General features: G+C 34.5%; 1 pseudogene; it reads right to left on the minus strand.

Annotated features, from left to right (window-relative positions):
- Positions 1 to 1,693: 1,693 nt before the first annotated feature.
- On the minus strand, positions 1,694 to 112,363 carry LOC149559690 (PI-PLC X domain-containing protein At5g67130-like; annotated as a pseudogene).
- Between the last annotated feature and the right edge of the window lie 31,816 nt (positions 112,364 to 144,179).

Consider the following 144,179-nt stretch of genomic DNA (forward strand, 5'->3'; position numbering starts at 1 on the left):
ACTCATCATCCTTACCATCCAACTAATTCACAAAATTCAATAAAACAAACTTGTTGTCATTGAGCTGGCAAATCTTTTGACTTTTCAATAATGCAACAACTTGACATTATTGGTTTACTAATGCTCGACACTGACTTGGTTGCTCGACATCTATTGCTATTTTACTGGTGCTTGTGACCTATAGTATTTCTACTTTGCTTAGCACTTGAAGAGTTTCTCGACATCCACTATCTTTATCTAATGCTCGGCTTCCAAAGGATTTCCTGAGTTACTCAGCACGAGTAATCCTATCTCACTCAACATCTAGAGATTTTACTTGACACCTAAAGGATTGCTTGGAACACACTGAAATTGAACTTGCTAGGCTTTAACTGAGAATTTTATTAGCTCTAACTAGCCCGCTCAGCACTCACATATGTTCTTAGTTAGGCTTTGCAAATGACTTAGTTAAACCTTGCATCTTGAGTGTAACTAAGTGTGTTCATCCTCTATGCCTTAGAGTCTTCTATCAATACATTACTTCATCAATGTCTTAGTTGATCCTTATACTTCATTACAGCATCATAACTTCAACCTTTCTCTAGGTGCTCTAGTTACATCTTTTTGATTAACTCCTCCTTGCTGATCAACAAATTGATAGTATTTGGATCACTTAAGAAATTTTCATTCTTGCAAGTAGCAAGTTTAACATCAATGACAAAATAATGATTTAAAGCATTCTTTTACTAGTTCAATTAGTCTTCATTCAATGATCTTTTCAATCATTTCTAATAGGGATCACTTCAAAAGATGGAAAATTATTATAACTAGTTGCATGGTGGTTTTACCAAATTTGGTTTCCACATTAAATTTTATTGTCATATGTGTTCATGTTATTTGTTTTATGGTTCAAATTTTTGCAACTAAGTTACTAAAGGTTATAACAAATTAATAATCATAAGATTGCTTTGTTAACCAAGTGATAGTAATATCTTAGTGTTAATTGAGTTGACAATATTGAATGATTAGTGGAAAGTTTAAATTGACATCTAGGGACATGGAATGGTATTTTTTCTAATTGATTTTCCCCTCCCCTCTCACTTACACTCTTATATTACCAACAAAGTTATCATGAAATTTGTGGGTTCATGATTAGATTGATCCCTTCTCTCATTGAATGATGTGATATTTTAATCTCACGCATTATATTTTTCAAAAATTAAAATGATTATTAAAGTAATAGGATATTAGTATCTCAAGTATAATATTTATTTTACCTCAATTTTCAATAATTCCCAAATTCATGGTTAGATATTTTTCACAAAAAATTGTAATACCCATGCTTATGCACCCATAATTTTCCTTTGTATTTAGAGACACAAAATAAGATATTCATTTTATGTTTTAAACTAAAAATTATCTATTATTCTTTAAAATATGGCTACAATAAAAGAAACATACCAATCATGTGATCACCAAAGATAACTTGGTGTTAGATTTCTAAAGTAGCTAGGGTTGGCATTATCTATAGGATAATTTCAATTGTAGCCAAGGTTAAATGATGTATGCCATAGTGTGTAGATGGAACTGAAAATTAGGAATTTTCCTATATAGAATGCTTAGTTAAAAAATTGGAGCTTAAGGTCTAAAAATTCATTGTGTGTGATCATTTGATTGACATATAACTCACAAAAAATTCCTACCTTGTTTATGCCTAGAGAGCATATGCAAGATGCGTCAAGTGTACCAAGAAGAATAACATAGTAAGCATAATGAAGTATTCAATGTAAGGAGCCATAGAAACATCAGCTCAAGATTTACTAGAGGCATCAATCCCATATGTTTTTGATTTTTTATTACTTGATGTCTTTCATACTCCAATAATTCCATTTGTCTAGCATTCTATAACATCACTTCAACCACAAGACAATTTTTCAATCAACTTATCCACACCTTGAAATGCACCTCCCCCATAGATTTTCTTTGAAAACTCTACTACTATGAAGTTAGCACGTGTTTTTCTTGCATTCATAGTTTTTATAGCTTTTATTTGACAAACTAGCATTACCATATTGATTCTCAAGTATAGATCTCCAAAGGTAAGAAATTTTTTCATAGGCCTCTTTATATGATTGAGAAGTGAAAATGATTAGGCACTAAATTTTGGTAGTTAAGTCATTCATGGTAGGCCAGTATCCACCATTTTGTAGCATGCTTGAGATTGTAAACCAATATTTCATGAGTCCACTTCTAGTGAAGATTTTTTTATCCCTTTAGGTAATGTGACATAGTCTTCAATAAATATTGTAATGATTTAAGATGGATTAACTTCAAGCAATGATGCAATTTCTTTCAATGTATTAAAAGTAGTGGGCATAAAAGTTGTGATGTTGATGTAGGTACCTCAAGAGGAATTGTAAAAGCCAAATGTTATTCTTGAAATTGTGCATGTCCAACACAAACCCCCTCAAATAATTATTTAGTTGAATAATCACACTATCCTCTTGGTTGGATAATTTTATATGAAGGGTATATATGTAGGCATTCTCTCAAATAATTACAATAGAATTATAGGTTGTGATCCATGAATATATTTCAAAAGGAAGGATTAACACCTTAGATATAGGGTGGTGCTAAGTGTAGTGCATATATTATTCATATACCCATATAACTACAAGATACACATTTACTATCTTTGGCATAGATATCATGAACTAGGGAACTACCCTAGGAACACGCCCCCCTAAAGCCTAATACAAAAAAACCAAGTTATTGTATTTTCTCCAAAAACCATCATAGTTTAGTTTGATTCTATACAAAGTCTGGTCCTTGTCAAATTATCTCCAAATTCACCTATAGAGCTATGAATTTTCTAAAAACACTATCAAAGGAAGCCACACAGAATTTTTGGTGAATTTTAAAGATTTTTCTACCTAGTAGCCAAACCTAGGCTAAATTTGGTCTCAAAATTTTTTCAAGATCTTTTCAAAGTGTTTTCTTATAGAAGAAATCAAAATTGTTAATCTTAAATTGGTTTTGACATATGAGTGACAATATAATTAAGTTATTTACTTAGTTCATGCCAACCAAGTAATGCATGCCATGCATAATTTGTCAGATAGTATATTCTAAGTGAAAAATACTTAGTGTGATTCAAGTAACTAGTAAATTCCAAGTCACTCAAGTGTCAAGTAGATGGTATGTGCTGAAATATTTAGATGTCGAGTGATCAATGGATGTTGAGTCATTCAAAGGCTATGTTACAACATTGAATTTGTAGTTCATGTTGAGGATTAGGGACTTCAAGTGTCAAGTTACATAGTTTTGACATAGATGTTTGTAATGCAACAAACTTGTAGGTAAACTATTTTTGGGCTGACTTAAGGATTTTTTAACTATCTTGCTTGATAAGGAATAATCTTGAATGTGAATTCCTATGTATTAAATGTATCTTATTAGGAAAGGGGAAGGTTTAAGTGGCAATATGGGTGAATCACTAGTGTTGATTCATATTGAACCCTAAGTCACCTAGTTCTTTCTATGGAAGACAAAACCTAAAATTTCAAAGAATGAAAAAAGGGGAAATGAAGAGAGTTTACATACACAAAAAATAAATTGAGTTACATTGTAGAATGAGTTAAAGTGGAATAGAGGAAAGGAATTAGGGGACAATAGAGATACATTTGATTAGATAGGATCAAGTATAAATCAGGTTAGAGGTTATCTAACCTCAAGCAATAGAGTGTATGTTGAAGGATCATTGCAAAGACATTCGAATAGGTGAATCAATTAAATATCTTAACACAGTAGTCTAGATAGTCCATTGTAAATTCTTTAACAAGGTGCCAAATTTATTGTAGGTTAAAGTCCTTTTACTAGACATACTTTTAGAAAGGTGTTTAAATCCTTTAACAAGGTAAGATCTAACAATCTTGTAAGCATTTAACATTGCAGCCATTTCATAGGGTAGAGCATGTTTCATGATCAAACATTGTAACCTTCATTGGATACATTTTATTAAAACAATCGTGAAGATTTATGGGTGTCATCCCTACCCCATTTTTGCCTTTTTCTTGGATGTTTTTTGGGTAACCAAATATCTTGTGTTAAACATGTGTCAAATATTTTACTTTCATGCTATGGATGGATATGCTTAATTTTGAATTTTAGTTAATATGCATAGATTGTGAGATGGATGTGTGGTGAATAGTTTAAGAGGTTGAAATTTTTAAGTTCTGATGCAAGCCTGCCCCAAAATCACTCCCACCCTCTCAAAGATTACTTCCCTATTGTATTTCCAACAATTGGTATCAGAGCTGAGTTCTCTCAAAAGTAGAGCTTTGCAGCTTTGAGGACAAATTTGGGAGATGGAAGTCTACAGATTTGAAAATAATATAGAAAACTAGAAGATTGATATACAACTTTCCTTACATCAAGTTAATGAAGCAAGAAATCATTTGAAGATAGCATTGAAGAGAAGGACGGAAATTTCTATTGAAAGAAAGATGCACAATACCAATAGATTGACACTACTAAATTTTTTGTTGATGGAAACATAAACAAATTTAATGTAACAGTTGTAGATATGATGGAATAGAATGGAACCCTAACTAAAGAGGTCAAAAATCTCAAAAGAGAATAAGAAGTCCAATCAATATTAGTGCGTGAGGTGATCGATTAGAAAAAGAAAGCTAAAGAGGACAAAATCATGGTTGAACATGAAAAAATGATTCTGACTAATAGAGTGGAATACAAAACATCAGAGGTAACTAGGATTTCTAACATGCAATTGGAAACTTTGGGTCAAATAATTATTGCAAATCATGAACTGAATGCAAAGGATATTTAGATTCCAACATTGAAGTTGCAGAATGAATAACTAAAATATTGTCTAAAAAGGGAAAAGTAGTTTTTTGATAGTTTCAACTAACCTAGTAAAGCCATGAAATGCTTTAAACAATTGATGAGATCCCCTAGATCCAATAGTGACACTTTTTGATTGGGTTACGCTACTTCTAAAGAAGGAGAATCATCCAAAAATGGTGAAGAAAGAAGTAGCAAAGGCAAAAAAATCCAAACCTACTTGTCATAACTATGTTAAGATAGGTCATAATGTTAATATTTGCAGGATCAAGATTGCAAATTAGAATCCTAAGTAGAGGTTCATGGGTCATTGGAAAAAATGCAATAAACAAGGACATTAAGCCCATGAATGCGGAACCAAGACCACAAGCACACAGAGATTTGAAAGATACTACTATAGCTATAAAAAGTATAAACATAGAGCATATGAGTGTATATCCAAGTCTAAATGGTCATAAAACAAGGAGACAAAGGAAAAACACAATGGTCACTCTTATAATTGGGATTATAATACAAGGTATAGTCGTAACTATTGTCAAGATTATGGACATGTTGCTAATAATTGTGTAAGAATACCTTTCTAAAGTGACTACAATAGATGGTTGAGCCAAACCTCATGTTTTAGCTTTTTGAAGACTAGTTACAGTAGCATGAATTATCTAAGAATGTCAAAGGGATCGAGCAGTGAGTTCAACAAAGGAAAAGAAAAGGAAGATGTTGAGAATGTAAGAGATGAAATTAACAAGAGATTGAAGAGAAATGATGATTGTAGAACATCAAGTGTAGATGGGATCACTTCACCCAATGGGGTAGGTGATCACATCTCCTTAAATGGAGAAATTAAGAGGTATGTGGGAATGATAGGATTTATTTCTGAAAAGGTTACATATGCATGAATAAAGATGCAAAGTGTTGCTAAGAGTCAAGAATAAATCTTTAAGTTTTGTTAGTGTTCATGTTACTACCAAGGATGAAAAGTTTCACTATGGTTGTTGAGTGAAATGATATTTGATGCCAAGTTATCAAAGTTGTTAGTGTTGATCAAGATCATAGTGGTTGTTGAGTGGAAAGGAATCTTCATGGAAACCAAGTGAGTTGAAATCTTTATTGAAGCCAAGCTTACATTTGTGTAAGCACTAAGCATTAATTGTGAGGTTTTGAGGTCTATATGATCAATTTCTACTCATTTTACATCATTTTAATTTGAAGGAGAGGATGGAGAATGAAAGTAAAATTGAAAGAGATCATACCAAAATTTGAAATCTAAATTCAATAGTCACTCAATACCATCACAATAGATTCACAATGGTATTTTTCATGTGTCAAGCTACACTGTTTGAATATTTGCAAAACACAGTTTACATTATGGCATCTAGTTCTTCAACTACTAAAGTTAAAGAGGGTAAAGAATTTTTCAATGTGCAATTGATACATAATCTTATTAGACAAGAAAAATTTCGAGATATATCTGATATTGCTTACAAGCAAGATCCACTTGGTGTGTCGTCGATGATATCACCTCAAGTTTTGATGATTCAAGATGTAAGATATTATTACACATGCAAGGTGGGTAGAATAGGAGACATGGAGATTAGGGAAACCTATGGAAAATTATGTATGAACAAAGAATTGAAGGATGAATTCAAAATTTTAGAGAGGAAAGGGTTTATCTGTGCCCTAGATTTTCCAAATGTTTTCAAGATTAAATGGATTAAGATAGTTTTGAGTAGGATTTATGATAATTCTATATGTTTTGATAATAGACCTGTGAAGATCACCAACAAAATTGTAAATAGAGTAACAAGGTATCCAACACTTGACTGACCTAAAACAATGATAAGTAAATCTAAAGAGGTCATTAAGAAGAATACAAGAGTAGTATGGAAACAAATGAGGGATAATAATTGATACTATCTTAGATCCTATAATTTCATTTGCAATGAGGATAATATAATAAAAATTCTATCAATCTATCAGGCTCAATAGTGTACCATGTATTGTTGTTGACATGGTCTATAAGATAGTCAAGGAGCATCATACCTATGACCTTGCCAAGTTTTAGATGCAAAAATTGTCAAAAAATTTAGGATCTATAAGGAAGATCAAAAGTGCACAATGTAAATTAGCCTCATTTCCCATAAGTGTGTTATTTTATGTATAGAATACATTCCCCACATTTAGCAAAGTGTCCTGGAAAACAAAAAAATATATTTTAGTGCAGATAGGAGAGTTTATTGAGCATCTTGGGAAAAATTTTGAGTCAGTTATGACTATCTATTTTGAGGACTTGAAATAATCAATGAAGAAGAGACTGATGGTACTAGTTTCAATAGTTCAAAAAAAATTTAATGATGTTTTATGTCTAGTTAAAAATGATTATACTTATGGTCAAGCTATTATTTTAAGGGTAAGGTAACTAAAGCCATTAGGCTATGAAATCAATGTCGATGAAGCCTCTACAACAATAACAATAGTTCTTGTAGAAGATCTAGATACTAAGGCTAATTCCTTTGGAAACTAAGACATGGAAAAATCAAAGATAACTATTAATTTGAAGACTACCCCAATCATTAGGAAGAAGACCAAAATTATTAAGAAGCTAAAGCATAAATTTTGTGGAGAAGAATAAGAAGAAGAAGAAGAAGAAGAAGAATAAGAAGAAAGAGTAGTAGTTATACTTTCTCAAGCACCACTGGCCTTGAGTCAAGGTCAAGGATAAGACCATGCAAAAGAAGTGAGAATTGAAGAAGATGCTTAGGGAGAAGAAGCCAATGAATCACCCAAGGAAAAGAAGAGGAAACTAAGACACCAGCTACTAGAAAACCAAGGAAGGTTGCAAAATCTATGCCTATAATTGCCTCTATAAGAGCGAGTACAAGGGCTACTACAAAGAAGGTTGAAGAAGAAGACAAGCCAAAAGTGAAGAATGCTATACTATCTAACAATGAAGAGAAGATTGAGAAGATGTCAAGGAGAAAATACATAGCTATAGATGAATCTAATGAAGAGAAGATTGCATCTAATTACAATAGAAAATTTTAAGTGGTAAGTCACCATTATTCTTTAGAATTAGAAAATATATGTGAGAATATAAGGAAAAATGTCAATTTATGTAGTCTCTCACATATTAAATTTGATACACTCAGGAAAGTTGAAGTGAACCAAGTAGAGGGGTCAATTTATGTCATGATGGCAACATTTAAGAAAACTCCAGTTGAGATTTCCAACTCTCTACCAAAGGAATTATCTAATAGAGTTGAGAAAAAGTGGCAATATAGTCTAAACATAGAAAGAAAAACTACAGAGACTATACTTGCTAGAGTGATTCCTAAATTGGATAGAGAAAAAATAGCCAAGGAATTGAAAAAGAATCTTGTAAAGTTTTCACCACAATACACAACATACATATTACATAACAAGGTTGAGGATGTTGTATAAAATACCACTCTAATTTGGAAATCACTATATAATTTGACAACACCGATGGTAATAATGTAAGCACCTATTGTGGTAGGTGACGAAAAAGAAGAAAAATAATAGGTAACTAAGGTAATGATAGTTGAGACTAAGATAGTTACATGTAAAGAAACATAGGAACCAACTGAGGATGAGCAATAGACATAACATAGTGTACAAGAAACACTTGTGCCAAGTGCTAGTCCTTAACATGAGGAGAATATAGAATGTGGTAATGTAAAGATTAAGGATTTTTCTAATACTATGAATTAGAACATCAATCCCCTCATATAGGATGACTTGAAGAAGATATTGGTTGAATCCACTACCAAGGAAAAACTTTGTGAGAATCTTGTACTAGTAAGTGTTGATGAAATTGAGAAGGCAAAAAAAGTATCTATAGGGGAGGAAGTATAGAAACAAATTACACCTATAGCCCCTCCTCAATTTTCAATGATACAACGTACATTACCCCTTGTGATATATTAAAGGATGAAGCTAGCTACTTCTACCATTAGTAAATTGGAGCAAAGTGCCCCTGTCTCAATTACTATAATGAAAATTCAACATGACAAGGGTGACATAGTTGGAGAGAAGAAAGATGAAATAGAAAATACTGAAGGATTACAACTTAAAATAGGTTAGGTAGATACTCTTGCACCTAAAACATAAGATAAAGGTGCATCTATGAATGTAGAGAAGGAAAAGGATAAAAATGAATAGATAAGTATGACTACCAAACATGAGGAGCAATTAGCAATACAAACATTGGTAACTTTGTCATAAATTGACACTCCTCCTAGTCAAGCTCTTATAGGTTGAGTATAGAAGCTATACCCCTATAATCATCAAGGCCTGGTCCAAGCACATCTAAAGTAGATGAAGTCACATCATTTGTTAATGTGAACATGGATGAAGTGATTGAGTTTCCCAAATTCTATTTTGCAACTATCACTATAGAAAAAATGAGTATACTCCAGGAATCTCTTTTAAAGAAGAAGAATGAAGAACTATTTAGATAGGAGCATAGAGAAAAGAAAGCCTTGATAGATATCAAAGATATTTTTCTTGATGCATTGAGCTTGCCAGCACTAGAAGAAAAAAAGTTCATAATAGAATAGTTAACTAGATTAGTGAAGAAGCTAAATGATATAGACCTAGATTCAAATGTAAAATTACTTGAATGGTTTGAGAGAAAGTTCCAATGTAAGGTCGATGAAAAGATATAAAGTGTTATTGCACTATCATAGGTTGAGTTAGCAACCAAAATTGATAGTGTGAAGAAGGTACTAGAGAATGTTTTTTTCTTTTTACACCAAATTGTGTAATACACACTCTTGAAATAAGAAATGAGGAGACACACACTGAGTTTGGAGAGTCATATATAGTCATTTAGTATTACTTTGCCAAATTCTCCAGCTCAGAGTGAGAAACATTTTAGGAATCTCCTCAACTCCCAAAGTTAGTTATCAAAGTTCCACATAGATGTAGAAAACATCAAGGCTAAATTGATAAGCATCTAGTCTATTAAAACTCCACATATGGAGATATTGCAAAAGGAACTAGTCTTTTGTAAAACACTCATGAAGAAAGATCTGCATCTTTCTAGTCATGAAGGTTTATTTCTCCTTTCTATCTAGCTATCCATCTAAATAAAATCATTGGAGGTAGCTTGTGATAATTGAGATACAACACTGAAAATCATGATTGAGGTCCACAAATCACTTTTGGACAAACACAATCTAAGTGTATAGCTATTGTTATCCCAAAACACATGCCCTATTTCTTACTAGGAATGGGAGCACCCCACTTTTTGTGAGTCTCCAAATTGAACGGGAAAATTTTTAAAGAGTCAAAAAACTAAAAAGACCAAAAAGAAAAAAAAAAAAAAAAAAAAAAAACACCCACACACCACTTGCAACCCATTGGTGGCTAGGGTTATATAAACCCTGACCCCCCATTATACATCATTTCATAATTTTTTGATTTCAAGTGACGCACCCTCTAACTTCTCCCTCTCTCTTTGTGTACTTTTGCACTTGTGTAGGTGTGCCAAAAAATTACTCCCATGGCTCCACACTACAAATATCCTAAATTTGGCACCGCATTGCACCACATGCCTACATGTGCACCCACTCCAACGTGCATGTGTGTGCACCATGTTGGGACCATGGCACTTGCCACATGCACTTCATGCATGTGCACCCACTTCATGTGCATAGACACTTCTGCCTCGTAAGACCCCATAAACTTAAAAATTAAAAAAAATGAGTGCACTTCTTTTGTATTTATTTTTGTATTAAAATAAAGGAGAATTTAAATATATTTTTTGATGTTTTAAATTTTTTTATTTTGAACTAATAATTTTTTATTTTGAATCATGCAAGTTAAATGACATCCACATCTAGAGAGAAAATGGCACCAAAGCCCGTTGTGTTCAAATTTCAAAGCATGTTGTCAAAGTCTAGGTTTCAAGACGATCATATAGAAATCAATGACACTAAATTTGGACACATAGATTTGGTGGAATTCCTTAGAATCTATAACAAACCCATGGAAAGATCTACCCTAGTAACCTCATTGATCCATTCTGGGTTGGTAAGTGTAGCTTCGCATCCAGTATTAGTGAAATTAGCAAAATTGATTATGACACTGGCACAACATTTTGTTCCTAAAGAGAGAGTGGTTAAAAGAATAACTAGAGAAGTTGTACTAGACCTATGACCTGAAAACATTGAAAGGGTCTTCCATCTCCCAAAGGCAGATCAGTTTATAAGACACTCCTATGAAGCATCAGAGAAGTGGTATAGGGAACACTACAAGGAGGCAACATAAATTATCTAATCATCTTAAATCATTGAGAAGCCTCCTTAGGGTAGGATAACAGGAAAGGCAAAAATGACTCAGGGATACATGAAGGAGGATATTGGATATTCGAACAATCTTTTGAGTAGAGTCATGGGTCTACCTGTAGTTGGCGACCTTAGTGCTTTCATCGTCAACATTATTGAGACAATCAGGACATTGAGGATGCCAATAGACTAAGCCGCCACACTAAGTGAAAACTTTCATGAGCAATTGAGGATAGTCAAAGATAAGAAGAAGTTATATATGACTTCTTGCATGAAATATTTACTTGCAACAAGGGTTAAAAACTACCCTAGTTTGTAGAAGAGAGCCAATATACATGATCCTAATGCCTAGCCATACATTGTCTACCCTCAACTAGCGCGGAAGAAACTCTCAGCACAGAGCAAGGAGTACAAAATCATGAATGATGCATTCATTTTTGTTGTCATCTGATTCATACATGGAGATTATGCAAAGAGGTTATTTGATGAGGCAAAAGCATAGATAAGAGCTCTTAGGGCATAATTCATCCAATTTAAGAAATTCACATATCTATGGGTGGTTGGTGCATCTGTCAACCCTAATAACCTCCCCAAATATCCTAGTGACAATCTAATGTTATTGGAGATTTCTAGGCAGATTGAATTTGCATATGAGAGGGTGAAGAGACAATGGAGACCTTGCTAGGCATGGCCCTCGGTCATAGGACCATATCAAGTGAAACATAAACAAGATATTTTTTCCTTTGAATGGGAATGGGAGAATTATCCCCTCAAAGAATACAATTCCCCTAGTCCCTACTTTGATAATAATAAGAGAGTGGAGATTTTGGCTGGCAAGGAATTCCATCATGAAGATGCCATCAAAGACTATTGGATGAACATGACAAATGACTATGATGTTCGCATAAGAGACTATTGTAGGATGATGTTGTACTTAGTAGAAATGGCTCTCAAATTGAACTTTCCAAAGGAGATAAGGCAATGAGATTCGAAGGTGGTATTGGACCCCCTATTCAACTTGGACAAAATAGGAGAAAGACCCATCATGAATGTTGAGGTTGAGAGGGAGGAGGGTGATGATATTAATCATCGCGAAAGGCACATAGTCAGAATGATGAAGGATTGGATCAAGAAACCTTTTCAACTAGATCCAATACTAGACACCTTGATCTTTCGTGCATATGCCTACCCAGAAAAAGATAGAGGGAATAAAGTAGCAATTCCTACCTTTGTGGCCTAGGCTTCTATTAGGAAAGAGACAGTATAGAAACTTGATTGCTCAATTGGATACTACCACCCTCCAGAGAGGAAAGAAAAGAATAAAATTAAAAGGAGCTATCTTCAAATAGTCAAGACAGGACAAGCTATAGCATAGGTTCCTCCCTAGAAATGGAAAGAGAATGTAGAAGGGTCTGAGGATACTCAAGCTGCTCATGTCTAGGATGACCCTCAATTGCCTCCCTTTGTGCCCAGCCAATCAGAAGAAGGAGAGAGTCTATAGGTTTCCATTCCTCCTTCACAAGAAGAACCAACATACCCTTCTACCTCTAAGAAACAAAAGAGGATTAAGACTTGAATGAAAAAGAGGCAAAGGATCACTAAAAGAATGGTGCCTTTGCCATTTTTCCCTAAAATCATTCAAAAGGGAGATGAGGAGGAAGAAGAAGAAGAGGAGGAAGAGAAAATGGTGCCTTTGCAGAGAAGAACTAGGCTAGCTAGAGCCATAGAGAAAGAAAGGAGAAAGAGTGTCATGGGTACCTTGCCATCCACCCAAATAGAACCCTTAGAAGTCTCTTCTTCAGAAGATGAAGTACAAGAGTGGGTGGATTAGCAGAGTGAAGATGGCAATGATATTTTCAAAATTTTAGATTTTGATTTTATGCCCATGGGAATAGAGCTAGTTGGGGACAAGATCATGGGTACCCCTATAGGTGAACAGATGCCACTAGATTCATAGGGTCTTGATCTTACTCCCTCATCTCCATCACAAGTCATGGTGGTAGATAATGGCTATAGTACTCCTTTGCCTCAAAGTTTAGAAGAAGAATAGGTTTAGAAGGAACCATCACAAGGAGAGGAACTAGAAAAAATGGTGACTGATGAAGTGTCAAAGGAGGGAAAAATGGTGGAATATTCTCAATCACCTTCCTCAGACACTAAGGTGCAAGCTGCAAGGTCCACTGAGACTGAGATGATAGAAGGAGAGCCCTCACAATAGGAATAGATTTGAGGAGGATTGATAAGCAGAAGGAGTTAGTAGAATACACCCCTTCATCTTTAAGAGGTAGGTCTTTAGCTAAGCACAACCCAAGATGGCTTTGAAAAGAAATAATGAGGAGTACCAAATCTTAATTACATGCTTTAGAGGAAGGCATTTTTGATATTGTAGACATTTTGAATAAACCTAGGTCCCCATCACATGAGGCATGACCATTGGTGTTTCTCACCAATACATGGGACTAGGAATTGTTTGCACAAGTGGCTATCCCTCCCAAAGATGTAGATGTGGAAAGTAGTCCCCATGATTATCAATTGAATGAGGTTATGTTGGGAAGACTCACATGGGATACAACTTGATAAATGGTGACCATGGGAATCAAAGAAGTCTTCAAGAGCATGGAGAAGGAAGAGGTCAAAATCCAAACACTTTGAAGGAAAATCATGATCCTAAATGGATATTTAGCCAAATTAGTTGCTCCTCTAGATCTTGAGTACCTGGAGGAGAGTTTGAATACTATACTCAAAGAAGTGGGAAGTGTATAGCTAGACCCATTTTTTAAATCCTGTCAGTAGTGGCGGGAAAGTTTTGAGGAGAAAAGTATTTTGATTATATAGGGAAATTTGAAGTTACTGCACACTACATAGGAGAATGTGAATAAAATGGTAGTGATTTTGAAGTAGGACTTCAACATTATAGATGAAGTAAGGGCCTAGAGTAAGGAATTTCAAATTTTACAAGCCATAAAGGGGCAAAGGTACCAAATTTTGATTGATGTATATATAGGAGAAGAGTTAGATATGATTGATGATTAGATAAAGAAAATAGTAGATATCAATAATTTAATAGAAACATTACATGTGAAGATTCATCAGCTCAAGGACCAAGCCCAAGAGCAAATTTTGGAAGAAAAGAGACACTATAGTGATCCATGCTTGGATATTTTTGAAGATGAGGAACAAGAAATTTTTTTACCTTTTGAGGTAGTAGTGGAAAATTTTAAGAATATTTTTGAGGAAGCTTCTGATGATGAGGATATTTATCAAGCGTTCAAAATAGAAGAAGCCTTGTTAGAATTGGATACCAAACTTGGGGATTTTCCTAACATCCAAATTAAGGTAGACAATTATAGATAGAAGGTCAAGGAAAAATATCAGGCTTTAAATTTATTATATGTAGCTAAAATTACTGATATTATAGAGAAATTCAAGGGAAAACATCCAAACATAGCTTTGGGATGAAGGGGAACAAAACCCAGAAGCCAGAATTTCAATTTTGACACTAAGTAAAATTTTGAGATTTTGGACCCTATCAAGGTGCATAGGTGCATATATCCGTAGGTATGGAGGCATACAGGTTTGCATCTCCATTTCTCTAGAGGTGCACCAATAGTTAACTGTCAGTTCAAAAAATAGAACTTTTCATGCATCAGAAACACATTCTGATGATAGTTTAACTCTGACAAAAGCCCAATAAAGGAATAGCTTCCAATTTTGGCACTTTTAGACACTTCTACTTCGACTGAAGGCTTTACTATTCTTTGTTCCCTCATAATTTATTTATTTTTTACATGTAAAGGTTTATGCATCCAATTAATGAATAAAATATGGATGGAGTCCTACTAAGCACCAATTTCATTGTTAGTTTGTATATAATTAATTTATTTACTTGATTAAAAGCATTTTATTGTATGAAGAATATCTCTCAATCTCAATACAAATTGAGGAGATGATTTCTTATAAATACCCCATTGTAATATGTTAGATTGGATTCATTTAAAAATGGAAAAATACAAAACTATAGTTCTTTTTTGTGTTATTTTGAAGTAGTGTACAGATTCTTCATTTCATCTGAGATCAAAATGAACTAGCAAAGGCGTCCTCATGAACAATTAAATTTATCCTCAATTGAATGGATTTTATTATGTCACAAGACAACTATAGAACCATGGAGCTAACTCAAAAGATTATCTTTTCAAGGGAGGAATTCCTCAAGAATTCTATCGTTTAGCATCCTACATAATGACAACTCAATAGAAGAGGCACTAGAAGAAGGGCCACACTTTTGGTTCCTAGAAAAGAAGAAATTTGCCAAAATTTCAAAATGTCTACATTTTTTAGAAGTTCAAAAAAATTCTAAGTTTTGAAAAATTTAGGTACATAGGTGTGCAGATCCATAGGTCCATGTTAGAGTAAATAATTAATTTACTAGTTATTTATTCTATTTACTTAAGCTTACTTAGGTAAATGCATTTTTATTTATTAGTTGTAGTCTAGGAGTTTGTCATAAGTTGTTGACAATATGGGAGTTTGTTCTCTCCTAAGTAATACTTATCCTTTCACATTGTTCAAGGAGTTTTCACCTCATGTGGACATATGCTTAGTTGTCACACTTATCTCCTAGAATCTTCTAGTTCCTTCTAGGATATTCCTTGAGCTCTTTATATTCGAGCTCTCCCATTGTAAATCACATTGTATCACATTCTTGCATATTGTAAATACATATTTTCTTGTGTTTGCATATTTGTGGTCTCTCATCTCTGTTTAAGGGTTTTCCCCTAGCTCCTTGCTCTCCCCTTCTCAGATTCCCTTTGATAGGTATTTTGCATGTAGGTGATCCTAGGTGTCTTTGGTGTTTTCTTTCTTCAACTCCAACATGGTATCAGAGCCCTCCTATTGCAGCTTCGTTGCAAGAATTTGCAACTATGATTTGAAGTCACAAACCCTAGTTTGTTTGTGCAATTTTTCTTCAATTCAGGGGTTCTAAAAAATTTTAGAGCACATTGAGCCCCAACAGACACCACCATTGGATTCAGAAGGCCATTTAAAGCTAGGATTCTTATAAAATTTTCCAATTTTGGCTATAGGGCTCCAAGAAGCAAAAATTTTTAGGGCTAGGGCATCCATACGGATCGTATGGATGATTTTTGGAGGAAAAAAAATTAATAAAAAATTTAAAGTTCACCATCACTGCGCCATCATGGGGCCACTACCATGCCACGGGCGCTCAGCCCATCGGCCACCAAAGCCAGCTGCATAGTTGAAGCACCGTCGCAGCTTGGTGCCACAGCCCCCCACTTCCTCCACTCTGACTATGCCCTCCACTAGTGAACTTCTTAGCTTCCACCACTACCACACCTTCTGTAGCCTACACACCACTCCTAGCTAGTCACAGTCCTCTGCCACATGGACAATAGTCAATGTAGTTATAGAATGACATGTGGTAGGGCTACCATGCAGCACTTTACCATGTGGCCACTACCACGTCAGCCATCTGCCACGTGGACTCCACATGGCTATCTTTTTTGCATCGATGATCATTTGGCCATCAATTTTGAGCTAGGAAAATGATGATGCTAGCATGACATCAGCACTACATCATCCTTCCTCTTGCACTCTCCAGGGGTCATTTTGGACCTAATTATGGTTTTTTGGCCATAACTTTTGCATAGGAGGTATTTTTCCAATTCAAAAGAAGTGCTAGAAAGCTGGTTCTGAGATGGAGACATTGTTGTAGGTATTTTTAGGTTTTGATGTAGTTTTACACTTTTTTTTTGCAATCAAAGTCCAAAGTCTCTTTTTGACTCTGGCAAGCTTTTCTTTTGCGTCCCTTTGCCATTTTTTGAAAACCTTATATTTTTAAAAAGGCAGTTTTGTCTAATTTTTAGAAATGCTTTTATTTCCTTCAGATTCTACCCGATATTCTTTCTATCATGTTTTTAACATTTTTTCTTCTTGGTGAATATCTTGGGTGTTTCAGGTCTAAGGGTCATTTTCTTGCTATCGGATTCTTTGTTTTGGGCTATACTATGTTTTCGTTGCAACTCATTTTTTTCTTTTTCATCATTTTAGCTATCATTTTTGAAGCACTTTTATGTATCACACTGAGATAAAGTGCCACTCTTGCATTCTAGGGGTCATGAATGTTGTTTTGAGGTAGATGTACTTGCACTATTTTTCATAAAGCACCATGGGGGATAGGTTTTGCCATTTTTGTGCCCTTTCCTTTTTCAAGTGAGTGTCCCTTCCATGACATTAGCCCATGCAGTGTCAAATTGACCATATCTTTATGGGTGTTTTGTACCTCTTCATCTTTCTCCTCGTTCTTGGTTTGTCTGCAAGAGCTCTTTGCTCCACCTTTTCAGTTTCCTATCATCTCACCCCATCTTCATTAAGGGGGGTTCTTCTATTGTTCTAATGCTTCTGTGGTTCAATGGTTTGTTAGTATGAGTTATGTATTTAGTGGTTGATCCTATACACAAAGTGATTGTAGTGGCTGGCTACCTATGCTTTTCAGTGAGATGGATCATCTACCATATAGACGCACTCAGTTCATGCCATTTTATTCATTGGTGGTTCGTCAGATCAATAGCTCTCTTTCTAGTGACAGATTTTTGGCTTCTACATGCTTCAGTGATGATGCTCCTTCATGATCATTTTTCTTGTTCCTATTTGCAGGGACATTCTTCTCTAGTCGGAGGCTTCTTTAGTCCTTCACTAGATTTTCTATTATCTCTTTTTGGAGAGGGGTTTTTTCCCATTGGGTTTTCTCCTTTTCTATGCTTACAAAGATTGTATTGTACATGGGTACCTAACATGGCCTCGTTGTTAGGACCCATTCCATTCTACATTTCTTAGTTTTGTGAGCTTAAGGCATTTCCCTAAGTTGCACCTAAGAGGGGGTGTTAGAGTAAATAATTAATTTACTAATTATTTATTCTATTTACTTAAGCTTACTTAGGTAAATGCATTTTTATTTATTAGTTGTAGTCTAGGAGTTTTTCATAAGTTGTTGACAATACAGGAGTTTGTTCTCTCCTAAGTCATACTTGTCCTCTCACGTTGTTCAAGGACTTTCCACCTCATGTGGATGTATGCTTAGTTGTCACACTTATCTCCTAGAATCTTCTAGTTCCTTCTAAGAGTTTCCTTGAGCTCTTTATATTGAATCTCTCCCATTGTAAATGACATTGTATCACATTCTTGCATATTGTAAATACATATTTTCTTGTGTTTGCATATTTGTGGTCTCTCATGTCCATTTAAGGGTTTTTTCCTAGGTCCTTTCTCTCCCCTTCTCAGCTTCCCTTTGATAGGTCTTTTACATGCAGGTGATCCTAGGCATCTTCAGAGTTGGCTTTCTTCAACTCCAATAATCCATAACTATGTAGGTGCATAGGTATGCAAAACACTATGGCGCACCTAATTTATGATAAAGTGTGCTTCTACAGAGTTGTACTTTTTCTAGAATTGATGCAAATTGGAGGATTTTGATCCAAAATCCCCATTTCATTGAGCATTGAGATCGTCACCAAGTGCACACGAGTTTCTTAAGCTTAACCACTTTTGTAACCCACGCAGTGACAAAGGAATACCCCAAATCCAACCACTTTGATTCAACATGTCATCATCTTATTTTACTCCACCACCACTTCAACCACCAAGCAGAGCCTCACATATTCTAATAGTTCCACCACCATTCCAACCACTTTTAGGTCCACCAAATCCTCCAATGGACCTTTTTACAAACACTATGGACTCACCCATCAAATTGAGAGGTGCACTTCATGATCTCCCTAAGATTCCTAATTTTTTTTCCCAAGGTCCATTTATGGAGAAACATGAACTATCAAAAACCATGTCAAAGTATTCAAAGAAATTTACAACCAAAAGTAGATTTCCAATGAGGATGTGGTTCTTCATTTATTACCCTATTCTTAGGGGGAGATTTATTTTAATTGGTATTTCAATTTGCCATGATTGGGATACTTTTGAAAACTTGTTCTTAGAACAATTAGAAACTTTCATCAACCCAACTATGACACATCAACAATTTATATCAATTAAAAGGGATCTAGCTGAGATAGTTTCGTGCTTCAACCATCACTTTCACATGGGATACTGCAAGTGTGAGATGTCATATACTATACTAGTTGAAGATTCTATTTAGATTTATCTGAATGCTACGGATGATCTTACTGTGATCTTTCTAAGAAGACTTCCTCTTGGCAATATTGATACATTAGAAAAAGTCTTTACAAAAGCGATCACATTTACGAAACAAGCCAATCCTAATGAAGGAGGAATGATGCTTCTAGGGCAAGTTGTCACTACAATACCAACATATCTAATTGGAGCACCCATAGTGCCTAGCTGGTTCATACCTATGTATCCAATTCCATTATAGAAGACACCCGCTCCACAAAACCCCACGATAACATATCTAGGGTACAATCCTCATAAAATAGCTTTCTTTGAACATAAGGCAATAGTTCCCATGTAAAAAAGAAATAACTTTATTTCAAAATTTGGTCAAATAAAGAAGACTATGTCACAAATGAACAATGAGTTTGACATGTCTTAGATTGTCAGAAGGATAGAATAACAATTTCCAAAGAAACAACATTGGTCCCTACAACAACAATTTTGGCAAGAATTATAACAGGAACTTCAATGGGAAAATAATGACAACAATGTAGGAAACAATAACAAAGGGAATAACTTCAATCCTCCTAACTGTAATAATGACTTCCAAAGGAAAAATCAACCATGAAACTGTTGGAATATTCAAATAGGAACAATGCTTTTGAGAGGGGGAGGGGTGAATCAAAAGTACTGTACTTTGACCTTTAAAACTTTTTCTTAACTGAAAGTAGCATGCATATAAACATATCAAATAATTATGAGAAGCACATATGCATCGCCACATAACACTTCAGATTTGGTAACCAAGAAACCCTCGAAAAATAAGAAGGTAACACTGGGGTGGGGATGATACCCACAAAAAATTACTGCAGCAATAATATTTATCCACTTCTGATGGTTTGCCCTGTTAAAGGCTTTACACTATATCAATAGTGACTTTATTAAATGATTTCAAACACTTTACATGAAGTGTTACCTTGTTAAAGGATTTAATCACCTATTTAAAGGATCTACAAAATAGCTGTTAAGCTAACCTATCACCATAGGGTTTCCTTTCTAATACAATTGCTAGAGAGTATTAGGTATAATAAACCTGATAGATTACAATCCTTGATTGCTGAATACATGCACTTGATCTGCTTTCTCTAATCTTGATCCTCTGCAATCTGATACTCTTCACTCTGAAATAGTTTCCCCTTTTTTTTTTCACCCTTGTCCATTCACTTCTTCTATATATGTATATATTTTTGAGATTTTGTCTTCCTTATAAAGATAGTTGAAGACTTAGGGTTAGGTATGGATCTAGGATCCATATTGAATCTTTGTTTCCTGCTCATTCCTTATACTTTTCTCATTGGTTCCATGCCTTCTCCATTTTTCTTATTGGCTGCATGTAGATTGCATAGGAGATGCAAAAGATTCAATCTTATCATTTCATCCTTCAAGATTCATCAAATGTCGGCCATGAAAATGATTTACATCTAAATTTGTAAAGTTACAAACTCATATGTGCATTTTGTGTTGCTCGACACTTACTGATCTCTGATGCTCGGCACTTAGATAAAACTAGCTTACTTGACACTTGTTGCATTTTTGTATTGCTCAGCATTGTCTATGACTCGACACTTGTATCATGCTCGACACCTAAGGTCATTCAGCACTAGATCTTTACTCAGCACTTGAAGGCTGCTTGGCACCTGAAGGCTGCTCAACACTTGAAGATGACTCGAGACCTGTTGTGTTTCCTGACTCGGCATATGTAGTGTGCTCAGTGCCAATATAGAAAATGATTAAGTGTGTTGGCACTCAAGTGTCAAAAACCATTCTGATACTAACAATCTCCCCCTTTGACATGAGTGAAAAAAACATTTAACTGACCTTATGAGTACATTTACTAATTTGCTTGGTATATACAGAGGTTTTAAGGCCTTAATCAAAATTTGGGTAACTTACAATATATACCTCAAAATTATTGTAACTCCCCCTGAGTTGATTGTGCCAATGCTCTCCCTTTTATCTTGTCTCCTCCAAACAATCTCCCCATTTCTCTTATCTCTCCCATTCATCATATAATATCTCCCCCTTTTTGACACATATGTCAAAGGGCACTAAGGGTTAAAACCATATTTTGCCAAAAATGTGCTATTTACCTCCATGATCATCCTGAGAGCTGCATACCAATTGCTTAAAGAAATTTCCAATGATTTATGCTGGATAGCAGTCTTTGCTACAAAGTGAAGAAGTCCATCTGAAGTAGAAAGATTTGGATCTTTCTTGAGAATAGTTTTTGCATAGACTTGTTTTTTATGGAGTACTTCTAAATGAAGAGTTATGGAGGATTGGAGCTGTATCAGTTTTTCCTTGATGGTGGCCTCTTCTGCTATTAATACAACTATTTCTTTCTAAGTGTGGAGCATTTGAGAAAAATGCTTCTCACTTTGAGCTAGATCCTTAGGTAGCTGCATGCTAGAAATATTCAAATTTCTCTCCAAGCTCACTATCTTTTGGCTGGTTTCTTGTGTGATGTAAGAAAAGTCACACAACTTTTTATACAATGAGAATATATTCTCAAGTACTTTTTTCACTTTATCTATGACCTTTTCCAATTCAACTTGTGAAAGTGCAATTTCACTAGATATTTTCTCATTAACTTTTCCTAGAAATTTTCTTTCAGACCATTCCATAAGTTTTGCATTGGTTTCTTGGTCTGCATTTGTCACCTGGTCAACAATATCTATCAATTGTTCCATTATGTGCTTTGACTCATCTGGTGACTGAATACTGAAGGCATCCATAAAGATGTCTTTAATCTCATGCATTGTTTTCTTTTTTATATACTCCTTCCTGAGTATTTCTTGCCTCTTTCTTCTGTGGAAGGATTCCTATACCTGATTGATTTGATCAATGTTTATTGTTTTTAAGTCATAACTTGGTATGACTATCTCCTCATCCAATTTAGGGTCTCCATAGTGAAGTACCCTTGTAACTTTGGTAGAACTTGATCCCGGTGTAGATATTTGCAGTTGCTAATGTGAAGGAGTACCCGAGGTAGGCAAGTTTATCAATGTTTTGTATTGCCTCTTTCTCTTTTGGGGTTTCCTCTATTTTCTCCTCTTGATGTCTACCTTGATCAATTATTGTAATTTTAGGAAGTGCACCTTGTGTTTGAGCTGTACGATCAGATGTAATAGTTTGTCATGTTTGTCCTATTTCTTTTTCTCCTACTGCACTTGGCTTCTATACTGTCATGTCAACTATGCCTGTTGAAACAACTGTTGATATTTGAAGTTGACCACTAGTAGCTATAGAGATGTTGGAGGGTGGTTCTTGCAAATTCACCTTATCTCTAACTGTGTTTTCTACTAGTTTTTGCAATTCATCCATACTGGCCAATATTGGATCTATACATAATCTTTCTTGTTGTGTGGATTGGTCAAGGATTCTTTTGAGATCCTTTGAGTTAATGGATTGATGTTTTGAGTCAAAGTGTCAGGAACATCCTGTATAGTTATAGTTTCTGCAGGTGTGATGGGTACATGAGGAGGGCTAGGAGGTAGCAATTATGTGTCTTGCACACTCAGGTCTTGTTGTTGCTCTTTCTCAACTATTGCCGTTTCATCTTGCTTTTGTGTATCCTCCTCTATTTCTTTCTTTTCTTCTTCCTTCTTCTCTTCTTCTTGTTTCTTTTCTTCTTCCTTTTTTTCTTCTTCTTGTTTCTTATCTTCTCTAGCTTGCTCCACTTCTGTCTTTTCTTCTTTTCTTTTTCTCCTTTCTTCTGGTGGAGCAGTAGCTTCTTCCTTGTATTCTTTGTCAAGAAAATCTTCAATCTTTTTGTACAAGTTCTTCCATGATTTTTTTTGTTCTTTGTACTATTTCTTCCATTTTGTTTTGAAGAATGAAGAATACCTTATACTTAGGTGTAAACCTAGTACTATGTCTTTTAACTGCTTTCTCTATTTGTTCCTTAGTCAAATTAGGTAGTATGCTTGCTAGGATTGATTCTTGCATCTCCTTCTCCATTCTTAAACAAAAATGGCATCTGTCTTCTACAATTTTAGACAGTTCATCTGGAAATTGTCCACCTAGTTCAAGAGGAGTATACTTCAACTGTGCCATCATTCCATAAACTAATTCTTCTATTCTATTTTGTTCTTCTTTAGTGAACTTATTGAAATCAGCTTTATTTATATTGCTTAACTAACCATTTTCAATCTTTTTACATAATGCATCAACTAAAAAATGTCTTACCTTTTCAGATTGATCTTCTTCATTAGTATCAGGTTGAGCTACATATCTTCTTCTTTTCCTAGGCTCTTCCTATGTCTCCTTGATTAGTTTCTTCTTTGTTTCTTTCTCTTTAGCTTTTTGAGTGGAGGCCCTTGTTGTAGCTCTGGTTGTTAGCTTTTGGGGTGATGGCATGGTAGCTTTCTTTGGTTTGGGTTGAGCTGGACGTTCAGTTGCCTTTCTTTTCTTTGGCTTAGCTTGGGTTGGTGCTTCCTTGGCTTCTTCTTCCTCAACACCTTCCTTCTTATCTTCACCTAGGCCTTGAGTTAATTCCATTGGGCCTTGCTCTTGTTCATCCTCTTCATCATCATTGTCATCATAATCGTCTTCAACTTTAGCCTCTAACCCTTCACCAAATTGCTTCTTAATTTTCTTCATCAATTTATCTTTCTTTTTCAATGTGGAGGCAGTTTTTAATTCCATATTTATTTTTGATCTTATCATAAGTGCCAAAATGTGGTTCATTCTTGTCGGTCTCTTCTGCCAACAATGCAGTTATTGCTACATATGCTTCATCAACGTTAATTTCATATCCAAATGGCGTTATCCATCTCACCCTTGGAATTGTAGCTTGAATATAGGTGAAGTCAATATCAACTAAGAAGCATATATCACTAATATGTTTTTCCACCAAGGAAATTGGTATTCTCACCCTTTGCTTCATGGATTTCTTGAAATCCTCAAAATAGCTTGTCATCAGGGTATCAAAATTGTCTCCCATTTGTTCTATATACTCATTAATTTGGGAAATGATAGTTCTATCATTCCTCCATGTAACTTTTCCAAAAGAAGGAAATTCATTCCAAACATAAAAGAATATACAAACTAAAATTGCTCCAAATTTGCATTGGGCACCCTTTGACCTTCTTATAGTTGTTATGTTTTAATTTATCTATTGTAGTTGTAGTTCTGCAAGACCATAAGTATGATCCTTTTTCACCAATTTTTAACCTACATCTACTGCAATACATGGCACACTGTTGAGCCTACTGGATTGATAGAATTTTTGGGCAGTGACTCTAACAACAAACTCAACTAGAGGATCCTGAATGGTGTGAATCGTCATTCCTCTTTTGTTCCATTGAGCTCCTATGTTTTTTTCAATGACCTCCTTGGATTCACTTCTCAAGCTCTTGAACCGATCTAGGGTAGGATACCCAGTTACCCTATGAATTATTCTTTTTGTAATCTTGACAGGGACATCCTCTAACCATAGACTGCCATCACGAATTTTGCTCAATACAAGTCTAATCCACTCTGTCTTGAACATGGTGGGAAAACTCAAAAACTGTGTCAAACCCTTCCTTTCAAAAATTTTGTATTCATCTTTTAATACTCCATCAACACATAGCTTTTCAAAGGCTTCTCTAATTTCCATGTCTCCTAGGGCTCCTATCTTGCAATTGTAGCATCTTCTTACATCCTGGACCATAACCAACATTTGGGGGTATGCAAGAAAGGGCTCTGACTAGGTCGTTCTTGTATGAAACTTTAGGAATAGGGAAAAAATCAGGCTGCCTAACCTCATTAGACACTAGCTAGACTTCAAACGATTCTTTTTCTTGGGTTTTCTTGGAACTCAAAGCCATTTATGCAAACTAGGGTTTCTTTTACATAGAAATATGAAATTGCATAGCTCGACACAAATGAAAATACATCAAGATCGATGAAAACATGTTGTAGAAGGTTGCAATCTTCTTTGAATGTTGGATTCTCTGCTATGAAGTCACTCTGCACTCTTTATCTTCTTTGTTTCTTGATCATGATGAGAAAAAAAATGATTGAAATCACGCTAATATACCTATTTTCCATCGCATTAAATGGTCAACTACAAACTTGACTTCTAAAGGATTTTTAACCTTACTCGACTTGCATTACATTTCCACTTTACTCGGCTTCTATAGGAGTTACTCAACTCGGCATCAGTCATCAAATTGTTTGCTGTTAGGAACTTGGCATCCACTTTGAGTTTTACTCGGCATCCAAAGAAAACTCGACATTAGTATTTAAAATTTTGTCTTGGCATCTTGTTTCATGCAGATTTGTACTTTGCATTGCTTTTTCATGGTTTAGGGCTGATGTATGATACTTCCTTATATGTATCAACCCCATAGACTGATCTTGTGATTAATTGGATGAGAAATGATCACTTGACCTTGTGGGTGAAGTGACCCTTTCATTGGATGTACTTGATTCATTATTTTTTTCCCATGTCTTCTTCATGTTTTTTTTGATGTATTCCTCATCAATCTTTTCTTTGCCCTTGTTTGATTCAATTTTTGCTGCTTTTGACCTTGTAGGATAGTTTCTGCTGATGTGACCAACTTTTAGGCAACTGAAACATGTGGTTTGGCTTAGCCACCTACTATAATTTCCTTTGAATTTTTTTTTATGCAATTCTAGGGTATATGTCCATATTTGTGACAATAATGATAGCTTTATGTAGTGTTGTAATCCCAATGGTATCGACTTTCATCCCCTTTTGTTTTTGCTTGTTGATTTGATGTCCACACAGGGTTTGATCTGCATTCAAATGCTCTATGTCCAAACTTCTTACAATTATGACAATGTCCATCAAATCTTTGTGTCCTTGTAACTTTGGATCTACAATCTTGTGTCATATGTCCTTGCATGTTGCACTTGTGATAGTAACTTTTGTTTTTGGATGTGTTAGGTTGGTTGATTGTTCTGCTCCTGCAAACATTAGTTGTATGTCCCTTTTTATTATAGTATTGACAAGTAGGTTTAGTATCCTTAGGTCTTTGTCACTTCTTTGTTCAATTCTCTTTGATGATTCTCCAATTTCAGTGCTATTGTATCCAAGTCTTGATGTATCATGGGCTGATCTTAGAAATTTCATCAATTGTTCAAAGTATTTGATGGCTTCACTTGACTTGTTGAGATTCTCTACTATCTCTTTTTCTCTGCTCAGTTCATTTTGCAATTGTTCATTCTACATCCTCATAGTAGAGATCTCAATATCTTTTATATTGAGTTCATGATGAAGGTTCATCATTTGGGCAAGTGTATCCATCTACATGTTTGAGATCTTTGTCAATTCAGTACATTTGTCTTCCAATTTTTTTGCAAGATTCCTTTTGTCATCTTCTATCATGACTCTATCCTCAACTGCTCTCTTCTTTTGTTCAGTGATTTCACATAACATTATGGCCTGTGTTTCATGTTCCATCTTGAGAGATCTTATCTCTTCTATTTGAATTTTTTTTTTCTCCATTAGTTTTGTTATTTCTGCATCAAACTCTTTAGTTTCTCTATTGGTAAACACTTGTGTGGTATCAATCTCCTTGTTGTGAATATCATTTTCAGCTATAGCTATCTCCTTTCTTCTTTTCAAAGATTTTCTTAATTCTACTCTAGCTTCCTCTACCTTTTGTAGAGCGAGATGCACATCTATCACTTGGTTTTCAATGATCTTCCCAAGTTTGAAAACTTCCATCCTTTAGATCTTTTCCTCCAAATTGTTAGGCTCCTTCTTGAGAGAACTCAGCTCTGATAAAAATTGTTGGAATATTCAAATAGGAACAATGCTTCTAATGGGGGGGAGGGAGGGGTGAATCAGAAGTACTGTACTTTGACCTTTAAAACTTTTTCTTAACTTAAAGTAGCATGCATATAAACATATCAAAAAATTATGAGAAACACATATGCATCACCACATAACACTTGAGATTTGGTAACCCAGAAACCCTCCAAAAATAAGAAGGTAAAACTGGGGTGGGGATGATACCCACAAAAATTTGCTGCAGCATTAATATTTAACCACTTCTGATGGTCTACCCTATTAAAGGCTTTACACTATATCAATAGTGACCTAATTAAAGGATTTCAAGAACTTTACATGAAGTGTTACCTTGTTAAAGGATTTAATCACCTATTTAAAGGATCTACAAAATAGCTATTAAGCTAACCTATCACCATAGGGTTTCCTTTCTAATATAATTGCTAGAGAGTATTAGGTATAATAAACCTGATAGATTACAATCCTTGATTACTGAATACATGCACTTGATTTTCTTTCTCTGATCTTGATCCTCTGTGATCTGATACTCTTCACTCTGAAATAGTTTCCCCTTTTTTTTCACCCTTGTCCATTCACTTCTTCTATATATATTTTTTTTTTGAGATTTCATCTTCCTTATAAAGACAGTCAAAGACTTAGGGTTAGGTATGGATCTACGATCCATATTGAATCTTTGTTTCCCACTCTTTCCTTATAATTTTCTCATTAGTTGCATGCCTTCTCCATTTTTCTTATTGGCTGCATGTAGATTACATAGGAGATGCAAAAGATTCGATCTTATCATTTAATCCTTCGAGATTCATCAAATGTTGCCCATGAAAATCATTTACATCTGAATTTGTAAAGTTACAAACTCATATGTGCATTTTGTGTTGCTCGGCACTTACTGATCTCTGATGCTTGACACTTAGATAAAACTAGCTTCCTCGGCACTTGTTGCATTTTTATATTGCTCAACATTTTCTATGACTTGACACTTAATATTACTCGGCACTTGAATCATGCTCGACACCTAAAGTCATTTGGCACTAGATCTTTACTCAGCACCTAAAGGCTGCTCGACACCTAAAGCTTGCTTGAGATCTGAAGGCTACTCAGCACCTAAAGATTACTCGGCACTTGTTGTGTTTCCTAACTCGACATATGTAGTGTGTTAGTCTCTAATATAGAAAATGATTAAGTGTGTTGGCACTCAAGTGTCAAAAACCATTCTGATACTAATAGAAACACCTTTCTGAATAATTTAATAATTCTTGCTAACAACAACAACAACAACATTCAATATGTAGATATTGATCAATATGATGATAGTCAAAATGTGCCTAACAATGATTGTTTTTACTATACTAGCAATCAAGAGGTCAATCAAAGCTCACAGGTAAATGACAAAACTCCTCATGTACAATTTGATTCCATGTTATTTGAATCCTACGATTCTGCACAAAATGTATAAGTGGAACAACCAACAAGTGAGGAGTTTTCATTCCCATTTAGCCAAGAACCAGGCCTTCAACATGATGAGAGGTTTTACTTTCACAATGATAATCAGAATACATAAAATCTCAAAAGTAGAAAGGATCCCTTGATGGATGGAATCTTTGTAGCTTTACAACGAACTCCAACTAATCCAAGAGAAAGTAACAATTCAGCACCAATTAGGCTAGCATATGGAGGACAACAAAATTAGAATCAAGAGAATGTAGCAACAATACTAAAAATTCCTTACTTTTCTATTAAAAAGTACAATGCAACAAAGGAATTGAGAAGGACTAAGGCCAATATGTCCATTTCTAACATGTTCTAGAACTGTCCAAAACAACAAGAAGCTCTTATGAAACCACTAGATCATATAAAAATTTCCCATAATACAAATATTGTTCCTCAAAAGATAGTATCTCAACAAGTGAATGATGTAGAAGGAATGCTGACTATGGTCAAAGACAAAGTTAAGGTACCCCCATTTTTTCTTAGCATCAGGATATATGGGAAGAATCTTCACAATTGCCTTATTGATTCTGAAGCTTCATGTAATGTAATGCCATTATCAATAACCCAAAGGCTAGGAGTTAGTCCTCAACCCTCCAATTGAGTAGTGATATAATTGGATAAATTAGAGGTAAAAATCATTGATGTATTGAAAGATGGAAAATATAGTTAATAATTGACCCCTAGATTTAGGATGCTATTGATATACATGTGATTGATATTGTAGAAACATATAGGTTACTTATGAGCAGAGAATGGATGAAATTTCATAGGGGATGGTTTTCTATAGACTTCACTCAGTTGTGGTTGCCATGGAAAGTATTGAACAATCAAATCAAGATAGATGCTGAACCCAAACTAAAAAATAATGATCACCAAATACAATGCCCCAAATGAGACAACATTCTTACAACTAGATTTGGGTTCATATAGAGTAATGGTATTAGATACAATTCCAACACATATATCTCAACATCAAGATAAAGAACCTAAAATGTCATTCCCAAAAAGTCAAATTGTGACACAATTCATAGACAATATGGCGACTAATTTACAATGTTTAGGAGAGGAAGTTGATTCCAATATCTTCGTCCTCCTAGGATTTTATCAATTGCATAAAATTAGTCATTCTGAATTTTAATACTCATCATGTCAAGAAGCACTAGCAAAGGTATTGACCCACTTATTGGGAAACACATATAAAAATACCTTAAAACATGAACTCATAGAAAGCCAAAATATTGTAAACTCATTCAATTTTGTTGAAAATATTAAAGAGGAAAGCGAAGATCTAAATGTGTCATATAGTGACACCTCTTTAAATAGTTGAGGTTTTTCTTCTCCTCACCTGGGAATGATTAAAGTTCAAAAAAGAAGATGGTTTGTCAAAGGTCAAGGATGCACTTCAGTATTCATTCATCTTGAACCTAAGGTTGAGGAAATTAAAGAATTGTTAGGGAAAATTTAGGATAAACAATAAAAACACACACTTCCTTTATCTACAAGTTACAAAGAAGAATCATCAATTCCTACACAAGGAAAAATAAAAATAAAGTAAAAAAAACCCAAGGAAAATTCAATTTGGGCACTCCACATTGATGCCTCTAGGTGGAGATTAGGAGTTGGTGTAGGTATTGAATTTGTCAACCCAAAAGGTAAGTCATTCTATGCCACATACTGATTACAATTTGGATGTACTAAAAATGCTATAGAATATGAGGCATTAATCCAAGGACTTCTCTTTGCATTGGAAAAAGGAGTCATGGCTCTCATAATTGAAGCAGATTCTCAATTGGTCATATGGCAAGTAAAATTAGTATACTCTTGAAACAATAAAATTTTTCTAATAGAAAAAGGGTATGTGATATACTTGATGACTTTAAAGCTTTGAACATAAAATCCATTCCAAGAAGGAAAAACATGTTAGTAGATGCTCTCACCATTTCACCAAGTGCTTTACAACCAATTGAATGAACCAAGTTGAATTATTTTTAGTAGAATTGGTTGCCATTCTTTCCATTCTTGACAATATCAAAAAATTTCAGTTCTTTCAAGATTATTAACATACAATTGAATTTATTATGTGCACTCACCATTTTGGGGGACAAGATATTGATGATGCACCGGATGATAAACATGAAGATGATGAGCTTGAAGAAAAAGATGGGATTCTTAATATGAAAACTAATACTATTCCAAAAGGAATGGTTGAACTAGAATATATCTCTAATCATGACGAATCAAAACACAATAGGAGGGTGATTCAAGAAAAAGGAATCAAAGAATATGACTCGTATAATTTGGGTATTGATGAAGAACCAAAAAGGGTACAGATAGAAAAAGAAGGCAATCTATAGGAAAGATAAGGCATGCTTAAATTACTTGCTGAGTATAAGGATATTATTTCTTGGAGCTATGAAGAACTAAAAACATATGATCCTAATATTATCATGCATAACATCTTGTTGAAACTAGATGTCAAACAATTCTAGCAAAGACGAAGACCTATAAATCCTATCATTGAACCATTGTTCATGAAAGAAGTAAAGAAGTTACTGGATGCCAAGATCATATTTTCCATTTTCCATTCCACATGGGTGGAAAATTTCGTTCTTGTTTAGAAGAAGATTGGAGAGTTTTTCCTTTGCGTTGATTTCTATAACTTAAATTTAGCATCTCAAAAGGACAATTATACTATTCCCTCACTAGATCAGGTTTCTCAGATCATAAATGGTTCAAAAATGATGTCATTCTTGAATGGTTATTTTGGATACAATCAAGTGATGGTTGATGAAGCAGATTGACTAAAGACGACTTTCACAAAAAAGTGGGAACTTTTTCCTACAAAAGAATTCCTTTTGGACTTATTAATGCAAGAGCTATGTTTCAATGGGCATTTCAAAGGATTGATTAATAAATGTATAGTCATTCACATGGATGACTTGGCTATGTTTTTAAAAGATCAAAGTACCCACATTGCTGATCTAAGACAAGTATTCAATAGATGTCATAAATATGACATATCTCTCAATCCCAAGAAATGTTCATTTGGAGTTACAAAAGGAAACCTCTTGGGGCATGTTATTTTAGAAGCCAAAATCTCCATTGATCTTGATAGAGTTCTAGCTATTCTAAAATTACCACCTCCTCACAATCAGAAAGAACTAAAGTCTTTCTTTAGAAAGATAAATTTTGTGCTCGAATTCATAAGTGGATTTGTAGAGATAGTTTTCCCTCTTAATGATTTACTCAAAAAGGGGGCTAAGATGGAATGGGTTCTAGAGATAAAGAAATCATTTGAAGATATCAAGGTGGCCATTTCTACAACCTCGATTTTGGTAAGTCTTGATTATGAACTACCTTTTAAGATATATTCCTTTGCTTTAGAAAACACTTGTAGAGGGATCCTATCATAGAGGAAGGAAAATGATGATGAAAGACACATTGCTTTTATGAGTTTCCCTTTGAAGAATGTCAAGTTAAATTATTCAAACCTTGATAAAAAAATCCTTTGCATTATTTAAGGTGGTAAAGGAGTTCCATCATTACATACTAAGAAGTAAGGTGTATGCAATTTTACTTGATCCAGTAGTGAAGACACTTTTCATGTAGAATCAAATCAGTGAAAGACAATGAAAGCAGATGGCCATACTTCAAGAATTTGATCTAAAAATTCAATCTATGAGATTAGTCAAAGGTTAAGGGTTATCAAAGATGATAGCCCATAACTAGGATGGAAATGAAAAGGAATTCAAGTTTGACAATGAAGAAAAAGAAGATGATCAAAATAAAATGGTTGTATCTCAAGTTGATATTGGTCAAGGTGTGGTGACAGACCTTTCGTATCAAGACATTGTTTATTATCTTCTACAAGACCAATACCCCAATTGGATGAATAGTTCACAATGTAGAGGACTCAAAATGAAGTGTAAGATTTAAATACTACATAACAACAATTTATATAAAAGGAACTATGAAGGGACTTATATGTAATGCTTAGGACATGCAAAATAAAAGGAAGTCTTAGAAAATCTCCATGACAAGTATGGTATAGGAAATGGTTCAATAGAAGCAACAACTCACATAATTTTAAGATTGGGTTATTTTTGGCCCTTGATATTCAAAGATACTTTTGAAAATGTGCATTCTTGCCATATCTATAAAACTAGTACCAATAAAGGGAGGCACTAGGCAATGCCATTACAACTAGTGTATGAGTTATGCCCCTTTTCAAAGTGGGGGTTTGATTTTATTGGTCTAATAAATCCACCATTATCAATTGGACTCACATTTATTCTCACAACTACAAATTATTGTACACAATGGATAGAAGTAGAAATATTTAGAAACTACACTACTAAGGTGGTAATAGACATTTTGGAAGAATAGATTGTTACTAGATTTAGAATTCCATTCACCCTTGTATGCGATAAAGGGTCTAATTTTTCATCCGCATTCTTGACCCAATGGGCATTTGAAAATAAATTCATTATTAAGTTCTCTTCAAATTATTATGGAGTAGCAAAATTTACAAAAATGAACTTGATCACAATAATAAGATGATTGTTGAAGGAGAACCCTAGAGATTGGCATACACAACTCAAATAGTCCCTATGGGTAGATTGAGTAATAGTAAAAAATGCTTTGAGGACTTTTCTATATTTTCTTGTCTATGGAAAATAACTAGTGTTCCACTTAACCTTAGGATTCTAATTTTGAAATTCATGAGTGGATATGTCAAATATGTTGACAAAGTGAAAATTAGATTGATGAATCTTTAACAGATGGATGAGAAACAAATAGTTGCATTGGATTGCATGGCTAAACATCAAGCAGTTGTGAAAAGATGGTTTGACAAGAGAGCCATGATAAAATCATTCAATATTTCTGACCTTGTTCTACTATAAGATAAGGAAAAATAAAAGCCAAGAAGCCATACAAATTTCAACACTTTTGGATGGTCCCTTATTAGATTGTGGATATTCTCGAAGAAAAAACTTTTAGGCTCAGTTCCTTATACTTGGAATTTCTACCTTTTCCCATAAATGGGCAATTTTTGAAACATTACTTTGTAGCGTAAAAGAAACAACAAAAAATAAGAAGTTAGATTTTACTTTTTCATTTAGTTTAAATCTTTTATTTTGCAAGTGTGTTTTACCTTCACGTTATGCATTTTCTTTCAGTCGCATGTTTACCTTCCAAATTCATGTTAGTCCCAGGGGGTAAGGTGTACTTGAGATTTTATCTTGAGATATTTTAGTAACTTCTCCCTAGTTCTAGTTTCAGGAAGAGGTATTTCTATGTCAAAATATTAGGATGATTGTGTGTCTTATACCAATTGAGTAATGGACATTTCTTACAAAAATGAGGAGAATTTTAGTCTAAAAATTAGTATTCTAGATCAACAAGTTCTCAACATTTTGAAAATTTAAAAATTGATTGTTTTAGGTGTTATCAAATTAAGGTTAAAGATGACAAGAGATGATCCAAACTTCAATTGGTTCAAATAGGAGAGGTCTTCTTGAAAGGTTGTTAGGATCATTGTTTGGTGTAGGAGTTTCTAAAAAGTTCTAAAAAGATGAACGCAAGGAATCTTCATAAAATATCAAATCTAAGAAATGACACTGATGTCTTGACTATACAATCTAAGCATAGTTAGGATATAAAAGATAAAAAATAAAAATGAAATAAAAGTATGGTGTTAAGAGTAAAGGATTCTAAAGATTTGAAATGGACAAAGATATGTTTTCAAAACAAAATATCTTGTATCCAAAAAATTGCTTCATCTATGAGTAACATGGTGAACTACATGGAGAGATTATTCAAAATTTTCTACAAAGCTAAAAGAATGTGGGAGCCCATCAAGAGCCCTCAAACTAATTCTCTCATCTGGTTAAGCAAATGATTGACAAATAACCTTCATAAAGATTTTTAATGAATGATCCAGGACAAGTAAAAGATTTTATTCGAGTTGTGATAAAAGTTTGATAAACTACATATTAAGATGTTGAAGTGAATGAAAACACAAATCACACACTAAGCTTGAAGGTTTTGAATTCTGGAATTTTTATTGCAAAGTTATCCAAAATATGCTTGAAGTGTTTGAAGTTTAGTTGGTGTTTGACACATGTTGAAAGGGTGTTTGCTGATGAAGAAATGACTTGGCCATTTCTTCCTTTTGTTGGGCTATTTTTTGTCATCCCACAACACACACCCCATTCCTTACTATGAATGCCCCCCCCCCCCCCACTTTTTTTGAGTCCCCAAATTCACAATCTAGGATCTAGGAAAAGTTCAAAAGAGTCAAAAAACTTAATAGACAAAAAAAATTAAAAATTAAAAAAAAAGCACCCATGCATCACATGTGATGAGTGGGGTGCAAACCACCCATGGTGGTGGCTAGCACACACCTCTGTACTTGTGCAGGGCCACACCATACACCCCATGGGTGGGCGGGGTTATATAAACCCTAGCCCCCCTATTTCACATCACTTTGCACTTTTTTTATTTCAAGTGATGTACCCTCCAACTTCTCTCTCTCTCTCTCTCTACATGCTTCCACACTTAAATTGGTGCACAAAAACATTACTCACATGGCTCTGCACTTCAAACAACTCCACTTCAACACTATGTTGCATGCCCATGTGTGTGCCATGCTATGTGCCCACTTCATGGCCTACATGTGCACCATGGTGTGGCCCGTGTATGCATCTGTGCACCACGATGCTTGCCGTGTGTACTTTGTACTCATGCACCCACTTCATGTGCACACACTTCCACCTCCTAAAATTTGAAAAACTTAATTATTTTTTTAAAAAAGGAACACACTTTTTTTTAATTCATTTTTGCATTAAAATAAAGGAGGATTTAATTTTTTTGACGTTTTAAGATTTTATTAATTTTGAACTAATAAACATCTTTTTATGTACATCATGTAGGATAAATGGAACCGACATTTAGAGAGAAAATGGCACAAAAGCGCATTACATTCAAATTCCAAGGCATGTCATCAAAGTCCAAGTTTCAAGACAATCATGCAAAATCAAAGACACTGACTTGGGACACACAGATTTGGTGGAATTCCTTAGAATCTACATGAAACCCATGGAGAGATCTGCCCTAGCATCCTCATTCATCCATTCAGGTTGGTAAGTGTAGCATTACATCCAATATCAATACAATCAGTAGAATTGATTATGACATTGGCACAACATTTTTTATTCCTAAAGAGAGAGTGGTTGAAAGTGTAATTAGAGAAATTGTACTGGACCTATGTCCTAACAACATTGAAAGGTCTTCCATCTCTCAAGGGTCGATCAGTGTATTAGACTCTCCTATGAAGCAATAGAGAGGTGGTAAAGGGAACACTAGAAGGAAGCAACAAAAATTATTCAATCATCTTACCTCATTGAGAAGCCTTCTCAGGGTAGGATAATAGGAAAGGTGGACATGAATCGGGGTTACATGGAGGAGGATATTGGCTATTTCATCATTCTTTTGAGCAAAGTCATGGGTCTACTTGTAGCTAGCCACCTAAATATTTTCATGGTCAACTTTATTGAGACAATCAAGACAACAAGGATGCCACTAGAATAGGCCACTACACTAAGTGAAAGCTTGTGTGAGCAATTAGGGGCAATTGAGGAAAAGAAGAAATTCCATATGACTTCTTACATGGTATATCTACTTATAGAAAGGGTGAAAAACTACCCTAGTTTGTACAAGAGATGTAGTATGTAGGATCCTAATGCCTGGCACTACATTGTCTACCCTCAACTACTAAGGAAGAAGGTCTCAGCATAGAGAAAGGATTAAAGAATCATGAATGATGCATTCATTTTTGTGATCATTTGATTCATAGAGGGATATTATGCAAAGAGATTATCTGATGAGGCAAAAGCAGGGATAATAGCTCTTGAGGCCTATTTCATCCAATTTAAGACATTCACATATATGTGGGTAGTAGGTGCATCTGTCAACTGTAAGAAGCTCCCTAGATATCCTAGTGACAAATTAGTGTTATTAGAGAATAGGAATGGTAGAATTATCCCCTAAAGGAATAAAATCCCCCTAGGCCCTAGTTTGATAATATCAAGAGAGTGGAGAGTCTAGCTGGCAAGGAGTTCCATCATGAAGATGTCATTGAAGATCATTAGATGAATGTGACAAATGACTATGATGTTTGCATAAGAGACTATTGTAGGATGACTTTGTACTTAGTAGGAAAGTCTCTCAAATTGAACATTCTGAAGGAGATAAGGCAACAAGATTCAAAGGAGCTACTAGATCCCCCTATTCAACTTAGACAAAATAGGAGAAAGATCCATCATGAATACCAATGTTGAGAGGGAGGAGGGTGATGATAATAATCATTGAGCAAGGAAAATACTCAAAATGACCAAGGATTAGATCAAGAAACCATTTCAACTTGATCCAATACTAGACACTATCATCTTTCATGCACATGCCCACCTAGGAAAAGGTAGAGGGAGGAAAGTAAGAATTCCTACCTTTGTAGCCTAGTCTCCTATCAGGCCAAAGATAGTAAACCAACTTGATCACTTGGTTGGATACTATTGCCCTCTAGAGAGAAAAGAAATGAATAAAAGGAAAAGGAACTCTCCTCAAAGAGTCAAGATAGGACAAGTTGAAGCAAAAGAACCTCCCCAGCAATAGGAAGAGAATTTACAAGGGTCTGAGAATGACCCTAAATTGCATCCCTTTGCACCCAACCAATTAGAAGAAGGATAGAGTATGCAGGTTTCCATTCCTTCTTCACAAGAAGAGCCAACATCCCCTTCTACCTCTAAGAAACAAAAGAGGAAAAGGATCACTAAAAGAATGGTGCCTTTCCCATCTGTCCCTAAAACCATTCCAGAGGGAGATGAGGAGGAAGAAGAAGAAGAAGAGGAAGAGGAATAGGTGCCTCTATAGAAAATAACTCAGCTAGCTAGAGCCACATAGTAAGAAAGAAGAAAGAGTGCCATGGGTACCTCATCATGCACCCAAATAGAACCCTTAAAAGTGTTTTCTTTGGAACTTGAATTATAATAGTAGGTGGATGAGTAGAGTGAAGAGGGCAATGCCATTTTGAAAATGTTAGGTTTTTATTTTATGCCCAAAGGAATAGAGTTAGTTGGGGAAAAGATAAGGGATTACCCTATAGGTGAAACTCAACAAGAAGAATAGACATAGATGTTGCTAGATGCATAGGGTCTTGATCTTACTCTCCCATCTCCACCATAAGTCATAGTGGTAAATAAAGGCTTGGTTACTCCTCTACCTCTTAGTTTATAAGAAGAATAGGTTCAGAAGGAACCATTACAGGGGCAAGAATCAAAGCAAATGGAAACTAATGAAGTGCCAAAAGAGGGAAAAATGTTGAAATATTCTCAATCAACTTAGCAAGACACTAAGGTGCAAGCTGAAGGGTCCACTAAGACTGAGACCATAGAAGGAGAATCCTAACAATAGGAAACAACTTCATGGAGGAGCGATAAGGGGAAGGAGTTAGTAGAACACACCCCTTCATCCTCAAGAGGTAGGTCTTCAGCCAAGCACATCCCAAGATGACTTCAAAAAAAAATAATGAGGAGTACTAGACCTCAAGTTTGTGCTTTAGACGAAGACATTTTTGATATTACAAAGATTTTGAATAAATTAGAGTCCCAATCGCATAAGGCATGACTGTTGGTGTTTCTCACCAATACATGGGACCATGAATTTTTTGCACAAGTAGTTGTCCCTCTTGAAGACATAGATGTGGAAATCCTTGGTCCCCAAGATTATCAATTGAAAGAGGTTATGTTGGGAAGATCCACACAGGATATAGCTGGATTCATGGTGACTATGTGAATGAAAGAAGCCTTCAAGAGCATGGATTAGGAAGAGGTCAAACTCCAAACAGTTCAAAGGAAGATCAAGATTCTAAAGGGATATTTAGCCAAAGTAGTTGGTCCTCTAGAACCTGAGTGCCTAGAGGAGAGTTTGAATACTATACTCAAAACTAGATCCATTTTTGAAAGCTTGTTAGTAGTGGTAGGAAATTTTTGAGGAGAAAAGTATTTTGATCATATGGGAAAATTTTGAAGTTATTGCACACTATGTAGGAGAACATGAATAAAATGGTATTGATTTTAAAGTGGGACTTCAACATTATGGATGAAGTAAGTGCCTGGAGTAAGGACTGACAAACTCTATAAGCCATAAAGGGGTAAATGTACCAAATTTTGATTGATGTATATATAGGAGAAGACTTAGTTATGATTGATGATTTGATAGAGAAAATAGCAGATAGCAATAAAGTAATTGAAACATTACCTGCAGAGATTCATTGGCTCAAAGACCAACCCCAAGAGCAAATTTTGGAAGTAGAGAGACACTATAGTGATGCATGCTTGAATATTTTTGAAGATGAGGAATGAGAAAAGTTGATGCCTAGTGAGGAAGCAGTGGAAAATTTGAAGAATATTTTTGAGGAAGCTTCTAATGATGATGATATCCATCAAGCCTTTAGGATAGAAGAAGCCTTGTTAGAATTGGATACCAAACTTGGGGATTTTGCTAACACCTAAATTGAGGTAGAAAATTATGGACAGAAGGTCAAGGAAAAATATGAGGTTTTAAATTTACCAGATGCAGCTAAAATTACTAATATTATAGAGAAATTGAAAGGAAAACATCGAAACATAGCTTTAGGATGAAGGGGAACATAACCCAAAAGCCAAAATTCCAATTTTCACACTCTATAAAATTTTGAGATTTTGGACCTTGTTGAGGTGGACAGGTACACAAGTGTATAGGTTTGCAGGTGCATAGGTACATATGTCTACATCTCTTCTTTTCCAGAGGTGTGTCAATAGTTAACTACTAGTTCACAAAATAGAGCTTTCCATGCATTGAAAATGCATTTTGATGGCAGTTTAACCTTGACAAATACCTAGAAAAGGACCAACTTCCAATTTTGGCACTTTTAGACACTTCCACTTTGACTGAAGTCTTTTTTCTTCTTTTTTCTCTCATAATTTTTTTTCTTTTGACATGTAAAGGTGTATACATCCAATTAATGAATAAAATATGGATGGAGTCCTACTGCGCACCAATTTAATTGTTAGTTTGTATATAATTAGTTTGTTTTATTGATTAAAACATTTTATTGCATGAATAATATCTCTCACTCTCAACACAAATTGAGGATATGATTTCTTATAAATACCCCATTACAATATATAATGAGGGCCACTATTATTATGCAATTAAATTATGGTTTTAGTGCTCGCATTTGGAGTGTAGTGACTCTCGCCTAAATGTGTCATTATTTTTTGATTTATGTTCATGAGATTATGATTGAGACAAAGGTTTATTGCATTGTTTCTAGTTGTGTGATCTTTTAATTTTGGTGTTTGCTATAGTTTTATTAATTCCACTGACATATCTAGCTCGAGAAGAAATCATTGAATTGTGCATGCATAACTTTTCATCTTGCATGAGTGCTCTTTCTGTGGCCTTGAGATTTGATGAAAGATGAAATATCATACGATTTTTAAGTTTCTCACTGACGATTACATCAGTGGAATCTAGGAAGCTTTGCTCCTATTTTCATTGGTTACCTATTGATTTCTTTAAAATCTTAACTCACAATCATGTTGTTTTTTGTAGCTTATGGCTATTAGGATTTCAATTTTATGTTATTTTCTTTGCGAAACCCTTGTTAGAATAGGAATTCATATTAGTTGAATTGTTAGAATGAATTCATTTAAAAATAGAAAAATACAAAAACATAGTTCTTTTGTGTATTATTTTGAAGTAGTGTGTAGATTCTTCATTTCACCTTAGATCAAAATTAACCATCAAAAGCCTCCTCGTGAACAATCACATTTATCTTCAATTGAGTGGATTTTAGTATGTCAGAAGACAACTAAAAAACCTTGGAGTTGATTTAAAAGATTAGGTTTTCAAGAGAGAAACTCATAAGAATTCTTGCCATTTAGCATTGTGCATTACAACATCTCAACAATAACCCTTTGAAATTAGTGTCAAAATGTGGGAGAAATAATCTACAAGGGTAGCATAAAGTATGGGAGAAATAAGAGGTATGGGGGAGATAATATTTTGGAGGGAGATGACAGAAAAAAGTACACATAAATCTACTTAGTAGGAGGAATAATTTTGACTTAGATATAGAACTATAGAATAAACTCAAGGGAAGCCATTGAATTTCTAAGGTACGACTAATCATTCATAATCTTTTGCAAAAAAATTAAGTTTTGAAATTATGTATGTATATGGATGTTATCTGAGTGATGCTTGAAAGGCTAATGGTTATTTATACATGTGATCAAGTATTTTTCCACTCATGTCAAAGGGGGATATTGTTAATCTCAATTTAGTTTTGACATATGAGTGACAATATACTTAAGTCATTTACATAGTTCATGCCGGAAAAGTAATGCATGCTACACATAAGTTGTTAGATAGTATGTGTTAAGTGAGATATTTAGTGTGAGTTGAGTAATTAGTAAGTGCCAAGTCACTCAAGTGCTAGGAAGATGGTATGTGCTAAAATATTTAGATGTCGAGTGATCAATGGATGTTGAGTCATTCAAAGGTTGAGTTATAACATTGAAATTGTAGTTGATGCCAAGCATCAGGGACTTCAAATGTAAAGTTACAGATTTTTGACATAGATGTTTCTAATGCCTCAAACTTGCATGTAAACCATCTTTGGGCAAACTTAAGGATTTTTTATGATCCTTATTGATAAGGATGAATCTTAAATGTGAATCCCTATGTACTACATGCATCCAATTAATAGAAGGAAAGCCTTAAGTGGCAATACGGGTGAATCACTACCATTGATTCATACCTAACCCTAAGTTAACTAGGTGTTCTTAAGGAAGGAAAAACCTAAACTTTTGAAGAATTCAAAGAGGAGGATTGAAGAGAGATGGCATGCACAAAAAAAGAATTCATGGTGATTAAGGTATTATGAATTGACTTACATTGCAGAATTAGTTAAAGAAGAATAGAGGAAAGGAATAAAAGGAAAACAGAGATACATCTATTTAGAAAGGATAAGTATAAATTAGGATAGAGGTCATTTGACATCAAGCAAAAAAGTGCTAACTAAAGGAGATTTTTGGGACATTCTAATAGGTGAATCACACAAATCTCTTAACATATTAGTCTTGACAGGTTGATCTAATTCCTTTAACAAGGTGCTTACTTTATTGTAAGTTAAAGTCCTTTTACCAAGCACACATTTAGTAGGTTGTTTAAATCATTTTACAGGGTAAGTCTAACAATATATTAAGTGTTTAATAGGGAAAAACTTTCACAAGGTAGATCATGTTTCATGACCAAACATTGTAACCCTCATTGGATATACTTTATTACTACAGTATTGAAGATTTGTAGGTTTCATCCCCACCTCAGTTTTACCTTCTCCTTGGAGGGTTTCTAGGTAACCAAATATCTTGTGTCATTAAAGTGTTAAATATTTTATTTTCATGCTATGAATGTATATACTTAATTTTTTAGCTTATATGCATAGATTGTGAGATGGATGTGTGGTTAATATTTTTAGAGGTTGAAAGTTTGAACCATGCCCCTCTCAGAGTTTACTTGCCTATTGTATTTCCAACATAATTTCCAATTATATAGGAGTTTCTTTTTAAAATATATGATATCTTTGGATCCATGGCTTAAAATTTGACTATCAAATTTTGATCTAACATGGCTAGAAATCCTCTTACCAATAGTAAATAAATCTTTGGACAAGTACACTAAAAATTTGGACAAGTATGACTAAATTGTACAATTAATATTCTATTGATATGAAACAAAGATATGTTAGAGTATTTTTCTATGTTTATTTACTATTAAAATAGTGACATATGGACTTCTTTGTTGTTTCATATATGGGTGTGTGTAGGATCATATCATCCAAACTATGCCCTTAAGTGGCAATGCAAAATCAACAAATCAAGGTTATGTCAACTTGATGTGCAATTTTAAACTTGTTATGAACTTTCAATAAAAAATTTGTGAAAAACTAATCTATAGGAAATTGAATTAGGTTTTTTAACTACTAGGCCTTATCTGAAGAAAGAAAAAAATGATTGGTTAAAATTTTGAATTTTAATACAATGGTACAAAAACTTTAGCACAAAAATGAGAAGTATGTGTATGTATGATCACCTTAATCAAAATCAGATTATAATATTTTTTAATAATATTCTAGATATAAGTAGACTTATGCCCAAATGTGATACATATTTTTGGGTATTTTTAATCTAAATAAATAATTAACTATGAATTTTCTACTAAAGAATTTTCAAAATAATAAATTTCCCATGCGTGACCACCTTAACTAATTCAAAACATTACAAGATTTATTTTTTCTTTTATTTTCCTTATAGTAGAAGAAGTATATAATGTGATGCAACTTTTGGGCCTCAAAAATGTTATACTATTTAAAATTTATATATTTTTTCAAATTGTGTGTCAATCAACATGTTATGCATAACTCAAATAGAAAACGAGTAATAATTGCTTACTAAACTACTCATTTGATAGACATTATTTATGTAAAGTTAAGAACATTCTTAATAAACCCTTTTCATTTCATCAAATTTGGGTGAAAAAAAGTCATCATGTTAGAAACATTAATCTTTCCTTGGATGTATTTAATTGGGATATTCCAAGGATCCCTAAATGTAGTTTGTTCTATTGTACACATTTGGAGGACATGTCATTATTAGTCCTTTATTCCACATGTGAGGACAACTCATTTTTTATAATTCTTTTAATAAGGAATTTAGTTTATCTTCCTTAAGAGGATCTTGACACTTTTCACACACCTATTATGAATGTAGCATTCATAGAAATGGGAGTTAAACATGCAAATAAATGCAACTCCTTTCTCATCTCTTTAAAAGAGATGCTCCTCTCTCTTTCTTCTTTACACACATCACTTTGATGTTACTGTATTGAGCTATTTTTCTCCAACACACACACTCTCTCTTCTCTAGGCATTTTCCTTCATTCATAATACTCACAAAGGGTTTTCTTTTCTTTCCCCTTATAAATCCTTGTCTCCATTGTTGAACCATCTTGGTGTATGCTCTTGGATTTTGCTTATCTCATGGTAACATTGTTTCACTTTTAACTTACTTGGATTATTTTCGTTCCTTGCTCTATTTTGTCATTTCTTACATGGTATTAGAGCTTGGTTACTAATTCTTGTTTTAAGTTTTTGTGTTGAATTTCCATTCATTGGAGCACACCTTATTTGGGGATGCCATTGAGAGAAGAAGTTTGTGTTGTGGTTGTTTGCTCATTTTAACATCTTGTGTGTGCAGGTTTTATTGTATCATTTTTTTATCATTGTTTACTAACCCTCTTTGAAAGGCTTTCCATCAAAGGGTTTTTCGTTCAAAAAATTTCAAATTTTTTTTGCTCTTATTTTGGAAGACATGCCATCAAAACAAGAAGCATTTATTAGATAACACTTATTTATTATAAATTGTGTCTTTTAAAAAAAAATTTAAAACATTTCCTATTTATTTATTTAAATCTAAAATATTTCCTACTCTTTCTTAATATGTATATATTTTTCCTACATCTTAATATATATCTCTATTTTAAAATTTAAAATTTATTTTTCCTTATATATGAGATTTTAATATCTTTAATTTGTAAAGTGGAATCTTACTTTTTTTTTGAAATTTAAAGTATTTAGTATTCATTTTTTAAAAATCTAAAATGTTTTCTTTTTTTCTAACTTTAAAATATAATAGTTACACCTATATCTATATTTTTAATTTATATCTTCAAATATATCCTTTTTTAAATTTAATAAATCTATGAGATTCTAATTTTGGTATCTTTGTTTTTCAAGTTAGAAACTTACCCTGTCAATTTTTTTACCTAGATCTTGTTTAGCATCTTTCCTTTTTTTGTTCATTCGGCTAACTAACTAGGCTTTCTTTTTTCCTTGTATTCATTCTTCAGAGTTTGCTTTGAATTTTGATTAAAGCTCTTTTTTTTTTGTGAGATTTGCAGCAGAGGTCACATTTTCACGTGAGCTCCCTAGTTGGTGTCGTCCGTTGCAGCTCAAATCATTCAGCTCCTTCCTTCTTCCTCAACATTTTTAGCAGTCATTCTCCTTTCTGTCATAATGTTTGGTTTTTTTTCTTGTTGCAGGCATTAAGTTGTTTTCTTTTTTTCATTTTTTCTCTACACTCATTGCATCTATTTAACAAGGTTGAGTGAGTGTGAGCATTTGTTGAAGTGAGTGTGAGCATCTTTTGAGAGAGTGGGAGCGCCTGAAGTGACTGGAGTGTCATTAAGGCCCTCAAAAATTTATTTCATTTATGCAGCAAAGGTAACCCTAACTATAAATATTTATCTCTATCATTTCCTTGCATTTCAAGCATTTCTTTTTGTTGGCTGACTTCAATTTCCTCCTGTTGTGGCGTGACTTTTTCTTTTAAAAAACATTTTTAATCAAGTCACTGAGCATTGCTTTGTATAGATTATTTTTTGAAATTATTTGCAGTTACTCTGTAACTATAATTGTGAGTGTGGATTGAACTCACCACCTTCTTTCTACAACGATCGCCTAAATTCAAACCTGTGAGAACATCCATTTAAAAAAAAAAAAAACTTTTCTCATTCTATTTAAGTTTTGAATTGGCTATTACTTGGTTGAGATTTGCTTCCTTTTAATAACTTTTAATAGCTTTGTATACTTTAGGTTTATAATCATTTCCATTTTTTAATAGCTTTTTAAAATATAACTTTTGCCATGCTTTTCTCTTTTTTCTAATTGCTTTTGAATAACCTTTTATTTATCAAGCTTTTATATAGCCTTTTCACATTATTTATCGTTTCTTTTGGTTTATTAATAAAAGGTTTTCATTAAACATATTTATTTATTGTTGATTATTTATAAGCATTTTTTAAAAATCTGACCTTTAATAATTCTTTATAAGTTTTTTTTTTTTTCTATCATTTTGTATCATTAGGAATACTAATTATAGCTCATCAGATTCATTTTTTTTAAACATAACTATCATTTAATCATTATAAAACGCCTCTGCATTATTCTTTTGTTACATATTAATAATCATTTCTAATAAATTTTCTTGTAGGATTCTATCATTATGTTTCACCTTAATAATTATTAATCATTATTTCTAGCATTTCTTTATAGGGCTGTACCATTTCTTTCAAACACTTAATCATAGTTCCCTCATCAAGTTTTAATTTAATTAATTCTAATTTTTAATTCATATTTCTATGGGGGGGACATTTTTTTTCCATAAAAATGTCAACCTTAATTCCAAAAATAAAACTTATACTAATTATCATTCCTGGAAAACACACATTTCATTTATTTTTTGTTTTAAACACCTATTAGAGTTAGCAACTGATCCTACTATTGAACCTAGTTCAATAGCTACCCAAGATGAAAAAAATGCTTGGAAACTTAAAAATGAAGAATCTTTAGGTTTAACTGGTATTTCTATTATTCTAGATTAATATATTTTGATTGTTCATTATACAAAAGCTCATGACACTTGGTCAATTTTGAAAACTAAGTATGATAGTGCAGATGTATCCTGCAAAATACAGTTGCAAGATCAATTTGAAGATCTCAAGTATATATATTTTAAGACCATGGATGAATTTTTGTTAAAATTTGATGCTATTAAAAGTCATCTAGTTAGCTTAAATGTTAACTTAGCTAACATTTGATTAATTCATATTATTCGTAAAAGGTGTCTTCCTAGAAAGTTTCAACAGTTTATAACTAATGTTCATGCACAACTTGCTATTCCTACATTATCTACTCAGTTAACTTATGTTAGTTTTCAAAATTTATTAAGACAAGAAGAAGCCAAGCTAATTCAATTTGGTACTCTTAAATCAACTAAACATGCATTTATGTCTAGGAATTCAAATAGTAATAATTTTCGTTCAAATGATAATAATCATCATATTAACAAACACTATAATAATAATCCTAATAATTTGAATAATAAACCTAATTTCAAACATAACAATCATAACAATAACCATAACAATCATCATAATAAAAATCACAATAATAATAATCAGAGGAATCATTCAAATTCCAAAGCTCATTTTTTTTATTCTGGCAAAGATGGTCATGTTGTCAATAAGTGTTTTAAAAAGAAAAATGATAAAAAACCTATGAAAAACAATAACCATAATAAAAAATCAAATCATAAAAAAGGTAACTCTACTAGTTCTAATTCTCGTCATTCTTTTACTTGTAGCTTTAATGTTTGTAGACCTTTAGAGTGGATTGTTGACAGTGGCGCATCACAACATGTAACTTCTCATAAGGAAATTTTTGATTCTCTGAAACCTAATATTGCTAACATTCCTATTCAGTTAGCTAATAATTAGACTTGTAAAGTTGAAGGTTTAAGTGATGTCACTATTCCTAATGGTAAATTGCATGATGTATTATATGTACCTGATCTGAAAACTTATTTTCTTTCTATTTCAAAGTTATGTCAGGATTATAAAGTTGAATTTTATAAACATATGTGTTATGTGATAGATCCTCAAACTAAAAAAGTGATTGCTCATGCTGAAATGGATAATGACAACTTATTTAAATTCCATGAATTTTCTAGTTCATGGTATTCTTTACATACTTCGATTGATTTCAATATATGGCATGAAATACTTAGCCATTTAAATTCAGATTATATTACCTTCATGCAAAAAGTAATATGGTTGATGACTTGCCTCACATTATTCCTTCTAAGATTGCTTGTACTAGTTGTATGAGTGATAAGATGCATAGGGAGCCCTTTTGAAGTGGTAAATCATGGCGGACAACTCATAAGTTGTACCTTGTCCATACTGACCTTTTGGTCCCCATGGAGAATACCTCCATCCAAGGTTCTTGGTATGAACTTACCTTTGTTGATGATTTTCCTAGACAAACTTGTATCTATTTTTTGCATAGAAAAGATCAAGTTCTTGATATATTCATTGAATTTCAGTTATATGTTGAAAGGCAATCTGGTTTTAAACTTAAAATTCTCAGAACTGATAATGGAAAGGAATATGTGAATAATTCTTTTCATTCTTATTTGAAATCATGTGAAATTAAACATGAGATTACTATTCCTTATACACCATAGCAAATTGGTGTGGTAGAAAGAAAGCATCGAACCATTGTAGAAATGGCTAGATGCATGTTGCATGCAAGGAATTTGCATTATAAATTTTGGGTTGAAGCCATGTTTTGTGCAACTTATATTATTAATAGGACTCCTACCAAAGCTCTCAAAGATATTATGCCAGAAGAGGCTTGGTCTGGTAGGAAACCTGATTTACATCATTTGCGCATGTTTGGATCTATTACTTATGTTCGTACTCCTAAACAGAAATGACATAAATTAGATGCTAAGTCTTCTCCTTACATTTTTGTTGGTTATGATGAAAACACTAAGGGTTATCGTGTTTATGATTCTAGTACTAACAAAGTTCAAGTTGCTAGAGATGTTTGCATTGTAGAAAATGGTGTACATGACTACTCTACTACACATGATGCAAAATTTAGTGGCACTAAAATTGTGCTAGTGGAGGACCAACCTCCTTCTCTTAACTGTACAACTCAAGCACCACCTATTATTTCTACTTCTACTAGTAGTAATGATATTCAAGTAGCTACTAATGATGCTTTTATTAATAACGATTCTTCCTCTAGTGATGATTCCATTACAACTAAATGTAAACCTAAATGGGCTCAAAACTTAATCAATGAAAGTGATGACTATATTTCTAGATTTGGTGGAATTAAAGAGACAAGGATTAATTATTGTAATTATGCTTTGATGACTACTATTATGAATTCTAATGATCCTAAGTCTTTTGATCAAGCTCACTCTCTACCTCATTGGCAAAAAACCATGAAAGAGGAATATGACTCTTTAATAGCTAATCAAACTTGGGACTTAGTAAATTTACCTCATGGCAAAAATATAGATTCATGTAAATGGTTATACAAAAAAAAATTGAATGCTAATAATGAAATCAATAAATTTAAGGCTAGATTAGTTGCTAGAGGTTTTTCACAAATAGAAGGATTAGATTATAATGAAACTTTTGCTCCTGTTGCTAAAATGCCTACTATTAAATTAGTTCTTTCTTTAGCATCTAAGATAAATTTTCCCGTTTACCAAATGGATGTTAAAGTGCCTTCTTAAATGGTGATTTACATGAAGAAATCTACATGGCTCAACCCCTTGGATTTTTTAAGAAAGGTAGTGAAAATCTGGTTTGTAAATTGAAAAAATCAATTTATGGTCTTAAACAATCACCTAGAGAATGGTATTCTAAAATTAGTTCATTCTTTATTTCCCTTGGCTTTTCTAGAAGTAAGAATGATCCTAATTTGTATATTAAAAATACTGAAGATGATATTATCATTGTTATTATTTATGTGGATGATCTAATTCTCACTTCTAGTTCATATGCTTTGATTTATGATATTAAGTTTCAACTTAAACAGAAATTTCAGATGACTGATTTAGGTATTTTACATTATTTTTTAGGAATGCAAACTTGGCAAACTCCTAAGGGTATCTTTCTTTCTCAAAGCAAGTATGCTCATGAACTTTTAGAAAAATTTAAGATGAATGATTCTAACCATGTTTCAATTCCATGTGAATTAGGAACTAAATTAATGGCTGATATGAATACTCCTTTTGTTGATGAAACTTTGTATAGGCAATTGGTAGGAAGTTCAAATTATTTAACTCTTACTAGGCCTGATATTGCTTATAGTGTTGGTTTGGTTTCTAGATTTATGTCTAAACCTCAACAAACACATTTTAAAGTTGCTAAAAAAATCTTAAGGTACATTAAAGGAACTATTCATATGGGATTATTTTATGATGCTAGTTCTGAATTTATTTTACATGGCTATACTAATTTTGATTTAGGTGGAGATCAGAATGATGGGAAGTCCACTTGTGGCTATTGTTTCTTTGTTGGTTCAGGTGCAATTTCTTGGAAAAGTAAAAAAGAACACTCTATTTCCCTTTGCTCAACTAAAGCTAAATACAAAGGTTGTACCAACGTAGCTAAAAAAGCCTTATGACTTAGAAGACTTCTTGAAGATTTGGGTCTACCTGAACAAGCACCTACCCCTGTACATTGTGACAATCAAAGTGCTATTGGTTTGGCAAAGAATCCAATTTTTCATGCATGGACCAAACATATTTCACTTCAACATCACTTCATTTGAGAACAAGTTGAAGAAAAGCAAGTTACTCTTCTTTATTGTAAAGGTGAACATCAAGTGGTTGATATTTTGACAAAATCACTTTCTAAAGAGAGATTTCAATTTCATTGTAAAAATTTGGGTTTACAACCCCTTGATGTAAACTCCCGAAGTAAAGATTAAGGGGGGGTGTTAGAAACATTAATCTTTTGTTGGATGTATTTAATTGGGAAATCCCAAGGATCCCTAAATGTGTAGACACCTAAAAACCTTTATAAAATAAAGTATTTTTATTTTTTGAAAAATTGCTGATGACATCATCATTAATTAATTAATTTTTATGCCATTAAATCCCTTTATCTTAATTAAAAATATTTAATTAAGGAATCCCTCCCAAAAATTTTTAAATCTTATTTAAACATTATTTTATTATTTATTAATTATTTAATTAATAAATTGACCAAAAAACCCAAAATAAATAAAATTCTTATGTTTTGCCCAAAACTTGGTCAAATTCCTTAAGACCACTAACCTCTTTCAAAATCTTCTAATCCTTCTTTAATTTTGATTAAAGGCTAATCCCATCATTTCCTACCCCTAATCCCAACTCAAAATATTTAATTATGATTAAATATTAATCTTCATGTTTATTAAAAAAGTTTTAATAAATATCTCCTCAACCCAAACCCTTGAAATAAATAAAACTTTATTTATTTCCTAAAAATCTAATTTATCCTCATCCTAAGAAGTTCTAGACTCTTCTAGAAAGTCTTCATCCTCATCCTAGGAAATTCTAGACTATTCTAGAAAGTCTTTATCCTCATCCAAAGTCTAGACTCTTCTAGAAGATGTCTTTAAACTTAATCCTAATCCCCTCCTAACCTTGTCACATTCCCTAAACATGGGTTAAAACTTACTAACCCAAGCCAAAGTTAACACATATCTCCTCCTTCACCCACCCTCATTAATTGCCATCCAATTTCCTATCCCTAAGCTAATCCTAAACCATCCTAATCCATCTTCTAATCATTTGCACAAGCCTAAGCAAGCTTAAAACCCTCCTAATCAAGCCCAAGTCAAAATTGCTCTCATCTCCCTCAAAATATCTCAACCATAAAACTTTATGAAGTCCACTAGGCCATAAATGACTCTTCCAAGCCCTTTTATTGCTGTTACAAGCCATTATGAGGATCTTTATGAAGATTTTATCCCTTGAGCCTGCTTTGTTGACTCATCCTTCCCCTTTCCTCCATCCTCTCACCCTGTGACATATGTCACTACCTGATTGGCTGTAAGGAAGCACAATCCATGTGCTCTGTTCTCATGCAATCTGAGCCCTCCATGAGCTTTTTCCCATCTTTGCATCTTAGCCCTCAATCCCTCTAGCCTCTTGCCTATAAATTGGATCCTTCCCCTTTGCAAAATAACACAATCCATGAAGTAAAGTCATAATGCCATTTTAAGAAGCCATTTTACATCAAAACCACACACTCACACCCAAATTCCAACTCCATTTGAAGCCCTTTTTGAAGCATAAGCTTGAGCATACATCTTATCTATTTAGACAAAGCTACTCAACAAGAGAGATTCTCATTGAGAGAGCCCATTAATGGCTCATATTCTCAATTGAGAGCTCATCTTAGTCTATCTTGAAGTTTATGAATTTTGTTTAGTTTGTAGAAGCTTTATTTAAATTTGGTTTCTATTAGCATACTAACATTGCTCATATACATTTTGACACGCCCAGTGGGACCCCACATGGGTCATCTTCATTAGCTTTTTTAGTCAAGTTTTGTATGTCATTTGCTAATTTTGGCTAATTTTGTTTGTTTTTGCGATTGCTAGGATTGTATAAATTGGTTTACTAGGTCCACATGAGCATGAAAAAGACAAAGGAACTCATAATCTATCTCATAGTGTTTGCAAATTTTTCAAGCTTATAGGTGGACAAAGCACTAGGAATTCTTCTTCCTGTCTATATTCTTCTTATTCCATCTACTTCTTCTTCTTCTTCTTGTGGGAGATCTTGGCCATTTTTTTTGAAGGAAGCAAAATAATACACACTTCTTTTTAGTGCTTAAAATGAACCCCGTAAATCATACTTAAATCCATTAAAAACTAAAAATTTGAAAAAAAGAAAAAATCTTTTAACAAGTGAAACTAATCCAATCCAATCATTTGCATCCTTGCAACATCAAGGTTTTAGATGCATTCATGCAAAGTTAGGAACACTTCATTTTTGGGAATTTAAAAAGAACTTCAAGTTTCCATTTCAAAAGGTTCAAAATCAACATTAAGTGCACACTAAAATCTAAATCAAACTCAAAGCATCAATCAAGGATAAAATCAACCTCATTTGCAAATATTTTAAAGTTCTTTTAAAAATCTCATGAAAACTAAGAGTCCTAAATTGTTGCCAAAAATTGTCCTAAAAGCTTTGTTATTTGTTCCAAAAAAATGTCTTGTTGCAAAATCTTGAATGTTTCTTAGGTTTTTCATGCATCCAAACAATCTAGGAATATCATTTTTGGGCTTAAAATATGCAAACTAGAACACAAAATCTTGAATGAAAACCAAAGTCCAAAGAGTCATTTTTACTTTTGAGTCCAAAACAATCTTGAATGATCTAAGGTTAAAACAAAGCACTTCAAAGTTCTTAAAACAACACACAAAATCTCAATCTTGAATGCTCAAAGTAAAAAACTTAAATCTTTAATCACTTGTCTTTGAATGCATGTTGCTAAAATCACTCTTGAGTGCCATGGATTAAAATCAAGTTTTTTTTTTTTATGAATGCATGATTAAAACAACAAATCCAATCTTGAATGCCATAGATCAAATAATCAACTTTTGGGGCATAAAAAGAATCTACATTTTTGAAATCTTCTAAGTTATAAAAACTAATAAAGACGCTTTGAGTAAGTTTGTAGTTGGACTCACCCTCTTTAATCACCCATCAATTTAACCATTGGTTGCAATATCAGTGCCATCTATGGGGATGGGTCTACCTAAGAGGGTGTTAAGTGCTCCAAAAAGATCAAACTCCACTCACTTGGGTCTTTAGTGGTTTTTCTAAGTTAGAAAATTTCTTGAATGCGCATTAATCTCGCTCACACTTCATTTGGGCATAAAAATTGGACAAATCTTGACATGGAGGGCCTCTGGGCATCCGCTTGGCAATCGAGTTTCACACATCTTTGTTTTGGGCTTAAAAAAAACTCACACTATATCTTGAATGCCTAACAATCAATGAACATTGCATGGTTTGGACGCATTTTCAATGACGCTGGCATTTCTTATGTTGATGATCTCTCAAATTTCATTATGCTGATGATGCTCTCAAATTGGAATGAACATTGTATGCCATAATCACAAGTGTCTTCAATCATAGCTTACAAAATCTAAATCATCAATTGGAATAAATGCGTGTCTTTTAAAGCCCAAGATCATGTATGTGGTCTTGTTTTACACTTTTTGGGAGGCCTGCTTGGGGATTTCATCACCCCTTGGGACGACCTCAACTCCAGCATTTCGATGGAGTATAAAAATTGGGAGGTGAATCCAAAGACACCTCTCTTGGAATCACTCAGGCTAAGCCTCAAGGAACTTTATACCCTTGAGAAGTGAAAGAGGAGAAGTGGGTTACCGTTTCTCTCGGCTGTGTGACATCTTTTTGGTTTCATCTATGGATTTGGGCCTCATGTACCTTGCATTTATCGAGGACTCCCTAGCTATAACAAATTTAATCCTTGTAGAAAGCTTCCTAGGATGTTGGTGTGTTTGACGTGCTTGCTCCAAAATTTTGTCTGCTTGTTTGTTCATAGCTTTTGAATGAATGTTTGCCAACTTTGGTCAAAATCCCAAAAAAGAAAAAATCTCCTAGCTCAAGGCATACTTAGCGTAGTCACTACCTCATCAAAAAATCATCCAAGCTCCCCCGCTACAACCGAATATATCTAGTTCCTTGCTTTAGAACAATCCCAAATCCAAAGTCTCTCCAAATCATCCTCCCTAGCTTCTAGCAACCCAATCCAAAATCACACCCAAGCCTTTGGAGAGTTGTTGTCATTCTACTAGAATTTGCTATCCAATCAATCCAACTAATCCACCAGCCTCACCAAGGTTATCCCTTTGACAGAGCTTTGTCTAGGGTAATCTAGCTTTGTCACTTGTTATCCCTCATCACCTTGAGCTAAAGGTTGGGATCCACAAGTGGTCAATCTCATGTCATGCCCATAGGATCATTAGTCTATCCTTAAGTTGACACAATCTCCACCAATCCAGTGCATAGGAAAGAAAAACTCACTTTTTGACAGCATGCCCTTGAAGTCTTCCATCCACAGGAAAGCCAAAAATCTCCAGCCAATCCTCTTTAGGTCTATCATACAGCTTTGACTATCCCTAGGAAATCCTTCATCAGCCAATCCAAAATCTGCGCTTAATCCAAATCCAACCATGAGCTTCCGTGTTCATCCATATGCAAGACCCCATCCCCATCTGACTCATCATCAAAACATGAAATCCCAAACCTATCATGATGTGTTTGGTCGTATTGTTCTTTCTCCTGCTACATCCTATTCCAATGATGATGAAATTCTTGTTGACTATGATGGGTATCTTGAGAGCCTTAGAGGCCTTCCCCCAAGCATCCCCAAAATCCAAGAGTTATTCCAAACTATCTAGTCATGCCATCTGATATTCCAGCTTCTCCTCCATCACCCAATCAACCAAGCTTCCAATCTTCCACCCTCATCACACAAACTATTCCTATCTATTCACCACCTCCACCTCTGACACACGAGTCTCCAAGGAATCTCCTAGAAGAAATACAAGAAAAGCCACCTCTAATAGACGATAAGCCATGCCATCTAATCCAACCATGTGAAGTAGTAAGTGATGAAGCTTCCCCATCTATAATATCAGCTCCATCTCCCATAGCTACCATCCCCATACCATGCATCAAATTGCTTAAAATCCTCCCACTTCCCACAAGTGTCAAAATCCCACCACCCATCGAATCACTCCAAATCCCATCCACATCTCCTCCTCCAAGCATTATCCAAATCCCATATAATGAACCTCATGCATCCACTCCCATCTATTCTTGTCAAGATCTTGTCCAAAAGCATGTTGAAATGTCCTCTAATAGAACAATAGATCCCGCCATCCCAATTATTCCCCTACATGATCCACTTTTACCATCCCCTCCATATCTAAATCCTACCATCTTACTTACTCCATCTCAAGATCCCTTTCCCTCAGCCCACCCAACTCAAGATCCTATCCTCCCATCTCCTCTGCTTCATGATCATACATCTCCCATAATCCATGATGATAGATCCATCGAAAAAGAACTAATTATCATATTTGAAGCTCCAACTCCTTCAGCTAGTAATGGACTCATATCTTGTGTTCCAAATAATGAACATCATATTGAAAAAAGAAATGAAAATGTATTTCTAGATGTTGGTATCCCCGCTATTCCTGCATGGTCCCAAGTCCTTCCATCTCCACCCCAAAGTTCCCATCCATCTTATTCTCCATCTATTTTGGGCCCTCATCCTACTCCTTATCTCCAACCCTCCATTTTGGGTCCTTACATACCTAATATGAATCCTTTATCCCCTCCATCTATTTTGGGACCTACACCTTCCCCGTTTCCATCTATTTTGGGCCCATATCCTTCCTTCCCTCCATCCATTTTGGGAAATTATATCCATCCATATCCTATGTCCCAATCTATCCTTCCATCCCCTCAAATCCACCGACTAGATCATCAAAGGCACTCACTCTTGAATCCCTTCCAACCTTTAAACCCTATCACTCCATCAATTATCCCTCCATCTCCTCCATGCTCTTGTTCCCATCCCATGACTAATAGAAGCATATTGGATGCCAAAATACAAAAGCATAAATCCAAAAATCCACAAAAATCCAAGTCTCAACATGTGCCTTCTAAAATACATGTTCAAAACAAGAACCATTTAATCCCAATCAAAGAAAAAGTCAAGAGGCCACAAAAGCCCAAGCTAAAAAAGTCAAAAATCATGTGGATACCCAAGATGCTCATAAAAGAAATGCATCTCAAAGAAAAATTTCAATTGGCATCCATTCATGCTACTCAAAAAGCCTCATCCATCCGTCCTTCATCCAAATCCCCATATAAGCATCCTTCATCCCCCCAATCCACTTTTAGTCCATATGCTTCTAATCCTAAATTTCCCATCCTCCATCTTCCAACTCTACTTTTAGTACTTATCTTTCTCTTCCTCCATTTTCTCCTCAACCTCGCTCAAAACCATCTTTCCCACTACTTTATCACCTCTCAAGGTGTGTGCCAATGATGATCTTTCCATTTTCCTCATCCATTTACCCACAAGCCTTATGTCTTTGCATCCATTATCTATCAAACTCCCACCCACCATTCCACTTGTTCAATCCAATCTTTTTCATCCATCCTACCAACATCTATGAGCCAAAAATAGCTGAAGAAAGCCAAAATCATTCCAGCAAAGTCAAAATTCAAAAAGTCAAAAAATAATAAAGAAAAACAAAGCGTCCACTGGTGAAAACTTGGCAATTCAAGCACCTTGGACAAGTACCATGATGAAAACTTGGCAAACAAGTGTCATGCGTAATCCCGCCATCCCTAGCTTAGTCTATCACCCTCATGCTTTTGGTCATCTCTTGACATCCAAATCCATCTTCTAATCTATCCACCTATCCTCCACCATCCATCTTTCATCTCACACCATCCACTTATCTCCTGCAGCTTCAGCCAACCATCCTAGCTATCATCCATCTCCCTAGCCCCTTCAGCTTTTTCCATCCTAGCTTCAATCCTATCACATCCATCATAAGACCCCCTTCTGCATGTTATCTTTTGATTGGGGGCACTATATTCCTTGGAGATCTTGTCTTGTCCATCCTCCCTTGTCATTGGTATCTAGCTCTAGGCTATCCTCATGTAAACCCAATGTCATCTCTTTATATCCATTATAATCCTAGCTATCTACCATCCTATCCAGTCATCTCATCCTGCTCCTCTAACTATCCTTGGTCACAAAATCTCTCATCATCATTGGATGCATCCTGCCAAATCCATATCTTTCACTATCACCCCACCCTTAGCTTTTGCATCTTGCACAACATCGAACCATCCTGCTATCCTATCATCCTAAGCTTTTTCCTACTTGTAACTATCTTGGTAAGCTTCAGCTTGTAAATATCTTGGTCCGTCAGCTTGTACATCCTCTTTGGCTTAGTACCATTGTATCTATCCAGCTTTTGTGTCAGTTCCTCCTTGATCAACATCTTGCACACATTGCACATCTTGGTTAGCTATTCCAATGCATCCTTTAGCTAGATCTCCCGTCACCAAAGTGTTATCCTTCTTAGTTTAGCTTGCCAGACGCATCACTCACCTAGATCCATCAGCTTAGGTGCTCTTTGATAGATCCTTGTAGGATATAGCTTTCTTCATGTCTGATCTTGGTCTGTTAGTAACTCATCCTACCCATCTCGTTGGCGAATGATTCTCTTTTGGATTTTTGCTTCCTTTTGATTTGGAATCTTCCCTTTTGGGTCTTGAAGTATGTTTTCCAAAACAATCTTTTTTTTCCCTCCCCAAAGTTTCCACGATCTTCCATATCATGGTATACTACAAATGAGGCACTCTGAGCATACGATTTTGATCAAGTCTTTCATTTGTTTCTTTTTTGCTTGTGGGTTACCCAGTGTCGATTCCACACTATTTCCTCCGAGTTTCATGTGTGATGCTAGTGCAATCCTTGTGTGTTTGTTTCAAGTCAGTCTGTTAGTCCTCTAGATGGTTGGTGACATGGCCTTGATGTTCTTGGTAACCTTGGCAATTAACCAGCAGTCCTATAGCAAATCTAGTGCTCAACTACATGGTGCTAGTTCTCTTTGAAGTAACCCCCTGCTCAAAAAAGCTTCAATGGTCTTCCTTCATCTCCATTATCCCCCATCCATATCTAGCATCCATCTCTCCTACCCCAGCTTATGCATCAGTATCTCTTTGAATTACTCCTCACCTTTAGCTTTAGGGATCCACAATCCTAGTCTTAGGGATCCACCAATCCAAATCAATCCACCAAGCCTCATCTTTCGAGATCAACAATCCTAGTCCTAGGGATCTCCGAAACCCGTCTTCTGCCAATCTAACTCTTTGAACCTACTGCATCAGCTTTTTAATCCCCTCATCCATCTCCCCATCCTAGATTCCTTTTATAGCGCTCCGCTCCTTCATCCTTTGCAATCCCTGAGAACTTTAGCTTGCTTCCTCTTGTGCCTCTGATTCTCCCTTTATCATTCTCCCATAGTGAGAGTTTGAGCTAACTAAACCTCTTCTCTTAAGCCAATCTAAGCCTTCTTTCTCATCTAAGATTCTTGTACTTTTCAAGAAGTCATCGAGCCTCGCTTTCTCTCCCCGCCGCCTTCTTGAGGGGGCATCTTGCAGTCCATTCTCTCCTCTTCTACTCTAGCCTTGGGCATCTTATTTTCTTATCTTCGATGCCATGCTACTTGTGGCATCACATCAAAGAGGGGCAAAATGTAGACACCTAAAAACCTTTAGAAAATAAAGTATTTTTATGTTTTGAAAAATTCTTGATGACTTCATCATTTATTAATTAATTAATTAATTAATTAATTAATTAATTTTTATACCATTAAATCCCTTTATCTTAATTAAAAATATTAAATTAAGGAATTCCTCCCAAAAATGTTTAAATCTTATTTAAACATTATTTCCTTATTTATTAATTATTTAATTAATAAATTGATCAAAAAATCCAAAATAAATAATTTTTTTATTTTTTTCCCAAAACTTGGCCAAATTCCTTAAGACCACTAACCTCTTCCAAAATCTTGTAATCCTTCTTTAATTTTGATTAAAGGCTAATTCCATCATTTCCTACCCCTAATCCCAACTCAAAATATTTAATTAAGATTAAATATTAATCCTCATGTTTATTTAAAAAGTTTAAATAAATATCTCCTCAACCCAAACCCTTGAAATAAATAAAACTTTATTTATTTTTTAAAAATCTAATTTATCCTCATCCTAAGAAGTTCTAGACTCTTCTAGAAAGTCTTCATCCTCATCCTAGGAAATTCTAGACTATTCTAGAAAGTCTTTATCCTCATCCAAAGTCTAGAATCTTCTAGAAGATGTCTTTAAACCTAATCCTAATTCCCTCCTAACCTTGTCACATTCCCTAAACATGGGTTAAAAATTACTAACCCAAGCCAAAGTTAACAAATATCTCCTCCTTCACCCACCGTCATTAATTGCCATCCACTTTCCTATCCTAAGCTAATCCTAAACCATCCTAATCCATCCTCTAATCATTTGTACAAGCCTAAGCAAGCTTAAAACCCTCCTAATCAAGCCCAAGTCAAAATTTCTCCCATCTCCCTCAAAATATCTCAACCATAAAACTTTATGAAGTCCACTAAGCCATAAATGACTCTTCCAAGCCCTTTTATTGCTCTTGCAAGCCATTATGAAGGTCTTTATGAAGATTTTATCCCTTGAGCCTCCTTTTTTGACTCATCCTTCTCCTTTCCTCCATCCTCTCACCATGTGACATGTGTCACTCCCTGATTGGCTGTAAGGAAGCACAATCCATCTTAGCCCTCAATCCTTGCATCAAGTCAAATCATAATGCTATTTTAAAAAGCCATTTTACATCAAAACCACACACTCACACCCAAATTCCAACTCCATTTGAAGCCCTTTTTGAAGCATAAGCTTGAGCATACATCCTATCTATTTAGACAAAGCTACTCAACAAGAGAGCTTCTCATTGAGAGAGCCCATTAATGGCTCATATTCTCAATTAAGAGCTCATCTTAGTCTATCTTGAAGTTTATGAATTTTTTTTAGTTTGTAGAAGCTTCATTTAAATTTGGTTTCTATTAGCATACTAACATTGCTCATATACAAAATGTAGTTTGTCCTATTTACACATGTGGAGGACATGCCATTAGTTGTCCTTTATTCCACATGTGAGGACAACTCATTTTTTATAATTCCTTTAATAAGGAATTGAGTTTATCCTCCTTAAGAGGATCTTGACACTTTGAACACAACTATTATGAATGTGGAATTCATAGAAATGGGAGTTACACATGCAACTCCTTTCTCATCTCTTTAAAAGAGATGCTCCTCTCTCTTTCTTCTTTACACACATCACTTTGATGTTATTGTATTGAGCTATTTTGCTCCAACTCTCTCTCTCTCTCTCTCTCTCTCTCTCTCTCTCTCTCTCTCTCTCTCTCTCTAGGTATTTTCCTTGATTCATAATACTCAGAAGGGATTTTCTTTGGTTTCCCCTTATAAATCATTGTCTCCATTGTTGAACCATTTTGATGTATACTCTTGGATTTCGCTTATCTCATATTTGAAGTAAACTTTAACTACTAAGAGGGGGGCATTAATTAGTAGTTTAACCTTGGGCCCATTAAAAATTTCAACATATATTCAACACATGCTTTTAAAAAGTAGGCCGAAATAGCATACAAAGCATAAGCATCTACACATATAATCATGTAAGAACTCACAGATATAACACTAGATATGATTACCTAGAAACCCTTGAAGTGAGAAGGATAAATTCGGGTGGGGATGACACCCAAAAATACTCACTACTATAGAAATAAAGTGTATCCAATGAAGGTTACAATTATTTGACAATGAAACATGATCTACTTTGTGAAAGGTTTGTTGAGATAATGGGTGTTGCATACATTGCATAATATTGCAATTTTATTATTTTATTTTATTATATAATGTTTTATCTAGGAGCACCTAGATGGATGTGCAACATGTAAAGATTCCCATGGGATATACTTGATGAGTTATATTGTAACATTGTGATAATATTTTATTTAATTATTTAATATTGGTAAAAAGAATTAAATGCCCAATATTAAATTTAGGGTCAATGGGTTAGGTAGCACATGGTTTATGTAATACCACTTGGTGGTTTTGTGGGACTCGCACTAGTATATTTGCGCCCACTTTTCAACCTTTATTGGTAAAAATTTTGACCCAAATTTTGACCAACATTCAACCAAACTTGACTAGCCCATTGGTCGACAATTTTTTCCTCAAAATTTGACCAATGTTTGGTTGGTCAAAAGTTTGACCAATCTATTGGCCAAAAATCATCCAAAGTCATGGCTCAAGATAAACTAGAAAGAGGTCAAAATTTTGACCAATGAAGGTAGAAATTTTTACGAATAGAAGTGGAAACTTTTGATCAATAATGGTAGAAATTTTGAGCAATTGAAGTGGAAACTTTCAACCAATAAAGGTAGAAATTTTGACGAATGGAAGTGGAAACTTTTGACAAATAAAGGTAGAACTTTCAACCAATAAAGGTAGAAATTTTGACTAATTGAAAAGGAAACTTTTGACGAATGAAGGTAGAAATTTTGACCATGTCTGCAAGAAAATTTTGACTAGAGAAATTAGAAAATTTGACCAATGAAGCTATAAAGTTATGACCGATGAAGGGGAAAGTTACGACCACTAAAGGTAGAAATTTTGACCAATAAAGGTAGAAATTTTGACCAATGCTTAGGTGTAACATTTTTTTAGGCATTCTATAAAATAGTTTACTTGCATTGCTTATGATATGACATTTTGCATACATCTTGCACTCTCTCATCCGGCTTATGATGGATTATAGAGAGTGATTTGAAATGTTGATGCTAAAAAAAGTGCACAATCAAAATTAACAATATCAGATTCTCACAATCCATTTTTAATGTAGGTTCATTTTGGATTTGATTGTGCACATTTTTTTAGCATCATCATTTCAGATCACTCTCTATAATCCATCATTGGCTAGATGAGAGAGTGTAAGATACATGCAAAATATCATATCATATGCAAGGCATGTGAACTATTTTATAGAATGCCTGAAATACTCCCTAAAACATTTATGTTGACATAAAAAAATTATTTTATTTCTGAGAATAAAAATCCCCACAACTATAATGAAATATGAATCTACAACTTTCATAATACAAAGATGATATGCAACAAAAATAGATATATTACAAAATGATGCTGAAAAACTTAAACCATAAGAATTGTTCTATAGTACTTGAAGGATACAATGTTGATGTACCTTCAAAGAGATCATCTAAAGGACATGATATGCTCAGGTTGAAGGAGCTTTTAGATTTATTACTACAGTAAAAAATGGGCTCATCTTCAATCTTCTAAAGATTGAAGATAAACCATTCTCGAGTGTAGTAATGAATCTCAAAGCTCCTTCAATCTCATCTATGAAGCATATTAAAAGCTAACAAAGCATCTTCACTAGCTGATCTCCCTTGCAAGCTGAACTAAAAGAGAATTCCTGATGAAGAATGCTGAAGATAGTCATGATGTGCGTATTAGCTGAAGATAGTCATGATGTGTCTATTGCTAATAGGCACATCGTGACTATCTTCAACATTCTCCTACGGCTCTTGTGGTTCTAATCTTATAGCATGAGGCTTCCTTTTCTTTTTTCGAGCATAAGGTTGATGCAACCCTGTAATAAGAAATAAATGGGTTTAATTTAGATTATGTACAAAACAAAGAAAACCAAAATGTAATAGAAAATTTTAAAGAAATAACATAATTAACATCAAAATATTAACTTATGCATTCAAGATATTGATAGCAATTTCATTGTTTAACTAATTATATTGTTGAAAAATGTATGCAATAGAAATCACTCAAAAACTATGTATTATTGATGTAAGTAGGATTAAATTCATTTTTTACTCTTTTTTAAGGAATAACATTATTATCATCATAATATTAACTTATATTGATGGCAATTAAATTGTTTAACTAATATTATTAAAAAATATATGCAACAGATATCTTTCAAAAACTATGTTGTTGATGTAAATCGATAGACCTAGGAATCTCATAAATAGTTAATGATATAAAAATGTGAGGCTATATACATTGTTACACTAGACATGAGAAATCAATCAAGGACATAACATTCTCATAGTTATGCAATTTCTAGGTATGTTATCATGGATGAATGCTTTACCATTTTAGAAGGCACACCAATCTTCTAATACCCAACAACATGAAGTGGCTATTAATTACAAGAGCCTTTGTTACTTCCAATGCAATACATATTAAGAAAATGTCAAAATCAGAGTATGCTTTAAAGAAACAATATTCAAGAAGTTTGCAAATGGATGTACACAATAAGACAACATATTTCTTGACTTCTAGTACATGTGAAACAATGATTCTTCTAGTAAGAAAATATTTGGGGATTACATAATATGAAGGGTTGAAGACAAAGGCTATCTATTGATTTAATTGTTCAATCACCCAACATACAAATTTTATGAAAGAACCTATTGATTCAATTGTGTAACCACCCAACATACAATTTTTTTATCATAGAGACATGGTATTAAAGTGTCTTAAGGTGAAAATGATATAATATATAGTTTGCAACATGATATACGACTACTTTGTGAAGATGAGATTACTAAAAAATGATAGAAAATTTAGTTAAAATAAAGATTTGTGGAAACAATATTATAATTCAAATATAGGACAAAACTAAAGGAGCAAAAAAGATAAAACTAGAAGAGCCAAACATCACAAAAATGAAAAAAAAAAGAATAAGACAAATTTCATTGTCTTATCCACAAACAAAAACAATGAATATTTCTTTGAAAAGTCATTTAAGACAAAAATGAATATATTATATAGAGATAATCAAGGTATAGAGTGAATAATCTATTGGCAAGAGACAAAAAGAGCTAGGATGAAAGTCTCATGCTTTATACAGTGTTCGATGTATCTAAAGTATGCAACAACAATGTTACATACTCTTTGTGAGTCTTCAACAATATTTTGATACATGATTTTTATAACTGTTGGTTAATAGTTTTTTCTTCTATTTGATTGTAATGATGTATATAGTTGTTGATGTAAATTGATTACGAAGACAGATTTAAGTTTTAATTTTTTAAAGTCAAAACCTGTAAGGCTATAGGGTTTTTTCCCTAAGGTTTAAATGTGAACTCACATTCCAAACTTTCAAATGGGAGAAATAGAAAAACAATGAACATAACAAATAATTGTTAATTATGAAAGGTACAATATATGGAATAAACCAGTTGGTATCATGAAGAGATGTCATCTCTTAGACATGTCAAAAGATCCATAGGAACATATAATCTACCACAACTTTTAGATGAAGCAAGGAAAGAATGCAATATGTTAAAGGATTCAAACATCATTTAGAGCCTTTGGAGGCAAGTAAACCAACCACAAATATTAGAAGTTTCTACTCCAACTTCTAGCTATTACAAAGGTCTTAATTTTCACTTCTTTTTGTTGAAGTGAACGAATAATTTTAGGGTTAAGGATTGTTGGAAGAGCCTATAAATGAATGAGCAATATCAAACTAGAGTATAACAATTTCAAATAGTTATGTACAATTTTTGAAGTTTAAAGCACTTATTCCCATTTGAACATGCTCTTCTTACATTACCTCACAACTAGATTGGATATAGAACCATATCTAATCATTATTGGGGATATTCTATGACCATCAGTCCCTATAGAAACTATTGGGGAAAAGTTAAAATATAATGTTCATTAAATGTTCAATGAAACACCAACATTCCTATGTGAAATTTTTTACAATCTACCAGAAGTATTGTCAATATATCCAGTCTACTTAATACTAGCTAGTACTCTATGTTCAATCTATTTCTTGACTTGTAAATAAAAGCTCTAAATGATACCAATTGTTTGATGCAATGATTGCATATCGATTTAAGTGTTTATGAAATTAATGATGCAAATTGTTTGACAAATTCCTAGACATTAAACTTGGAAAGGGAAAAAGGAGAAATTGGTTAGCAATGTAGGGTTGTTCATTACAATTGATTATGTCTATTGCTCAATTAATAAATTACCATTTACTTACTAATGTAAAATAAGATTCATAGTTCCAAAAACTAATTGTATACTATTGAAAAAGATATCAATAACAAAATTCCTAGATAACGGAGAACAAAAGTGTCTCTTTCTTTGGTAATTTAATTTTGAGCACTAACAAATATGATGCTTCATTCCCAATAGTCAAGTATGAACTTATATATCAATTATAAATTAGAGCTAAAACTAAGGAGCTAGGTTTAGCTACTTACTTGTTTAGAGCCCAAAACTAGGGTTTATGGATAGAAATTTAAAGTTCACAAAATCTGCACAACATAAAAGTGAGATATTATTAAAAGAGATATAATGCAATATCAAATAAATCACAAACATGATCCAGTGATAACTCACAAAATTATCAAATAAATCACAAAGATGCTCCTAAGTATGTCAGCTAGGTTGCATTAAGTTTATCTATGAATTAGCATTGAGTCAGGATCAGTCAGTGCAAATATTAATGTTAGATAAGGTAACCATGGAGGCCCACTTTTATAGCTATACAAGTTTCATCAAGTAAAAAACACTTTCCCTGAATATTGAGAGAATATTTTTTGACTCTTGTATTGTAGTCCACTCATGCTCTTTAATCATTCTAGTGTTCATTTCACGTACCAACATGAGGTGAGTTGGATTTCAAGGAAAACTAAATTAAAAGAATCATTTGAACAAAAGTCAAGGAAAATCATAGTTTTTAATAAATTTGCATATAGTTGCACAGTAGTTTTGACTAGCAAAGACAGTATTGAATAATTCCTTTTGATGGATTGTGAACTAAATTATTTGTAAGTAAATTATATTCTTACATTCCTATTTGTTTTAATATAAGAATATGGTAATCTCCCTAAATGTCATGGTTTAATGTCAGGTGCACCTTTTCATTAAATTATGGCAAGAAATAGAAATAATAATAATATGTTGACAAAAAATTAGATTCATACACATTTTGAAAATACCCGCATTGGGGTTGCAAGGCTAATGGATGACCTTGTATCAAACATATCATGCTCATCCATAATCTAAAAATGTACCACCAACATCATCGAGTATAAACCATTGTACTTTTGATCCTAGCAAGAAAATTGGATCACATACTCATTTAATGAGCATTCTAAAAGCATGTTACCAATATCACAGTAGGCAAATCATCGTACAACATAATTAAAGATAAATACACAAGCAACTCTATATATTCCCAAGTAACTGTAGTACCTGCATGTGATTTAAAAAATCATGGAAGTGTTCAACCTCAAAAGGCTAATAGATTAAATATATCTTGGGTATTCTTTTAACCTCTTCATTCTATAGAAAGTCAAAAGAAAATTTATCAAGCATGACAATAAAAAACAAGTGTTGCATGAGTAGCTAGAGTGCATGCCTTCAGTGGAATGAGGAAATATGTATGATAGCTTAGGGAAATAATTTAAAAGAGGGGCATATGCACCGAGTTGTGGTGCCAAAAAGGTGACAACAAATTTTTCTTTTCCTATTTTAAACAGCGCGTACGCGCTATAGCGTGTGCTTGCTATAGCGCGTATGCGCTTTAAAAAAAGTAAAAAGTATGTATGATGGGCTGAAAATCCGCAACCCATCATTTTCATTACCATTTTCTTCTACTCCTATAGCGAGCAGCGCGTACGCGAGTTGAAGACTCAACATTTGCACCACCATTTGCCAAAATGCCTCCTTGTCGATGAAATCCAAGACCACAAGCACACCCATGACGACGCTGTAAGTGATATAAACCTAACTTTGCATTGTTTGATATATTTTTCATATTGTTTTGTAAGTTTTTTATATTCTTTTGTAGGGTTTTTACAAATTTCATTTAGATTTGTTTATTTATTTGAATTTCAATTGATTTTTTATCAGGAAATGTTCATAATCAACCAGAAAATCCATAAGAACATCAAAACCCTCAAGAACCCCAAAACCAAAACCCTCCTCAAGAAGAAGAACAAATTCCACAACCCAAACCAATTGCAAGACCTCCACCAGGCACACAAGAAAATCTAAGAAATGAAATAGACTTTCATTGGTTGATTTGGGTCTAGACATGATGTTATTCACTACCTTTTTTATATATTCTTTTTTTGTATTGAGGTTCTGGCCTAAATGAATGTATTAATCATCGAAGTTGTGAACCTTGGTTGAGATCCTTACAAATATATTTTCAAATTGGACCTCAAATAGTTTTCTCAGTCACCCCCTGTACAAAGATACTGAAATTGTAGTTAATTACAAAATTAATACTGAATTAACACAAGTTTAATTGAGAAGTATTATGTACCTCAATAGGCTAGATTATTATTGACCGGGAAGCTTTATCTTAGAGCAGTTGGTTTCCTAAATCTTTAGTGCAATGACAGTCTTATGGAATGTGAAATTAGGTCTACTAGCTAAGGAACGTTCTTTAAAAGGTGGAGGAAACTCAAGACTCACATGTTTCCAATCAATATAAATGTTTAAATCGCTTCTCTAATTTTTTCTATTTATGATCTTCTTCAAACTTAACTTTCTAAATGCATTGATGGGGAAATAAAGATCTCCTAGGAACTAAAGGCTAATCATGTTTAATACTTACAATTCTCTGTTTTTATCTAATAATTTAAAAAATATTGTACAAGTGTTTTCAAAGAGCAACACTTGTCACTAACATCATAAGAAGGAATATCCAAGGAGTCTTACCACTGACTCCCCACCACCAAATTCAAGAGAAAAATTACACTACTAAAGAGATAGTAACAATGATCATCCCTAGTCTCTTCCTTATCACAAAATGATTACCATCAAAATTTTCATTTCCAATTGCGTCATGTGCGTTGAAGTGATAGTGACATTTTCACTCTCTTACCTAATGTCTCCCATTTTTGAAACTCCTGGGGAAGGGCAAGGCCATCTTCTCAGTAATTCAAAATACAATGAGTTCCTCTTTTTCACATATTGATAATCGTTGACTTAAAGTATAGTCAAAGTATTGATAGCCCATAGATATGCCCCGTCAAAGATCGCAACCCTGTGGCATTTAGTGACCCTTAGGGACATTCTGGTTCAACGTGCCTGAGAATGTTTGAGCACTGAAGGGGAAAGGAATAGGTTGGGAATAGGGTTTACCCAGCCACCTGGAGCTAATGGAGTAGACAGTTTGATCCCATGACGAAAGATGAGAGAGATTTGGCAGTTGGCAACTTTGTACTGGCCAACACTACAAGTTTCAGCATCACCCAAGATGGCATTGTAGAATGAAAAAAGAATCTGATCTCCAAAAAGAGAGAGAGGTTATTGTAGGTCTCTACAACACAGTCCTGTAGGAATTGGAATCTCATCCATATCTTGCACGAGCTCCGAGATATACCCCGTCAAAGATCGCAGCCTTGTGGCATTTAGTCACCCTTAGGGACATTCTGGTTCGGCGTGCCTGAGAACATTCAAGCATTGAAGGGGACAAGACAAGGTTGGGGATAGGGTTTACCTAGCCACTCAGAGCTAATGGAGTAGACAGTTTGATCCCATGACGAAAGATGAGAGAGATTTGGCAGTTGGCAACTTTGTACTGGCCAACACTACAAGTTTCAACATCACCCGAGATGGTGTTGTAAAATGAAAACAGAATGTGATCTCCAAAAAGTGAGAGAGGTTATTGTAGGTCTCTGTAACACGGTCCTGTAGGAACTAGAATTACATCCATACCTCACACGAGCTCTGAGATATGCTCCGTCAAAGATCGCAGCCCTATTGCATTTAGTGACCCTTGGGGACATTCCAGATTGGCGTGCCTGAGAACATTTGAGCACTAAAGGGGATAGGACAAGGTTGGGGATAGGGTTTACCTGGCCACTTAGAGATAACGGAGTAGACAGTTCGATCCCACAATGAAAGGTGAGAGAGGTTTGGCAATTGGCAACTCTGTACTGGCCCACACTGCAAGTTTCAGCATCACCCCAGATGGCATTGTAAAACAAAAATGAAGTGTGATATCCAAAAAGTGAGAGAGGTTATTGTAGGTCTTCACAAAATGGTCTTGTAGGAACTAGAATCACATCCATACCTCGCACGAGCTCCGAGATATGCCCCGTCAAAGATCGCAGCCCTGTGGCATTTAGTGACCCTTAGGGACATTCTGGTTCAGTGTGCCTGAGAATGTTCAAGCACTGAAGGGGATAGGAAGAGGTTGGGAATAAGGTTTACTCGGCCACCTGGAGCTAATGGAGCAGACAGTTTAATCCCACGACGAAAGATGAGAGAGATTTTGCAGTTGGCAACTTTGTACTAGCCAACACTACAAGTTTCAACATCACCCAAGATCGCATTGTAGAATGAAAACATAATCTGATCTCCAAAAAGAGAGAGAGGTTATTGTAGGTCTCTGCAACATAGTACTATAGGAATTGGAATCTCATCCATATCTTGCACGAGCTCCGAGATATGCCCTGTCAAAGATCACAACCCTGTGGCATTTAGTGACCCTTAGGGACATTCTGGTTCGGCGTGCCTGAGAACATTCAAGCATTGAAGGGGACAAGACAAGGTTGGGGATAGGTTTTACCCGGCCACTCGGAGCTAATGGAGCAGACAGTTTGATTCCACGACGAAAGATGAGAGAGATTTGGCAGTTGGCAACTTTGTACTGGCCAACACTACAAGTTTGAGCATCACCTGAGATGGTGTTGTAAAATGAAAACAAAATGTGATCTCCAAAAAGTGAGAGAGGTTATTGTAGGACTCCACAACACAGTCCTGTAGGAACTAGAATCGCATCCATACCTCGCACGAGCTTCGAGATATGCCCCATCAAACATCACAGCCCTATGTCATTTAGTGACCCTTGGGGACATTCCGGATTGGCATGCCTGAGAACGTTCGAGCACTAAAGGGGATAGGATGAGGTTGGGGATAGGGTTTACCCAACCACTAGGAGCTAAAAAAGTACACAGTTCGATCCCACGACGAAAGGTGAGAGAGATTTGGCAGTTGGTAACTTTGTACTAGCCCACACTGCAAGTTTCAGCATCACCCGAGATGGCATTGTAAAACAAAAAAAAAGTGTGATATCCAAAAATTGAGAGAGGTTATTGTAGGCCTCTGCAACATGGTCTTGTAGGAATTTGAATTTCATCCATACCTTGCATGAGCTTTGAGATATGCCCCTTCAAATATTGCAGCCCTATGGCATTTAGTGACCCTTGGGGACATTCTGGATTGGCGTGCCTGAGAACGTTCGAGCACTAAAGGGGATAGGACGAGGTTGGTGATAGGGTTTAATTGACCACTCAGAGCTAACAGAGCAGATAGTTCAATCCCACGACGAAAGGTGAGAGACATTTGGCAGTTGGCAACTTTGTACTAGCCAACACTACAAGTTTCAGCATCACCTGAGATGGTGTTGTAAAATGAAAACAGAATGTGATCTCAAAAAAAGTGAGAGAGGTTCTTGTAGGTCTCCACAATATGGTCCTGTAGGAACTAGAATCATATCCATACCTTGCACGAGCTTCAAGATATGCCCCGTCAAAGGTTGCAGCCCTATGGCATTTAGTGACCCTTGGGGACATTTCAGATTGGCATGCCTGAGAACGTTCGAGCACTAAAGGGGATAGGATGAGGTTGGGGATAGGGTTTACTCGGCCACTCAGAGCTAACAGAGTAGACAGTTTGATCCCACGATGAAAGGTGAGAGAGATTTGGCAGTTGGCAACTTTGTACTGGCCCACACTGCAAGTTTCAGCATCACTCGAGATGGCATTGTAAAAAAAAAAAGAAGTGTGATCTCCAAAAAGTGAGAGAGGTTATTGTAGGTCTCCACAACATGGTCTTGTAGGAACTAGAATTCCATCCATACCTCGCACGAGATTCGAGATATGCCCCATAAAAGATCGCAGCCCTATGGCATTTAGTCACCCTTGGGGACATTCCGGATTGGCGTGCCTGAGAATGTTCGAGCACTAAAGGGGATAGGATGAGGTTGGGGATAGGGTTTACTCACCACTCGAAGCTAACAGAGCAGAGAGTTCTATCCCACGCCGAAAGGTGAGAGAGATTTGGCAGTTGGCAACTTTGTACTGGCCAACACTACAAGTTTCAGCATCACCCGAGATGGTGCTGTAAAATGAAAATAGAATGTGATCTCCAAAGAGAGAGAGAGGTTATTTTAGGTCTCTGCAACACAGTCCTATAGGAACTAGAATCACATCCATACCTCGCACGAGCTCCGAGATATGCCCTGTCAAAGATCGCAGCCCTATGGCATTTAGTGACCCTTGGGGACATTCCGGATTGGCATGCCTGAGAACGTTCAAGCACTAAAGGGGATAGAAAAAGGTTGGGGATAAGGTTTACCCGGCCACTCGGAGCTAACGGAGCAGACAGTTCGATCCCACGACAAAAGGTGAGAGAGATTTGGTAGTTGGCAACTTTGTACTGGCCAACACTACAAGTTTCAGTATCACCCGAGATGGTGTTGTAAAATGAAAATAGAATGTGATCTCCAAAAAGTGAGAGAGGTTATTGTAGGTCTCTGCAACATGGTCCTGTAGGAACTAGAATTGCATCCATACCTTGCATGAGTTCTGAGATATGCCCCGTCAAAGATCGCAGCCCTATGGCATTTAGTGACCCTTGGGGACATTCCGGATTGGCGTTCCTGAGAATGTTTGAGCACTTAAGGGGATAGGACAAGGTTGGGGATAAGGTTTACCCGGCCACTCAGAGCTAACAGAGCATACAGTTCGATCCCCCGACGAAAGGTGAGAGAGATTTTGCAGTTGGCAACTTTGTACTGGCCCACACTGCAAGTTTTAGCATCACCCGAGATGGCATTGTAAAACAAAAATGGAGTGTGATCTCCAAAAAGTGAGAGAGGTTATTTTAGGTCTCCACAACATGGTCTTGTAGGAATTGGAATTGCATCCATACCTCACACGAGCTTCAAGATATGCCCCATCAAAGATCGCAGCCCTGTGGCATTTAGTGACCCTTAGGGACATTCTGGTTCAGCGTGCCTGAGAACGTTCGAGAACTGAAGGGGAGAGGAAGAGGTTGGGGATCAGGTTTACTCAGCCACCCAGAGCTAATGGAGGAGACAGTTTGATCCCACGATGAAAGATGAGAGAGATTTGGCAGTTGGCAACTTTGTACTGGCCGACACTACAAGTTTCAGCATCACCCGAGATGGCGTTATAAAATGAAAATAGAATGTGATCTCCAAAAAGCGAGAGAGGTTATTGTAGGTCTCCACAACATGGTCTTGTAAGAACTAGAATAGCATCCATACCTCGCACGAGGTCCGAGATATGCCCCGTCAAAGATCACATCCCTATGGCATTTAGTGACCCTTGGGGACATTCTGGATTGGCGTGCCTGAGAATGTTCAAGCATTGAGAACGTTCAAGCACTGAAGGGCAGTTGGCAACTTTGTACTAGCCGACATTGCAAGTTTCAGCATCACCCGCGATGGCATCGTAAAATGAAAACGGAGTGTGATCTCCAAAAAGTGAGAGAGGTTATTGTAGGTCTCCAAAAAATGTGTTTAAAATGGCAAAAACAGCGGGGGGTCCTTTGTATGGTTTGGGAGTTTGACCAATTAAACTAGAAGTTGTCCTAGTAGTAAGTGCTAGTCATAGTTTTGAAATTTGATTGTTGAGTGTTGAGAAACCTCAAGTTTGGGATTTTTCTTGTTTGTTTGAGTCTATAATAACCATTTCCATCTGAAAAGTTGAGTGTTGAAACCATTCAAGAAGTATTTGCATAGTTTTCCCTAAAATTTGAGTGCATAAAAAGGGGTATGTGATTGCTCCCAAGGTGGATTTAGTGTTTTCTCCAAAAAAGAGTTGCATTTTATGTTTGAAGTCATCTAATATAACCAAAGTGAAGGTGGTTGAACCATTTTGGGGTTCTAGAGATGTTGCAAAGTAAGAGTTCTAGAAAGCCCTAGGGTAAAGGGGCTAGAAAGGAGGGTTTTGTAAAAACCATTGTAAAGTTGATCATGAGACCAAAAAAATAAAAGAATCCTTGCATTTGAGTCATTTCTCTAGACTTTTTTGGGTCATGGGAGTTCCAAAAGTCAAGGGATTGTGAGTTGCTTTCTAAATGGCCACAAACTAGGCCTAGTTGGCAGACTGAAATAGTCAGTTTTGAGTGATATTTTACAAAACAAGTGTAGTTGGTTTTGGAGTATATTTTAGAGTGAGGAAAAGGGTATTTTAATCACCCAATATTTTAGGACTGGCAAGTGCTAGTTGGAACAAGCCTAGAAGAGGCAAAATTGAGAAAGTGTAAGAGATGAGTTGCAAGAAACAACTATTGTAGATGATGAAACTATTGATGAGTTGTAAAGACAGGGGGAGGAAATCACTATTGAATCCTTCCTAAAAATCAATGGCTTATTAGATGAACCAATTAACACTTTGTTGAGGAGTTATGGACAAAATATGAAGGGACTAGGTACAATTGCACCTAAAAATACCCAACCAAAAAACCTGAACCAGCCAGTGGACTATTATAGGAGATAAAACCTTGAGCATACAACAAACATTGATATTAGATTAAGCTTGCTAATGCAAGATTCACAACCAGATTGGTTGTAGGAGGTTGTCACAAACCTTGGGTAACCAAATACTTGTGGGGATGAAAATGTTTCCCTTTTAATTCCATCCCCACCACATGTTGACCCCAAGGACGTTATCTAATGCTTTGCAAATGGTGGCAACCATGAGTAAATAAATAGTTAACAAATTTTTGATACCCAGGCCCAAAATGACTATGATGGAGATGATGATTTTATATGTTACATGCCACTAGATAGAAAACAACACAGTGGTTTACCCAGTAGATTCCTATAGCTACCAAAGAAAAGGATACAAAATTCTAAGGAACAAGAGAGACTAAGAAGTTATTTGAGGCTAATGCACTTTACATGAAGGAGAAGATCAGGGACAGGAAAGATGGGAGAGAGGAAAAGATTGCAAGAAATGAGATCTTATATGCTATAGAGAGGGGAAAATGAGTTGCGGAGAAGGTTGCACTAAAGGAATAGAAGAGGAAAGAAAGAGAGGATAATCTAAATGTTTGAAAGAGATATAGACCAAATATTGGAGGTGCACCTTCAACAACTATAGAAATTATATTTACAACACTAGTGGAAGGAGATGTAATTGCACTAGCCCTAGAATCAATTAGTATGCCCAACATACCTCTTCTCCCATATCATAAATCACATTCTGATATGTTCAATGCTCTAATCCCTAGATTAGGAAATATTCTTACTTAATAAGTGTAACCCCAAGCATTGTCACCATAGTTGGTGACAAATGGTGAGAGTCCCAATTAACTAGTGAAAAAATGACAAAGTTGATGGAGCTGAATCCTACATTACACACATCTCCTAGTAGTGGATAGGAGGATGTTGGGAATGGGAGCATAACACCTATTCCCTTTCCCAGTTTTATGGACAATTGATGGGAACTCAAGTAGATGGGAGAAATTCCAATTTTTTTGAAGCGATAAAGTTTTATGATGTATTTAGAATATCTAAGATAGACTTATTTCTTATGTGAACTAAACCATTCTTACATTACTATTTAAATGTATTTGTATTGTTATAATAGTTTGATTGTTGGTCATGGCGTAAAATATGTAAAGTTTAGAAATATAAATAGTTCATCATAGAGATATTATAGAATTAATTTATTTTAAATAATAGAAATAATCATAACAAATAGATAGAAATAAAAAATAATAATTTTATACAAAAAGTTTTAATTTATTTTAAATAATTAAATAATAGAAACATCGTAGAATTAATAATTAAGTATAATCATAACAAATAGACACTAAACAATCCCAAATTCATACATACGAAGGTCCAACTAGAATAATGAATTTAAATAACCAAATACCAAAGCCAAACAAAGGAAATAGGACTTTTACCTTAAATGAATAAATTACATGAAGAAGGGTGGCTAGCTATTTGGAAATCTACTTATTTTACTTCTCTCCCTCTTGTCATCCAAGAGAACATGCAATGAAAGAAAAATATCGTCACAATAAGAAAATATGAAAAATATTGTTCTAGCTTTAAAAAAATTGGAGACATTAAAACATAAAATCTAGATTCTAAAAAAATCAAAACATAAAATCTATGATTTAAACTAAATCTCATCACTTACGCATCATAACAATACGGTCCACTTTAGTCATGTGGACAGTCTTGGGGAAGAGGTTGCAACAATGTATTTGGATCCAGCTGATCACTCTTTCTCTCTCTCCCTCTCTCTGTATTCAATCTAATGAGCCAGCTGGATTTGCTCAACATTTTAATGTCTCAAGTATTGCCTCATGGTCTGACTCGCGAACTCTCCAAAGATTCTTATTATGTGGTTTTCCACCATATTTTATCAAGTGGACATTTGATGCGACAACAAGATTTGAATAATGAAGAATCTTCCTCTCTATTTGCCAATCCTCAAATAACCACAAGTTAGGGTTCTTCATAGAATATCGTCTAAGCCATGTGCCGGTTACAACCACCGCACCGACATGGTACTCTAAACCTTCACCATCTATAACCGAGTGATCCAATTTTTGTTTGGCTTGAACACAACGACACAAATAATAATCTGTCCCTTCTTCATTGTCTTCAAGTTCAATAACAACAAAAACATGGCCTGCAGTGACAAATGTACAAAATGCGGTCATTAATTCCGAAAATACTTGCGTAAAAGTTAAAAAGTTACATATTGAAATTACAAAGATATATAAATATATATATATATTACCAGGTTGCACTAGATCAGACAAGCTGTCAAAGTCAATAGACGATTCCATCTGTACCATTTCCAGTGCTTGTGGGGGACGATAGGTGTCAATTGGGTCCAAAACTCACATATCCCATTTTCCCACCCATTCAGTCGACTCACAGTCATCCCAATTTTCCTCTACACATGATGGACAATAGCATGCCATTTTTTGTGTGGGTACTCCATGAACCTGCATCAAAGCTTCTAAAAGAGTGCAACTCACTAGATCCTGTTAGTGTGCAACAATCCTGATATGGTGCAATGTTAGTATTATCTATCAACCAAAAAAATCTATGAACCGTAGACTCACCTTCCTTACCTGGACCCATTGTAGTGTTACACCACTGGACGATGGATTTTGCATCTGTCAATATTGCTCCATCTTTGTACTTTAGTTCTTCACGAGCTAAGGCTCTTTTGATGCATGCGCCTACACCATCGTGCTCTCCCTTTCCATGACCAGCCTCTGTGAAATTCCACATGTATTGAATTCTACACAACTTGTGCATCCTGCTCAACTAATAGAACATCCAGGCATTCTTGAATTGAGATGCATAATTGTCTAACCAAATAATGTGCTAATGATATGTGATGCCCCTATTAGCCAAATCTCCATAAAATAATTGAAAACAACCATGTACGAACTCCGTAGAATGTGATTGATCATCGCTGATGTAAAAATGGTACTCCCTCAAAATCTTCCTGTCATCCTCTGTACTTGTAGGTGAATGCATGAATGTTATGTGAACAAATATGAAAACCTGTTGAGAAGTATAATACTTTTCTTGCACCTCATTTTGTGGCTGTAGTGTGTATTTCTCTGCAAAATCTACAACCGAAACAATGGTATCCAGTGGAAACGTATCTTTGCACAACTTGAATTGCAAATCCAGCCATCGAGCTCTATGGGTATGCCTTGCATACTCGTAAATAATGTTTTGATGAAAAATCTTCATGAACTCATAGACTGGAATCTTTTCAATGACTAAATCACATCTTTTACCATGTTTCCCATCTTTTAGAGCATATGTCACTATTTTAAATTTTCCATAATCTACTATTTCATTTCCAATTGCATGTGTACTATCCATATGTTGACAAGTTGATAAAAGTTGCAAAGAACCACAAAATAAGCACGTACCATCCAAGCATGATGTCTTGTAAAATTTTTGGCTGTCCCTTATTTCACATAAAATGTTGGATATGAATTCCCTTGAATATCTTGGTGGCTCATTTATGTCACAATCCTGCAAAATAAACTGAGAATGCAAAATTATGCATATATGCCTAAAAATATCAAAATGGTTAGAAAATTCAATATGTATCCTACAACAACAAGTTGTGCATGTGTGATTTATCTTCACATAAAAAGGTTTACCCATCTCAAAAAATCTTTGACTTATTTGAATTTGAGGATACATACCAATAAATTTTGCAAAAAATTGTGTCTGAGTTGTGTCCAAAAATGTTATGCATGTGGCTCGTGATTGTGGCTACCAATCCTCCTTCTTACAACATCTCTTTGATTAGGGGAAACACGTGTGTTATTTTTCAAAAAATCTTCGATCAATGATTTCAAGGCTTCACTAATTTCTTTATCCTTTTGCGGTAGTCTACCGCTAAATGTCCATAACTCATTTTTAATTGGATCTTCCAATCTCTCACGCCTTAGCATGGCTCTCCTTAGAGTACCTCTACCAATTTTTAATGTTTTCCTTGTCTTTCTCATGAGTCGAGCTTTCTTCATTTGGCTACTTACTATTGTCGATGTAAGTACTCGTCTTGCAATATTACTATCTTTGGTGCGTGATTTAGAACCCACTTTGTCATAAGCATTCATTAGATTCTTTACAATGTTTTTTTCATTTGAATCATCCATCGTTCTTAGCCCAAGAATCTTCATGATAGGCCTAAATTTTAAATTTCTCATCATTTCAACAAATAATTGGCATTAACCTGTAATATTTAATTCATCAAAAAATAATCTCCACATACGATTAACTTTTCTTTGACAAGTACGCTTGCTAATCTTGTCAGGCATTGATTTCAAAATGTTACTATCAATATCAATCAAATATTTTGGTCTTCTAAAATGAATTCTAGAAGGTGTTATAATCTCTTCAATTCTTTCAATATTTTGAACATCAACATAAGGTTGAGTGTATTGCGTACCTTGAACCGAAGATGATGTGCTTTGGCAATAAGATGCAAAAGATGGAATATCACCTACTTGATGTGTTGATGTTGTGCCTTCAACATGACATGATGGAGTGTGTATATCGTCAGATCTAAAAATCGGTGTCTCTTCAACATGAGAGGACGATATGACTTCAACATTGGAAGATGGTGTAGTAGACGATATGACTCCAACATTAGAAGATGGTGTAGCTTCACAATTCAATTGTCTTCTTGAGTGTAACAGTCTCATTCGTTCTCTTTGTCTTTCAAATTCTTCCTCTTTGTTTCTTGGTACCGGTGGTTCTTGATCCTCTTCAAAAGTCAATTCTTCATTATTGCTTTGCAATTTTCTTTGCTCACATAGTAATTTCATTTTATCTCTTTTAATTGTCAAATCTCTCTCCCTATCTTCATTTGTTTGAATTTTTGGTTTCTTCCCTGGCATGATGATGATTTCTACATGTCAAATTATTCAAACAATTGAATTACTTAAAATGTGTAAATTACAAATTATTCAAATACATATAAAAATTATAATTATTTGAATGAATACACAATATATATATATAAAATGACTTGTCAAATTTCTAACCATTTTGAAATAACATTTCATTGAAACATACAAATTTCAATGAATTCACTATATATTAAACAACATGTCAAATTATAATCAATTTGTATCTATATATCAACAAAAAATATTTAAAATAGATTGCACTAACCTTTTCTATACAAGGAATATTCAAAAATTCTTCAAATCGTGTATCCAATGATTGAATTTGGTGTTTGTTAGCTTCCAAAAGTGTTTGCCACCTTGAAATGTGTTTGTTAGCTTGAAATAGTGTTTTCCACTTTGAAAGAATGTTTGTTGTGTTGAAACCCACAATTTTTGTCGAGATAACAGAGTGCAGAACAGAAAAAAAGCAGAGAATGAATGAAACGGGCCCCAAAGTTGCTTTTTGACCATTTTTAGGTGATTTCACATAGTGCGTATGCGCTATAGCGCGTACGCACTATATGAGAACACATCACTCTCCACCCTCCCTACTCTCTCTCTCTCTACCTACTCTCTCTCTCTTCCTACTCTCTCTTCCCTCTCCCATCCACTACACTTTCTCTCTCTCCCCTCTCCCATCCTTTACTCTTTAGATCTCTCACACACACTCCCATCCTCCCTCTCCCACTTCTTAATCTCTCTCTCTGCCACCTCCTACTCTCTCTCACACTTTCTCCCATCCACTACTCTCTCTTACACACACTCCCATCCGCTACTTTCTCTCTCCCCTCTCCCATCCCCTAAACTCTCTCTTTTGCACATACACACTCCCATCCCCCTCTCCCGCTCCCCTCTCCCATCCCTTACTCTCTAGATTGCTCACATGCACTCCCATCCCTCTCTCTCCTCCTCTCCCACTCCCTCTCCCACCACCTACTATCTCTCTCTCTCTCTCTCTCTCTCAAGTTCTCTCTCTCCCTCTCTACTCTCTCTCTCTCTCTCTCCCATCCCCTACTCTCTCTGAAACTCTCTCTCATCCTTTCACTCTGTCTCTCTCATCTCATACTCTCTCTCTCTGTCACCTCCTACTCTCTCTCACACTCTTTCCCATCCTTTCACTCTGTCTCTCCCATCTCATACTCTCTCTTTGCCACCCCCTACTCTCTCTCACACTCTCACACTCTCTCCTATCCCCTACTCTCTCTCTTTCATAGACACACACACTCACACTCCCATAACCCCTCTCTCTTCTCTCCCATCCCCTACTCTCTAGATTTGTCATACACACTCCCATCCCTCTCTCTCCTCCTCTCCCACTCCCTCTCCCAGGTCACCTACTATTTCTCTCTCTCAAGTTCTCTCTCTCCCTCTCTACTCTCTCTATCCCATCCCCTACTCTTACTCTCTCTCTCTCTCTCCCATTCCCAAATCTCTCTCACACTCTCTCCCATCCCCTACTCTCTCTCACACTCTCTCCCATCCTTTCACTCTGTCTCTCCCATCTCGTACTCTCTTCGGCGCCCCCTACTCTCTCTCTCACTCTCTCCCATCCTTTCACTCTATCTCTCCCATCCTTTCACTCTGTCTCTCCCATCTCATACGCTCTCTCTGCCACTCCCTAATCTCTCTCACACTCTCACACTCTCTCCCATCCCCTACTCTCTCTCTTTCACAGACACACACACTCTTATCCCCCCACTCTCTTCTCTCCCATCCCCTACTTTCTACATCTGTCACGCACACTCCCATCCCCCCTATCTCTCTCCCTCTCCCTCTCCTATCGCCTACTAGATCTCTCTCTCTCCCTCTCTACTCTCTCTCTCTCTCCCATCCCATCCCTTACTCTCACTCACTCTCTCTCCCATCCCCTACTCTCTCTCACACTCCCATCCCCTAATCTCACTCTCTCTCATACGAGCTCTCTCTTCCACCACCTACTCTCTCTCACACTCTCACACTCTCTCCCATCCCCTACTCTGTCTCTCTTACACACATTCCCATTCCCCCTCTCTCTCTCTCCCTCTCGCATCCCTACTCTCTCTCTTTCATAGACACGCACTCCCATCACCCCCTCTCTCTCTCCTCTCCCATCCCCTACTCTCTAGATTTGTCACACACACTCCCATCCCCCCTCTCTCTCCCTCTCCCACTCCCTCTTGCACCACCTACTATCTCTCTCTCTCTCAAGTACTCTCTTTCCCTCTTTACTTTCTCTCTCCCATCCCCTACTCTCACTCTCTCTCTCTCTCTCTCTCTCTCTCTCTCTCTCTCTCACCCCCATCCTGTACAAGCTCTCTCTACCACCCCCTACTCTCTCTCAAACTCTCACACTCTCTCCCATCCCCTACTCTATCTCTCTTATACACATTCCCATTCCCCCCCCCCTCTCTCTCACTCCCTCTCCCATTGTCTACTCTCTCCCATCCCCAACTCTATCTCTCTTACACACTTCCATTCCCTCTCTCTCTCTCCCTCCCACTCCCTCTCCCATCCCCTAATATCTCTCTCTCTCTCTCTCTCTCTCTCTCTCTCTCTCTCTCTCTCCCTCTTTCTCCCATCCCCTACTCTCACTCTCTCTCTTTTCCACCCCTACTCTCTCTCACACTCTCTCCCATCCCCTACTTTCTCTCTTACACACACTTCCATCCCCCCTCTCTCTCCCTCTCCCACTCCCTCTACCATTGCCTAATCTCTTTCTCTTCCATCCACCCTCTCTCTCCCTCTCCCACTCCCTCTGCCATTGCCTACTCTCTCTATCTCTCTCTCCCCTCTCTCATTCCCTACTCTCTCTCTTTCACACACACCCATTCCCCCTCTCTCCTCTCCCATCCTCTACTTTTTCTCTCACTCCCTCTCCCTCTCCCACTACCTACTCTCACTCTCTCTCACTCACTCACTCTCTCTCTCTCTCTCTCTCTCTCTCTCTCTCCTCTCTTTCTGCTACCCCCACCCTCTCTCACATTTTCACTCTCTCTCTCTTTCTCTCTTACACACATTTCCATCCCCCCTCTCTCTCTCCCTCTCTCACTCCCTCTCCCATCACCTACTCTCTCTTCCATCCCCTACTCTCTCTTCCATCCCCTACTCTCTCTCAAGCTACTCTATCTTCCCCCTCTCCCATTCCCTACACTCTCTCTTTCACACACATGCACTCCCATCCTCCTCTCTCTTGCTCTTCCTCTCCCACTTCGTCTCCCACCACCTACTCTCTCTCTCCCCCATCCCCTACTCTCAATCTCTCTCTCCCAACTTGTACTCTCTCTCACACTTCCTCTCTCTCTCATCCCCTACTTTCAATCTCTCTCCCCCATCCCATACTCTCTCTTTGCCACCTCTACTCTCTCTCTCACACTTCCTCTCTCTTGCATCTTGTACTCTCTTTGCCACCCCTACTCTCTCACATTTCCTCTATCTCCTATCCTATACTCTCTCTGCCACCCCTACTCTTTCTCACTTCCTCTCTCCCCTCTCCCATCCCCTACTTTCTCTCTATCTCTCTCACACACACAAATAGACATTCCCTCGCTCCACCCCCCAGCTCTCTCTTGGTTTTGGTTTGCAATTTCGGTCTCAATAGTTCGTGCACACTATAGCGCGTGCGCACTACCTTGAATTCAATAGCATTTTAATAGGGCATGTGAGCTATAGGGCGCACATGCTATTCAAAGCTTTGCATTAAAACCAAGCCTAAGGCTTGGTTTTTCCTTGGAGATCCAACCCAAAGGTTTGGAGTTGATAAACAGGTTTGAACGTGTTTTCCAGCAAACATACAAAAAATGATTGATTTTTCTTGTGTGCTCCCCTTCAAGATTCTTCATGGTTGGGTATCGATAAGATCAGGTTACATAACATTATAGGTCTCTGTGTTAGCTATCTAACCATATAATTTATTTTTAATTTGAACTATTTTAAGTCTTTCATCTATAATTTCTTTTGAATGTATGTTCATTTTTTGTCAAAAACCACCATGTACTAATTGGGCTATAGATTTTAGCTCATTCATCGAATTTTGTAACAACTTAGTTTTTTAGAAACTAGACTCCATTCTACACACTTTGAAAAAAAGAAGTTTTGATTTTAGATTAGTTTTCAATCATTTCTAGGGGGAGCACACAGATATTTCACATTTTTGGGATGGGTCTAATTTAAAAATTCATTAAAAAAAAAAAACACATTATAAAATTACCCGAAAAATTTGGGATAAACTACATAGTGTTAGGTAACTTTTGACTGGAGTGATTAAAGAATTTCAAAAAACAAAGTTAAAATTTTAGGGGGGCCACACTTTGTACTATATTATGTTTTTTTGGAATAAACAGTACCACTTTCTGTGGCCCCCTTTTTTGAGGACCTAAAACTAAACCATTTTGAAAAAAAATTAGTAGTTTAGAAACTAGATTCAAAGGACTACGACTTTTGTTTTTGTCATATCTTAAAATTTTGAGCATAACTATCTTCAAATTCTTGTTGAAGTCCAGAATTTGCTGATTTCAGGGAAAAGGTGTCCACTTATACCCCCCTTTTGGCACCACAACTTTGTGCACTTACCCAGAGTTAATTTTATAATTCAGAAAATAGAAAATTTTAGTGTCATTACAATATTGTGTGACATTAAAGTGATTAAAGTTATTAAAAATTAGTGCTGTGACCTTTTGATAGTAGTGGACAAGTTTGTAGCCTTACATGTACCAAATAGAGTTCAATGAGTACTACATTATTTAGTGTCAGATCAATCAGTGCCACTTTCTGCTTCTTTATTTGCAAAAACTTTGATGCCTACTTAGCCAAAAAATCAATTTTTTGTTATAAGATTTATAGGAGGTCCTTGCTAGTATTGGCCTATTAAAAAATAAAGGAGGTCATTAAAGTAAATTGACATACCCATTCAACTAGCAATCTCCCAGTTACAATTTTGAGTAGGAGAATGCTAAAAGGATATACATCTCCTACATGACTATAGACACCTTTGTGCATGGTCTCTAGATATACTAAGGCACCTAATCTTCTAACTAGTGCCAGCTCTAAACTTGCTATGAAGGACATCTTCCTAATATTGTTTATCTTGCTATAGAAATAAATAATGTAAATCTTGGAATTTGTATTGATTGAAGATGTAATGCACTATGAATTCTAGAATAGTGAGAATAAGAAAAAGAATAAAAGAAGTAGGGGAACTCTCTTTTAAATTACACATCATAACATCTTCAAAATCTCCCTTATTCATAATAAAAAAACATTAATCATTAAGTTCTATGAGCTTTAATTAAATTCAATGAATACTTAGTATTTGATTCATTCTTATGAGAGATGGGTTCATATGAACCACTATTCATGAAACATTAGTCAAAGAGTTTGACTCAAAAAGCTACACCTAATAGAAATATCACAATTTATTTGATTGTGAAAATATCTCCTACTTATCAATTAACCATTCATCTTTTAAAGAGCTTTTGAATAGAAAACTAAAAGACATAACATGTTAATAGGAAGAAAATGAAAAGTCCAAATATTTGAAGGAGAAAAAAGAGAAACTGTGAGACATGGTCTGCCCAACACAAACCATTAGACATGGGGCATATGCACCGAGTTGTGGTGCCAAAAAGATGACAAGTTTTTTTTTTTTTTTTTTTCCTCTAATTTTCAACAGTGTATACACGCTATTTTGATGACCAAAAAGTTATATGATGGGCTGTAGACCCGCGGCCCATCATTTTCATTTTGTTTTTTGGCTCTCTAATAGTGCGTACGTAGGTTTGACAGTGAAATTTCACCACCATTTGCCAAAATGCCTCCTCACCGACGAAATCCAAGACAACGAGCACACCCATGATGATGAGGTAAGTGATATAAACTTAACTTTGCATTTTTTAATATGTTTTTCATATTGTTTTATTGGTTTTTGATATTCTTTTGTAGGGTTTTTACAAATTTCATTTAGATTTGTTTATTTAGTTGAATTTCAATTGATTTTTTCTCAAGAAATGTCCATAATCAACCAAAAAATCCACAAAACCCTCAAGAACCTCAAAATCAAAACCCTCCTCAAGAAGAACAACAAATTCCACAACTCGAACCAATTGCAAGACCTCTGCCAGGAACACAAGAAAATATAATAAATGAAATAGAGAGAGGGAAAACTGAATTAGAAAGACTCATTGCTCGATTGAAAGAATCCAGACAAACCAATCTAATGAGGGCTCAATTGGCATCATCCCTCAAATCCATTAACACTCAAATAGCCTCAGTTAGATATTTGGTGGGCTAAGAGGGATGAACAAAAAAGATTTAATGCAAATAAATTGTCATATGAAGATGTTAAAAAAAAAGAAATACCAAAAGGTAGTATATGTGCATTATTTAGAAAACCTGATGAGCAAAATAATATTAGAGAGGGTAATAAACGATTCCTCATCCATTGGTGCATACACGATGCTATTAGAAATAATTTTTGGGATAGATGGCGGATGGTTTTTGATGCCCCTCCTTGCAATAATCAAGAGGTCCCCATGTATTTCTTGAAGAAATTATATTGTGAGTTTGTCCTTGGGGAGATACCTAATTATTTTGATATGTTCAACTCCTAGGGTAGAGGTGGGGGGTCATCATTTGAGAGGCCAGGAGCACATTGTGACCCTAATGTAGTTAGGGCACCTGTGGTCAATCCATGGCATGAGCATGTGATTATTCCTTTAGTTGTGAAGGAACATGTAGAGGCCAACACTCTAGGGACTATTAATGCTTTGACACAAACCCTCATCCATTCCATGAGCCCATTAGTTGAGGGGGAGCCTTCTATACATCATGGTCACATGTGCACTTCATGCATATCCCTATGCAGATTTGGCATTCATGCCAGAGATGGTGCGGATGATGGGTTTGTCACCGATCAGTTCTTGAATGAGACATTTGGAATTGACACACAGGTAAATTACTAATTTTATCATATTTCATATGTATAGTGAAAGATTAATTAATTAACATTTATTGACATTGTTCAAAATTTAGGGTCAAAGTGATCCTCCAGGCCCATTTTTTGTCCCTTTGACGAGTCCTGAGGTATGTATCAATTTAATCATTTTAATTAATACATATATTTATTATGTAATGATATTAAGGATTGACAAAAAAAATTATGCATGTGCATCAGTTCTCCACAGGACCCTCAACCTTTACCACAGACACAGAGCAGAGACATCATACGAGCTTCACACAAGTACAGTTGTTTCATGTTAATTTAATTCATTTGATTATATTTATTCCATGTTTCATCTTAGATATAATGTGTATTGTATGACATGCAACTCATGATGTCAGACACACCTCCTCATCTGCGACAGTCTGTTGATAGTGGAGTGGCCGTAGCTGTGGCTAGCTCACAGCCACTGACAGAGGTATGAAAGAATTTTCTTCATTGTAGTTGTTGTTTATATTAGTTAATCTCAAAATTTCTAATGTTATTTATAAGTGATTATATTTATTGAATTGTTGTAGGGTCTTGTCACGCCTGATCATCCATGAGCATTTGAGGTGGACTTACAGAGTGACTATTTTTTGGTAGAAAGAAAATAATTTATTTTGTGTTTACATATATTTGGTTTCAACATATAATAAATATTGATTCATATCTACTTTCTTTGTATCAGTTGGACTTGGAGAAGAGCCTCAACAAGAGGTCAAGTGAGTGTGTTAGGAGGGCCCCGTCATCTCCACTGTCTCCCTCCACATGATGGCAAAGGACGTTGAGAGACTTGTTTCCTTCCCCTTATGGTAAGGAAAAGATGTAGTCGAGATATTTGATACATGCACACACACACACACACACACACACACACACATATAGAGAGAGACTTGTTTCCTTCCCCATGTATATATATAGGCATTAGAGAGACATATTCCACATACATTTGATGTACATATGACATTCTATATTTGATGTATGACATTATTGGTTAATATATGATATGTTTGTTCATATATGACATTATTGGTTATCATAATATATTATGTGTTTGTTAATGTATATGACATTATTGGTTATCATTTTATATTATATGTTTGTTCATGTATGACATTAAATTAGATATGTTCATGTATGACACTAAATTAGATATGTGCCTGTATGAAATTAAATTCAATTTCTAGAGAGTTGTCATTATGTCTACCAACTAGTAGATGTTCTTTTTTGCTTTATTAGTATTTCTCAAAAATTGCAAAGAAGCTATTTCTGGTGAATAGTTGTAAACAATTGTGGTCATTGACTTCATGTACTCATGGCTTTGGCTGTGAACACTCGTAACTTTGGCTATAAGCATCCATGGCTTTGGCTATGTGCACTAGTGGCTTTGGCTGTGAGCATTTATGGCTTTGGTTGTAGGCACAATATAGCCTTCGCTGTAGGTTGTCTTTCTTGCTGCATGTCATAGTTACATTCAAGAATATCATTAGTCTAAGATCATTACAATTAAAATACCATGACATAATACCTTGGAAATGATAGTCTTTAACCCATTACTTTATTTGTTAAAACATCATGTAATATCTACTATAGTGCTTCTACTCAAATATGTTTTCAAAAATACTTAGTATGGCAAAGAAATGTCTATGGAAAGCTTGTAAAATAGGATATTGAAGAACTAAATGTGGAAAGTCATTAGTACCCATCAATAAGAACATGGACATCTTTCTCAAGAAAGCCATATGACATTAGCTTAATTTATAAATTTCCTTTGCAAATAACTAGAAGATGCTATGAATTTTAATATAGAGTTAATCACGAACTCATTATTCCACCCAAGAAGCGTATCTCACCCTAAGCCAATTAATCGACAGGATAAAAATTAATTCAATTTCAAAAAAAAAAATTAGTATAACAAGCATCTTAGGGATTCTTACAAGAATTAAGACGATGTTCATAGGAGCATTACAAGTTGTTGTAATGCTATTTCACATATTGTAATCATATTCAGTTTTGAATGGCCATTTGTGTTACAAGCATAAATGTTCTTTAAGGTCATTTAATTCTAGACATGAATTTTATTTTGAAGCTTTTTTATGACAACCCACTCAATGCATATATTGTTGTTCCACATTATGTTGATTTGACTTTCATTGGTTGATTTGGGTCTAGACATGACGTTATTCACTACCTTTTTTATATATTACTTTTTTGTAGTGAGGTTCTAGCCTGAATGAATGTATTAATCATCAAAGTTGTGAACCTTGGTCGAGATCCTTACAAATATATTTTCAAATTGGACCGCAAATAGTTTTCTTAGTCACCCCCTGTACACAGATAATGAAATTGTAGTTAAGTACAAAATTAATACTGAATTAACACAAGTTTAATCGAGAAGTATTATTTACCTCAATAGGCTAGATTATTATTGACCGGGAAGCTTTATCTTAGAGCAGTTGGTTTCCTAAATCTTTAGTGCAATGACACTCTTATGGAATGTGGAATTAGGTATGCTAGCTAAGGAACGTTCTTTAAAAGGAAAAGGAAACTCAAGACTCACATGTTTCCAATCAATATAAATGTTTAAATAGCTTCTCTAATTTTTTTAATTTATGATCTTCTTAAAACTTAACTTTCTAAATGCATTGATGGGGAAATAAAGATCTTCTAGGAACTAAAGGCTAATCATGTTTAATACTTACAATTCTCTATTTTTATCTAATAATTTAAAAAAGATTGTACAAGTGTTTTCAAAGAGCAACACTTTTCATCACTAACATCATAAGAAGGAATATCCAAGGAGACTTACCACTGATCCCCCACCACCAAATTCAAGAGAAAACAAAAATCCACTACTAAAGAGATAGTAACAATGATCACCACTAGTCTCTCCCTTATCACAAAATGATTACCATCAAAATTTTCATTTCCAATTGTGTCATGTGCATTGAAGTGATAGTAACATTTTCACTCTCTTACCTAATGTGTCCCATTTCTAAAACTCCTGGGGAAGGGCAAGGCCATCTTTTCAGTACTTCAAAATACAACAAGTTCCATTTTTTCCCATATTGATAATCATTGACTTAAAGTATAGTCAAAGTATTGACAGGCCATAGGAACTCAACCTTTGAACATCCCATCTATAAATGACCTCATAAAGAAAGTTCAATAAACCCACATGAAATAGTGAAACAAAAGTTGCATACTTGTGAAGATGATCAGACTGTAGGTGATCAATATGTTTCAAATCTATATTCAGTTCTTTTACTATGCATAAAAATGGTTTGTTATATAAAAGACTTATATCCACTGGATAAATAATCATTTTCTTACTATGCTATCCTTATCCTTGGCTGATCTCTGGTAGACCATTTCTTAACCATCCTCCTTCGATCTATAGGTCACTGTATTAATCTAGTTCATCTTGTCTCTACTCGAATTAATAAGAATTGGCAATCTCAGGGATTGCGAAAAGAGGAATGAGTCCAAGTGGAATTAAAACATAATAAATAGTGTATTACAAAAATGAGAATGGTATGTTCTTCTCAATCTACTCCCTTATACATTCTATCAATATTCCACATTGAACCTGATAGAGAACATCACAAAACATAACTAGCAACATAGAACATACCTCCTAGCCACCTAAAGAAAATAAAATTTCAAAAACCAAAGTGTACAAGTTTAAATTCAAAGCCTCAAAGTTCAAGAGCACAAAAAATAAAAATAAATAAATAAATACGAACAAAACCCGCATTTGATGGAATCACAGAAAATCTGGTGGCTAGATAGTTACAAGCTGATTCAAGCTAATCCTTCATCACCATTAAGGTTGAAAATAGCATACCCAATTGAAAACCAATTTACATATACAAAGTGACTAACATTACTCACAAAGAGGGAGTAGAAGCTACACACTACCTTGCATCCAAGGTGCGCTAAAGAACATAACCAAACTCTTGGAGATCATATAATCGTAAATTTACATAATCTAGTAGTAACACATTTCATTAACTTATGAAACATTTACCAAGTTCCATGATTTTTCTTTCCAAAAATTACATGCTAGATATGCTTTCCAACAATATAATTAAGATCCTTCCATCACACACTGCAAGTTTCAGCATCACCCGAGATGGTGTTGTAGAATGAAAATAGAATGTAATGTCAAAAAAAGTGAGAGAGGTTATTGTAGGTCTCTATAACACGGTCCTGTAGGAATTGGAATCTCATCCATATATTGCACGAGCTTCGAGGTATGCCCCGTCAAATATTGCAGCCTTGTGGCATTTAGTGACCCTTAGGGACATTCTGATTCAGCGTGCTTGAGAATGTTTGAGCACTGAAGGGGACAAGACAAGGTTGGGGATAGAGTTTACCTAGCCACCCAAAGCTAATGGAGCATACAGTTTGATCCCACAATGAAAGATGAGAGAGATTTGGTAGGTGGCAACTTTGTACTGGCCAACACTACAAGTTTCAGCATCACCCGAGATGGCATTGTAGAATGAAAATAGAATGTGATCTCCAAAAGGTGAGAGATCTTATTGTATGTCTCTACAACACGGTCTTGTAGGAACTAGAATCTCATCCATATCTCGCACGAGCTCCAAGATATGCCCCATCAAAGATTGTAACCCTTTGGCATTTATTGACCCTTAGGGACATTTTGGTTCAGCACACCTGAGAATGTTCGAGCACTGAAGGGGACAAGATGAGGTTAGGGATAGGATTTACTTGGCCACTCAGAGCTAATGGAGTAGAAAGTTTGATCCCACGATGAAAGATGAGAGAGATTTGGCAGGTGGCAACTTTGTACTGGCTAACACTGCAAGTTTTAGCATCACCCGAGATGGCTTTGTAGAATGAAAATAGAATGTGATCTCAAAAAAGTGAGAGAGGTTATTGTAGGTCTCCACAACATGGTCATGTAAGAACTAGAATCTCATCCATATCTCACATGAGCTCTGAGTTATGCCACATCAAAAATTGCAGCCCTATGGCATTTAGTGACCCTTAGGGACATTTCGGTTCTGCACACTTGAGAACATTCGAGCACTAAAGGGGACAAGATGAGGTTGGGGATAGGGTTTACCTAACCACACAGAGGTAATGGAGCAGACAATTTGATCCCACGACGAAAGATGAGAGAGATTTGGTAGGTGGCAATTTTGTACTGGCCAACACTGCAAGTTTTAGCGTCACCCGAGATGGCATTGTAGAATGAAAATGAAATGTGATCTTAAAAAATTGAGAGTGATTATTATAGGTCTCTGCAACACAATCTTGTAGGAATTGGAATCTCATCCATATCTCACAGGAGCTCCGAGATATGCCCCGTCAAAGATTCCAGCTCTCTGACATTTAGTGACCCTTAGGGACATTCTGGTTCAGCGTGCTTGAGAACATTTGAGCACTGGAGGGGAAAATATGAGGTTGGGGATAGGGTTTACCCAACTACCTGAAGCTAATGGAGCAGACAGTTTGATCCCATGACAAAAGATGATAGAGATTTGGCAGGTGGTAACTTCGTACTAGCCAACATTGCAAGTTTTAGCATCACCTGAGATGGCGTTGTAGAATGGAAATGAAATGTGATCTATAAAAAGTGAGAGAGGTTATTGTATTTCTCTGCAACATGGTCTTGTAGGAACTTGAATCTCATCCATATCTCACACGAGCTCCGAGATATACCCCATCAAAAATTGCAGCCCTATGGCATTTAGTGACCCTTAGGGACATTCTGGTTCAGCGTGCCTGAGAATGTTTGAGCACTAAAGGGGACAAGATGAGGTTGGGGATAGGGTTTACCTGAACTCCTAGAGCTAATGGAGTAGACAGTTTGATCCCACAATGAAAGATGAGAGAGATTTCACAGGTGGTAACTCTGTACTCTCCAACACTGCAAGTTTCAGCATCACCCGAGATGGCGTTGTAGAATGAAAATGGAATGTGATATCCAAAAAGTGAGAGAGGTTATTGTAGGTCTCTACAACATGGTCCTTTAGGAATTAGAATCTCATCCATATCTTTCACAAGCTCTGAGATATGCCCCATCAAATATTGCAGCCTTGTGGCATTTAGTGACCCTTAGGGACATTCTGATTCAGCATGCCTAAGAACGTTTGAGCACTGAAGAGGACAAGATGAGGTTGGGGATAGGGTTTACCCAGCCACCTGGAGCTAATGGAGTAGACAGTTTGATCCCATGATGAAAGATAAGAGAGATTTGGCAAGTGGCAACTCTGTACTCGCCAACACTGCAAGTTTCAGCATCACTCGAAATGGCGTTGTAGAATGAAAATAGAATGCGATCTCCAAAAAGAAAGCAAGGTTATTATAGGTCTTTGCAACATGGTCTTGTAGGAACTATAACCCCATCCATATCTTGCACGAGCTTCAAGATATGCCCCATCAAAGATATTTTAATTCACAGTGTTTAATGAGAATATAGTTGAGGCTTGCTTTACTTTTCTATGTTAAGTTTGGCTTTAAATTTTGGTTTCCCTACTTATCTATGTGAAATTTCCACTTTCATAAGTAACATGGATGTAATAATACTAAATTAAGTATAGGTCCATGGTTCTAGAAGCTTCACATAGCTTCTCTTCAACTATGGATCTTGTAAGCATTGTACCATGACTATTGGTGTTGTGAGAATATACAAAGCATATATATTGTTTGACCAAATGTCTTCAATGAACATGAACTATATGGAAGAAGAGAAGACATGTTGCAAAGTCTTTGAAAATTTTCTTCAAGAAATGTAAGGAGCCATGGGTGATTCATCCAAATTATTTGGTAAAATAAGAGGAGGAATGAATCAACCTTCATGATAGAGGTAAATGCTGAATAATATTTATTTAATCACATTGTTTGAAAAAACTTTAATGACCTTTAAATACAATTGAAAGAAATGGAATTGATCTCCCTTACTCATGTAGATGAATAAAATTGGAATTTAAAAAAGAGAGAGACATCCACCATAAAACTATGCAATCTTGCACTTCTTGATGGGAGTATCATAAGTTCATTGTTAGATGGATATGCCAAATGTGGAAGAAGTAAAAGGAAAATATGTTGATTGATTGAATATAAAACCAAACATGTGGAATATTTAAAAATATATCATGGGGATATTAATAAAATCAAACTAATAGAATCAATCTCTACAAACATGGGTATTCAAACTATGAACAAAAAAAAATCATTATTGAGGTTTTAGCATGTTGCGCAAGATAGGGTCTTATTGAAGCTAACAAGAAGCATCATTGTATATAGTGTTTTATAGGCATAAAATTAAAGTGACACAAAACCATTCACATGAAAAAACATCTAGAACATGTGATAAAATCATATGTTCAAACCATTCATGTAGCCATAGTCACAAATTTCAACAAAGAATTCAACCAACATAAAGGTGCTAAACTTTGTAAGCTATGGATAACTATTGATCTTTAAATATAAAAACATTTGTATGGGTCTAAGGTAATATGCATTATGAAATTTCTTGATTTTCCAAAATATTATATCTTAAAATTCACAATAATCAAATCTTAGCATCCAATCAACTAATCCAGTAATACAGGCATCAAACTAATGCGATAACAAAAAATCAAAGTTGATTCCATAAGGTCTAACAATGTCATATAATTAATTTATCAATAATTTGAAACATCATAAGCATATGTCTAATAATGTCATACATGAAATATATGTAAAAAATGACATACATAGAAAAAATTATACAAAACATATGCCCGATAATGCCATATAGGTGTAAAATGTACATCATTAGATATATACTCTTTCCAGATAGGGGAATAAAATAAATCCCTAATTGCCTTTAATTGCCAACAAGTGGGAGATGGTGTATATAATGAGGTCTTCCTAACATGCTCACTAGTCCATTAGTCTAGAATCTTCTGTAACTCGACATGTTACAATCAAAATTATATATGAATTTTATATTGAATTTTAGTACTAATGAAATTTTAATGTAAACTCTTTCATACCTTAGTCATTGGCTTAGAACTAGTGAGTGAAATAAGGACTCATTGATCAATACAATGATGAAGATGTAAAGGAATCTCTGATGTCAATAGCTGAAAATGATAATACATGAGACTCAAATGGAGTTATGAAGAATACACATTTTCTTTTGTCTCCATATCAAATAAAATATTTTGGTACCTCTATGAATGTAGTATGACATCCTTCATTTTATAGTGTTGATCCCAAAGCTAAAACACTTATTATTTATTACACATGTATGTAAATCTGTTAAGCATCAAATTCAACACCTTTGTGTGCAAAATAATGTACTATATGTTAGAGTAATAAATTCATTTTCTTATTAATTAAATTATATTGATATAATTACTAAGTTACTTATTATATTGATATTGGAATGATTTCCCCAATTTTCCATCTAGTCACTAGAAAATTGGATTTGTTGTCTCTTTCTCTTAAAGAACCGGATCTACTAGTTCCTTTGGTCTAGAAGCCTTCCATTAAGATTGGGGTTTTGAAAGGTTCAAGGGTTGAGGAACTTTTTATAGAATATCTTGAAGAAGGAGAGGTCATGTATAATGGTTTTGATGAAGGCTAGAGTTCCATCCAGATGGTGTTGCAAAATGGCCAAGCGGAGGAGAAGGTAGAAGAATAAATAGAATAAATGCATGAGAAGGAGGGTCATGGGGGTAATGGAAAATTTGGGGAGGGAAGCAATTAGGATAATGGGTCAAATATGCTTCTGAACTAGAAGGAGAGTATTGCATTGGACACTGATACTAGTCTGCCTCGTAGCAAGATCACCTTGTTAAGGAGATCACTACCAATCAAAATTTTACCTATAAGCCTACAAGACTTCATCCCTTCATAGTGGTAATGTTGGTAATTATGGTTGAATGTGTTTGAAATATAAAAAGAAATGAAGGGTTTTTTGCATGACACTATTCACTCATCATAGGTTGTATGGATTCAAACCCACAACCTAGCTTTTATACCATTATACAAATTACAAATTATAAGACTATGCCTTTCATGATAGTCACATTTTCATATTGGAAAATGAAGAATGACTTTTGGAACAAACATAATAAATACTTCCAAATACAAATGAAGCCAATGTATTGTATTATAAGCTCGAATGGTAAAGACCAAGCCCAAACATTTATTAAGGTGTAGCATTTATAATTGTCAAGTTCATGTGAAGAAGTCATCATTCATATTATCATTTTTGTAATTTGATGATAAGAAGAACACAATGATATAGAGGTTGATAGTGACTTAAAACTTTACAAAATGCAATGAATGATAATTTTACATTGAGGGGGGAGTGATAATCAATGTTTCATTCTCATTGTTTGACAAACTCTTATACAAAGAGGGAGTAGACAGATGATATGGTTTAGTCTTCTTCCAAGAATCTTAGTCATATTGGTTCAGAATGATTCATGATACAACTAATATACTTAGTGTGACCAATTGATTCTAAAAACCTTAGTATTGATGCTAAAAACCTTAGTATTGACATAATTTAACCTCTGCAATTCCAGGCATAAGATGATTAGCATACAATGGTACTTGAACAAAGAACACTAATAAATATTGAGGATGTGAATTGATAATACCATTTTGTAGATGATTTCGGCATCTCACCCTTTATCACTTGTGCATCAACTTTATTAGCCCTCTTCTTTGGTGACCTATAAATGAAGAATTAGCACAGTAAAAAATCTAAGATAAGATTAAATAAAAAAGGGTCCTATTAAAGAATCTAATATAAATTCAAATAATGTATCTAGATTCTAAACAAATCAAAACTAAATCTCATCACTTACACATCATAAAAATACGGTCCACCTTACTCATGTGATAGTCTTGGGGAAGAGGTTGTAACATTTTATTTGGATCCAATTGATCACTTTTTCTCTCTCTCCCAATTCAATCTAATGAGCCAACTAGATCTGCTCGACATTTTAATGTCTCAAGTATTGCCTCATAGTCTGACTCGTGAACTTTCCAAAGAATCTTATTATGTGGTTTTCCACCATATTTTATCAAGTGGACATTTGATGCGACAAAAAGGTTTGAATAATGAAGAATCTTCCTCTCTGTTTGCCAATCCTCGAATAACCACAAGTTAGGATTCTTCATAGGATATCGTCTAAGCCATGTGCCTGTTACAACCACTGCACCGACATGGTACTCTAAACCTTCACCATCTATAACTGAGTGATCCAATTTTTGTTTGGCTTCAACACAATCAGACAAAAAATAATCTATCCCTTCTTCATTGTCTTCAGGTGCAATAACAGCAAAAACATGGCCTGCAGTGACAAATGTACAAAATGCGGTCATTAATTTAGAAAAAACTTGGGTAAAAGTTATAAAGTTACATATTGAAATTACAAAGATATATATATATATATATATATATATATATGTATATATATATGTATATATATATATATGTATATATATATATATATGTATACACACACACACACACACACACACACACACACACACACACACACACACACACACACACACACACATTACCAAGTTGCACTAGATCTGACAAGTAGTGAAAGTCAATAGATGAATCCAGCTCTACCATTTCCAGTGCTTGTGGGGGACGATAGGTGTCAATTGGGTCCAAAACTCATATATCCCATTTGTCCACCCATTCAGTCGACTCACAGTCATCCCAATTTTCCTCTGCACATGATGGACAATAGCATGCCATTTTTCATGTGTTGATACTCCATGAAGCTGCATTAGAGCTTCTAAAAGAGTGCAACTCACTAGATCCTGTTAGTGTGCAACAATCCTGATATGGTGCAATGTTAGTATTATCTATCAACCAAAAAAATCTATGAACCGTAGACTCACCTTCCTTACCTGGACCCGTTGTAGTGTTACACCACTAGATGATGGATTTTGCATCTATCAATATTGCTCCATCTTTGTACTTTAGTTCTTCATGAGCTAAGGCTTTTTTGATGCATGCGCCTGCACCATCATGCTCTCCCTTTCCATGACCAGCCTCTGTGAAATTCCACATGTATTGAATTCTACACAACTTGTGCATTCTGCTCAACCAATAGAACATCCGTGCATTCTTGAATTGAGATGCACAATTGTCTAACCAAATAATGTGCTGACGATATGTGATGCCCCTATTAGCCAAATCTCCATAAAATAGTTGAAAACAGCCATGTACAAACTCCATAGAATGTGATCGATCATCGCTGAACAAATATGGAAACCTATTGAGATGTATAATACTTTGCTTGCACCTCATTTTGTGGTTGTAGTGTGTAGTTTTCTACAAAATCTACAACCAAAACAATGGTATCTAATGGAAACGTATCCTTGCACAACTTAAATTGCAAATCCAACCATCGAGCTCTATGGGTATGCCTTACATACTCATACATAATCTTTTCACAAAAAATCTTCATGAACTCATACACTGGAATCTTTTCAATAACTAGATCACATCTTTTACCATTTTTCCCATCTTTTGGAGCATATGTCACTGTCTTGAATTTTTTGTAATCTACTATTTCATTTCCAATTGCATGTGTACTATCCATATGTTGACAAGTTGACAAAAGTTGCAAAGAACCACAAAATAAGAACGTAACATCCAAGCATGATGTCTTGTAAAATTGTCGGTCATCCCCTATTTCACATATTATGTTGGATATGAATTCCTTTGAAGATCTTGGTGGCTCTTTTATGTTAAAATCTTGTAAAACAAACTAAGAATGCAAAACTATGCATATGTGCCTAAAAACGTCAAAATAAATAGAAAATTCAATATGTATCCTACAACAACAAGTTGTGCGTGTGTGATTTATTTTCACATAAAAAGGTTTACCCATCTCAAAAAATCTTTGACTTATTTTAATTTGAGGATACATATCAATAAATTTTGGAAAATTTTTTGTCTGAGTTGAGTCCAAAAAATGTTTCGCATGTGGCTCACGATTTCGGCTACCAATCCTCCTTCTTACAACATCTCTTTGATTAGGAGAAACACATGTGTTATTTTTCCAAAAATCTTCGATGAATGATTTCAAGGTTTCACTAATTTCTTTATCCTTTTGCGGTATTCTACCACTAAATGTCCATAACTCATTTTTTGTTGGTTCTTCTAATCTCTCATGCCTTAGCATGGCTCTCCTTAAGGTACCTCTACCAATTTTTAATGTTTTGCTTGTCTTTCTCATGAGTCGAGCTTTCTTCATTTGGATACTTACTATTGTTGATGTCAGTACTCATCTTGTGATATTACTATCTTTGGTGCATGATTTAGAACCCACTTTGTCATAAGCACTCATTAGATTCTTTACAATATTTCTTTCATTTGAATCATCCATCATTCTTAGCCCAAGAATCTTCATGATAGGCCTAAATTTAAAATTCCTCATCATTTCAACCAATAATTGGCATTGACCTGTAATATTTAATTCTTCAAAAAATAATCACCACATATGATTAACTTTTCTTTGACAAGTACACTTGCTAATCTTGTCAGGCATTGATTTCTAAATGTTAGTATCAATATCAATCAAATATTTTGGTTTTCTAAAATGAATTCTAGAAGGTGTTCTAATCTCTTCAATTCTCAACATTTTGAACATCAATACAAGGTTGAGTGTATTTCGTACCTTGAACTAAAGATGATATGCCTTGGCAATAAGATGTAAAAGATGGAATATCATATTGTGCTTTCAACATGACATGATGGAGTGTGTATGTCATCAGATCTATAAATCAGTGTCTCTTCAACATGAGAGGATGATATGACTTCAACATTGGAAGATTGTGTAGCGCATGATATGACTCCAACATTCGAAGATGGTGTAGCGGACGATATGACTCCAACATTGGAGGATGGTGTAGCTTCACAATTAAATTGTCTTCTTGAGCATAACAATCTCATTCGTTCTCTTTTTCTTTCTAATTCTTCCTCCTTGTTTCTTTGTACTGGTGGTTCTTGATCCTCTTCAAAAGTTAATTCTTCATCATTTCTTTGCAATTTTCTTTGTTCATGTAGTAATTTCATTTTATCTCTTTTAATTGTCAAATCTCTCTCCCTATTTGCATTTCTACATGTCAAATTATTCAAACATTTGAATTACTTAAAATGTGTAAATTACAAATTATTCAATTACATATAAAAATTATAATTATTTGAATGAATACACGATATATATTAAACAACTTGTCAAATTTCTAACCATTTCGAAATAACATTTCATTCAAACATACAATTTTCAGTGAATTCACTATATATTACATAAAATATGAAATTATAATCAAATTTGTATCTATATATCGACAAACAATATTTAAAATGGATTGCACTAACCTTTTCTATTAAAGGAATATTCAAAAATTCTTCAAATCACGTATCCAATGATTGAATTTGGTGTTTGCTAGCTTCCAAAAGTGTTGAAATAGTGTTTGTTAGATGTTGAAACCCGTGTTTTTTGTCGGAATAACAAAGAGCATAATAGAACAAAAGTTTAAAATGGTTAAAATGGGTCCGAAGGTTGATTTTTGACCATTTTTTGGTGATTTGAGATAGTGCATATGCACTATAGCACGTACACACTATCTCAAAACACATTACTCCCCATCCTCCCTACTCTCTATCCTCCCTAATCTCTCTCCCAACCCCTCCCTCTCTCTCTCTTCCTACTCTCTCCCATCCTTTACTCTCTCTCACTCTCCCTCTCCCACCACCTACTCTCTCTACCTCTCTCACCCCCTCTCCTCTCCCATCCCTGGCTCTTTAGATCTCTCACACACACTCTTATCCCCCCTATCTCTCTCGCTCTCCCTCTCCTACCACTTAATTTCTCTCCCCCATCCCCTAATCTCTCTCTTCTCTCCCATCCCCTACTTTGTCTCTCTTACACACATTCCCATTCCCCCTCTCTCTCCCTCTCCCACTGCCTACTTTCTCTCCCCCATCATCGTACTCTCTCTACCACCCCTTACTCTCTCTCATAGTCACACTACTACTACCTACTATCTCTCTCTCTCAAGTTCTCTCTCTCCCTCTCTACTCTCTCTCTCCCCCATCTTGTACAAGCTCTCTCTACCTCTCCCACTCTCTCTCCCATCACCTACTTTCTCTCCCCCATCCCCTGCTCTCTCTCTTGTCTCCCATCCCCTACTCTCTCACACTCTCACACTCTCCCCCATCCCCTACTCTCTCACACTCTCACTCTCTCCCATCCCCTACTCTATCTCTCTTACACATACACCCCCATCCCCCCCTCTCTCTTTCCCTCTCCCACTACCTACTTTCTCTCCCCCATCATTGTACTCTCTCTCTCTCAGCCACCCCCTACTCTCACACTGTCACACTCTCTCCCATCCCCTGCTCTGTCTCTCTTACGCACACACTCCCATCCTCCCTCTCTCTTTTCCTCTCCCACTACCTACTTTCTCTCCCCCATCATCGTACTTTCTCTCTGCCACCCCCTACTTTCACACTTTCACACTCTCTCCCATCCCCTACTCTCTCACTTTCATAGATACGCACACTCTTATCCCCCCACTCTTCTTCTTCTCTCCCATCCCCCCCTCTCTACATTTTTCACACACACTCCCATCCCCCCTATTTCTCTCCCTCTCCCTCTCCCTCTCCCACTCCCTCTCCTACCACCTACTGTCTATCTATCTCAAGTTCTCTTTCTTCCCCTCTACTCTCTCTCTCTCTCTCTCTCTCTCTCTCTCTCTCTCTCTCCCTCCCATCCCTTAATCTCACTCTCTCCCATTCCCTACTACTTTTTCTCAAACTCTCATACTCTCTCCCATCCTTTACTCTATCTCTCTTCTAAATAAATATTCGCATTCCCCCCTCTCTCTCTCATAGTCCTTGTCCCACTACCTACTCTCTCCCATTCCCTACTCTATCTCTCTTAAATACTTCCATTCCACCTCTCTCTTCCTCCCACTTCCTACTCTCTCTCTCTCTCTCTCTCTCTCTCTCTCTCTCTCTCTCTCTCTCCCATCCCTCTACTATTTCCTACTCTCTCTATCTCTCTCTCCCCTCTCTCATTCTTGACTCTATCTCTTTCACACACATACACACCCATCCCCCCTCTCCCCTCTTCCATCCCCTACTTTTTGTCTCACTTGCTCTCCCTCTCCCACTACCTACTCTCTCTCACTCTCACTCTCACTCTCACTCTCTCCCTCTCCACTCTCTCTCTCTACTACCCTCTAGTCTCTCTTAAATTTTCACACTCTCTCCTATCCCCTACTCTCTCTCTCTCTCTCTCTCTCTCTCTCTCTCTCTCTCTCTCTCTCTCTCTCTCTCTCTCTTTCTCTCTTACACACATTTCTATTCTCCCCTGTCTCCCCCTCTCCCAATCCCTCTCCCATTGCCCTACTCTCTCTTCTGTCCCCTATTCTCTCTTGAGCTACTTTGTCTTCCTCCTCTCCCATTCCATACTCTCTCTCTTTCACACACATGCACTCCCATCCTCCTCTGTCAAGTTCTTCCTCTCCCACTTCGTCTCCCATTTCCTACTCTCTCTCTCCTCCATCCCCTACTCTTAATCTCTCTCTCCCAACCTGTACTCTCTCTCACACTTCCTCTCTCTCCCAAACCCTTCTTTAAATCTCTTTCCCCCATCTAACACTCCCTCCTTTTCATCCCTACTCTCTCTCACACTTCCTCTCTTTTCCACCCCTACTCTCTCTCTCTCTCTCTCTCTCTCTCTCTCTCTCTCAACCTATACTCTCTTTGCCACCCCTACTCTTTCTAACTTTCTCTCTCCCATCCTGTACACTCTCCCCTCTCTTATCTCCTACTTTCTCTCTATCTATTTCATGCACACACATAGCCATTCCCCTATCTCCCCCACCTAGTTCTCTTTTGCAACTTACATCTTAATAGTGCATGCAACCTATAGCATGCATGCGCTATTTAGAACTGAGGTTTAAATAGCGCGTGCATGCTATAGCATGTGCATGCTATAGGGTACATGCACTATTTAAACCTTGATCAAACCCAAGCCTAAGGCTTGGGTTTGCCTTGGAGATCCAACCCAAAGGTTTGGATTTGATGAACAGGCCTGAGACGTGTTCTCCAGAAAACATACAAAAAATGTTTGTTTTTCTTCTGTGCTCCCCTTCAAGATTTCTTTTGGTTGGGTATCGATAAGATCAGGTTACATAGCATTATAGGTCTCTGTGTTAGCTATCTAACCATATAATTTATTTTTAATTTGAACTATTTCAAGCCTTTCATCTATAATTTCTTTTGAATGTATGTTCATTTTTTGTCAAAAACCACCATGTACTAATTGGGCTATAGATTTTAGCTCGTTCATCAAATTTTGTAACAACTTAGTTTTTTAGAAACTATACTCCATTCTACACACATTGAAAAAAAGTAGTTTTTGATTTTAGATTAGTTTTCAATTATTTCTAGGGGGAGCACACAGATATTTCACATTTTTGGGATGTGTCTAGTTAAAAAATTCATAAAAAAAAAATACACATTATAAAATTACCCAAAAAATTTGGGATAAACTACATAGTGTTAAGTAAATTTTGACCAGAGCGATTAAATTTTTTTTTTGGGCCACACTTTGTACTGTGTTTTTTTTTTTGGAATAAACAGTACCACTTTTTGTGGCCCCCTTTTTTGAGGACATAAAACTAAACCATTTTGAAAAAAAATTAGTAGTTTAGAAACTAGATTCAAAGGACTACGACTTTTTTTTTGGTCATATCTGTTCAAATTCTTGTTGAAGTTCAAAATTTGCAGATTTCAAGAAAAAGATGTCCATTTATACCCCCCTTTTGGCACCACAACTTTGTGCACTTACCCCATGGTATACCCAATGTGAACACCCCTATAAAGATACATCCATATTATTGTCCTAGAAGAGCCATGTTTTAAACATGTATATATATCTAACAATAAGAGGGTATTTTTTTTATAACATTTTAAATTTCAAATCATACACTCTATAATTAAGTATCTGTGAAAAAAATAGAAAGTTCAAGAAAAAATATTAATAAGATGATGGGTCATAGAGTGTGATTTGAAACAATAAAGAATCTATATCAAAAGTAATAGTGACAAATTCAATATCGTTAATAACATACAATACTAAAACAACATATCTAGGATCTCTAGAATGGATATAATCAAATAAAATTAGTTATATGACCTAATTATTGTGGTAAATCACCTTTACAACATAGTCTTCTATTAGAAGAATATTACTAGATCAAAGGTGTCCATGAATAATGGGGGGATCATAAGAATGATGCTGGTATGCTAAACAATATGCTATTCTTGTGATAATTTGCATCTGCTACTTCCATGTGAGACACTCATTTCCTGTACATACTATAGACAATAGTTGGACAATGAGTTAGTGTGTGCACTAAAAAATTAAGATCATAATTATAAAACTATGTAGAGTACATTGCACAACTTAACCTTGATTTACAAAGATGATTACATATGCAGATGTCCAAGTTGCACACCATGTAAATTCTCAAAGAGCGATCCATTTGAAGCATATTGAAAGATGATTATCCTGCATATACTAAACATAATAAGTCATCTCCATAATAGTTTGCAAGAATAGGCTAAGTCATCTTTTAGAGGTGGCATACCCAAGCTTTGTGATTTGTTCACTTTTTCAACAACAAGAGGATTTTTCAAGGACACTCGACTATGATGTATATATACACCAAATGCCTACCCCCATAATAAAATGAGTAAGTCATCAAGTTTTACACTTGAATTTTCTTTGGTGAGGATATTTAAATCTTAGAAATGTTTATCAGACATCAATGGATAAAGTCTAGCATTGAGAATGATACATTCCCCATTGATCTAATATTATTTATACATATCTATACTTCTTTCCAATTGGGATCACTTTTGAATATATCTATTTTCCATCAATGAGGTCCAATTAGAAACCCTGCCCCCTGCCCCCAAACTCAAAAAATGGATCTAAATGGGGACAACTTTTTCTTCAAAAAAGTAGAAGACTCCAAAATCTTGGAAAGGACCAAGGTTAAATCCATTAGGCATACTATTCAATAATGTAAGTGTAGGGAGTTGCTGAGAATGTGGGAAACAAGTTAAAATTGAACAGGCCAAAACTTTCTAAAGCTTACAAAAGAACATAATCTTATATACAATTATGTAAATGGGAATGAACCCCTTACCTCAAGAAAGTTCCAATAGAGACCATCTAAATCCAATAGTAGATTAAATAATTACACAAAATAAATAATATCATTATCCAAATCACAGATCCAGAAATAGATTCTAGAGGAGAGAAAATTAATGAGATTACAACAAATGGAAATATGATAAATAAAAGAACAAAAGAGATGAAACCAAAGGGAAGTAAAAATATTCATTGCTAGATGAATGGCTTAATAAGGAGATATTAGCTTATTCATAAAAAAAGGATTTTTTATCACAAGGAGAAAGAACAACGACAATTTTCATATACACAAGAATTAATGGGACCATGAACAAAGATGAAATCCATTCTTTAGACACAATGGAATAAAAGATTTAGATAAAAATACGTGAAAAGAAATAGAAAGTTTTATCCAATTCTCAAGAAAGGAGGGATTTAGGAAAATAAGTAGAGTTTGAATAAATATAGGCCACTCCTATGCTTTGAATAGAGTGTTGAAATTGGTGATATCAGAATGTATTTCACAAATTCATGTTATGGGCAATAGTATTCATGGATCATTTTAGACCTACCACATGCAAAGTGTCCATTTTATGTTAGTTTGAGCTTCACTTGGTTTCAAGAATACTATAATATTCTTTACTTGACAAGGCCAACCATGTGAAGGTGGAAGCTCATCTAGTCTCACCCCCTCCCCCTAACATCAATCTAAATTCCCCATTATCATCTAATTACACACTTCATTCATTCATTTATGAGCTATAACATTCAATCAATACAATCACATAACATTCATTAATATGATATAAAATTCATTAATACACAATACTAAACTAGACTTCATTAACACATAACAATATTTATTAACATAAAATAAAAATCAGTGTTAATAAGCATCATTCATACATAATTACTTAAAACAAAGTTCTTTCATTATCCAACAAGGTTTATCAAAGAAGATTTTTAAAACATCATTTTTTTTTTTTTTTGAGCTCTCTTAAGAAAAGCGCTCATAGGAGCATCCATATTTGCACCATTCTACTCCTCTTCTTGAATGTGTAATGTAAAATTATGATGGCTCCTTCTCTTTGGAGGAGTAGGAGGTTGTTGCACTAAAAGGGGCTTTGTTGCAAGAAGAAGTAAATGGGATAAATTGGTATACTCTTTTTCTTTTTTGAACTATTACAAGTCTATAATTAAGTACAAGCACAACATAGCATGTATTTTTCTTACTTGACAATGCCACATCATGTACATTAAAATTTTGATCCGCCACCATGCCAAAATGTTGAACACTTGGAACATGATCCACTCCTTTAGCATGATGTTCAACATGCTTTGAAAAATTAAAAAAAAGGATACACGTCAAATTATAATTGAAGATGTTAAATTTTATTCATAACTATATAATTAATATCCAATAGAAAATTAATACCTCCACCACTATAATGCACATTATGGCCTTCGTCACGAGCAAGTTCTATGGTAGGATATGAAGGCTACAGTAAAACGTTATGCAAATTGTTATGCAATCAATTTACGATCAAAACTAATACGAAAAAAGAATCTTCTCAACTATTCAATGTCATTTACTTTTCATCTGACCAAATTACATATGAGATTGTTGGAAATATTCAAGATATAACAAGTTACTAAGAGGGGAGGGGTGAATCAGTAACAATACAACTTTTAAGTTAATTCAACATAAACTGAAAATCATTCATTCACCTAATCTGATGCATGCAAGAGATAAATAAATATTCATAACACATATGCACAGAGATTTTGGTGACCCAGAAACCTTCCAAAATAGAAAGTAAAACTGGGGTGGGGATGAAACCCACAAAGCTTCTTTTTTGCAATAGGAAGTTAGCTGGTTAAGGCATACAATGATCACTTCTGGTGATCTGCCTTGTTAGGAGCAAAGAGGATTGCTAGATCCACCTTGTTAAAGGATTTAAAACACACTTTACAAGTATGCACTCTGTTAGGAGATTTATACAAAGACTGTTAAGTCTACATTGTTAGAGGATTTTTAGATGATTCACCTGTTAGGATGAACCAATCAGATCTACATATACCTTGATTAGATCCTTTGCAATAATCACCTCTTGTGATTGATGAAATCTTTACTGCACCTTGTGAACCTTGCTAATATACTGCTCTGCTGCTGAATTCGCATCTGTCTCTTGTATCACAATATGTACATATTCATACATGTCTCTTATCCATTACAACAGATGCAACTCTGTATTATACACATATATATACCATTTCAGTAATTATAGATGCAAGGTCGGCTGAACACAAGTAAACAAAATATAACTGAGTCAGCCAAATAGTAAAATAAACTCGAGTTCTTCAAACAGACTTGATGACCTTCTGATACACGACATCCACTATGTTACACAGCATTGTCATGCACTCGGTAGAGGTAGGGGTTCGGTTGATACTAGTCATACAACGTTGCTTGGAACTCGGTAACCATTAGTGACTCGGTAGATATAGTGTCACTCGGTAAAAACTAATTTCTTTGTTAACCGACTGAGCTCGGTTAACACTGAGTCCTTCTTCACTCGGTCAATACTGAGTCCATCTTTACTCGATTAAAACTAAGTACATCTTCACTCGATTAACACTGCATCCATCTTTACTCGGTTAATACTGCTTCTATCTTTACTCGGTTAACGCTAAGTGCAACTTTACTCGGTTTGAACTGTGTCTTTGATGCTTGGTTTGAACTGTGTCTTCGATGCTCGATTTGAACTGTGTCTTCGATGCTTGGTTTGAATTGTATAATGAGTGTTGTCACTAATGGCAAATACCTTTATGCCAACAATTTCCCCCTTTGGCATTAGTGACAAAAACAATTATGAATCAAAGTTTATGTGCAAAATAAAAATGACATACAGTTCAAAATTGATCTTTTTGCAAATCTTGCAACACATATCCTTTTATTTACATATATCTCCCCCATTCAATATGTATAGTATTTATAAGTCAATACATATCTCTTTTGTACAGTTAGCTCTTGAAGTCTATCTCCCCCTTTTTGACAATAATGCCAAACAGTATATAATTACACGAAGATTCCAAAATGAGAGATAAATTTTGAATGTACCTTGAGAATAAGAGCCAAAGTCTTATCCCAATTTTCTTACAAAATTTTGCTGGTGGAGAGTGCAATTTGAACTTCTACAGAGAGTTCAATCATGTGATCTACAATAGAAAAGTTGTTGGCATGGATCAATGTTTTAGAATGAGCAATATGCTTCTACATTGTGTCCGTGACAGGAAGGATCATATTCTGGATGTCAATTAGAGTAGACCTGATCCTTGCTTCCTCTCTCAACAATTCTACCTGTTTCTCTAACAAAAACCTTATTCTTAGATGATGGGATGAACTTGCACTATGGTCAGATTGCAGCATTTGGGCATTGACCTTCATATCCGCATCAATTTTATTCAACTTTTCTCTTATTTCCTTAGTAAACTAGGTAACATCACAGAGTTTTCCAAAAAGTGAAGTTACATTATTAAAAGAATGTTCAAAATTACTCAAAATTGTAGACAATTTTGCCTATTTTACTACAATATGCTGAGCAATGCACTCAAGCACCTTATTGTCAAATTTCTTCTCTGCCTTTTCAATCAATTTCTCTTGGCCGAAACTGTCCTCATTAAATTTATATACAACCTCTTCTAACTAAATGAAAATGTGTTGAGTAGAATCTACTTCAACCCCTATAGAATCTATTATGATATTCTTAGCATTCTCAATAATGCTATATTCCTGGTCTCTCTCATGCCTCAGCTATTTTTGCCTAGCTTTCTGTTCTGATAGCTGATTGAGAATTCTCATTTCATCAACTGATATAGTATCTAGATCTATCTTAGGAATGACAATGTCCTTATCCAGATCTATTTTCTCATGCACTGCCTTACTGGAAAACATGTATCTCTTTGGCTTTTCTGCAGTGACTACACCTTTGCCCTTTGAAATTGAAGCAATAGTTGATGATGCTCGACTAGCTGACAAAAATTGAATAGGGCTAACTAGAGAAAGAATGAGAGAAGTGCTAGTAGTATCAAAAATTGGTGTTGCTCCCAAAATTGTTGTACAGGATGGAGTGGGAGAATCAGTTGCCAAAATTGGAGCAGGAGAAGTCAAAATTGTAGTACCTGTAGGTACACTTACTGTACACTCTACAGTAGAAGTTGATATACTTGAAAAAATTACTGCTGTGACTGAGGATAACTCGGTCAAAGAAGGTGGCTGCAGCTTGGTTAATGAAGTGGTAGACACTTGCATAGATGGTACACGGAGCTGAGAGGAGACAGGTGAAGATTGATTAATTGATGAGGCTATTGAGCTCACAATCTCACTAGTAGAAGCTATCTCCATAGTTGATGTACCTATTTTAGGTGGAGAGTGAGAAAGAGATGCAATGACTTTGGCTGCAATTATTAGTGGATCTTCTTCCTCCTTAGCTTGTTCTGCTTCTTCCTTCATTTCTCTTTCAGCTTCTTCCTCAACTTCTAACATTAATGATTGCAGGTCTTCTGGAATTTCTTCAATGTCATCACCACCACCATCATCATCATTATCATCACTGCTATCATTGTCCTTGATTTCAATAGTATCATCACTAGGTTTGTGTAGATCATAGATATTTTTCCACATGTTTGTTGCATCATTTACTACATGCTCAATTTCTTTGACAAGTATCAAACAAGTGTGGAATCTAATCATCATGTTACCTTCGTGGTCTTTCAGTGATTTCTTCACTTTAGCATCAGTGAGACTCGGTAGGAGATTCCTCAGGGTCTGCTCATAAATGTCTTTGATAGTCTTGGTTGTAGCTTCCCATCTTGGTTGCAACCTCTCCAATAGCTCTTTGGAGATCTGAGAGGCTATCTTGTCTGGGGAGCATTTCCATTTACCCATTTTGTTCAGTACCAGTTCCTCAATCTGCATTTTCTCCTATTCTGTTCTGGTTTCAAACTTTAATGCTTTGAAGTTTGTGAAGCTAGCTCCTGCCTCTAATTGCTTTAGTCTTGCCTCAAGGGTGAGTGGAGGCTTAACAAGTATAGGTTCCTTCTTTCCCTGTCTTGTTCTCCTGGAGAAAAATGCAGTAGTTTTTTTTTTAGGTTTGGTGATAGTCACCTTACCTTTCTTTCGTTGAGGCTCTTCTTCTTTTTCAGACTCAGTTTCTTCTTCATCTTCTCCTCTCCCTTCTGTTATCATGAGAGGGCCAACATCTATTTTCAGTTTGGCTATGTTCCTCTTTCGTTTGCCTTGGAGCTGACACTTTCGGATGCCATTGCTACTCGGTAGGTGTAGAAAAATTCTGAACAGATTCTTTGCCCTTTAAAAAAAAAAAAAAAATCGCTCGAAAATGCTTTAAGCTCGCTCTAGAATTGCAGAAGATAAGTTAGCTCTCTCTTCGCAGTGAAAAATGAGATCAAATTTTTCTCCTTTTGACAACAAATTCACCATAAATGTTTTGGTACGATGGTAGATGAAATGACTGGTTGTCATCCACTAGCTCGGTAGATATTATCAACTCGATGATAAAATGAAAACATTGAAGTACCAACCTAACTCGGTTAGGTTACGAACCGACCTTGCTCGGTTGACACCACTCGGTCAATGAAACTTTGTTGCACCCAACCAAACTCGATAAAGTCTTTTACCGACCTAACTTGGTAGCTGCTACTCAGTTAATGAAGCTTTGTTACACCCAACTAAACTCGATAAAGTCTTGAACCGTCCTGAAGTCAAAGTGTATCTGAAATACTGATTTGATCATCCTTCTTCCTTTGGAGCTGCTTAGTATAAATCTTGGAGGATGCATTTCCAATATTTCTTTTATGAATATTAATTGGAAATGGTGGAATCACCCATTTCTTGAGTGACATTTCCATTACTTGATTTATTTTGCTCGGTAGATTTTGGAATCCACTATTGCTTCATTTGCTTTCGAATGTTGTCTTTTTTTATTTTCTTCTTATCTTCAATTCTTTTGATATTCATGGAATTTTTAGCAATATGACCAAGTTTTGTACATGTATAGCATCTTACTATAGTGTCCTTTTTCCTTAGGTGATGTCTAGCACAATTTATGCCAGAATGTCCATATTCTCCACAATAGTGACATCTGCACTAGGTGTTGTAGTCCCATCCAAATATGGCTTTGACAATCTGTTTAGCTGGATTGAATGATTTGGTTTTGCATTGGAATGCTTTGTGACCATGCTTTTTGCATTTGTGATAGTTGCCCTCAAATTTTGGTTTTTCTTTACGCTCATTTGCCTTATGACCATGCTGATTACAATTGAAGCATTTGCCACTGAATTTTGCTTTACCATTGCTCCAACATTTTTTTGATGTATGTCCTAACCTACCACAGTGATTACAAGTGGGTCTTTTATTCCTTTGTTCACATTTTTTGGAGGATTCACCTTCTTCCTTGTATCCAAGACCAACTTTACCCTTTTGTCTATGAAGGTTTTCCTCATTTTGTTGATTTAATTGATTTATATCTGTTTGGGATTTCATCATTCTTTCATTGACTTGCCTTTTAGAGATTAGGTCATTTTTAAAGATTTCATTGATTTGTCTTTTAGTTATTAAGTCACTCTGTAGACTTTCATTGATTTTCTTTTCAGTGTTTAAATCATTCCTTATTCTTTCATTTTGTGCTCTGATAATCCTGATTTCTTCATTTGCATTAGAGAGTTGGTCTATAAGATCTTCATGCTGATGGGATTGATTATGAATTTCATGACTTCTATCTTTCGATTCTTCTTGTGCTCTGTTTCTTTGTTCCAAAATTTTACATAGCCTGATTGACTATATTTCTTGCTCTCTTTTAAGCTTTCTTACCTCTTCTTGTAGAGATCCATTCTTTTCTAGAAGTTCTTTGATTGCTTTGTCAACTTCTTCTGAATTACTTGATGGTAACAAATCTTCAATCCTTTCTTCAACATAAAGATGGTCATCCATTTGTCTTGCAAGTTCCTTTCTTCTTTTTAGGGATTGAGAAAGATGTTCCTTTGCTTCTTTGAGTTGAACCATGGCTATTTCTAGATCTAACTTTTCATTTTCTATAACTTTCTCCAGTCTGAATATCTCCATTGACTTTGATCTTTGCTCAAGTTATCAAGCTTTGTCCTAAGAACCAAACAGCTCTGATACCAATTTTTGGAAATATTCAAGATATAACAAGTTACTGAGAGGAGAGGGGTGAATCAATAACAATACAACTTTTAAGTTAATTCAACATAAACTAAAAATCATTCATTCACCTAATCTGATGCATGCAAGAGATAAATAAATATTCATAACACATATGCATAGAGATTTTGGTGACCCAGAAACCTTCCAAAATAGAAAGTAAAACTGGGGTGGGGATGAAACCCACAAAGCTTCTTTTCTGCAGTAGGAAGTTAGCCAGTTAAGGCATACAATGATCACTTCTGGTGATCTTCCCTGTTAGGAGCAAAGAGGATTTCTAGATCCACCTTGTTAAAGGATTTAAAACACACTTTACAAGTATGCACTCTGTTAGGAGATTTATACAAAGACTGTTAAGTCTACCTTGTTAGAGGATTTTTAGATGATTCACCTTGATTAGATCCTTTGCAATAATCACCTCTTATGATTGATGAAATCTTTACTGCACCTTGTGAACCTTGCTAATATACAGCTCTGCCACTAATTTCACATATGTCTCTTGTATCACAATATGTACATATTCATACATGTCTCTTATCCATTACAATAGTTACAACTCTATATTATACACATATATATACCATTTCAGTAATTATAGATGCAAGGTCGGCTGAACACAAGTGAACAAAATATAACTGAGTCGGCCAAATACTAAAATAAACTTGAGTTCTTTAGACAGACTTGATGACCTTCTGATACACGACATCCACTACGTTACACGACATTGTCATGCACTCGATAGAGGTAGGGGCTCGGTTCATACTAGTCATACAACGTTGCTTGGAACTCGGTAACCACTGGTGACTCAGTAGATATAGTGTCACTTGGTAAAAACTAATTTTTTTGTTAACCGACTAAGCTCGGTTAACACTGAGTCCTTCTTCACTCGATCAATACTGAGTCCATCTTTACTTAGTTAACACTAAGTACATCTTCACTCGGTTAACACTGTGTCCATCTTTACTCAGTTAATACTACTTCTATCTTTACTCGGCTAACACTAAGTGCAACTTTACTTGGTTTGAACTGTGTCTTCGACGCTCGATTTGAACTGTGTCTTCGACGCTTGGTTTGAACTATATAATGAGTGTTGTCACTAATGGAAAATACCTTTATGCCAACAGAGATATCATTTGGTACAGTAGATTTTTGGGCAAGGCTTACAGATTCTTTGTGTAGGCGTGTAGCCACAACTTTATAGCCTTCCTTCAAAGAAAATTTTCTAGCTTCATTTATGACCTCCACATTGAACTATGTGCCCTATATTTGTTTTCTTAATATCATAGTTTTCCATGAATGGTTTCAATAAACAAAATTTTTGGCAACATTATATTAAAAATATATATATCAAATTTCATTGCTTCTACTTACAAGTCAAGATTGGAGATTCATATAGCGACTAGAGCCAATTTTGTGTTGGCCAAAATTTTATAGTCTCACTTTTGTAACCACAGATATATCATACAATCTATGAACAATTTCAAACATCTTAGATTATATATCTTCAAATATTAATAATTAGTGCATGATTATGATATACTTAATACTATCATGGCATACCTTTTTCTACCCCGTGCTGCTTCATTTACTCTATCTTTACATAGCCTTTTCTCCTTTGTATCTTTTATTATTTCATTCCACTCTATTAGTAGGATCATAGGAGGATGTTTGTACTTTGGATTATCCTTAAGATCCTTTCTATATTGATCCCTCACAACCTTTATATGCTTTGCTACTCTTTCAAGAAGTAGGCTAGTGTCAAAAATGTTTTTTCTAAATTTGTCCTCAAAAGATGTAATGAGCTAATTGTTTAATTCCATGGCTTGTAAATTCAACCTTTTTAAAAACAAATAGATTGTTAGATCAATAAATTTAATATATTATAGTAAATGGAAGAAAAGAAAAATTATGTAGCAATGATATGAAACTATGTACCTTTTATGTATGGTGGGTCCAAATAGTCTCTATGTCATATGAAAAATATATTCAAAGAAAGCATTATTACCTACAAAAACATAAATGATTTATTAGTCCAAAATGAGTAACATAAAATTAAACTAAATTTACACTTTAAATAATAACAATTTTAAAGCACTTGGAAGCTTTTGTTCTTTTAACAGAAACATAGTTTTCTTATTTAGTAACAATATGCCTTCATATGAACTAGTACTAGTCACACGCACTACTCTAGGAAATGGATCAGCTTCAACAGTACTGCTCTCTATTGGTAACTCTTATGCACATAAGGTAACATGTATATCAAACTCTAGGACCATGTAGTGACATATGGTAACTCTTATGCACTTGTACACAAATACAAAATAAGCTATGTAGCATAATAATACATGCATGTCAAATAGTAGTAAAATATACCATATTGTAATATAATAATTTTACACAATTAAGAATATAAAGCTACACTTGACTAAAAACATATGAATATAAATGCACTTGATTGAACACCTAGGGAAAGTGACCCCACCTCTAACATTCACAGACCATTCATAGAAAATGAATACTGACAATTAGCTAATACTTCAATTCACTCCACAAAAGCACTTAACATTAAAACTATGTCTACTATCAGGAATAGGTAAATTTAGTTGTAACTCAAACAAATCGACTTGGCCTTCAATGACAATCAAGGTACACAAATATAGATAAACAAGACCAACTAGTTCAAGTATGAATTACCACAATTGCATCTTAGAGAACTATGGCTGCCACAATAATCAAATCAAAGGGTTAGTGTTACAATATAATCATAGTTAACCCTATAACAAAGCAAAAAAGGGTTAGTTTAAAAGAGGAACATATGTTATGACACTAAATTAAGTAAAAATAGTTACGTGTCATGTAGTCTTGTCAAAAAATATGTAGGATTTTATTAGAGTGCTTTAGGTTCTGAAAACATGAAGAGATGTTTTGGGTAAAATGGCATAATTAAGAGATACTAAAATCTATTAAAATTGGTCAAAATTGCATCTGACTAGGTGGATGCTAGATAAGGTACCAATTGATTATTGAATTTGTTAAAAAAATTACACAATTATTGAAGATGAGTATAGTATTGCATACAAATTTATGAGTGCTCAAAAAAGTAGACTAGATTATAAAATGATCATTTATTGTATCCATCTTGTCAGGTATTACTTTCATTCATCTTATCTACATGAAATGTTACATATCAATCATCAAAATAATTGTGTAAAATACACCATTAAACTTGTTAGATTTTAAAGTTCTCCCAATTTCTTGAAATAAAATAATTTCTATATAAAAAATGTTTTGATGTTGTTATACCGTAAACCTCAAGAAAAATGTAGTGAAATGTAACCTTAAGGTACAAATAGCCTATATCACTATGCTTTACAAGTTGAACTATCACACTACCTATAAATAACTTACAATACTAGAATCTTAGAATCTATAAAAGATGATGATCCGATTAAAGCTTTGTAAATTCAATCCTCCAAAATTGACAATGTTGACACTTGTGTACTCCTATTCTATTAGTTGCAAATTAGTTGAAGTACTAAATTTAGACATCCATATAATCCAAATGTAATCTGCAAAACAAGAGGAATCTATGCATATACCATGAGAAAAGTGATTCAAATGTTAGAAGGCACTATTGATATAGCCATACTGCCTCAACATTTTCTTGTTGATACACTAGTCCAATTAAAAGCCTTGAAATCTTCTTCTAGCATGTGATGTGTGATCACAAGGTTGTAAAAATTTTAAAAATTACGAACCAAAAACAAAGAAAAACAAGATACTACTTTTGAGTTCTGTGATCTATTAGTCCATAATAGAGGCAGTATAAGGTTTTGATTGGCCATATCAATGAAGAATCCGTGTTTTGAGTTGACATATTTGGTGCCCTGTTTACTCTATTTTTAACTCTTTTACTCCGCCCCTATTTTTAAGGATCTATAAAGGTCTCATTCACAACATGTCATCTATGTTGCATTTCTTATCTTCATCTTAACCATTCCCATTTGTAGCCTATTGGCTTTTTATTTAATCTACATAGAGACTTTAATCTATCAAGTTAATGCTACCTTAAACTTTCTCGCATTGTAATTGCGAAACTTATAGAAATACATTATAATATACAAAATTGTGCATTATCTCCTATTTTTAATATTTCTGATATTTATGCTTTCAAACCCCCTATTCTTGACAATATTGTAGGTATAGGTATTTCTCAAGGTGTTAATGTTCAAGAAAACCTTACACAACTACCAAAGAATATCCCACCTCAAATTGAATTCATACTTGACAAGAAGGTTACAAATAAGACTAGGTATTTCTCAAGGTGTTAATGTTCAAGAAAACCTTACACAACTACCAAAGAATACCCCACCTCAAATTGAATGCATACTTGACAAGAAGGTTACAAAGTAGACTAGGAGGGGTACTTATTATTCCTATTTGGTTAAATGGAAGGATACACAACAAGAGAATGTTACATGGTTGAATGAAGTAGAGATTTTGAAAGCTAGGTATACTCTTAATTCCATCCGAAGGTACTTGAGTTCCTTTAAAGTTGGGTAGTATGGTGCAAGACATCCATACATCAAGGGGGTCATCATATTGAAGATCACTATCTTGATTGGTCATTCAATATAGGCTCAAGTTATGATAGTTATTTTGGTCCAATTGTAAACATTTTAGGCCACTTAGTATTTTATAAACCAATGACTTCTAATGTATGGGACACTTAGGCTTAGGTTCATGCCAATGGCATCAAGTCTTCGGATTATGTAATGTTTTGCTAAATTTGCAAAATGTTGTCATTAGTTATGGATCCAAAACCTATGTAGAAAGAAAGAGCATCGAGGTACCTTTTTAATGCAATTAATTTGACCAAATTTGGTCCAATATTAATCAAGTTATCAGTATTTTTCTTTGACTGGGTTAGAAACCCTCCATTGTCCAGGGTTTTGAGGAAATGGGTGTTTAACACTCAAAGAAACAGGCCAAATTCCTTGGAAATTTGGAGTTTTATAGTAACATGAGTCTAGTACATGATTCCAAAAGGAGGGATCTAGAGGAGTTATTTTTCTATTTTAAACCCATGCCCTAGGGCAAACTGTTAGGTAAGTTTGGCCTAGAAATAGTCAAATATGAACTCACAAACTGAATTAAGAGAGTTTGATCAATCAAATGATACAATCAGAGTTATAAGATGTTCCTTGAGTAATCCTAACAACTAAATCTTATCTATGCACCCATTTTGTTATAGTTTCTTTGTCATCAATCCTAATTAGGCCTATTAGGTCTGCATAGATATAGGACCGTGACATTGTGTTGGAGTAGGTTTGTTTGTTGATTGTTAGGAAGTTGTTTTAGATGTTTGAGACACATTGTATTGACACCTTCTATCTGGTCAAAGACTTGGTATTTTGTGTTTTCTAAAAAAATTAGTAAAGGTAGAGTTTGGTAAGACTGTCACATACAATAGTGACTATTTTGGTGCAACTTGAGTGTGGTACTAAGCATTTTACAATTATTGTATGTGAGTTTAGAGTACAATTAGGTAGGGTTGGTAATCATTGGGATTTGAAAGGGTAATAGGTTAGTGAAGTGAAGAGATACTTTCAAAGAGTCATTGAAGTAGGGTGAGTTTGAGAATACCTCTCTAAAGTACTAAGCCAAATCAAACTCAATCCTTTTTTTTAGTGCTACTAAGAGATTGTAAGTTTATTAAATACTTGTAGATTCCTTGAAGGATAGAAGGCATCATGAGACTAGCAATTATTCCAATGATCCAAGATTCTATATGCATTTTTCATAATTTATTTTAATGGTTGGGTTATGTCTTAGTTTTAAAATTATTGTTTTAATGATTTAATCGGGGGGACAAACATTAGTCTCATTGATACTATAATGAGTTGTTTAGAAATTATGGTTAGTTGAGGAGTAGCTTATGAGAGGTTATTGGGTCTATTTAGTCTTAGCAAAGTTATATATACAACACTATATCTCAAATATTTCATAGGTTATCATTTAATTAAATTAAGGAAAGAAATTGATTTATATCTCTATTTTAAAATATCACAAGTACAACATCTTACTGATATACAACAAAAATTTGCCATCCCATATATCTCCTAGTAAAGCATCTTTTTTCATAAAATAGATTTTATGGGATACATATATGTTGAATTGGTGCTTGGTTTAGTACTCATTACAAAATATAGCAAAAAAAGGTTTAACCAGTTCTAGTGGGCATAGACGAGGACGTTTACATGGTCCTTGTTGCTGACAATGCACCAGGCAATACTGGACCACCAACAGAAGGAGGAGTCTACACTTCATCATGAACTGAAGAATACAATATTGTTAGCGAAGAAATTTGCAATGGATAAAGATCAAATGGGATACTAGCGAAAAATGTCCACAAAAAAAGGTAAGTTTTACAATATTGATGAAAACAAACGAAGTGTTACTTACATGAAGTTTTTGCATGACAACCCTCACCATATTCACCATGTGATGTCACAACTAGCACATATGTCTATAAAAGAATACATAAAATTAGAGATCATTATGTATAAGATACTCTAAAATATTAATATATATTGAACTTTTATTATTTCTTTAGTCGAATTACTTCTTACTTTCAAAGATTGGATTCTACAGTCAAATTCTATTCTAAGTGCCTCTTTCTCCTCAGTTCTGTCGCCCTCAATGATAATGTTAACAATTTCATTTGTGTATCTTTGATTAATTTTCTAAGTGATAAACATAGGGTCAGCACTAAGGGAAATGTCATGTAGATATGATGCTCGTATCTTAGATCGCATTGATCAGTGGTCGTTCTAGTCTTTTCCCATCATTTCTGATATCAAATATCAATTAAATTTCATCAAAATAACTCTAAAGCCATAAAGAAAAGTAAATAATAATATGACATTTGTTTCTATATTAACATTAAAATTTACGATAATTAATGTTTACCTTTGTTGAATGCATTTGAGATGGTGGATCCATATCACCCTGTGAAAAAATTAGTAAGTCTTAGAAAATCGCAACGAAATTAAAGTAATAGACTTACCAAAAAAAATATTAATAATAAAGTAGATTGTATATGTAAATCATTTTTCTTAAGTTAATAATTTAGTTTAACTAATGTGTATATCTAAAAAAATATTTGACATTGAACCTACCTAGAAATTTCATTAGTCATCAAGATCTTTATCCATGTTATCATCATCATCAGCATCATCATCATACTTTTCACTTTGATCATCATTGTCACCACCACCATCTTTATCACCATCATCATCATATTCATCACCATCATCATCATGACCATCATCACCATCTTCATCAGCATGATCATGATCATTATCAGTATCATCATCATCATTATCATCATTATTGTTAGCATGACCAAAATCATCACCATCCTATTCTTCTTCATCACTAGGTAACTATCATTCCTGATAATCATTTACTTCCTCTTGTGCTTCTTTATCATCTTCTTCTTTGATCACATTATACTTTATCGACCTTCCTCTTGGGTCATGTCTCACAACAATTGACCAACCTAGTTTGTGTGGAACACCAAAGTAAAACACTTGCTTGCATTGGCTTGGAAGAATGTAAGGCTCATCTCCAACAGGCTCAAATGACCTTGTATTAATCATAGTAAATCCACTATCATGTTCAATAATAGTCCTATTAGGATTATTTTGATTCAGTCATAACCTAAACCATTTGATGACAAATAGCACTATTTTGAATGAATTAAAGTTGCACTCAAGTATATCATCCAAAATTCCATAGTATTGATTTTCAAATTGTTGAGGATGTATGTCAGTTCTAGAAAAAATATTGGTGACCACAAAGACAACACTTATCCTGAAATCACATGTTTTCTGTGTTTTGTCTAACTTTTTCATGTATAATTTATAGCCATGGTAGTACATAGCTTTTTGGTGTTTGACCTGCAATTATTCAAACATTTTAAGATTATTTGCATTGATCTATGAGTTGATATTAAAATAATGTCTCATGATTAGTAATCTTATGCATACCTTTGTATATCTTAAGCCATGTATTAGATCAAGTACAATTGGCATAACATTGAGATCTCCATTATGATGAGCTTCTTTAATCAATGATGCAACACCATCCCATGTTAATGAGTGACCATTTGCTTGAGACTACTCAATCAGTACAATTATCTAGTCTAGATTGTTTGCAATATACAAATATAGTGCATCCCACTCATGACCAACTATAAAGAAGACAACTACACCAATTAGAAATAACTTATATATATTGATTATGGATAAGAATTATTAAACTAAAAAAAAAAAAAAAACTTATAATTACCTCTCACTCTCCTCAATCTACCTAGGTACTCCCTTTGGAATTTGTCATTAGAGTTGGGATCCCAAATGTGATCTACATGGATATCTATTGCAAACTTTGGAAGATATTCACTAATGTACACCATGGTCTGGTATATCATATATCCCTCTATCATTGAACCCTCAAGACATGCTCTTTTTCAAACCAAGCCATTAATAAATTTCAAGTGCCTCTTAACCATGCACATTGATCTAGCTTTTACAGGTCCACACAATTCAATCTCCTCAACTTGATGTATGAGGTAGTGTTCTTGAGTATTGAAAAAGGTTCGAGATAAATACTTTTGCATTTCACACATAAGCTATGGAATTTTTTTCTTCCAATATTATATATATTTTTTTATCAATTTCTTTAGATGATAATCACCTAAAAGAGATTCAACATGAAAAAGACATAAACAAGATTTCAAATGAGATTATACACTAGATTTCAGATAAAAAGCTACAAGTCTTAATAAACACTCCCAACCTTGTCTATTTTCCAAGATCATATATAACTTGTTTAATACTATTGTCAAACTATTGTGGAAGGGAAAAAGGTAGGACTAACTGTAATCATTTAAAAATGATCATTTCAATATATTATTAAATAATGCAATAGGTACTGCATTCAATCTTATAAATATATTGTAAATAAAGAACATGAATTACCTTGACGAAGGTATGCCAATCATGTGTTTTCAACCTTGGCCCAAAATCATCTTTCTTTGATAGAAGAGTGGTTATATTTGTATCAAATCCTATTAAAAATTTTGCATATTTAATGACTTCTTTTAATGCATCACTTTGTTGCTCCATTAATGACCAAGGAAGGGCACTTGTATTTATGCGATTTCCATTGCTATTTGATTCAATGGAAGCTTTTAGTGCATGATTGGATTCATGAATGTTAGTACAAATATTGGCAATTTTTTCTATATCATGTCTTCCATCCAAATTTTTTTGTAGTGTCTCTGTTTCATTATTTTCAATATGCATAGCATCAAAAAAATGCACAATTGGGAGATTCTTGTAGTATGGTAACCTAGTAAATTGAGTAGGATAACTTTTCATTCCTCTAGGAAGTAGGTCATTGATGCCTTAACGACCTTCAAAAACATTAATTACAACATTAGTAAATATAAGAGAATATCAAAATACAAATTTTAAACTTTGAACAACAAATTGGACATTACCTCAATGATTTAGTCGATCATATTCGAACTTCCATAGATGAGGTGTCATTCTTCATGGCCTTAATGATGTCTCTTCTTTCCCATTGAAAAGATTTTTTTTAGAAATTTGATACCTATGATTATTGTGGAGAAAGTGTCTAAACTCATCAAACACCTACTTTCCTAAACTTCTCGAATGGCAATATTTCATCTTCAGACCACAAACTGGACATGTGAATTTTACTTTTGTGTAAAGACCTAAAAGATCATGTATAATTGGACCTTGTACAATTATCATGCACAACTTAAGCAATGGATAGTAATGTGTAAGCACTATAACAGACCAAAATTATGTGATCTTAATAATATAACATACCATAAAAATCAGTTAGCCTAGGGGCATCATGTATTGTCCATACAAGTATTACATGGAATTGAAATTGTTGATGTCCTATTGGTATAGAGATGTCATGCGTAGTGATTCCATTCCATAACTTCATCAACTTGTCAATTAGAGGCTCAATATACACATTCATATCTTTAACTTGGTATTTACCAAGTAATTGAATGAGCATAGAAATTACATAATTATTATGACCATTTTCATGCACTATTTATAAATCAATTTAGATAACTATAAAATGAAAAAAAATACCTGGCACAATCATTGAAAATATTATGTGCTCCCTCTTTATGGACATCCAAGGAGGAATGTTATTGTTAATAACAAAAATAGGCCACACTGAATAAACAGATCATGTATCTCCATATGGATTGACACCGTCCACTGCAAATGAAAGCTTCAAATTATGAGTTTCTTCTTTAAAGTGTGATCATGTTTCTTCTCTCTTTAAATGTAGAACCATCAATAGGCATTTGCATAATTTCATCTTGACATCTATTTCATGCATGGTAATCCATAAATTGTCCCAAGGTAGTTCACCTAAATAATTGTTGAAGATGTGGAATTATGGGAATGTAGTGAATAACCTTTTGAGGCACTTTTTTTGTGATTTGATTTGATCGATATCTACTAATATGACAATCAGGGCATTCTGTTGCAAAGTCATATCGTTTATGATATAGAATGTGATCATTGGGACATGCATGTATTATCTAATACTTCATTCCAATATGATTCATAATGTTAGATAATTCTCAGCATGAACAAGACAAAATGTTTGATGGTGGTATGAAAAACTCACTAATAACCTACAACAACAAATATGCATTGTTAATATAATGAATAGTAATTGTATGTTAACATTGAAGATGAAAAAAATGACATACCTTAGCATACGTGACATTGCTACATTGAATATACCATTCATAACCTTTAAGTTTACCAACAACACTATAGCCGCGAGTAGAGTTGTTTGGGAGCCTTTGCATAAGGGCTCATGCACCTTCTCAAGTAAAGGTCCATCAAGACCATCTTTATCATCATTATCACAGTCCCTAGTACCATCATTGTGAGTCTCTTGATCACATGCCCCAATACCATCTTCTTCAATCATTTCCTCTAGCATATTATCATCTTCTTCCATGGAATTGTTATCCTCAGCTTGAATATTCACACCTCCATGTTCCCCTAGTAGGAAATCCACATTTAGCAATGGATAAAAATTGTGGCCCCCTTCAACATGACCATGTTTCCTACAATGACTCTAGGCTATTATGATTAGAATTCTTTGATTCTTTAAGCCCTTATACTTTTTGAAAGAACAATAACATTTATTGGGGTTTCTTTGGAACTGAGCCCACAATGCAACCATTGTCTCATTACTTTATTTTGGGTTCATATTGTCAGGTCTGGTCTTTCTTCATAGGAAAATATATCTTCAAATAAATTGGACATGTTGTAGTTAATTTTTATATTTGCACATATGGAAATTGTTGATTAATGTTTTCAAATGGAACTAAAATGATCCTATAATTTCTAGAAGGCCTAGATATTTACAAAATGTGGAGTCATGTCACTTTATCAAATCACTTTATTAGATATGTCTTGAATACAAATTGGTAGCCACACACACCCAACAAACACATTCTTTAGCTCTGTTAGGTACTATATGACTTGATTTTTAAATAGTCTGATGTGAATTCTACTAAATTTAATTATTTTTTCTAAATTTACTAATGTAATTCAATTGTACTTTTTCTATTAAGGTGGCCCATTTTCAGTGTTTTCTTCCAATGTGATTCTACTTTTTTTTAGAAATTTAATTATTTAATATTTAAATAAATAATTTTTTATAATTTTTTATTTCTATTATCTTGTTAGAACATTCAACATTTTTCACAAATGGGGAACCTCATCCCAATTAAAAAAATTTGAGGCCTAGACCCACGGACTTATTTGACCACCAAAGGCAACCACACACAAACATTTAAAATCACAAATTTATTCAAATTTGAAGTAGATATTAAGTTCAAAATATCACATAAATACTAATTAAATTCAAAATACCACACAACATCTTAAAATAAACTAAACTACCATAAATATTTAAAATAATGTAATGCAAATGAGTTAAATGTCATGAAAAATGTCCTAATGAGCTCCACAATATCAATTTAAAGACTCTCCAATAGTTAAAGGGAAATATTCTAAATTCATTATTAAAATTAAAAATAATAATGTCAATAACCACCCAAAAGCCTCAACATCACATGTCTTCAAAAATCTCATCATCGTCATCAATACTATGCTATGTTCTTTCTCCCTATTGGATTTTTCCTTCTTTATCTCTATCTTTGGTTAAAGATAAACCCAAAGAAGGGGTCCCTTTATAGAAAAATTTAAGTTATTTGTTTATACAATTCCTATTTGAGTCTCACCTCTCATTCAAGTCTAACCCACTTATTGGTGATCACCTAGTGAAGCATAACACTTCCTCTGTATCAAAAAATAATTTAGCTACTAAACCATAAGTGATCTGAATTAAAGATTCAGAATATAATACCTTGTGTGAAACCTGCAGTATTGAAAAACAATAATAATGAACAATAAGATTGCCAACCAAAAACTTCCACCTCCATTCTGTTCAAAATATGAGTTTATACAAATATGGTGGATCTCAAGGGTCACTAGAATCCCCTCGAAAATGATAATGAAGAGTCATTGAATGTTTAATACAAATAAACTTATTCAATCTACCAAGATTATCAAAAAAACTATATTAAAAAAATAGGTCTACTTGGATAAGGCATAATTTTCTAGTCCTAGCTCTGATTTGTAAATCGTTTACTTTGTTGGAAAGCTGGTCAAAAAATCTAGAACCAAAATTGGGAGATGTCCTTGAGGAAGATTGTCCCAAAAATGGTCCGAAGGCCTTAAAAAATGCAGTTTAATGAGACATAGAAAAATACCAAAGAATGTTATTATTTTTGTATTTTTCCACTGCCAACCTGATCAATAAGAGTAGAATTATCTACCAATATCTGCTAACCATTTCATTACCTGATAAAAGGGAATGGAGCAAGGTTTATTACAAAAGAAAAAGGTATGAATGAATGCAAAAATCCAATCTCTAAAAAGGCTAAGTTCCATAATTATTTTATTATTTCTTTTATGGCTAAATCAAAACAAGATCAATATGAATCCTAAAATGAAGAGAATTAAATAGGAAACATTATTTGGGGAATATGATAGGAGACATTTCAACTTTCAAATATTGAGATATCTTAGGAAAAATCTCCTACAAATTTGAAAATGTTTGTTATACCCTAGGGCCTAAAATCATGTTTTTGAGCTTCATCCTTTAGATTTACAACAAACACTAGGATTGAGGTATAAGACCAAGGTTGAGGTATAAAACTATTCGATAAAGTATAACACTTGAAGTGGAGACCTAGAGAAAGAATACTATACTATTCTATCTATAATAATCTTCATATGAAGATAGCTACGAAGGAAGAAAATCAATATAAATAGGTATAATCCAATGGCTATAGATCCCCTCATAAAATGTCAAAATATCCATGCTCTAGTCATTTTAAAGCCTCATAGATACAAAAGTAACTCTAGCTAATTAGGCTATTTGTTACTTCCATAGATAATTGAATAACCCTGCAATCAAGCCTCAGATTTTATCCCTAGTAAAAAGATGTTAAGATCCTAATCTTTATAGAAAGAATAGTAATCCCTTTTAAATTTAAATCTCTTGTCACCAAATTTTTTTAGAATCCTAGTTTCAACAAGAAAAATTCAGAGGAAAAATAGATATAGATTAATAATCACAACATTTATAATAAACTCACATTGAACAAATGAGAACTTACTTGTTAAGTGCAATAAACACACTGCTAAGAACAAATGCTCCTATCACAACCAACCAATCAATAATGACCAACCTACCATAAATAGTAAATCTTATCAAGATGGAAAAAAATAAAATAAACAAAAAAACCTACTTTTCATGAAGCATATTAAAAGTTTGAAGAAACCAAAATAAGGCTTACCCACATATAATATGCTTGAAACCAAGAATATTCAATACTATCAGTTAGTCACCCTCAAAAGCATCACTATAGATATGATCTATTTTACCTATAGCAGAATAGAGGAACCAATAACAAAAACACTAGAGTCTAGAACCACTAAAGGTAGAACATTGTGTTTTAATGTTTGTAGGAAATTATGCACAAAGAGGGACAGGGATAGAGGGACAGAGGTACATGCAGAAACCAAGGTGGGAGATTAAGAATTTGAGAAAGCAAAGATGAATCCATGCAACCCTTGTGCAAAGTGTTATGTATCGGTGTCTTCTCATTTATATTTTTGCAAAGGTAATCTGAAGACCTTCTAAAATTCATGAAATGGTAAGTAGTGTTTGGATTACTTGAGTAGCAAGTGCATGAAGTGGTAGAGTACTAAAGCTTCAAAGAAACTACCTTGCAAAGTTGTTCATCAAAACAATAGACATAAGCTACATCCAAAGGACCCTAAGAAAATCTTGGAAATTAGTGCTAAAATAATCAATTTCATACCCCAAAATTAGACGTACATAGAAAAGCATGTGATTCTTAAGATAACATGAATTATATCCAATTTTCCACTACATTGATTAAAGACATTAAACATAAAAAGTGATTACTAAGATAATTAAAATAATTTTACAATACATAATGTAGAAAACTTTCTAGAAATATATAATAAAAAACTAGGAACTCCTGTAGATCTGTGTATTCTAATCTATACCCGAAACCAAAAGAATGAAGCCAACTCAAATGCGTTCTCCAAAATTACACACCAAAGAGAACACATTGTTATCCCAACCCAATACAATGCCATATGAACTAAGAGTAAGCACAAAAGTAATCTGTAGTATCTTATACCTAGAAAAGTATGAAATGGATCAAAGAAAGAAGCAACTATGGCTTGTTAAACCAAAACAATTCATCTTGTGGCTTGATCTTTGAACCAAATAAACATCCACTTCCAGTCACATTCTCTAGTGCAAGTGTTGCAATAACATACTATAGCTTTGTCCCCACAACAAGAACAAGCTATAATAGACATAATATATGGGAAAAGAATTAATTCTATCAAGAAGCAATAGTTATAAATTAATTTAGATAAGGAGAGAAATCATTAGCGAAAATAAGAAATAAATTTAATCTCCTTTTATCCTCTCTTCCTTTGATATTATGAAGATAGTTGTAAGCTGTATGAAAATAAGTCTTTCTAGTTCCTTTCTCATCCTCATGATAAATGAATGGAGGTTGTGGGAGATAGAGGGGACAAAGCGCATGCATATATGGATAGACAACACAGAAGATTCTTTGGGAGAAGAGGAGGAGGAAAACTAAGGTTTTTAAGACTTAGAATCTCTTGTTGAACTTTGAAGTTGAATTATCCTTTAAGAGTATTCCAAGGTGGTGATTCAAAGTTGGATGGCTCTTAATTTGTAAAGGAAGTCAAGTTGAAGGGTAAAATAAGTTAAAGCCATCATGAGTACAAATTTGGAGACTCATGGATACTTGCAATTCAAAACACAATGCAAATGTATGGGCAAGGTTTGTGGAATGATCATTTCCAGTAGTTCATTTTTCAATTTGGTTTTAGTTGAGATGGTTGAGAAGTTGAACCTACAATAACTAGTGCATAGAAGACCTTTCATGGCACAAGGATTGCATGATAGACACCAAGTTGAGATTAGAAGTAAAGTATATGTTCCTTTTAGCATTGGAACCTATGAGGATTCTATTTTATGTGATGTTATTCTATTGGTAGGATGCCATTTTATCCTTGGGAGGGCATGGAAAGTAGAGAAACATACATTATATGATGGGGCATTGAATAGTTGTTAGTTTGTGGTGACTAATCAGGAAAGTATTGTACATACTTCATAAATTTTTTGGGTCCTATTTTGTCAGGCCCTATTTTATTTAGATTTTGGGCTGACATGTAACTAACCCTAAAGTGGTTTAATACTTATATAAAATGGGCTTAGGGTTAGGGTTATTTCATAGTTGTGATGTGAAGTTGGTTCTTGCAGCGGTATTGAGCTATAAGGGATTATAGATTGTATACTAGATCATAAAATATTGGAGTTTTTGTTTGGTGGATGTAGCCTAGGGATTGGGTGAACAACATTAAATCTTGGTGCCTTGTGTTATTTTTTGTGTGATCTATTATTTTTTTTATTGGTTACATTTGCATGTAATTGTTATTTCTATCTATGGTTTAATCCTAACAATAGTTACACCTTCAACCATGGTGGAAGACAAGTGATATTGAGATCTTTGAAAGAAGATGAAGCATCATGGTGCCAACTAGTTTCTTGTTTGAAAGTGTGGGATTCCTAGGAAAAAGGGAACAAGAAAAAGATAAGGTAGATAGAAATATAGAAAATGATTTGGTACATAAGGCCTATGTTGAGGCACAAGGAGTTGTGGATAAAAAAAATGTCCTACAGAGTGCAGTGGTTGAGATGACTGGTTTAGTTGAAGAAGAGACAGAGATTCAAGTGCAGATAAATATGGAGAAGTTAGCACCTAAAGATCATGGGAAGATGGTGATAAGCGAGACACAAAAGGAAGAGGCTCAAAAAGATAAGAAGACAAGGATAGAGGAGAATATTTCAGAGGTTGCTGAGGTAATAGAAGAGTGCATGGGTGGAAATATTCAAGTTGGGATAGTCATATGTCTCTTATATGATGCTATTAAAAATAGAGAGGATAGGGTTGTTAAACAAGCCATAGATGAGATGTTTGAATGTCAAGAGGGATGGCATAAGGAGGATAAGTTGCAAGAGGTCCCAAAGATGATAGGGACCTTAAGAGATGAAGAGTTAAGACATGAAGATGACAAGAAAGATTGTTTGGTCCATTAAGAGGTTGACTAAGAAGAGGAATTTTCTAAGGGAACCTACTAAGATAAAGCTTCTAGAGGATGATTGTGAGGTAAAACATTGTGTTGAAGATGGTGGAGTAACAAGTTTACAAGGACTTGATAAAGAGATAGATTTGTGGGATGAGATTAATGCCATAGTTGAGGAATGACAAGAGAAATGTGGAGTATTGCTTGAATAGGGGCATGAAGAGGAAGAAGTACATGGTCATGAAGAGACCTTAAAGTTAGGTTTGTCTGCAAGGACAAGGAACTCACAAGAAGTGTGGGAGAAATCCTTATTTTTTTGTTTTTTGTTTTAATTTAGATATGGACTATGAATTTTTTATGCAAAATGTGACAATTCTTGAAGCCCAAAATATAGCTATGGAGAAAACAAAATAAATTGTTTGAATGTCCATGAATGACCAATATAGACATCAAATATTACTTCTAGCATAAATATCAATGAGGACCGAAAGGAGGTGGAAAAAAAAAACCTTTGTTGCATTTGTAGTTCTTTATACTTTGGATTCAGGTCTAATTTGTAAGGCATCATGTTCATAAAATTTAACTATTAGATGTTGCTTCTACAATAGAATTTAACTAATACATGTTAGAGGATGTTGTGCTAAGGTCATTAGTTTGTATGTACCAAATGAAATTCTTTTTGCATTAGTTGTTGTATAATCACCATCTTATGTATTTTGTACATGATATAATCAATTATTAGTCATATCCTACTAAAATATGGAACTACAATGGGTGTTAGATAATAAATTTGTTCACTGATAAATTGCAAATGATTTTTTCTATAATATTGTCTGAATGACAACATTATTTGGTTATGGGGTTCCCCTTAGCAATGAGCATCCCGAAGAGCTTAATGGATAGTTCAATTTTCTACAATGCATTTTTCCTATTAATAAAAAGATCTTGAGAGACACAAGCTTACACTAGTTCATCATTTTTTTTCTTCAACTCTTAGTACCATTATCATGTCAAACTAAATTACTAAATTTTGGGTTCTTGTTTAATGATTCACCTAATATCATAACGATCAATAAAAATATCATCTTTATTATTCATATTATATGAATATACTATGTATAGAGGTTGTACTATTTCTTCTTTTATTTATGAGTTTGTGCCCCATTGGACGTCCATTTAACATGGCTAAGTGTTTATAGATGGTAAGTTTTAGTGCTTGGTTTAGTAGAAGTTTCTAGAATTGTTTAATTTTCATCTATATCAATATAATAATTTCTTTAGGAAAGCTCTTGCAAATACATTTTCAAATATTTATATCATTGTCTATCTTTGCTAGGTCAAAGTTTTTCTTTTCTTTTATTAAAGATGTTTTATCAAGGGAGTTCAGAACATAGATTTAGATTTTTCAAATGAGATATCAATTGCATTTTCATATTGAATAATCGATGGATAAACTAACTCTAACATTAAATTTCAAATGTGACTTAAGAAATTTCTATGTAAAGAGAAATATCTACTTTTACATTGAATACATATTTCTACTACTAAAATAAAGCCAATTGTTTACATATTTTATCCATCATCCATGTTATCCTTTCCCCATTCTCCACTTTTTAATCCAATCATAAAGCATTACTAAGAATACATAAATTATCTTCTAGACTGTACAAATACTTAAAATAAGGTTTTCAAATCTTGACCTTCATCTAGGATAATCATTACACTAAAAGAAACATGAGTGGTGCTATGGAATTTTATGAACAGTGAATTGGTAGCCTATACCACTTTTTCTTTTTAAATAATATAGAGTGGCATAAATAAGAGCAACCAAAAATTCCAATCCAATAAAATTAAGCAACCCATATATCTTTCTAGTCTAAAAGAAACTTAGTCAAAATAGTAGATACCTTAGTTTTTTGTGAGCTTTAACATATCAGTCAGTTTACAATGTTTTCTTCTCATCCTTGCCATGGTTCAACTAAATTCTAAAGGTATGACAACATGAGCTCAAGGGTTACAAGTAAGAATTGTGCTAAAAACACTACACATTATGTGTCAAGGTTACAAGTACGCAGAAGGTGTGGTACAAAAAAAAAAAACACAGGATATGAGTTTTGTTATAATTTAGAAGGCTTAAGAAGAAAAAATGGGTTTTATTATCCTCTCATTAAATTAAAAAGACAATCTTCTTAGAAATTCAATGACTAGGTTAGCTATTTCAACATAAGATTCACTAGCTCAAAGATAATCAAATAAAAATTGTTAGTTTAAGTTATTGCATCGTTTTGTAAATATTTGGTTAATAGAATTTTTATACTAGAATATCTAAAGTTGGAGAGAGAATATTAGAGAAAATGAAATGATTAACTTTTAGTAGTTCTTTCCATTGTATGAAGCTATCATTTCCTAATCTGGTGGACCGCACTGCACTTGCATAGGCAATCTCTGCGATGAAGAAAATTGCATCCACATCTCAATATATTTGTCTTTTATTAAGACCAACATTTATTTTCACATGAGTGGCTAGAAATTGTTTTTGTTTCTCAATCATTTGTACACATGATAGTACACCCTTCATTTTCATGAATTGAAACAAAAAAAAAAAAAAAAAGTTCTTATAACATGAATGCAATGAAACATTTTCACTAAAGTTGTAGTGTGGTCCACAACCCAAGGATTCCATTGCTCTATCTAAACTCTAATGAAATGTATAATTTCATTTTCCATCCTATCTATTCTAAACTATACTTTATCAATAATTGGATGAAATTTTATAAGATTTCAAACCTATAGATCTCATATCATTCTTGTTAAGCCTTCAAAATTATAATAAAAACTATTTATGTAGCTACAATAAGCACACAATTTTATAAATCTAAAAAACCCTAGAAAATTTATGAATGGTTAAAACAATTTTATAAATCTAAAACCCTCTAAATAAAATAAACCCTAAAATGGGGTTAAACATGGGATGCCTGAAACTTACTACAAGACCATGACCCTAATCCAAACCCTATGTCAAATCTTCATTTACAAAATAGCACTCATCCTTCTCACTAGGTATTCACCAAGCACTTATCCTAAGTCTTTTCTCATGTGTACAAGCCCATATGCTTCAAAGAAACCCCCAAATCTTGTTCACCAACAAAAAAAACTAGGGTTGCAAAAAACCAAAATAGCAAAATTTTGATGAGAATGGAAAACACCATTTCTGCCAATTGAACAATTAGCCACTGTATTTCTCACAAAGTTGATGAATCCCAAATCCTTTTCAGCCATATCACAAATTCATGAAGAAAATTTTCAAAAACTCAAGGCTAGGGTTTAATGGGCATCACAAAAATGGCAACATAAGTTGATACAATTGATGGAACATTGTGAGGGTTCCTTCTTTATCATGCAATTTAGCCAATGCCAAAAAAGAAAAAGCAAAAAAAATATACAATGTTGAAAAACTATCTCTAGCAATACACATCACACATGGACCCAACTCAACCTACCAAGAATAACATTATAGACATACTCTTGTCTTTGATGGAGAATAGTCAAAATGCTTCTGCAACCATGTTACAATACCACCAATGCACCAACCTTTGTCACTAACACACTTTACCTTCATTATCCCCCTACATAGCAATGCCAACCGCCATTTTTCTCTATTGCCAACAGCCCTAGCCCTACACCTCAACACTCCCCACCTTAACCCACTGCCTAAAATTATAGGGCACTCCCAAAGATACAATAGACTACCATAGAGAATAGTCAAAACCCTTCTACAACCATGTTATGAGTCTTCCTCTTTAGACTAGTAATTAGTCACTTTCATTGAATGCAATTCATAAACACTTGGATGATAATAGATGAGAAAATACAGTCTTACAAAATGACAATTTAACATTGCAACTTGCAATTTTCTCATACTAATTATGTTATCTTTTTTTACAAAAAAATGTTGTCTTTCTTTAACTGTATTTAAAATTTATTTTTATTACAATATGATTGTAACATAACTATTATAAATTATTAAATATAATATATAGTTAATGTCATATTTAATACAATATAAATTTCATTTTATTACAACATAATTATTATATTTATTATTATATGTTATATTATATTTATTAAATATAATATAATTGTTTAATATAATAAATATTAAATATATAAGATGAAACTATTATATATATTAAATATGTTGAAATATGTAATGAAAAATATTTTTTTAAAAAAAAAATCCACCTAGTGTTAGTCCAACATGGGCATGGATTTTTAAAACAATCATACTTTTCATTGCATATTTCGACCAATTTGACCCCATTTTAATAATGGTCAAAAATTTTGGTTTGAAAATGGGGTAAAATGTACTAGTGTTGCTGCTATATAAGTAGCCACAAGGGTAGTTGTTGGTGGGACAAGGAGAAGAGAAAAAGGCAAGAGTTGAGTAGGATAAGGCTTGACAGGTTAGCCAAGGGAGCATTTGTGAAGGGTGGAAGCATGGCATGGGATGTGTGGATTCATGCTTGTTCACATGGATTGCTCAATGGTTGCTATTTATTTGAAAGCTTCTATCATTGTATTCAATGGTGTTTTTGATGAATAATACATGGTGGTGGATGTTTTTCAAGGTTGGGTTTTTCCTTCAATGAGGGTTTTCCAAGGTATACCTTGTGTCACATTTTATGGGTATGTTGTCTATTCTGGGTTATTTTAGATCTATTATGGGTTATGTGGAAATGGTTATATTCCTTATTATCAAGTTGGACATATTGAGAATCAGATGCTTGGTTTAGTGATGTGATCATGGTGCCATGGATTTTGGTATGACATGATTGGATATACAAGTACATCCTTGATTTTTATTGGCTTGGATTCCTAATTTGGTTATGGTGGTATATCTTCTTGGTTGAGGATCATTGTTATTTATTTTCTTTTGAGGAGCTCATGATATGCACTTTGAGTTCTTTGATGGTTTGATACCTTGGTTGATTCTCATGGTTAGAGGATGGGTTCTTTTTCATCATGATGTCATAGATAGCTTGGATACATGATTTAGTGGAAGCTTGTGATAGTAATAGGATGAAAGTGTAGGATTAGTTTGTAGTTTGGTTTATATCTTCTTAGTTTGGAGATCTTGGTTTCACTTGGTGCTGACACTTTGCTTTTGTAAGTGTATACTTGGAGGATCTTCATGTAGGAGATGGATTTTATGATGCCATGGTTACTCAGTACCATAGTTGAGTGGGATTTTTTTGGCATTTATATATTTATTGAGTATTTGTATATGTTTCCACTTGGTTCTTCATGGTACGTGGAGATGGTTTTCTTCATGGTTAATGGAGATAGTTGGATCTTGAGGACTTATCGAGTGTGGTTTATGCTTTTATTTGGAATGTTATCTTTTCTATAAGGATGGTTTCATTATTATGTCATGGTATACTCTTGATACACATTTAGAGTTGTGACATGTTATATTATGTTCATAAGGAGCATGTTGTCTCTTTTGAGATGGTTAGATCATGTTGTCATGTTTATGTTCCTGAGGCCATGGTTGGAACTTTGACATTGATCTTGGTTTGGTTTCTTGGTATTGAGTACACTAATCATAAGCTAGATACTTCATGATATTGCTATGTTACATTTGGAGTTGGCACGGATTGATTGGTTACAAGTGCTCATTGATACTTAGAGATGGTGGTGATGCTGATTTCTCTTGGATTAGAGAAGTATTTGTTGGGATAGTTAATGGTTTTAGTAGGAAGTCTGAGGGGTAGTCACCTAATATGGAATTGAGAGGAGATTTTTCTTAGATGATTCTTGGTTGGAGACTTGGATATCTCAATGGACATTGTCATTCCCACTCTTGGTCTACTTGGCAGTTTGCTACTTGAGAGGTATAGCCAATTATTTCTCTCAATTACATTATATTTATGCTTATCTTTCATGGATATGGATCTTGAGCTATGGTACATGAGTTAGTTCTATAGGGTTCATTTGAGAGATGGTTAAGCATTGTTTATCTCCATTTGCATATGTTGCTATGCTAGTTAAGTTTGTCAGATAGTTTTATATTGGGCATATTGCTTGGTTTAGGAATGGTTTTATGAGTTTGATCTTCTTGTGAGAGGCTTACATCCATGATTAGTTATATGGTATGATTTGGCTGTTGTTGAGGCTTCTTGTTGGGGTTTTATGAGGAGATCATACTTGCACAGTTTACATCTAGATATTTTTCTAGGACATGATATAGGTTATGATTTGCATGGTTTTTCTCTTGGTCTTGGTTATCTTCCTAGATGTTCAATTTCACTTAGATTGGATTTAAGATTATGATCACTAGTTTGTGCTCATGTATATCATGTGAGAGTTGACATTGTTATTCCTTTATCTCTTTTCTCTATTGGTTGTGGAGAACTCGAGGACTTGTTATGAGAGTTGTTCTTGTAGGATATCAGTTTATGTATTATGGATTTCCTTGAGACTACATGAATTAACTTCTTTGAGATGTTGTGAGTGGATTGGTTATAGATTTGACATTATCTTTTGTCGTGGGAGGTTCTTGGTAAATATGTGATAGGTATTTCTCCCGAGGCTTGTGATTCTAGGTTATAGATTGGATATGTTGATGATATGAGATTCACTTGTTATACCTTTGGGGTATGGATACTTGGATGGGTTTGGCAATTGTTGTGGGTACTATTTCAGCAATGGATATATTTTGATAACTACGGTTACATAAGATTACCTTTGGATCAATTTTTTTTGTGCTTGGCATTTCAATTGGTATAAGATTTTATGATCTTGTAATGTGATAGGTTGGGTGGTTTTCTCTTTGGATGACTTCTATGTATGTCTAGTGGCAATGACATAATAGGAGGTGAGATAATTCGTATTTGAGATGATGAATACTTTGATTTTGCTGCAGATACCAAGATGGAGCACATGGTGTACTTTGATCCACAATGGTGGATGTGTTAGGAGGGATTGTTCCCTTATTTATTTTTGTGAATATGGGTTGACCCTATACAATGTATACAACAAGTCGCAGATTGTTGAGATAATTGGTGTTGCACACATTACACAATATTGCTTAAATTTTATTATGTAATGTTGTATCTAGGAGCACCTAGATGGATGTGAAAAATGTAATGATTCCAATGGGATATACTTGATGACTTGTATTGTAACATTTTGATAATATTTTTTTTAATTATTTAATATTGAGGAAAAAAATTAAATTTCCAATATTAAATATGGGGTTATTGGGTTAGGTAGCATATGGTTTATGTAATACCACTTGGTGGTTTTATGAGACTTTCTACTATATAAGTAGCCACAAGGGTAGTTGTTGGTGTGATAAGAAGAAGAGAATAAGGCAAGAGTCGAGTAGGACAAGGCTTGATAGGTTAGCCAAGGAAGCATTTGTGAAGGTTAGAAGCATGGCATTAGATGTGTGGATTCATTCTTGTTCATATGGATTGCTCGATGATGTCTATTGCTTTGAAAGCTTCCATGGTTGTATTGCAATGGTGTTTTTGCTAAATAATACATAGTGATAGATGATTTTGGAGGTTGGGCTTTTCCCTCAATGAGGGTTTCCCAAGGTATATCTTGTGTCACATTTTATCGATATGTTTTTTGTTCTCTCTCATGTGAATTTTAATTTTGTGTTAATTTCAAATCTATTATGGGTTATGTTAAAATTGTTATATTCCTTATTGTCAAGTTTCCTTACAAGGTCTACCTTGTTAAAGGCTTAGAAAGACTATTAGTTCTTGCCTAGTTAACAAATTTCAACACCTTGTTAAAAGTGTGTCTAGTTAGAAGAGTTTAACTTAAAATTAAGTAAGCACCATGTTAAAGGATTTCATACAACCTATTAGGACTACTTTGCTTAAGAGATTTACTAAAATCACCTATTAAAATGTCTCAACATAGATCCTTTGATTGGCACTTTCTTGCCTGATAATAGATCACCTCTAATCAATATCTTTCTTGATCCTTCTTGATGAAATGTATTAATGTTGTATATTTTTCATCTATACTCTATTTTCTCTAACTAGTTCAGCAATTCACTCTTTCTACTAAGTCACATTAAATGCTTTGCACATAAATTGTCTTGTTCACTCCTCCAGTTCTTCTCTCATTGCATAAAGAATTTAGGAATTCATCCTTCTTAAGAAGACTTTGATGGCTTAGGGTTAGGTATGAATCTATGGCTAATATTCATCCATTTTTCCACTTAATCCTTCCCATTTTCTAATTTTTTGGATATAATTGCATAGGAAATCCAAATGGAGATTCGTCATTATCTCCAAAAGATTGTAATCTATCCTTAAGTCAAATTAAAAATGGTTTACATAGTTGTTTATACCATTACAAAAAAAAAATGTCAAAAATGTGTCACTTGGAATATGACGTATCTGATGCTTGACATGTAGTGTTTTGCATACTATTACTCAACATCTGTATTTCTCAGCATCCACTATTTACTCAGTATCCTTAGTAACTTGGCATGATTTATATGCTCGACACTTGAGCGACTTAGCACATGAGTGACTTGCCACTCTTTAAAAATCAACTTGGTCTTAATATTTACATGTTGTTCTTGACATGTATTACTAGTTTGACATGAACTAAGTAAATGACTTAAGTGTGTTGACACTCACTTGTCAAAATTGAACTAAGATCAACAATCTCCCCCTTTGACATGAGTGTCAAAAATACTTAAATATAAAATATTATCCTTAAATTATTGAGGATAACATATCCATGACTCAACTTATATACAAAATTTAAAAATTTAAAATTTTTGCGATAACTTAGATACCTAAAAATGTGATAACTCCCCTTGGGTTAATGTTTCTAATGTACATCCAAAAATTATGCTTCTTTCTAATTTAAATGTGTTGTATCTATCACTCCATTTGATATATCTCCAAACATGTATATCATCCCAATGATATAATCTTTACTACTATGCTATGTCTTCCTTTGTTTCTATCTCCCCTTTGATTATCCTCCCCTTTCTTATTCCTCACCCCCTTTTTGATAGTTATGTCAAATGGGCTATACATGTATAGTGTGTTTGTCCAAAAGGGATTTCTAGACTTTCCAAGATGATCTTGAGTTGCATCATAGTTGTTAGATGCAACATCCAATGAAATGATCTGTAATGCAAGCTCAACATGCTCTAGGCCATCTAAAGTAGAACGATTGGGGTCTTTCTTCAGTAAGGTCTTGAAATATCCTAGTTCCTTGTGTTGTATCTCCATATGTTGGGTAAGGGATGCTTGTATAAATGTCAATTTGACTCTTATGCTAGCCTCATTTGATGTTAGTATTGTTGATTGACTTTGTGTTTGAAGTAATGTTCTAAAATGCTTCTCACTTTGAGTTGGGTTCTAAGGTAGCTAAGCACTTGATATGTTGAGCTTTCTCTCCAAACTAAAAATATGACTCCTAGTCTCTTAAGTGAAGAGTGTAGGATTACATAAATTTTTGTACAATGATAATATATTCTCAAGTGCCTTGTTCACCTTTTCAGCCTTAGTTTCCAATGTGACTTGAGTTAGTGCTATTTCACTAGATATTTTCTCATTTACCTTTCCTTCAAATTCTTATTAGACCATTGTAAGAGTTTTGCAAAAGTATAAAGGTCTTCATTATTCACCTTTTCCACTATATTTGTTAATTGGTTGATCAATCTCTTGGTCTTTTAAAAATTTTACAAGTTGAATGCATCTAAAAATATATATTTTATATCTTGAAGTGCTTGCTTTTGCCTATGTTCTTTCTTGAACATTTCTTGATGTTTTTTCTTATCTAAGGCTTGTTGTAATATGCTTGTTTTCTCTAGTGTCATAGTGTCATAGTAAAATTTTGGAATCACAATTTCTTCATCAAGGCTTGTGTCTCCATAGTGAATTACCTTATCAAAATTTGATTAATTGTGGCTTGGCACTAAGATTTGCAATGGAATGGCTTCCATGTTTTGGCTTTTGAAGAACTCTTAGAGAAGGAGTGCCATATGTTGGTAGAGTTGCTAGTGCTTGGATGTTTTATTGTTCCTTCACCTTAGGTGTTAACTCATTCTCTTCAGGCTTTCCCTACTCTATTACTATGACTTGAGTAGCACCTTATTCCTATATTGTAGGTACAGATGAGTCTATCTATCTTATTTTCTCTACAACTGTTTTTGTTTCTTCTAATTTCTTTTCAACAATTTCAATTTTGACACTTTTATCAATCTGAGTAGATGTGATTACTAGTATTTGAACCAAATATTTTACATTTGTAACTGAAGGGATGATAGAAGGTGGTTCTTTTTTATTTACCATTTCCATTGTGACCTCAATTACAACCTTTTGCAATTCTTCTACACTAACAAAAACTAGATTTTGACATAGTTGTTCTTGGAGTGTAGTTTGGTTTAGAATCTTGTTCATATCTTATGTAGTAAGTGGAATAATTTTTTGTATTGATGCATCAAAAACATCCTTCATAGTTATAGTCTCAATGGTTTTAGTTGTATCATGAGAAGGACTAACACTCAACACTTGTGTGTCTTGCACACTCTATTCATCTTGCTACTTAAGCTCGTCTATTTCCATGTCATCATATTGCTTTTATATCCCTTCCTTGACTATATTTTCTTCTTCCTTGTCATCTTCATCCTTATCATCATCTTTACACTCTAGTGGGTCAACTTCTCCTTATTTCATCATGGTCAACCCGTAGATAAGTTTCCATATTTGGGTTGATTTCTTGACCACCTCTTTAATTTTATTTTGAAGAAGGTTGAAAGCTTTGTATTTTGGTGTAAACTTGGCTACATAATTCTTGAGAGCCTTAGCAATGTGTCCCTATTTCAATTATGGTATCACTTGGGCTAATGTTAATTTTGTGATTTGTCTTTCAAAATTCAAACAGTAATGCCATTTTTTTTCAACAATATTATATAAAGTTTTTGGGATTGTGTTGGAAAATTCTAGTGGAGTGTTCTTAAACTTAGAAATCATGGCACATAATTCCTCTTCTTCTTGATTTTCCTCTTCTCTTTTTTACATAGATTTTCAAGATTAGATAGAGGATTATGACTTACCAATTTAAATTGTTTATTCTCATCTAATTTTTTCCTTTCTTCATCTAAATTTGGCTAAGCCATATATTTTTTTCTTTTTATTTTGTGTTGAAATCCTCCTTACTCTATCTACTTTGATTTCTCCTTGGCCTTTTGAGTGGTTTTTTGTGTGGTGGCTCCAGCGATTGGTGCAGTTGGCTTGGATAGGCTCGGTTTGAAAATATTCTTTGCCCTTGCCACTGGATGTGCCTTATCCTTCCTCTTCTGTGGCTTGGTAGGAGTAGGTGCTTCCTCAGATTCTTCCCCCTTGGCACCTTAAGTTTCCTCCTCTTCCTTTTCTTCTCCCATGCCTTGTGTTAGGCCTAAATGTTCGTGTGCTTGATCTTCCTCTTTATCTTATTCTTATTATTCTTCTTCTTCTACACCTTCTCAAAAAATTTCTTTAAGCTTCTTAACCATCTTATCTTTATTTTTGGGTGTGGAGACAATTTTTAATTCCATGGTAATCTTTGATTTCATTATTTATAGTTTCCAAAGATTTTAGTAGTTTTTTCTACTACCTTTGCTAGTAGAGTTGTGATGGTAGCTAAGACTTCATCAACATTAATTTCATATCCTAAGGGTCTTTTCCATCTTACCCTACACATATGTCTAATCAGCACCAACAAGGAAAAATATTTCATTATTGTGTTGTTATATTGCTATCAAGATTTAACTGTGTTATTTTTGAGTCAAAATCATTGACACATGTTTCATGAGTAGTGATTTAGCATGAATCCATCTCTCATGAGAATAAATGGAACACTTAGCACTCATTGGATCTAGGTGATCCTAATAGGGGTGAAGCACTGGGACTTCCTAGAAGCTCATGCATCCCAATACTACTCCACCCTGAGCACACTTAATTATGGATTTTCCTCCATGGTTCAACCCAAATATTGCAACCCCATTTGAAAAATCTTCACCAAGTGTTGTGCCTTATGAACCATTCATTACAAAGCCCCTTAAGCTAATCAATTGATAAGTAGGAGATGATTTCTATAGCAAGTCAAATTGTGATATTGATATCAGGATTTAATTGTGTGATTTTTGAGTCAAACTAATTGACCCATGTTTCATGAGCAGTGATTCAACACTTAGTAGTCATTTTAGTGTTTTTAAACCAATGAAACTAGTATCTTGATTCTTTCCTTCATTGATTTCATAAAATCTTCAAAGTACCTTGTCATCAAGGTGTCAAAGTTTTCTACCATCTGCTCAATGAACTCATTGATCTGTTATGCAATTGACCTATTGATCTTCCACCCTACAACTCCAAAAGAGAGAAATTTATTTTCTACATAAAAGAATATACAAACTAGAATTGAACCAAATTTACATTATGTACTCTTGATTTTTCTAATAGCTCCAAGACTCTCCATTAGTTGTTGTAATTGTAGTTCTGCCAGATCATATGTATGATCTTTCTTTACAATATTGTAGCCAACATTCATAGTGATACAAGGTACACTATTCAATCTACTAGATTGATACAATATTTTAGAGATTACTCTTATAGAAAAGTTTAGCAGTGGATCGATAATGGTATTTATGTAGTCATACCTCTTTTATTCCAAACTACTCGAATGTTCTTCTCAATTATCTCCTTGGAGTCACTTCTAATTGTCATTGGATGATCTAGGGTTGAATAACCAATTACCCTATTAGTTATTCTCTTTGTGATTTTAATTGATCGTCCTTCTAGCCATAAAAAACCATCATGAATTCTTCTTAGAACAATTCGTATCCACTCAGTTTTAAAGACACTCAAAAAATCTAGCACTTGTGTTAATCTATTTTTCTTAAAGTTTTTGTATTTATCCCTCAAAATACCATTCTCAAACAATCTATTCTATGCATCTGTAATCTCCATGTCCCCTATACTTCCCATTTTGCAATTGTAACACTTCCTCACATCTTGTACCATAATTATGTTTGGCAAGATCATTGAAAATTCTCCAAAAGAATCCTATTTATAAGTGATATCAGGAATGGATTTAAATATGGGTTGCTTAACTTCATTACTGACGAGATGAACATTCAAATCTTCTTCCCCTTCTAAATTTTTTGAACTAGAGCCCATGCTATCAAACTAGGGTTTAAAACTACGTAGCTCGACTTATGATAAATACCTTGTGAAATTTGATAGAATCATTGCTAATTATTTGAAAATGTTCTGGATAGGTTTTTGAATTTCCTTTTTCTCTTCTTACTCATTGCTTGAATTCAAAATTATGAATAATGAGAAAAAATTGATCATACACCCTTCGAAAACTTTGCATTTAATGTTGAGTGCATACATAGTTGTAAGCTCATTATCAACCAATTTTTAGAATCACTTGACATCCATTGATATTTCCATCACTTAGTAGCTACTAAAAGTTCAACCTCTACTAAATAGTTGAGTAGATCAACATCAACTAACATTCCACTCAGCACATCTAGGAAACTTTTCATACTCAACAACAACATAAAAAAAATGAATATTTGTCTTGAATTTGACATCTTTTTGCATCTTTAATCATTCTAATTTAGTCTATTTAGTACTATCTTCTTTTCTAATTGATGCATGATATAAATTTTAAATGCCATTACCACATTCCTCTTGTTTTCTTAGTTTGATTAGGTGTGACCACTTGACTTGTTAGGTGAAGTGATCCTTTCTCCATTAGATGTCTTGCAAACATCTTTCATTTTTTCTTGCTCATCTCATCTCTAAAGTGTTCAACATTTACCTTGCCTTTACCTTTTTCTACTTCATAATTTGTTGCCTTTGACTTTATTGGACAATAACTACTAATATGAGCATTCTTCAAATAGCTAAAACATGTTGTTTGACTCAACCATCTTTGGTAGTTGCCTCTGAAGTGTGTCCTAAAATTTTTTTTAGGAATATGTTCATATTCTTGACAAGAATGATAGCTATACATTGTATTATAATCCCAATTGTAGGAGTTTCCATTGTTTCTTACCTTTGTTGGCTTGTTTGATGACCAAATGGGCTTAGATCTAAATTCAAAATCTCTATATCCATACTTCTAACAATTGTAGCAATATCCTTTAAATATTTTTGCATGCATTGTCTTGGTTTTGCATTCATGTGCCTGATGTCCTTGCTTGTTACACTTATGAAAATGAGTCATGTACACATTAGTATTATGTCCTTTCTTACCACAATTAGGACAAGTAGGTTTGGAGATCTTGGCTTTCATGTTCCTTTCTTCTACAACTTTGAATGATTCACCTTCTTCAATGCTTGTGTAGCCCAATCCTGGTGTATCATTATTGGATCTAGTGGATCTCAATAATTTCTAAAAGTATTTGATGAATTCATTTGGTTGGTTGAAACTTTTAGTAAAATATTTTTTCTTTTTAGGTCATTTTGCAATTGTTTATTCTATAACTTTAGTGTAGTTATCTAAATGTCCTTAAAATTTAACTCATATTGAACATTCATCATTTGGTCTAGAGTATCCAATTGCATGTTGGAGATCTTGATTAGCTTTTTTGACTTATCTTCCACTCTATTGGCAGGAACTCTGTTTTCTTCTTCAATCATGCCCATTTCTTCCATAGATTTCTTCTTTTGTTTAGTTACTTCACATAGCATGATGGCTTGAAATTCTTGTTCTAGCTTGAGATTTCTGATTTCTTCAACTTGTACTCTATTCTTTTCCATTAGATTTGCAATTGCTATGTCAAATTCACTAAAGACACCATTGGAAAATAGCTTGGTAGTGTCAATCTCTTTGTATTAGGTGTCATTCTCTACAATAGTTATTCATTTCCTTCTCTTTAAGGACCTTTTCAATTCCTCTCTAGATTCATCTAGCTAGTATAGAATATGCTATATCTCAATTCCTTGATTCTCAATAATTTTTTCCAATTTTTAGACTTCCATTTCAAGATATTTTACTCAAAGTTGCAAAGATTTCCTTTCAAATAACCACACTCTACTACCAATTGTTGAAATTACAACTAGAAAGAGTAAACTTTTTAGGGGGGTGAATTAGTAGCTTAACCTTGGACCCATAAAATATTTCACCATATATTCAACACATACATTTAACAAGTAAGCTGAAATAGCATGTAAATCGTAAGCATATAAAACATGTAATCATGTAAGAATTCACCCATATAACACCATATATGATTACCTAGAAACACTCTAAGTGAGAAGGTAAAACTGGGGTGGATGACACCTACAAATCATCACTACTATAGCAATATTAATGTACCCAATGAAGGTTACAATGATTTGACAATGAAAATGATCTACCTTATGAAAGGTATACCCTATTAAAGGCTTACAAATACTGTCTGGTTTTACCTAGTTAAAGGATTTCAACAACCTATTAAAAGTGTGCCTAGTTACAGGACTTTAACTTACAATTATGTAAGCACCCTATTAAAGGATTTCATATAGTCTATTAGGATTACTCTTCTTAAGAGATTTAACTGAAATTACCTATTGAAATGTCTCAGCATAGACCCTCTGATTGGCACTTGCTTTCCTGATAATAGATCACCTCTAGTGAATGCCTTTCTTTATCCTTCTCAATCTTATGTATCAATGTTGTATCCTTTTCATCTATACTCTATTATCTTCTAACTAATTCAACAATTCATTCTTTCTTCTAAGTCACCTTGAATGCTTTGCATGCAAGCTATCTTGTTTGCTCCTCCAATTCCTTTTTTTTTCATATTGTATTTAGGAATTCATCCTTCTTAAGAAGACTTCTATGGCTTTGGATTAGTTATGAATCTATGACTAAGATTGATCAATTTTGAAACTTAATCCTTCCCATTTTCAAATTGGTTGAATGTAATTGCATATGGAATCCAAATAGAGATTCATCCTTGCCTCCTAAAGATCATATTCTATACTTAAGTAAGCTTTAAAATGGTTTACATAGTTTTTTTGCCATTACAAAAAAAAAATGTCAAAATTGTATCACTCAGCATATGAAGTAGATGATGCTTGGTAGGCACTATTCTATACACCATTACTCATCATCTCTATTTCTCAACATCCATTTTTTACTAAGTACCTTTAGTTACTTGGCATGATCTATCTACTTAACACTTGAGTGACTGAAAACTTATTACAACTCGACATGGTCTTAATGTTTACACAACACGCTTGACATCTATTACTAGTTTGGAATGAACTAAGTAAATGGCTTAAGTGTGTTGACACTAACTTGTCAAAACCAATCTTAGATCAATATTTTTAAGTTCACCATGTAGGGTTGGTATCCAAAGAAATACTAGGCCTTATAAGGGTTTTAATATTTTGATTTTGTCTTAAGATGGGTTGAAAAAAGTGAAAATAGATTCAAAATGCTTTGAGGCATTTCAAAGATTCACATTTTTTTGATCACTAGTTTTTGGGATACCATGAT

Source organism: Cupressus sempervirens, chromosome 4 (genome assembly GCF_028749045.1).
Source record: "Cupressus sempervirens isolate cs-2001-9-10 chromosome 4, ASM2874904v1, whole genome shotgun sequence".
Classification (NCBI taxonomy): Eukaryota; Viridiplantae; Streptophyta; class Pinopsida; order Cupressales; family Cupressaceae; genus Cupressus; species Cupressus sempervirens.